We start from the raw sequence: 122,290 nt of genomic DNA on the forward strand, positions 1-122,290 counted from the left end.
GCCAATCATGTGGCAGCAGTGCAGTGTATAAAATCATGCAGATACGGGTCAGGAGTTTCAGTTAATGTTCACATCAACCATCAGAATGGGGAAAAATGTGATCTCAGTGATTTGGATCGTGGCATGATTGTTGGTGCCAGATGGGCTGGTTTGAGTATTTCTGTAACTGCTGATCTCCTGGGATTTTCACGCACAACAGTCTCTGAGCGGCAGTTCTGTGGATGGAAATGCCTTGTTGATGAGAGAGGTCAACTGAGAATGGCCAGACTGGTTCGAACTGACAAAGTCTATGGTAACTCAGATAACCACTCTTTACAATTGTGGTGAGAAGTATATAATCTCACAATGCTATTCTGAGATACGGGTTGGCGCTGTTTTGGCGGCATGAGGGGGACCTACACAATATTAGGCAGGTGGTTTTAATGTTGTGGCTGATCGGTGTTTATATATTCTGTATATATACTGTGTATATATTACAAATGTTTTTTATAAAAATTTCAGTCAATTTTTTAGATTTATGCAATTTACTTCTATGACAGTTTTATATAAAACTGAATTGATTAATCTTTAAACAGTTTACACATTAAGACTTCACAATAAATGTTACATATTTAATTAAAAATAATGACTATGAATTCTAAAAATGGAAAGTTTTAAATAATAAATTTTGGAAAATGGCAAAGCAACTACATTTGCTTTGACATTAAGTGAACTGATTATTATAATTTAAATGTTTAACATATTTAAATAACTGTAATTTAAACAATTTTTTAAAATCTTTTGTCAGATTGGGTAATATATATGTATATATATTTATGAATAGAAATGTATAAGTATCCATATATAGTAATATCGAAATATGTATGTTTAAACCTACTCACTTTTTCCATTGTGTCACATCACAAAGGTCATACATTGATCATGCCCCACAGTTTTGCTCCCACCCACACAGCTGACATTTCATCTGGTGTGCATAAGCATCATATGCAAAATCAGTGTTATCTATCAGTTATTCAATGCAGTCTTGACAAAAATTGTACATCTAAAGTCATTCACAAGTTTGTAGCAAGGTTGTGATATGCCATATTCTTTCTTCTGCTGTCAGGAAGCTGGTCTTGTTGCTTATAAAATTATGTGACTGTTAAAATGGAGAACATGAAATGTGAGAAGTGAAACTATAAGTGTATTTGACCGTTGAACTCATGAAGCCTTGCAGATGTAAATCTGCAATTATTTTAGTCATCATCATACATTGTTAAATGACAAATGTGCTATCTCCAACCCCAGTACGATCTGGACATAGGCTACATAATTTCTCACAAAGGAGTATATAATGTTTTTGACATATTTGGAAGAAAATATAAAAAAATAAAGATTAAAAATGTCATGCCATATTTACACAGCAAAGGAATCACAGGTGCAGCATCCGAAGCACCATATATACTGCAAAAAGGTACATTTACACAGACTATTTAAAGGGATAGTTCACCCAAAAATGAAAATTCTCTTATCATTTACTCTCCTTCATGACATCCCAGACATGTATGACTTTCTTTTTCCTGCTGAATATAAATAAAGATTTTTAGAAGAATATTTTAGCTCTGTAGATCCATCAAATGCAAGTGAATGGTGACCAGACCTTTCAAGCTCCAAAAATCACAAAGGCAGCATAAAAGTAATCCATAAGACTCCAGTGGTTAAATCTATAACTTCTGAGGAGATATGATAGGTCTGGGTGAGAAACATCAATATTTAAGTTATTTTTTACTATAAATCTCCACTTTAACTTTTACATTCTGCAAGTGAAACTAAAAGTGGAGATTTATAGTAAAAAAGGATTGAAATATGGATCTGTGTCTCACCCAAATTGATTGCATCACTTCAGAAGACAGATTTAACCACTGGAGTCATATGGATTACTTTTATGCTACCTTTATGTGATTGTTGGATTTATTGTTGGATAGCTTCAAATGTCTGGTCACCATTCGCCATTCACCATAAATGCATTTTCACCGAAATTACAATAGCAGAAATAATATAATTAAATTAACGTTTAAAATATATAATTATGAACAGGAAACATTAAATTATGAACAAAAATACATTTTAAAAACTAATATGAAAATATATATAATAGAATATAAACTCTTCCATGACAACAACTAAAATTTAAGGCTGCACTGATGTAGCCTTTAATTTATTGATAATTTTGATATTAGGGGCTGGGTGGTGGGTCAGAGCTGGCATTTTTTATGGCTTTTTTGTGGCATTGTGTCTTTATACAGAATATGAATCCAACACAGAGCCTGCTCAGAGCAGCCTTATCTCAGCCGTGTTAAGATGCCTTCAGTTTTGATAAGACTATCATTTATACCATTAAGGTTCTATATCAAATTGTATTGATAGCGCTTTGGTTCAAATAGCGGTCTCAAGTTATTTGCAGTTACATCAACTTTCTCTATGGTTATAGTCCTACATATTGATAAAGGCTGTCTGTTGAAAAAGAGAAAACCTCTACAACTGTCCTACTAAATGCCAGGGCAGTCACAACAGCTGCAATTTCAATGTTCAAAATTTCAATGTTTTGTGATGGCAGAATCACAGACAGATATTCACAGTGAACAGAGCAATACTATGAGAAGATCGATGTCTGCCAGCGATTAACAAACACTTGGCAGGTAGAGCGAGGTGGTGGTTGTTCCAATGAGAGGCTGTGGCTGCCATCTGTACTGGAACTAGATGCAAACAATCCCCCCTTTACTGACTCCCCTTGTGCTCTTGTGTCAATGGTCTTGCATTTATTACTAAGTAGATATCAAGTAAATTGAAAAATGCTAATATGGTAAATGTTCCAATCAATTTTGATTAGGTGCCATAAATTAATCCAGCATTTTGTTTTATATTAGAAAAATGCTTACTCGGGCATCTCACAAAAAAAAGCTGAGGACCATTTTCCTCCTCTATAATGACATCAAGTACTTCATCTTCTCTTTGTCTGAAAAGGGTCCAGCAATACTGTAATGATCAAAAGTTCATTTGAAAGCTAGCGAAAGGTTGCAGGTATAATGTTCTGCTGAAACAGGTTTGTAACTGTTACACATGCAAACAAGCAAAGATATATAATATTTTAAATAGTTTTATGTCACCTATCTGTGAATGGTTCTAAGGAACACTAATGCCATGGTCAAGTTTGGAGCCCGGTACAACCTTTAAAGGAATAGTTCAACAAAAAATTACAATTCTGTCATTATTTTCTCACCCTCATGTTGTTTCATACCTGTATGACTTTGTTTCTTTTGCAGAATACAAAAGGATATATTTTAAAGAATGATGCGATAATGATTTAAATTCAATGGCAGTTGATAGTTGATACTCACTTAAAAGCTTAAAATAGAATCCAAAAAGTCATAAAAGTAGTCCATGCAACTTATGTTATATTCTAAGTCTTCTGAAGCCATACGATCACTTTGTATGATGCACAGACTGAAATGAAAGTCTTTATTCACCATTAAATCAATTCAGTAATTAGGTAAATCAAATATGGCAATATCAAACATCAAACTTCACTGGTTCTTGTGTCATGACATTTGGTTACGTTTGGTCACAAAAGTTTTAAGAACCAATGAGGTCTGACGTTATTGACAAATATATTGGATTTACAGAGTTTAAATCTGAGTTTAAATCAGTCTGTTTTGCCTTTGATTAAGTGCATTTTTCATTACTATGGACATTTTAGGTTAACAACAATAACAGCACAGTCACCAAGGTAGCTGGCCAATTAATATACAGTAAGACCAGTAGCCCTATCAAATTCAATAGGCCAAAATTATTAAAATAAATTGAGCATTTCCATTACTGTACAAAATATTCTTTATTCACAAGGGCAGAATAAAAAGTCTAATAGACAATAGAAATAGCCATGATCGCTTATTTCATATATATCATAGTTTACACACTTGTGCTTAATACTTAGCTAAATTAAATTAAAGTAATAACAGTGGGATCTGTAATATGTACATAAGACAATTCAAGTACAATAAAATAACAGCACTGATTCATCAGGGAAACAACTCTCCTTAAAGTCTCAGACGTGAGTAAACATGAAAAATATTCACAGCTGAAAAAATTATCAAACAGACCTGAAGGACCTCTGTATAATAACTGTATATTTCAAATGTTAATAACCGGTTTATTGAACAATGGACCCTTTTCACATTTATGGGTTTGTAACATGTGGAACTACAGTGGGGTAAACTTATATAGCAGTAAATGGGAGACCACTGCAAATATCTTTTTTTTGTGTTTCCATTTGCTCCAAAAGCAAGAGAAAAATTCCACTAATACGTTTCCACGACTTTCCAAAAGAGGAAAAAATACACAGTGGTGGATTACGGGAGTCAGAAGAGCGAAAGATGGCAATTTTACTGTCATTTTCTCAGCTGTATTTAAAAACCCCATCGCAGCAATTAAAAAAGAAAATCAATGCCATGGTAAATAAGGCAGAAATGCTTCATTACAAGCTGACAAGGGTCCATAGCAATAAGTAATATTTCGGAAAACCTTTTGGAAAACAATAATTATTCTGCTAATATGCTTCATCTCGCTAGTGGTGCAGAAATTACACACTTTACCTTAAAGATAAAATAATGAATTAATTAAAACCAAAAAGGGCTTTAAATTATCAAGAGAAACAATGAAAATAAAGGTACATTTCAATGATAACAGAGGAAAGATCAACTCTACAAATCCATTTTAAGTTATAAACCTGTTCAAACAAAACCTTACTTTAATAGCTCAAATGTTGCTCAAAATAACTAATCCATCAGATTAGGCAGCATGAACACACAACTATGAAGTGGTTTGCATTTTTACCATATAATCATAGTTGCAGAACCATTGTAGATACACCGATGAGCCAAAACATTACACTTAATATGCTTTTGGTTGTACGCGTGCTGCCAAAACAGCATCGACCCACCGAGGCATGGACTCTACAAGACCCCTGAAGGTGTCCTGTGGTATCTGGCACCAAGACATTAGCAGCAGATCCTTCAAGTCCTATAAGTTGCAAGGTGGAAACACCATGGATCGGACTTGTTGGTCCAGCACATCCCACAGATGCTAAATCGGATTGAGATCTGGGGAATTTGGAGGCCAGGGCAACACCTTGAACTCTTCATCATGTTCCTCAAACCATTCCTGAACAATGTGTGGAGTGTGGCAGGGCACATTATCCTGCTGAAAGAGGCCACTGCCATCAGGGAATACCGTTGCCATGAAGGGGTGTACCTGGTCTGCAATGATGTTTAGATAGGTGGCATGTGTAAAAATAACGTCCACATGCTATTGGGTTTCCCAGTAGAACATTGCCCAGAGCATCATACTCCCTCCACCGGTGCTCGTCATCTTCCTACAATGCATCCTGGTGCCATCATTTCCCTAGGTAAACGGCGCACACGTACACCGCCGTCTATGTGATGTACACTACCGTTCAAAAGTTTAGGGTCACTTACTCATTCTTTATTTTTATTTTATTTTATATTTTTCACATTTTAGAATAATAGTAAAGTCATCAAAACTATGGAATAACATAAATGGAACTATGGGAATTATGTTGTGACTAAACAAAATCCAAAATAAATCAAAACTGTGTTATATTTTAGCATCTTCAAAGTGGCCACACTTTGCCTAGATTTTGCAGAAATGTACTCTTGACATTTTCTCAACCAACTACTTGAGGTGTCACCCTGGGATTGCCTTTTTAAACAGTATTGAAGGAGTTCCCATCTATGTTGGGCACTTAGTGGCTGCTTTTCTTAATTATTCGGTCCAAGTCATCAATTTCAAAAACGTCTTTTTAAATACAGTTTTTGTATTTAAATAAATATGTTGGCACAATTATATTTTTGTCTACAAAACTAATTTTAAATATTTAAGCATACACCTTCAGATCAAAATGTTTTTAAGATCATGAGAAACATTTCAGGCAAGTGACCCCAAACTTTTGAACGGTAGTGTAAAAGAAAACGTGACTCATTGGACCAGGCAACCTTCTTCCACTGCTCCAAGGTCCAGTTCTGATGCTTGCGTGCCCGTTGTATGTGCTTTCAACGGTTGACGGGTCATAATGGGCACTCTGACCGGTCTAAGGCTACACAGACCCATATTAATTAAATTAAATTGTACAAGGGATGCAGTTAATAACATATAACTCATAATTCTTATACTTATGTTTTGAATGTCTTCAAAAAGTCATAAAGGACACAGTTTAAAGTTTGTGTGATACAAAGTTCAAAGTCAGGGCACACAAAAAAATACCATAATCCTGCATACTGTTAGTGAGCATAACACAATATCGCAGAAGCCTCGTTTGTATAAAAATCAACGTGCAACAAATTCTTTATCACAGAGATCCTGTAATAAACACATATAAAAAGCAATGCAAAGTCAGAAAATGTACAATAAGACCACCACAGTTTGGCACCTTCATCAGATACGTGCAATGTGTGTAGGTAGATCAGATGTCATACAGAAGTCCTGGGTTTTCTGATGACTAACTGGACGGGGCCCTCAGAGACTGTTTTAATAATGTTCCAGGCATCGTAGTGCATAATGCCTTGCAAAGACCTGCCGTTGATGGCTAGAAGTTCATCTCCAACATCAATGATGCGGGACTGCTCAGCAGCTCCTCCTGAGTGGTGACAGACAGAACACACAATCTGCACTTTTCCATTTACTAAACTCTATTTATGAGACATCCCATAATAAACTAACCTAAAAGGACTGAAAACGCATTTGTGTCCCTGAATGTTTTCCCTCTTATTAGGCTCTGTGATGAACTGAGCTCTTTCTCTTAGCCCTTAGATTAAACCATGTGTCTCCTCCTTGTGGACAAGTGCAGAACTCACCTCTGAAAATGCGCTTGATGTAGAGTGGTCGATCTCCATGTGCAGATGCTTTCCCTCCATCTAGACTGAAGCCTAGACCAGCTGTAGTCTTCTGTAATTCCACACTTAAAGCCCCATCCGGTCCCACCTCCACACCTACCAACAGCCAATTAGTGACAGGAAAAGTTATTTTTCTAGAAATTATTAAATTATACAACCACAATAAAAAGCCAACAAGTCAATCACTTGTATCACTTTATCATTACACGGCGCTGTGGAATATTTGATTCTAATTGGTTGATCATGGCATTCTGCAGTCAAATATTTTTCTAAAATGATCACAGAACTGTATATTCTTAGCACTCCTATACATTATCCCTTACACATTTGTTCTGATAGGCTTAAGTGTCATTAACAATCATTCCTGCCACTTACTTGCTTTATTTTCCCAGAAGCTGCCACTTTGGACAGGTGAAGGGCAATGTCTATCCTGAAGGGGAAGTTCTGGCCTAGGCGATGTTAGCTCAGTATCTTTGCCCTTCTGGATGACCACTAATGCCTGTCTTGGCAGCCTGGTCTGATGAAGACAGGACAGCGCCTCTCCATGTGTGATCCCACTCAAGCTGGTCCCATTTATTGACAAAACCCTATCTCCTCTGTGAATGGAACCTTCAACCCCTGCCACCCCATGAGTGAACACGCGATGAACCTGTTCAAAACAGAAATGTATCATGTTACTCTAACAGTGGATTATGACATTTGTTAATTCCTAGTTGATGCACTGGATCTCACTTTCTTAAACAGTAACCAGTTTCTTTAACTACCAATGGTGACAATTTGTTGTTTCATTATAATTATGAATGCTAATGAAAACAAATGGCTCAAAAAAATCTTTGAAAAAGCCGGTTTATCTATAAAAAAATAATAAAAAAAGCATTCTATTTATTTATTTTTTGCTTAAAAAAGAACAGCTTACCGTAACAGATTTCTGCTCCAGGTCTACTCCTCCAGCGATGCTGAAACCCAGTCCAGATCCCTGCTCTTTAGTTAAGATGACAAAGTAAATGTCCTCTTTAACCTAGATACAAAAATATTCATGAAAGATTATCATTTTGTAGGATTAAAATAAATACAGATTTCCTGATTTTACCTGGCTAAAAAAATATATGAAATTATAAATAGGGCCCATAAAAATAACCACTGATTTTGTTATGAGCACTTATTCTGTACTTACAAAGCTGACGAAACTACAACAAAAAGTGACAATTATGTAAACATTGTAAGCTTTTTAAATGTTAATAAACCAGAACAAAAGGATTTCTATAATTGACTGTGCTATATCTGAAAGCATAAATAATTAAAAAATTATCTGAGATGTAAAAAAATACTGTTACACTTTTCTATGCCCTTTGAGGAATGTATGCGGGAGAGATCTTATAGACCCCATTTACACCTGGTATTAAGATGCGTTTCTGGTGATCCAATCATAAGTGGTCAGCGCTAAATACGTCTAAACGGGGTCTAAAAGGTTTTGTGATCGGATCACAAAAATCACATATGGAGGTAGTCAAAAACGCATGTGACCACATCGCATTTGAAGTGTAAACAGTAATCTGACCTGAATGCGTCCAGAACAGCAGTGAAGTGCCATCCCTCACCTGTCAATCAACTACTGCACTAAAACAAGAGTTTATACTTTGCTGGTTACGAGCTGCTTTAAAAAGAAATAATCATCTGATCAGAAAATTTGAAAAGGCAGATACAAGCACAAAAACTTTACAGATCTTCTTTAGTGTGTCTGATATCAACATGCAGGTACACAGATGAGAAGCCTACACTGGAAACTGAACAGAGGTACTCCACTAAAACAATGGATAATTTTGCTCAAAATGTTGCGTTTGTACTTAGATTAAATTTCAACTGCATCTGGGAGAAAAGGGACCCCGGTTTTGTGTGCGCTTTCTTTGTCTTTTCTGACTTTTTCACAGTTTGTTATCGTGCAGTAACACAGTGACATAGTGACTGATGCATGTCATCATGAAATCAGAGACCCTCCCCTCGAAATCCGAACAAAAGTGGTAACAGGAGACGCATTTAAGCGACCAGGTGTAAACACCGATGTGTCTTGTCTGAAAATATGTGATCATATCACCCAAAACGCATCTTAATACCAGGTGAAAATGGGGCCATTAAGTACCTTTGAGAGAGATTCTGTCCTCTGTATAAGAGTCGTCACATCCACTTTAGTTGTGAGGGAACACAGAACATCTTGTACCTTATTTTGGTCCAAGGGAGAAGATTCAAGATCTTTCAAACTATCATAAGAAACACACAACACAGAAATCAGCTGTAATGCTGCTTTTTTCCTAGCCAGGAATATATGTTAAAATTTTATCAATTAATGGTTGCATTTATCAACTAATTGTTGCACTAATCAGGAGAATTTATGCAGAATCTAATTACAGCATCATAAGATGCAAACCAAGCCAAATTTAAAACCATACAGGCCTAACAACATTACACAGATTCTTAGCATTGCACATGTATAATACTAGTCTTCACTCACTTTATAGACCAGCATGAGAGTCCTGTGGCCTGGCCTTCATGTTGCTCCCTATTGCTGGTTGGACCAGGCGTTGCAGTGTTAACACTGTTCACGCTGGTCACAACAGTGTATTGCAGGTTGTGTGATGCTGGGTCTGTGGACCTGCAAGGGTAGATTTCCAGCTCAGTCTTAAAGATCACATTGCCTGGGTCACTGGAAAAATCCTCGGTGCACAGCTTGTCCAGTTCAGGCATGCTTAGCGCCCTAATCTCTCTTAGTTTGGAGCGTGACAGGCCTCCATTGGCGCGGGCATTGCGGGATCGCAGCACTGGTGGTGTGTGAACAGTGGGCTGGTTCTGAGAGGCTTCATTTCTGGCTTTCTCCTTCATAACTGGCTCTGTTCTTCCGTTTGAAGGAGCCGATTCAGTGTTGGTTATAACTGCATTGGAGGAAGAATTCTGTAGTTGATGCAATGGAGATGGAGCTGAGCTCAAATTGTCCACACAAGAGCTGAGACTCCTCCTCAAAAAATATCTCTCACCGGGCTGAATGCTAACAGATCCGGTGTACCCAGACAGCCTCTGGTTGAGAGGTGGTTTAGACTTAATAGCATAAGAAGGAATGTCTATGCACCTTATCACAGAACCATCAAAGCTGGCCAAATTCTCAAAGGACTGGATTCGTTGTCGAACTGAGAAAGGGTTTGGGTCAAGAGACCCACTGGGATCCATAGAGTAGCTTCTGCGGTCTAGTGCTCTTAGGTACAGTTTGGATTTGCTCATCTTGAGACTAGAAGCAGCATCTTTATTATTTGAGTTCCTTTGGGGGCTTTCTTCCTGGCCATTGCAGAACACTTTTTCAACAGTTTCACATGTCCTAATAGTACCATTATGCTGCAGAGGACTAGATAAAGAGTTGATTGATTCTAATGAGATTGTGTGTGCTCCTAGAGTGTGTTCCAAATTAGATTCCTCCCACTCGACTTGATCGTTTGACACTGAGGCCAAACTTGTATTCACAACCTCCTTGCAAGTCAGGACAGGTGTGGAAGATGAAGAAGATGGGATTGAAGAGGATAAAAGTCGTACCTCGATGAAAGTTCTTTGTGTGGGGGCCACAGTGACCTCAGGCTTAGAAACTTGCTCCTTTTGATCCAAGACCGATTCCTCTCTAGCAGATTGGAGTTCTTCTTTGGCGATTTCGGTGGAAGTTGCCTTTAATGCAGTGGACACAATTGGTCGACTTTGGTCAGTTTTACAAGACAAAGACATTCTGCTTGATTTTGGGCTACCAGTCGGTATAGTTCTTCTAGCATGGAGTTTAGGAGACTGACTTGAGGAGCTAAGAGCTTTTTTCTGTACTGGACTTTCTGCCCTCGGCGATCTGGAGACTGACTGTTCTTGCTCTTTACATTTAATCGTAATATTCAATCCCTTGAGTTTAGAAGCAGTGTTTGACTTTTTATTGTCGAGTTTGAGTCTACATCTCAGCAGGGGTGAAACAGGGTTGTCATTGAGGGATTTAGTTTCCAAAGACCTGACACAGTAAGTGGTGGATTTACTCTGGTTCTGGGAAAGTGATGATTTAGAGTGAAGCGTGGGATGAACTTTCTCTCTCTCCTTGTCCATTGGAGTGAGTTTAGGGCAAGCCTGCACACTAGATTTGCCATTGGCATGATTTGATGCCATTGGCTCTGACACATTTGACCTTAGTGGCACTTGCACAGTGTTGGGTTTCTCTATAGACAGAGTTGCAGCTGAGTGCAACTTAGCTGTCCTCTCTTGACTCCTAGGAGTGACATGGCAGTTGCCCTGAGTAATAGGGGGACAACTGACACCTGTTGGTGTCTTGCAAGTTTTGACAGGTTCCGAAATGGTTTCACATTTTTCATCAGCATTGCAGTTTGAGGGCGCTGTGCTTGGTGAAGTTCTCACACACATTGCCTCTTGTTGTGTGGGACTGTGTCTGGTGTCCCCATTCAAAAGGTTATCATCTGACAACTGAGGGCAAAGTGGGCCCTGTAACACAGCGAGTGAAACGGAATGATTATTCTCCGGTAAATCCTTGTTTGGCATGGAGAATGATGGAGGGTTGTGGAGATCAATGCCAGCAAGTGTCTGGTTAACAGTTTGTCTATCTGTGATGCTGTCTCCATGTGAAAGAGATCTATCCTCTGATTGGCTGAATGCAGGCTGACTGACAGCAGTGCTGAAGCAGAGCTCTACCACTTCCTCATCTGAGTCAGTGTCCTGAGGTTCCTCACAGTGACCTTGAGGCTTCTCTACTTTGACAGAACTGTCAGTGGCAGAATTGCTCTCAGAGTCACTATCCTCAACCAGACTGTACATACTTGGTTTCTCTCCATGTCCTTTCTCCAGAAGTATAATGTCCTCTTCCAGGTGACTAAAGTTCCTAGAGTAACTATTTAAAAATGTCTTTCCTACAGGAAAATGGCAAGCGTTATTCCCCACATCTAGTGCAGAGAAATCTAGAGGATTTGGTTGTGATGGTGCTGTGGTTGAACACCCTTTGTCTTCCGCTTTACTGCACTCTCCTGCATTTGCACTTGTGTCTGTGAAACCTGAGACATTTTGGTCCTTCTCTTTGTTTGCAGTAGAGTTCAGTTCAGTTATTACATCATCAATATTAGTTACAGGCGGCACACTGTTGCTGTGGATTGCTACCGCATGTTTTGCATTTGTTTCAAATGAAGGGCTCTCCTGAGCCACAACTGGAGTTTTGTCCATATTGCTTTTTTCCTCTGGAGGAGGTCTGGGTTCCTCCAATTTAGATGAGTCCTTGCAGCCAGAGGACATAATCAAGCTAGAAAGTTGATCTACAGCTGCAAATGTGGACAAAAAAACATCACAAATGCACATTAAAAAATGTTCTTGCTTGGAAAAGAAAACCGGAAAAAGAATTGCACAATTATTAAAAATTTTCAGATCAGTTGATCACCACAGTTGGCAAAACACAAATGGCAATTCACAACTAATAATAGGCAAAATATGGCAGAATGGCAAAAGAGAATGGCTGAATATAATGAATTTAGATCAAGATTACCCATGTCATACATTATAAATGCAACGCCGAGAGCTGCTAGAAAAGCTACAAATTGCGTCTGTTTTATAAATTAACATTCCACTGGAAAACTATTCCGACTAACCCTTTTCCATTCCATAGAATGTGCCTTGAAATTTGCGTATCGAATTATAAATACTGAAGAAAAAAAAACTCAAGACCACTGCCCATGCAGTTAATTCCACAGTTTGATATTTCACTAATTCTAAACACACTTCTGTCTGTTGTTCATTAGTGAAAGGAGTATATGCTCAGTCTAATCAAAGCCAACACCACAGGAAACTTTGGACTACTGTCTCTTGAAACAATTCCCCTTAGGAAAAAAAGTGAATCTCTCTCTGAGCCTTTCCAGGGTTTGGCAGTAGACATGATAAAGACAATCCACAGAGAAAATATTTTTTAATGTTTCCAATTAAGTAGTACTGGCATCCTGGAGGCAGCTCATAGAGTCAAAAACTTTAGTCAGTTTTAACCGAAACAGAACACTCTTAATATTCCATTCACAAATCTAAACAGACAAACTTAAAATATAACTAAAAGAGGGAGACTTGAAAATGGTGCATTCAATATGATTAAGTGCAAGCTATTTTAAATATCATACAGTTGATAAATGTTCATGTAAACAAACTGGTACAGTGGCAAGAAAATGTATGTGAACCTTTTGGATTTACCTGCATTTATATAAAAATCTGGTTTGATCTTCATCTGAGTTACAGTAATGAACAAACACAATCTGTTTTAACTAATAACACACAAATCATTGTATTGTTCTTGTACATATTGAACACATAATTCAAATTATGGCTAATGACTTCAACAAATGCTAATTAAGAGTCAGGAGTTGGCAAACCTGGCATCTAATTAATGAAACAAGATTGGAGGTGTGGGTTAGAGCTACTTTGACATATAAAAGGCACTCAAGCATTTTGAGTTTGCTATTAACAAGAAGCATCTGTTAACGTGGACCATGCCTTGCAAAAAAGAGATCTCAGAAGACCTACGATCAAGAATTGAAAAGCTGGAAAGGGTTACAAAGTTATCTCGAAGAGCTTAGATATTCATCTGTAAACAGTTAGACAAACTGTCTATAAATGGAGACGATTTAGTACTGTGGCTCCTCTCCCTAGAAGTGGCCGTCCAGCCAAGATGACTCAAAGAACACACCGCAGAATGCTCAATGATGTAAAAAAGAACCCTGGAGTGACAGCTAAAGACTTGAAGGAATCACTGGAACTGGTTAATGTCTCTGTTCATGAGTCTACTATACGGAAAACATTAAACAGACATGTTATTCATGGCAGGACACCACGAAGGAAGCTGCTGCTTTCCAACAAAAACATTGCTGCGTACCTGAAGTTTTCCAAAGACCACCTTGAAACTCCACAACGCTACTGGGAAAATGTTTTATGGACTGATAAAACCAAGGTTGAATTGTTTGGGAAGAACATGCATCACTACATATGGTGTAAAAAGGACACCGCATACCAACATGAAAACATCATCTCAACAGTGTAGTTTGCTGGAGGGAGAATCATGATTTGGGGCTGCTTTGGGGCCTGGACTGCTTGCCATCATCGAGGGAAAAATGAATCCCCAAGTTTATCAAGATATCCTACAGGATAATATCTCAGTAGCTCAGTAGAAGTTGGGTGATGCAGAAGGACAATTAACCTATACATCGAAGTAAATCCACTACAGAATGGCTTCAAAATAAGAGAAACTCCACCTTTTGGGGTGGTCCAGTCAGAGCCCAGACCTTAACCAAATAGAGATGCTGTGGAATGACCTCAAGAGAGCCATTCACACCAGACATCCTAAAAATATGGCAAAGCTGAAGCAGTTCTGTAAGGAAGAATGGTCCAAAATTCCTTCTGAACATTGTGCAGGTCTAATCCGCAGTTACTGGAAATGCTTGGTTGAGGTTATTGCTGCCAAAGGAGGATCGACCGGCTATTAAAGCGTTCACTTGCTTTTCCCAAAGCACGGTGAATGTTTAATGGGATGTGTTCAATAAAGACATGTAAGATTATAATTGTTTGTATGTTGTTAGTTTAAGTACATTGTGTTCATCTATACTTGTGACTTTGATGAAGATGAGATCACATTTTATGTCCAGTTAATACAAGAAAACCAGCTAATACCAAAGGGTTCACATACTTTTTCTTGCCACTGTATATGAACATATGCTTGCTCTATGTGATAGAAAAACAATGTATTGTTGATCACATATGAACATTAGGTGACAGACAGGTGTAGACCGACAGACATATAAATAACACATATACTAACACTATTGAAAAGTTGTTTGTTGAGGAAATTGCTCTGTATGCCAAAATCAAGGATATGATTAAAAAGATCTACTAGTAAGAATGAGCAAGAAATAATACAGTATAGTATAGTTAAGATTAGAAGATTTTAGCAATGTAAAATATAATTTTATAAATGTGTTACCTCTTTCAAAATGCATTTAAGATTTTAAGGTGGCATCACAACAATTGTCAGAGCAATAACACCAAATCTACATTCTAAATTGACTAAAGGCATCTAAGAAGCATTAGTGCTGTTAATCTACACATCTACTTTTACTACACTGTAGTAAAATAGTCAATAGTCACCATTGACAAATAGCCAGCAGCCTGCAGTTCCCTTTGAGCTGATGAAGGATACTGCCAGAAAGGGGAAGTCTGCAGTACTCTTATCTCTTTAAGGCAGCATGGGAAAAGACAGACTGGTCTATTTATTGCAGTAGCAATTCTACCTGTGCTAACAATCTCTTGTGAAGTATAAATAAGATTTTTTTTTAATTGTTATATACTCGTTATACAATTAGGAAATAGCTTTAGCATACTGATTATTATGGAGCACCACAGCCTGCAGGGAGCGAGGAGGGGATATGGACAAAACCTAACCATCTACAGCAACATGACACTAACACAGCATTGACAACTATTCTTTCATACCAAACTCAAATTGGATTAGTTATAACTTGTACATAATTAAAATAGGAGCTGTATGGGTATAGTTATATTATACTGAATTGGATTAGAGAAAATAGGTTGTTAGGTTATGAAGTAATTTTTTAAAGGATCAACCTTCTTGTGGAACATATAAATGAGCAGACAAGCAGACTTCAGGAAACAACAGACATTCTGGCTCTTACTCACCTGAGACTGGCTTCTTAATCTCTAAGGTCAATTTGATTGGCAGGTTGTGCATGAGGTCACAGATTTCCTGATAGGTGGATGTACACACAGGGGTGTCACCAATTGTTACAATCTCGTCGCCAACACTCATCTTCCCTAAGGCTTCCTGATGAATAAATAGGAGAGAAATGGGTGAAATACATACCTCAGATTAAGTCTGGAGATAGTTCATCCATGCCCCTGACCACAACCAGCTGTGTATATATGGACAACTGCCCTAAACCTAGTATTGATGATCTCAACAAGGCAGTGCTCTGCACCATTTAGAATAAAGCGTTTTTCTTTTTTTTTTTTTTTTGCATTGCCAGAGTATTTAACATTTAAAACATATATATATATATATATATATATATATATATATATATATATATATATACATACACACACACATACACACTACCGTTCAAAAGTTTAGGGTCACTTACTCATTCTTTTTTTTTTTTTTTCACATTTTTGAATAATAGTAAAGTCATCACAACTATGGAATAATAGAAATGGAAATATGGGAATTATATTGTGACAAAAAATCCAAAATAAATCAAAACTGTGTTATATTTTAGCATCCTCAAAGTAGTCACCCTTTGCCTAGAATTTGCAGAAATGTACTCTTGGCATTTTCTCAACCAACTTCTTGAGGTATCACTCTGGGATGCTTTTTAAACAGTATTGAAGGAGTTCCCATCTATGTTGGGCACTTATTGGCTGCTTTTCTTTATTATTTGGTCCAAGTCATCTATTTTAAAAACTTTTTTCGTAATATTCGTAATATTCAATCCCTTGAGTAAAATAAAATTTTAGTTTTGTAATTAAATTAATTAATATGTTGGCACAATTACATTTTTGTCTACAAAACTAATTTCAAACATTTAAGCATATGCCTTCAGATCAAAAGAGAAAGATCATGAGAAACATTTCAGGCAAGTGACCCCAAACTTTTGAACAGTAGTGTATATATATATAAAAGTTTCACAACTGGCAAAATAATAATAATAATAATAATAATAATAATAATAATAATTGAGCTCCAGTGGATAGATCCATATCTTCAAAATTTATATGATAGGTGTGGGTGAGAAACAGATAAATATTTAAGTCCTTTTTACTGTAAATCTCCACATTCACTTTCACATTCTTCTTTTATTTTTGGCGATTATCATTTTTATATACCATGGTATACCATGTGTTTGGTGAAAAACAAAACAGAATTTAAGTACATTTTAATCGAAAATCTTGACGCCCATTTTACCTTCATGAGGGCTAAGAGCAAACTCGTTCCCAGTGATACTAAAAACAACATGAGCAGCATGGACTACTTTTATGAGACTTTTGTGTCCTTTAAGCTTTAAAGTGAGGGACTATCTACTGCAATTGTATTGCAAAGATGCAGAGGAATCTTCATTAAAACATCTCCTTTTGTGTTCCACATAAGAAAGTAAGTTATATAGGTTTGGAATGACATGAGGGTGAGTAAATTGTGACAGAATTTTTATTCTAGGGTGAAGTATTCCATTTAAAAAGCAGGAAAATCGGGGCCTGGGTAGCTCAGTGAATAAAGACGCTGACTACCACCCCTGGAGTCGCAAGTTTGAATCCAGGGTGTGCTGAGTGATTCCAGCCAGGTCTCCTAAGCTACCAAATTGGCCCGGTTGCTAGGGAGGGTAGAGCCACATGGGGTAATCTCCTCGTGGTCGCTATAATGTGTGGTTCGCTCTTGGTTGGGCGTGTTGGGGAGTTGTGCGTGGATGCCGCGGAGAACAGCGTGAAGCCTCCACACGCGCTATGTCTCTGCAGTAACGCGCTCAACAAGTCACGTGATAAGATGCGTGGATTGACGGTCTCATACGCAGAGGCAACTGAGATTCGTCCTCCACCACCCAGATTGAAGCCAGTCACTATGCCACCACGAGGACTTAGAGCACATTGGGAATTGGGCATTCCAAATTGGGGTGAGAAAAGGGGAGAGAAAAAAAAAGCATGAAAATCAACCAAAACAACTTGATTTCCAACCCACCCTCTCTGCAACACCTCCTGGTCTCAGCCCTGTAATCAGCACCTTGAGAGGAGATGACTTAATCTCCAGATCCAGACCAAAAGACTCTGACACGCTACGCTGGAGAACTATGGTCTCAATGGTGCAGACCCCAGCTAGCTCACTGGATTCGCCCTTCTTGCAGTGTAGAAGCCTGCAGGGAGGCTGAGTGTTGTTCTGCGTGACCTGAGCAGTCATTGTTGGAGGTAAATGTGACTCCTCATTCTTGGCCCTTTGAGGAGGGTTGGGGCACTCGATGCTCATCATGCTCTTCACACGAGTCACAGCTTTGTGCTCCACCTTGGGTGAGCACTTGATCTCCTTCTCTTCCCGATGAGGCTCTTTATTCATGCCTAGGTTTGTTCCTCCGGCTGCCCCAGAGTTGTGTTCCATACAGCGAATGGGCATAAAGGGAGATTCGGCACCAGGTGGCCCACTAGGCCCGTCCTCCGATTCTAATGAGCTACCATAGATTGGAGTGGCTGGCTTGCTGTCGATTTGTCTGTGGCTTTCGCTGTTGTCCTGGCTTTCATCATCAACTTCAAGAGATGAGGTGGCTATTACAATACCAGAGTCTTCCTCCTGGTGGTGGTGGTTGTGGGCTCCCTCCGGGACACCGCAGAGGAGATGACGGAAGGGGCCGCTGTCCTCTTCAAGGCCATTTTCATCGTCACTGGGTTCATCCCCATAGCAGATGACCTGACGTTGGCGGAGAAGAGGGCTGTGTACTGAACTGGGGCTGCTGCCCACGCTGGCCTGGTGGGGAGGGTCTCCAGCACGACCAAAACCAGTAGAGGCTTTACAACAGTCTGGGGTTGTGGGACTACTATCTGAGCCTCTGAAAACACCATCCCTGTAGACTGTTATGATAAGAGGAGAGACAAACATATATCTCTAGTGAAAATTGTAGGAAAATGAATTAGGCTCTGTTCAGACAGGCAGTAAAATGTTTTGGCTAATTTGACTCAAATTCATTTAGTTGTTTGTACAAAATAAAAAATGAAAACTCATGAAATACTACTTTTTTAAAAATGACTGATATGTGGTTAGAAATCCAATTAAAATCAGATCTTTGGAAATGCGTTTCAGTCTGAACCGTCAGGTAGTTTTGTTGTTTTTTCGTCATTCAAGGTGAGACATGACTACAATTGAGTTGTACTAGAAACTATTTAGCCTAGATGTGCCACTTCTATTAAAATGATGGGAGAAATTGGAATGCCCAATGGTCGATGGATGTAGAAAGGAAGTCCTGCCTTACAGGTAAAAGACCCAATCACCTTTTAGATACAAACATCGCCTGTCAATCAACTCGAGAATGCGCATGCGCATTAGCTATAAAAGCCTATTTTTGCATTATCTGAGGAAAAGAAGCACAATTTATGATTCCAGTGTTGTCAGATTTTACTGCTGGTTTGAAATGTTCTTTGATCAAAATCTTGACCAACCGTTTTTTATATTTTGGTGTTCCCCCATTCAAGTAGATAGGAGCTGCACTTTCATGACTGTGAAATAGCTTCCCGGGAGCATTCCAAAGAAGGCAGACATTAGACTGACTTGCTAGAAAGACTTTGTTTGTTCTCAATGAGTGCATTTACATGCACTTTAAAAGTCTGATTTCAGTCGGACTAAAGCAATAATTTGTCTTTTTAAAATGTCATGTAAACGTGTTAGTCTAACTGATATCATACCCGTTAGGATTTTGCAAAATCGAACAAACAGACCAAGATAATGTGAATGTTGATTGGTTCTGTCCAGCATGCATACATGTTAATCGGACCGGAACTGGCCTCAGCATAATGCAAAAGACTCAAGTAAACGTACTCATTAAATGTCATACACAAAGAAGCCTGGTGTCTGTAGCTATTTATGAACTGACTCATATTTGGTCACATGTGGCGCTCACTATGTACTGACATTATGCAATAATGTGAAAATACTGTAATGCCTCCGAAATTGATATTGTCCGTCCTCTCTTTCTACAATAACAGCTACTCTCTTATGTCACTTTGTGTTGTGCTGAGGCTTAAGTCATTACTATGAAACCAATGCAAATATACCAGATATTGACTACACGGACTGAACAAATGAATCTGATTTCATAACTTGCAAATTTACAGCAAGACCAGTCAGTCCTAAAGACCGGATTTGAAAAACAAATTGTATATATGTGCAGTGTAAATAAAGACTTATCTTTAACCAAACACTAACAAATTGTGAATTATCTTTTTATACACAGGGAAAATCTACATGACACGTGAGATTCAGTGTTGCTACCATGTGGCTGAGGTGCAGCCGATTCCTCCATGGAAGTATTACAGCTCCTGCTACTGTGCAGCAATTCGTCATAACTTGATCCCATTGCCATGGTCTCAGAGAGGGAAGACTGACTGGGAACATCGTGAACCGAGAAATACTGAGAAAGTTCTGACTCTGAACTCAGCGAGCATTGCTGCAGGGACAGATAAAGAGAGAAAGTCACATTGGCAACTGAGTGAAATCAGGTTAAAGGGTGTGTGAATTGCAAACTAATGCAGCCAATTTGTATAACTCAAATTTAATGTAAATCTGTTACTTCTGATAAAGTGAATTCCCCTGTGTACTGAGAATTGAGTTGCAAGTTTACCCTGCTCGCTGGCTCCAGGAATCTCTTCATGGTCCAGCTGAGAGCTGGGTTAACCTCACCACCCTGTTTGATTTTAACAGTAGGAGATAGACTCTTGGATGGCAGGCCTGTGCAAGAGAGCACAAAGAAAAATGGTGGTCATACATGAGAAAATATGAGAACAAATATGAGAACAGACAACAAACAAAACATGGCCTAGATTCATATTCAAACAAGCCATGCTGTAATCCCTGCTGATGAACAAATAATTTTTTTTCAGTTGTGTTTCTCAAGGCAATCAGGAGAACACAGATGATGGTCAGAATTTAAATACAGATATTTGTTAATACATCTATTGAATTATTTGTTAATATGTTGTCCAAACTTTAGAAATCAAATCTGAAACAGAGCTTTTCAAATCTTTGAACTAAACTGAAACCCATGAACTAAAGTTAAAAACCATGTCACTTTTAAGGTTGTGAGAGATACCATCAAGGCTTCAATAAGAGCAGACAGGACAGATAGGCATCTTACCCAATGTATGGGAAGAATGGCTATCTCTGTGTGTGGAGCGAGCGATCACTTCATCCATTTCTTGTTCAGACACCTGCGGGTGAAAGAGGCAATGAATAATATAAGATATAAAAACCTGAATCCCATGAAGCGAGGAAAAACACCTGTGTGTTAACTCATGGTTCCAACCAGCAGCTTATGCCTTAATTCCATTTTTACTGTAAAGGGCCAACAGTGTTACCAATTAAAACACAAGAGCCTCAAATAGGAAAATTTCATATTTTGTAAATGTCAGCACTGACCATCAGGTGGCACTGTGTGTTAAGCAGAATAGAATCAGCTTTACACTGGTTCTAAATTGTTTCTTCAAATGTAAACACTCTTACAATCTTTGTCATATTCATACCAGGTTCCATTTCTTATCACTGTAAACCTTTGGAAAACAGTATTGCAATTGAAATGATTATAATTCAGACATCAAACTAACCCATTAAACAAAGAAAACACACAGTTAAACTGACAAATCCCCTGAGGAAAACTGTTACAGTTCATTTATGACCTTTAAGTCAGATATGTCATTGAACCAAGACAAAAACATAAATATTTTTACCATCCAAAAATAAAAGACAATCATTTATAAAAAACCTATCTGCACACATAGACCCTGTTTACAACTGGTATTAAGATGTGTTTCGAGTGATCCGATCACAAATGGTCAGTGCTAAATACAGGTCTAAACGGGGTCTACAACGTTTTGGGATCACAAAAACCACATACGAATGTGGTCAAAAACGCATGTGGCCACATCGCATTGTAGGTGCAAATGCTAATCTGTCCTGTATGCATCTCAAACAGCAGCGAAGGGCCTCCACTCACCTGTCAATCAACCACTGCACTAAAACAAGAGTTTTAACTTTGCCTGTTACATGCAGCTTTAAAAAGAAATAACCGCCCGATCAGAAAATTTGATAAGGAGGATACAGGGGCCTGGGTAGCTCAGCGAGTAAAGACACTGACTACCACCCCTGGAGTTGCGAGTTCGAATCCGGGGTGTGCTGAGTGACTCCAGCCAGGTCTCCTAAGCAACCAAATTGGCCCGGTTGCTAGGGAGGGTAGAGTCACATGGGGTAACCTCCTAGTGGTCCCTATAATGTGTGGTTCTCGCTCTCGGTGGGGCACGTGGTGAGTTGTGCGTGGATGCTGTGGAGAATAGCGTGGGCCTCCACACGCGCTACGTCTCTGCGGTAACGCGCTCAACAAGCCACGTGATAAGATGCATGGATTGACAGTCTCAGACGCGGAGGCGACTGAGATTCATCCTCCGCCACATGGATTGAGGAGAGTCACTACGCCACCACGAGGACTAAGAGCACATTAGGAATTGGGCATTTCAAACTGGGGGGAAAAGGGGAGAGAGAAAAAAAGAAAAGGCGGATACACACACAAGCTTGAGAACTTCACAAATCTTCTTCAGTGTGTCTGCTATCAACAAGCAGGGACACAGATGAGAAGCACACACATCGGTAGCTGAACTAACAGAGGAACTCCACTAAAACAACGGCTAATTTTTCTCGAAATGTCGCGTCCGTGCTTAGAAATTTCAACTGCACCTGGGAGAAACAGCACGCCGGTTTTGTTTGTGCTTTCTTTATGTTACTGCATGATAACAAACTGTGAGAAAGTAAGAAAAGACAATGACATAGTGATTGATGTATGTTGTCATGAAATCAAGAGACCCTCCCCTCGAAATCTGAACACAAGTGGTTACAGGAGACGTATTTAATCGACCAGGTGTAAACAGCGATGTGTTTCGCCTGACCACAAGTGATCGGATCACTCAAGACGCATCTTAATACCAGGTGTAAACGGGGCAAAAGGCCCCCCCCACACACACGACTGACATCATAAACATAATTTTTAAGTGATTAATGACCCCTGTGAGACAGATTTCGGACCTCGTATCACATGGTAAGTGTTAAGCTAGTCCTAACACTTTTCCCCTCAAGCCACATTAGCACTAGCTATCATATATCAGACAGCGTGTACAGTCAGCATATTCTAACCACTAAAAACCTCCTGCTGTACCCCACCCTGGCCCACATTTCTCAACATCTTGATTCATTAGATGGAGGAAAACCAAGCTCTGCTAGCAGAAGGAGGGGATGAATGTTGTTTACTTTTTGGCAAGCTTCAATGATTCATGCTAGGGGCAAATTAGAACTTTAGCAGGTGGATGGTGCTTTTGATTTCCACTTGCACCAGTATGTCAGAGGGAGAGGGTGTTTGTTACTGAGGAGAGGACTGAAAAACCACACTGAAGGGAGTGTGACCAAATCATCACACAGATGTTTGTGGCGTATTTAGTTTTAAACTGAACTATAGTAGTTGCCCTGCTGAAAAAAACAAACAAACAAGCTAAGTCTAAGCTAGTTTACTGGCCTTTGCTGGTCTCCAAACCTGGTCAGGCAGTTCTGATTGCTGGTTTTAGAGGGGTTTTGGACATTTTTCAGCTTGTCCAGGCTGAAAGACCAGCTAGATAAGATGAAGATTAAGAAAGTTTAAGATCATCTTAAACAGTGTTAATCTTGTCCATTAAATTACAAATGAAAATGTTTCTTGACAAAAGGTTTTTTGTTAATGATAACAAAGTCAAAAAAGATGCACATGACATGTATTGTATTTTTTGTTTTTGTTTTTTGTGTTTACTCGCATCCTGTAAAGCGACCTTGAGTTTGAAGAAAGGCGCTATATAAAATAAACATATTATTATTATTATTATTACATGACGATAATTAAATGATTTTAATTCAAACATGCTGTTGATGAAAATACTGACGAGAAAAAAATAATACTGATACTTAATAGTGCACAAACAGTAGAAACGTCTAAAGAAACATCTGTTTATAGAAGAAGAAACATCTAGCAAAAATGATAATCCAATAATCCAGGATTTGTTGAACACGTGCTAAAAAAACGGACTCTTTCAGAAAACCGGCTGTTCTGTAAAGAGCGTCTGTAAATGAGCGCATGTTAACGAGAGAGACTCGAATGGCTTTATCTCATCCGTGCTATTCGTGATTAGAATTAAATGTTTAGTTTTGTTGTATATTTCTCCACTCGAGTTGCATGAACCGAAAGCGCTGAACATCGGCAAAATGAACCGCTTTAAAAAAAGGTTAAATACTGCACTCAATCTCATTTATCAATACATGAGATTAATCACTATGTCCACAACATACTGTATATGCAATATTACAACTTACATCTGCACAGACATGAACAGGTAAACTTGAAGCAAGTTACGTGCTAGACCGAATGCGCAACTTGCACTGTGAATACGCCGTTTCTGCACGCAATGCACTATCCTAAACTAACTAAAACATGGAAAAATAATAATCTCTAAAGCATGAAGAATTCCAAATACAGTAACTTGAAAAAAAGCTAATACTTTCAGGTTTTCGGAACAAGGACAGTAGTAGTTGTTGTATCTTTAATGTTTTATACAAGTTTAAATTTCGATTTTTTAAAAACTTTTTCTAAAAGTTAACGTTTGGTTTAATATAGTTTGACGTGTTTTTGTCATTTTGCACATTATTTTACATTATTTCATTTTAGTCAGAGCAAAACTGACTAAAATGAATGAATATGAAGAACTATTGACTAAATTTAATGGACATTTTCATCTAAAACTATTACTAAAACACGAAACTGTAAAAAATGAACACTGATCTTAAACCAGCTTATACTGGTTCCCAAACTCAGCAGTTTTCCAAACTGTCTCTTTTTACAAGAGTTAGATCAGAGTTAGAGTTAGATTGAGATCAAACAAAGGAGCACGGTGATCCATATGTGTGTATGTTTGGTTCTTACTTTGGGGTTAGGATGTCGGCTAATGATTAGGCTGACTGGGCCGGGTCCACATTCACTCAGGATGGCATAGGCTTCACTCAGGGCTGCGTGTCTCAGGCTCACAGAATCCACCTCTAAGAGCTGGTCTCCTCGACTGAAACACACACACACGCACACACACACACACACACACACACACACACACACACACACTAGTCTTTATTATCAAGTATTTGATAAAACCATGAATTTTAGAATTTATTATTATTTGGTTTTAATGACAACAAGCACTCAAGCTGGCATGGACTGCACAAGTTTCTGCAAAACCTGATGATCCATGTTATGCTATAAAGGAGTTAACATGGCCAATGTCACTACTTTTCATTTTACATCATAACATAATGATTTATTTTTTCCTTTCAAAATCCTTAAACTTGTGTGGGCTCAACGTGGTCTCCACTGTATAACATAATAAAGATTAGCTTTGATATACACTCACTGAGAAATTTATTAGGAACACATGTACACCTTCTTATTCATGCGATTATCTAATCAGCCAATCGTGTGGCAGCAGTGCAATGCATAAAATCATGCAGGTATGGGTCTGGACCTTCAGTTAATGTTCACATCAACCATCAGAATCGGGGAAAAAATGTGGTCTCAGTGATTTCGACCGTGGCATGATTATTGGTGGCAGACGGGCTGGTTTGAGTGTTTCTGTAACTGCTGATCTCCTGAGATTTTATGCACAACAGTCTCTAGAGTTTACTCAGAATGGTGCCAAAAACAAAAAACATCCAGTGAGCGAAAGTTCTGCGGACAGAAATGCCTTGTTGATGAGAGAGGTCAACAGAGAATGGCCAGACTGGATCAAGCTGACAGAAATGCTACAGTAACTCAGATAACCACTCTGTACAATTGTGGTGAGCAGAATAACATCTCAGAATGCACAACACGGGGGATGGGCCACAACAGCAGAAGACCACGTTGGGCACTTTATTAGGACCATAGTGTTCCTAATAAAGTGCTCAGTGAGAGTAGGTTAGGTGTCAAAGTATATTTCAAGTGAAAAAACAAACAAACAAACAAACAAATTGCATTTGTTGTAAAAACTAATATGTTTGCAGTTGTTTGTAGCCTTATCTTTCCCTTCAGACAGCTGCAACCTCCAGATCCAACATTCAGGACCTCAGTCTATCTTTTGACATAAAGCCCCAATTCATGGGTTTCTGGATTTATTGCTAATTTTTTTCAGTCAAAAATGGCTGAACGCCATCAGTCATCTTAACTGGCAGAAGCACACACACATCACAAACACTACCAAATCATAACAAATATACAAACAAACAAAACAGAATTAGGTTTATTGGATGTCTTACACAAGAAGGGGAATACTTGCACAGACACACGCAGATTGTGGGCTCTATTGGGAAAATAAAGATCTATGTGATTGTTTTCCCTCGTGGGGTCTTATTCCAGCCTCTCCCTTCCTTAATTAACTGTAAGTGAAGAATTTAAGATGAAAAATCTAAGGGGCCCCTTGTCTGCTAACTCAGACAAACCAACACCACTCACTCTTAAGTGGATGTATCTTTTATACATGGCAACATACTGTATGCAGTATGAAACATTTCACTGCAATAGCCATCAAGGAGAGTAACACCATGACCTAACCATTTCATTTGTCTGTCCACAGAGTTGGGGAGTAATGGAATACATGTAACAGCATTACGTATTTCAAATACTAAATATTAGTAACTGTATTCCATTACAGTTACAATTTAAATCGTTACATTCAGTTACATACATTTACATTCAAGAAGTATTTTGATTACTGAATAGATTACTTTGCCTTTTATTGTAATTTTATTTAAATGTATTATTTAGTCTATTCAGTTGGAAAACATTTATCCATATAAATGATGCGATCCGAGGAGCTTTTGAACAGCAGTGAAACACTTTCTTATGATTTGCTTCATTCATCCGAGCACTTTCACACAGTTGGAGTGAAAAGGTGGATGTGACGTCATTGAGGAACTTTCCCTTGGGAGCTTAATAGAGTAGCTACATCGTGTTTCTACAGCTTTACAAAAATGGTTAGAAACGCTTTGACAGATGAATCCATTAAATACACGATTACATGCCTTGACAATGTTTTTTATGCGGTTAGGGTATTTCTTTTATAAGAAATGCTAACCAATGTAGCCTTTAACATCGCACAGAGAGCTACAAATAATATATTTTCTGCCTTTTTCTATGAACAGAATCCACATACGATCAGAAAAGGATGTAATTGTGTAAACCCTGAGGGGTTTTGACGTTTGGAGCAGCAAAAATAGTTAACCTTGTGTAAACTGTCATGTGATCATTTAGCTTTATGCTAAGGTAAAATGCTATTTCTTGCCTTTACATGCATCTGTTACCAGGCACAATTATATTTTATAATGAATTCTATGAAGAAAATTAACGATAGAGCATAACTTTTTTTCTCTAGTAAGACCTTTGATATTAGTGCAAAGATGTACTGCAAAAGCTTTATTCTTAATGAGAATTTAAATATTGTTTCCTGTAAAAATATCAAAAAATCCTTAAAATAAGATACATTTACTTGAGTAGCAAAACTGCAAAAGATATTTAGGCTTTTGTTTTTTCAGAGAAAGTATTTTTACAGTGAAGTGCATTTTCTTACTTTATTTATAGTCAGTGTTAAAAAAGGTAATCCAAAGTATTAAGATAACATTACTTACCTTGAATAATCAAACATTCAAGCATGTATTCTGTAATCTGTAGGGGAATACATTTTAAAAGTAACCTTCCCGACCCTATCTGTCCACACTGACAGCCAAAATGCTGCCTGCCGTGACACAATCACAGCCAACATATTTGATGTTTAGAACTGTTCATAAAATAAAAAGGCACATTTGCTTTGGGCTAAATTTCACTTTTCTCTAGCTACTATACATGAGAAATGTGCAAATGTGTGGGGCAATAATCTGACCACCACATGACCAAAAACTTACCTGAGTCTACCATCCATTTTGGCAACAGATCCTGGTGCCAAGCTGTGGATGTAGATCCCAGGAGCGCTGTTCTCCAGTGTAAGACAGCAGGCACCAATACCCAGACCCACACCTGGCTCTGATTCACACACAAACACAGCATTGCCAAAAGGTTTAGTTCACTACATGCAAGAGTCTCTTTTCTTATTATATACTGGCTTTAAAGTAAAAGTATTTCAGATATATAAAAAAAAAAACAGGTGGGGAAATATTTAGGGTTTCCTGAGATATTTCACACAACTGATGAGATGAAAATGTTAGATTACTCACTGGTCCTAAAGTAAATCATGATTTAAAAGATGTGCATGCACAATGAAATAATATAATACATGTCAAAGAAATATATGGTGACCCTGAATTGAATATGTTAAAGAAACACAAACAGCCTAATGAGAATGCCTCTTGGAAGTACAACGATCCAAGAATAACAGTTTTCAGTTTGGCAGGACAGTTTATTTGGACATATAATGGAACCATGACATAACCACACATTAAATCTGATGCACAGGTGCAAGAGGAATAAAAAAATTTAAAAAACAGTGCTGAATGCTGAAGTCAATTGCAAATGTCAAGGAATGTTGCAATAATTCTGAAGTTAAAAGGAAAATTAACATAGGCTCAAATGTTTTCTTTTCAAGATAATTTTTGCCAAAACAATAAAACTTTGTCAAATTTACCAAAAGCATATATAAAAAGTCAGTTAGCAGAACTGTTACTATGGTGATACTGTAGTGTTTCAAGATCAGGGTTCGTAACCCAAAGGTGCCAGGTTCAAACCCTGGAGAGGATGAGTGCGCTCAGCATACTTTTGTTAATTTTACAAACAGATCTCTTTAAATCACTTAATTTGTTAGTAATAAAAACACACAATTGTACCTTTGTTTAATGTAACCTCCATGATAATGCGATCTTTGGGACCCGGCCCCTTACGAGAGTCCCCATCTTCAAGGCTAGGAGGGGCCGGTGTCCCACCACTGGCGTTCGAGTTTGGAGAGCTGGATCTGCTGAGTAGTGTAGGCGTGGGACAAGGGGTAAGACTGGGGCTTCTCAGACGGGTCCGCACAGTTAGGGTAACTACTCCCTTCTTCAGTTGCTGAAATGGAGAAAATGGATGGGAAAAATATGCCAAGAAGCCAGCTGCTGCTAAAATTTTGTGTACAGTGGGGGTCCAAAAATCTTTGTTTTAAAAGTCTCAAAATCCTAAAACTTTTTTTTATTTTTAATTAGATTTTGAATTCCAGATTTTTTCTGTGGTCTTAGACTTTTAAACCCCCACTGAATATTTTTACTGTACATTAACTCAAGCAAAAATATTTACTGGTGGGTCAAAGAAAATCAAAAAGAATCAATGTTATTGAAAGCAAGAGGCTATGCTTTTCCAGGAATTCCTTTCTTTACAAACTGCTTATAATTCAAGGGCATGGAATTGTGTTCAATGATCTGGATAAATGCAGGGATTCATTCTATTCTGTGGTTTCATGCACCGTTGCAGTTTACCTTGAAGGTCTGAATGGCCTGCTGGTGCGTGAGGCCTTGCAAAGACTCTCCGTTCACCTCCAATATCTCATCGCCTGAAAGAGACATGATGAAGAAGCAAGAGTTGAAGGAAATGTTCACCCAGTTCACTTCGTTCAATAATTCAGTTCAGTATAGACGTCAATGCCACCAAATGGCATTGGTTCTAACGTCATGTGACCGATCATCAAAGCGATGGAGGAGCAGAAGATTATCAGTGAATAACGGTTTGGTCCTTCAACAAAGGTATCGTATAACTTCAGGAGACTTGGAATAAAGAGCACCAATCACATCAACTACATCTATGATACATTTTATGGTGTTTTATATTTTTTTTTTGGAGCTTGGCATTTAAAATTACTTTCCACTTCTGCCAATATCTCCTGTTTCAGGGAAAAGGAAAGAATACTGGGTTGGAACGATAAAGGGATTACTAAATGATGATTAAATGTTCATTTTGAAAAAAGAAAAAAAGAGAAGGGAAAATAGAGATATTCACCAATGAAAAAGCGTATGATAAAAGCCAGAGACTATGAAAGCACAGCTAATTATTTTCATGCCATTTGGATTCATTGAGGTCCAACTGCTTTGATGACCAATTGTTTCAAATGCATTAAAGCTACTGTATCATGCCCAGGAGTGTGTGTCTACCTTCTTTGAGCCGCCTGTCAGCTGCAGCTGCTCCATTGGGGAAAATGGTCTTGACAAATATACCCATCCTCCCCCTAGCTGAATCCTGCCCCCCGACAATACTGAACCCCAGACCCTGGACACATTCAAAGTCATACATCTCTATGAGCCTGGGTTTACAATAGTACAGGTGCTGATGTATACTGTTTCTGGTACATGAAAAGGTCCTTACACAGAGGTTTCTATTTCTATTTCTCTTTCTGATCCATATCCTTATCAATATCACTACAAAATGAACAATGCAAAAAAAAAAAAAACCATTAATCAGTATTTTTGTCTTGTTTTCCAGTAGAATACCTAAACATCCTTAAAACAAGATTAACTTTAGAATTAACATGAAAATTGCATAAAATATTAAGACTTGTTCCATACATTTGTATTTTTTTTACACCACTGGCAAAGTTAAAGTTCAGAAAAATAAACGATTAACAATGTTGTTTCTCAATTAAATGTATCTTGTTTTAAGCATGTTTCGATAATTTAACCGGAATAAAAGCCAAAAATACTGATTGAGAAAATTATTTTGGTAACAATTTACAGTAAGGTTGCATTTGTTAACATTAGTTAACAACATTAGTTACCAAAAATGAACAATACTTTTACAGCATTTATTAATCTTGGTTAATGTTAATTTCAACATAGTGATACATTTTTAAAATCAAAAGTTGTATATGTTAACATTACTTAATGCACTATGAACTAACATGAACTAACAAAGAACAATTGTATTTTATTAACTAACATTAACAAAGATGAATAAATACTGTAAAAAAAATAAATATTCTTCATTGTTAGTTCATGATACCTGATGCATTAACATATGTTAACGAATGGAACCTTATTGTAAAATGATTTTTTGCAGTGAACCAGGAAGTAAAAATCATGTATTACCACTAAATAAATAAACTAATCAAGATCAAATAACAAAAGATCTAGTTTTAACCAAGATCTATAAATGATGTAAACTGTAGATTTATATCTATTTATATGTTATATATCCTCAGAAAAAGAACCCTTGTAGTGTTAGCATGCATTGTCCTGGCTGCGGGACATCCCTCACCTTGCCCTGTCCTTTCATCAAAACAATGTTGGAGATTATGGATGGCTGTGCCAGTCGCCATGGAGACTCCACTTGAACGGTGCTCAGGGAACGAGCCGATTTCTTCACGATTTGATATTCCTGAAGAGGATGATAAAAAAGGGTATGAATAAACAATGAGACAATAAAATAAGAGTTATTTATATTGTGTATAACTGAGAAAATATGTAGCTACCTTTAGCAGGTTCAGTCATTTGTAGCAATGCATTTTTTTCCCCTCATTTGTAAGTTACTTTGGATAAAGCATCAGCTAAATTAATGTAAATGCAGTAAATGCTGTAAATGCTGGCTTTCGGTCAGGGGGCACACAAATTGGGGCTATTTCATTAGATTCAGTTACAAACTACCGGTAATGCTATATGTGGGCTTGAGCAATGGTTGAGACTTTTGAAAAACATTGTAATTAGCACAGCCAAGAGAAATCTTCCAGCCTCATGTAAATAAAGACTGAGTGGTAGGATTTGTCTTTGAAGTGGTCGTGCCACAAAATTATTATTTTTTTGGATAAGAATTTAAAGTCGCAACCCATGGAATTAGAATTAGGTACTTTAGATGGTGAGACAGTCCAAAGAGAATCACAGCTTGATGGAAAATAAGCCAAAAATTAACACACTGTATGGGCGTCTAGCTTGTAACTTATGGGGGAAGAAATGAGCTGAATGTAGTAGTGACCTGTCGGATGCCGACTGTGTCCAGTTGCTGAGGAAGAGAATGTTTGCGTCCTCCTCGCACTGGCTTTTCTGCCATGTCACTTCCTGTATCACCGTTTTCCACGATTAGTTCATCGTCTTCGCCGACAGACTCCAGACGACTCCCTCCACCTGATCGTAATGATATCATCAAGACATTAACTTAGTAAAATGCATTAACTGACATCTTTTTCAGTTATTTGCATTAACAGTGGAAGATGAATCTAAAATTAATTAAAAAAAAAATAAGGATGACAGAAACTTTTGTTAGGGATAAACAGATTTTTTTTTTATACAACATTCCCAAAACTTTTCAATGTTTTTTTTCAGTCAGTCAGGATTGCATGGTAAGGATTTTTAAACATAATAGCCAAGCATAACTAGAAAAATGTATATTCACTTTAGAAATTCTATGACTGTGGGAACCGTGTTTATAGTTCTGAATGATTTTGCTAATTAAACAAGCATAATTAAAGCACAAGTTCAGTACACCCTCACATGGTACAAGAATCTATAATAAAGCAATTAGAAATGGTGCAGCCACCCTTGGCCACAGTCCAATACAGATTAATCCAATTACAAAGTTTTCATGCTCAGCAGTGTTTTGACGTGATACAATTGGACATTTTTGACCTTGAGATCTGCTGCGAAACTTCATAGGTGTGGGGCTACGGCAATATTCCTTGGGACCCTCAATCCTGCCACGTTCCTCCAGTCTGTCAAGCTCTGTAAACTTAAGGAGAGAAGGCAGAGGGAATTAGGGAACATGCCTTGAGACAAATTGGAGAAAGTAAATGGAGTACACATTTTTCCATTTCCTGTGACCTGTGTCCTCTTAAAAATGTAAGCCATAACCGTTTGTTTGTCCTTCACTGTGCAGGGCTGGAGGAATGTTCACAGAGGGAGATCGAAAATCATGTGTGTGTGAAAAGAAAGGTACTCATGGAGGTTTCTTGGAAAAGTGGAATGGTTTGTGTCGTGTGATTTTGCCTTTGCTCAAGTGATCTGGTATGCTAACTAAACTGAACCAATGCATGTGTATACTGTTCAACTTTGATACCCAAAAAAAAAAAAAAAAAACATGATTTCTTTTCTGTATAAAATTTTGTGTAAATAATGTGCAAATGTAATTATATAAAAAAAAAAAAAATTTTAAATTCCACCAAGATGACTTATTTCACATTCTGGACTCTATTTCCATGAGTGCGTAAAGTGCAGCGTGAGAGGGCTAATTCTAAGTGCAATTTTCATGCAAGCGCAAGTGGGCGTGGGTGGGAGTTTTTGTGTTATCTGTGGGTGTATGCATGCAAACTGGGTGTATATTGTACGTAAATAAGGTGGTGCAAAGCGCAATTTTCTATTTTCCTGAGAAATGGGTCATTGCGCTAAGATGTTTCAAAAGCAGGTCTGCTTGCAGAGCAAAGTCTACACTCAAAATCGACAGGTAGAAGTGAATACCGATACAATCACTGTTAATACTAGACATGATTTGTGTGTCAGCAGATGAAAATGATTAATAATACTTTCATTCAATAATACTACATTCTCTATAATTTAACAGAGCATAAATCCAGATCCTGATGAGAACCATATTTTCCATGCATATAAAAGGAACATCTCACTGTCATAAAAATATGCCTGACATTCAACAGAGACTGAGTTAATGCATAAAAGGACGTAAGTCCATGTTTCTATTATTGTAATTCTTTGCAGTACAGTCCATTTCCACTACAAACTTCTTATGAATGTGAGGTCTTTGTTTATACCACTGGTGCTTGACAGGGAATGGACTATAAAATAGGGTGCAGAAGGTGCCGGAGAAGAACCTCAGAATTAAATTGCACTTGACCCAGCCCATTAGCGTGTTGCGTGCAATTTTGCCAAACCAACTTGCGCCTAGACTGCACATGCTTGCACGAAAATACCAAAACTTCCTGGCCATGTCCACTGACTTTGCGTGAATGACTTATGGCATAGTGATGTGCTTAGCACTAGTGCTCTTAAAATAGGGCCCTCTATGCTTTAATATGGGAATTGATAAATACACTAACCAAATAAATGGAGCAGCACAGACCAATTGTGTGCACACTCCACTATCCACCAAACTGTAACTGACTAGATAGCACAGAGTGGATCACTTGCGTGAACAGCTGGATATTAATGTAATTAAGTTAACTTAATTTAATAGGACCATTGATTATGTATATAACCAACTTTGCAGGTGTGGATGTCCATGTATGTAAACTACCTCTGAAGGCCTTTTTTATTGAGATGAAGTTGCAAGATTAATTTTTAGGGGCTTTTTAAGTATAAATTGAGTGTGAGAATGATAGTAGTGTATTTGTTTTTGTAACAATTGTCTAGTATTTAAGTCAGGGAATCTCTATGTTACATCTATGATGAAGTAAAGCAGCAAGTTCAGTATTTTGTTACACAAAGCACCAAAGTCCAATAAAGATGAATGATAAACAAGTAGAAGAACGCATGACCCGTATCCCTGCTGCTTCCCACCCCTACTAGCAAAATATCTAATGTTATTTATGATCATGGGTAAAATTTAACCTAACTGACTGACATAATGGATCCTAAACTCTCCTAGATAAACTCACAGAATTACAGAATAATCTAGGCACTGCAAGATAGAAGCAGGTTGTATTAGTTTGAAAATCAGCACTATCCTAATTTTGCTCCACCCTGGCTGCTCTGAAAAAAATACGAAATAGTTTTCCTTTTCCAACTGTCTGAGCTTTAGGAACAAGCTTCAGCTCCTGTGTCCTGAAACAAGTTTAAACAGCAACATGTAGGGGAAGTTCCACTGCTCTCTTTTCAGGCATGCAAACAGGAAGCCCTTCCCTCAGTTGACAGAAATAAGATCTGTCTCCTGCATGAGCGAGCTACGCTAGCGTGTTTGTCGCAAGTGAGCCTGTGGGCCTCCACAAACCCCTCACGTCCATGCCTCACAGGACTCAACGTGACAGTCACAGCTGTGCTCTTCTTCTAGATCCTTTCCACTGCATCTCTCTTTTTTTTTTATTTCCTCCCCTGTCCTTCCTTTGTCTCATCAAAATCACTGAGCCTGTCACTTCAGAACAGATCTGACAGGCTGTTCAGTTCTGGAGTCACACCCAACGCTGTCAGCACAGGACGCCCACATAATATCAACCGTTCATTGCCTTCTAGTGCAGTTGCAGGCCGCAGAAAGGGAATGTAAACAAATTCTGAACAGCTGTTTGGTTCTGGAATGTCAGAGTGAAAGACGAAAGCAAACTGAAAAAGTAATTGGCCTATTTACACTCTCCTCGTTTCATTTTCTGTTAAATAATTTTAAGAGCAAACTAAACAGAAAACCACAATGGCTATGTATACACTGCAAAGTGTTGGGAGTGACAACTGCACTTAAATGCAAGAGTGAATCCTCTAAATTATTGTTCCGTGTATGTACAGACTACAGAAGGCACTCCCAAATCTGTGATGATTGACATAGTAATAACTTTAGCAACATTCTGGCATCTGTAAACAAGAAATATGGATTTCAAGTTTAACCTCTTTGGCATTAGCTGTGTGTAATTTCTGCACCAAAAGGTATTGCAAAAATAATTATAGAATAAAAAGTTTCAGCACCATTTTTTTTTTATGCTCTAAGATATTTTTTAAAATATCAAGCGAGCAGTCAAAGCTATGAGCACACACAGAGTAGGTATGAGGAGAGAGTGAGTGAGAGTGAGTGGCTGCGGTTAATTCCCGCCTCACCCATCCGCTGATTTTCGGGACAAATTGGCCTGATTTTAAGAATTTATTAAGGGAAATTTGTGCGGATGGGTCCTGTGAAATAATGGCTGGAGAGGCGGTGCCAAGGCCGTCTACATCTGTTCTGCATCAAGATGAAGCAAGGGAGAGGTGATTTCCATCAAGAGCAGTCACGTGACAAGTCCCTCAAACACACATTTGACCAAGTGAGAGTAATCGATGGTCAACAGCTCCACCTGACGTCGCACTCACATACCCGTATTTTTCAATTAACAAAGATAGGTTGTATCGAGTGACGCAGGACACTAAAACAAAAGAAAACACAACCCAGTTATTAGTCCCAAAGAGCCGTTGGGAAGCGCTTTTCCAGGCGGCTCACCATAATCCAATGGCTTGCCATTTAGGACAGAATAATGCCCCATTTTTTTTTGGCCGGGCATTCACAGGGACGTTCGCAGGTGGTGTGCGGTGTGCCGTGAATGTCAGTTGGTGAATCCACCGGCCACCCCAAAAGCGTCATTGCGCCCTCTACCGTTAATTGAGGTAGGACCTCATCGGGCCATTAGAACGGGCTGCACACGGCCATCACTTTGCATTAGTTCTGGTGGACTATGCAACGCGATACTCGGAAGCAGTGCCCCTGCGCAACATCTCAGCACGTAGTGTTGCGGAGGCACTCTTCAGAATAATCTCCCGAGTGGGGATACCAAAAGAACTCCTCACTGATCAAGGTACTACATTTATGTCATGAACACTACGCAAACTGTACAAATTATTAGGTATTAAATCGATTCGCACCAGTGTTTACCACCCAAAAACCGATGGGTTGGTGGAACGATTTAATAAAACCCTGAAAAACATGATCCGTAAGTTTGTACACGAGGATGCTAGGAATTGGGATAAGTGGCTCGAACCCCAGTTATTTGCAGTGCGAGAGGTCCCACAAGCCTCTACAGGGTTTTCTCCATTCGAGCTGCTGTACGGGCATCGGCCGCACGGCGTGCTCGTTGTCATAGGGGAAGCATGGGATGAGGGACCTTCAAACAGTAAAAATGAAATTCAGTACGTTCTTGATCTTAAAGCAACACTTTGGGTCAATTAACACAGGGGAATTTGCTCCAAGCTCAGGAACGTCAAAGCCGGCTGAATTACGGACACTTGACTACGGGAATTCGCACCAGGAGATAAAGTGCTTGTATTACTGCCCACGTCAAGCTCTAAATTACTTGCCAAGTGGCAAGACGGATGCATCAGACAGAGGGCTGGGGCAGTGCTCTCGCAGGAGGTGGAGGGGGAGGAGCGACCGATGCTGTACATTAGTCATAAACTCTCGCTGAGGGAAACTAAGTACAGCATCATTGAAAAGGAGTGTTTGGCTATCAAGTGGGCAGTCCTCACCCTCCACTTCTACCTGCTGGGGCAGGCCTTCACCCTCTTTTCAGATCATGCCCCACTCCAGTGGCTCCACCGCATGAAGGATACCAATGCACGGATCACCCGTTCGTACCTGGCATTTCAGCCGTTCAAATTTGAGGTGATCCACAGATCAGGGGTGCAGATGGCTGTGGCTGACTTTCTCTCCAGAAATGGGGGGGTTTGCAGGCCGAATGTTGCCCCAGCCTCAGTCGGGTGGTGGGGGTATGTGGTGATGGGGCGTGGTTGTGTGTCTGTCTGCGGGAGAGAGGGAGTGGTGTGGCTCGTCAAGCTGGTTGACATAATTTGTAACAGCTGTTTCTCATTACAGTGATAGTGGAGAGACGCCTTAAAACAGCCGAACACGCCAGAGGCAGGCAGAGAGAGAACAACACCAAAGCGCAGTGACTAGCGTGCCCTATTGTGTGTTTTATTATTATTCTTATTATTGTTGTTGTGAAGCTGAAGTGTTCGAAAAGCTATTGAGAGTTTTGTTGCTTTGAATTGAGGAATAAGAATGCCCTGAGAGGACGGCACTAAAACAAATAAAAACAGAATAAAAGCTACCTGAAGCATGTCAGAACCTAGAGATTCGTTACAATCCTGTTTAAAGGGCCATACGCATGTACTGTAAACAATGCTGTGGAAAATGTGCTGCTACTTGTGGCTATTTGACATCCATTCTACATTACACTTGAAGAACACATCACGACATGATAGAGATCGCTCTAATAATATTATAATTAAAAAGGTCTACGTGGACGTGTGTGACAGCACCACTGAGATAAATGAGAGAGATCTTTGTCACATCGTGACATGCCACTAATTTCCAGAGTGGGCCTGTTAAGGCATCCGTACCCAGGGCATCCCAACGTCTTAATCCATCCCTGATCAAGCACCAAGAAGGGGAGTGACACCCAAAGTGCATAGTAGTGTTAGCAGCAGTGGTTACATGGTCTATGTGTCATTTGAAAATCTCAGGCCCTTTGAAAAATAATGCAATCACAGACTCTGTGTTTGCCTGCTTTTTACCAGCACATTTTGCTCTTCTAGCCAAGAAGATTACAATGAAAACAAACACAGCTCATGACAGGAACCACTTCCGATAAGTACCAGATCAGTGAATCATGGGAAACTGGAACACGGGTGAATGATGTTATTCCTCCTTCAGTCTCTATCATTCTATGAGAGCTCCCACTCTGTCATTCATTAGAGACTGGAGCCTGGAGGGATAATCCAGTGTCAAAAACTCACTAGAGACAAGAGAATGCACAAGCATTCAAACACACACAGGATGAGAGGAAACTCTATCCACCTTTTTCCTGGGGGTCTTACTGGGGAAACGAATGTGGGAGGGACTTCCACCAGAAGTCGTTCTATAGCATTCCCTAGCTCTGGCTGTAGTCATTTTAGACCCTGTTTTTTACAGCTGGTAATAAGACATGTTTCGGATGATCCGATCGCAAACGGTCAGCGCTAAATATAGTTGTAAACGGGATGCAACATTTTTTGTGATTGGATCACAAAAACACATACAGGAGGTAGTCAAAAACCACATTGCATTTGAGGTTTAAAACACCATCCTGATGCGTCCCGGACGGCAGCGAAGCACCACCTCTCACCAGTCAATCACCTGCCGAACAAAAGTTTAAACTTGTGTGTGGATTTAAAAGGAAATAACCGTCTGATCTGACAACTTGAAAAAGCGATTACATACCCAAGGATGAGAACATCACAGCTCTTCCTCAGTGTGTCTGTTTGATTTGAACATGCAGGGTGACAAGATGATAAGCACACACATCAGAAGCTGAACTAACACATGTACTCAATTAAAACAACCGATCATTTTGCTTGAAATGTTGCGTTTGTGATTAGATTAAATCTCAACTGCATCTGGGTAGAAACAGCATGCCGGTTTTGTTCACGCTTTCTTTGTCTTTATGACTTTTCTTTTGCAGTTTATTATCATTCAGTAACACACTGGTATAGTGATTTCTGTATGTCCTCATGAAATCATACAATGCTCTCCTCAAAATCCCAACAGGGCAATGAAAGAATGAATGGATGATAAGCTTCTACTTGCAAGTGTTTATCTATTCACTTACAAAGTGAAATCTTCCTGTTGTTTAATGAGGTTAAGATGGTCTATTGTAACCCAGGTTACTAGAGAGTAAACTAAATTAAACTGAAAGAAAAAAAAGGGAAAATGAATGATAACACTAGAATTATATCAATGAAAATTAACATATTTTTCAATTTCCATTGTTGAGAACCAATGACAGTGACTTTTGAAATGAATGTCATCACATAGGAAACGAGGGTGTAGATTAAATTAGATTAAGCTCCGCCCCCGCACCATGTTCTCATATTGCGCTAGGTGAAACGCTTTTTTTTCACCACTGGACACAGAGCAGTCATTAAGCCTTGCTCAAATTCACCTCCTGCTTTAGAGGCCGTGAATGAGCACCTGATCACAATTTGAGTGAAGGATTAATCTGGAGAAATTGAGTTTTCCATATTCTTCACTGTAAGTGTTCACTATATTAGATATCAAATTGATTCCAAATTGTATTGAAGTGTTGAGTGAAACTTTTCTCAGTTGAAAGCATCTGGCGCAATCATCAGCGCTGTAAATCAAAGATACTGCTGAAAAGTGATACGAAATGGATGTTGTAACGGTCAAAAAACTGTACTGTATTTACCTGCTAACGGATACCCAGGTTTAGACTGAAAGCGTTTTTGCCCTGAAAAAGCTAGGCGCAGCACAACAAAAAGAGGACATGGGTGTCTTGAGAGTCATTTAAAAAATGTACATTCTTTTTAACCTGAAACGGAGTCTAAAATACATGACGCTCCTGCGTGAGATGCTAAAAAAAAACAGCGGGACATGCCACTGCAGTTAAGACATCCATCTAGCACTTGTTAACAGAAACAAAAAATCCTAAACAGCGCAGACGGAGGCAAAACATACTAAAAAGATACTATAATAAGCAAAAAATATATACAGCACGTACAAATATTGGGTTAAATAGTAAATTTTATTCAAATCTATACTTTTCGGTATGGAATTAAAAATATTTATAATGAACATTCATTTTGTATTTAATTTATTATTTTGCTTTGTCTGTCATCTTGAACTGATCTTGTCACTAAACTCGGCATAATGCATTCTGGGATTGCCATCTCCATGAAGGATACATGAATGCTGCCTTAGAAACTAGGTATCTTATGCAAGGGCAAAATTAAACTGCCTGCCTTTTGGAATAGCCTTCAAGTCAGTTGCGTGCCTCTAGTGCCTTAACATGCAGCCTCTGTAAGCAGCTGACTAGATTCTGAAACAGAGCTAATTGTCAGTACAATAAATGTAACCATATACAGTATGTAAATAGTCCTGGTTGCTATTTTTACGAAAGCTTGAAAAGTGACACAGAAAATAACGACACAGACACTGGAAAATAAAAAAGTTCTATAGAAAAACAGACTTAAGTTTTACAGCCCCAAATTCACAACTACTATCAACATGAGTTGCGGAATGTAAATGTAATTAGATGGCAGGCAGGGAAGGCTACTCTTTTTCATTTTCGTTCTGAATGCAAAGAACGTGTGCGCAGTAAAGATGTGGTGGGGGGCGGTGGGGAATGACCCACTTTACTCTGCACCATACAAGATCTCAAACAAAGCACCATGGGGAATGCTCTACAAAACAAGACACTTAAAATGTATGATCCTAAAATGTTTGGTTGTGTGGTCCTGTCAGTGTGCCATAGAATTAGTTAATGACCAACATTAGCTGTGTTGTCATCACTGATCATCAAACCAGCACAATGCTTTAACTTGTATGATTAAACATTAACAATTTGTGGTGTTACTGATCAAATGAATAATTTGTTATCTGTGATGAGATCGACAAATGCAGAGCAAATGGCTGCTTAGTAAACAGTGGCACTAATATATATATATATATATATATATATATATATATATATTGGCAAAACAACAGATAAAACCACAAGAACATAAATGGGCCTCTGGCACACAGATCAAAAGAGGCAAACAGATAAAGCAACAACTGTGCTGTCCTTAAAAGGGAAAGCCGTACTTTAATTACAAAATGCTGCGGGTATTAAGATTTCGTTGAAAGTTCTCTGATTCTTATCAGACAGACTGTCTGTTGTGCATTCACTCACTATCAAGGTGCCAATGAGTGGTGAAAGGAAAACAATAACAACTGCATACACTCACACTAACATACAGATATATCCTTATAAAAAACATTATACATAACTAATTAGGGCTGGGCGGTATGATGGTATAAACAGTATGACAGTAGAAATGCACCAGAGGGGGGGCCTGGGTAGCTCAGTGGTAAAGACGCTGGATACCACCCCTGGAGTTCGCTAGTTCGAATCCCAGGGCATGCTGAGTGACTCCAGCCAGGTCTACTAAGCAACCAAATTGGCCCGGTTGCTAGGGAGGGTAGAGCCACATGGGGTAACCTCCTCATAGTCGCTATAATGTGGTTCGCTCTCAGTGGGGCTCGTGGTGAGTTGTGCGTAGATGCCGCAGAGAATAGCGTGAAGCCACCACATGCGCTATGTCTCCGCGGTAACGCGCTCAAGCCACGTGATTAGATGCGTGGACTGACGGTCTCAGACACGGAGGCAACTGAGATTTGTCCAATCTGCCACCCAGATTGAGGCGAGTCGCTACGCCACCACAAGGACTTAGAGCGCATTGGGAATTGGGCATTCCAAATTGGGGAGAAAAAGGGGAGAAAAAAAAAAAAAACAAGCAGAAAATTACAATATACTCTTCAAACTGTGAAGGCAGCTTTGATGATTATAAAAGGACTGATTTAGTATTTATGCATTAAACAAAACAAAAAACACAAAACAAAACTTTTCATTTTTCAAGTAAATAAGCCACTAAGATTATTGGAAAAATAATTTTTACATTACTACATGGTTATTAGGTCCTTGTTATTACAGTCATGTTTACTACAATATTGCTATAGTAAAACCATGGTTAATTTTCGTTAAGTTCCTTAAAAAAAAAAAAAAAAAAAAGTACAACTAATTTTACTTAATACCTGTATTATTACGTGACATGCATCAACATAAAGTGCACTTCAAACTCAGCTCAACGTATATTCAATGTTCAGAATCTGTACATCCCTATAGAAGAAATACATTTGCTATTAAAATGAATACGAGAATGGATGTCGTAACATGACTCGAGTATTTTAATCATAAGTGCAAATCCTACATCTTCATCAACAGAGTAAGGGCAACATAACGTTGGCTATGAACACTCCAAGCACTTTAGTTCTTGTTTTATGTCTGTCTGAACTAGCACTGAGTGCCTGTTTAAAGAAAGACACCCTGTGTGTCTGTGAGCAGTTTCGGGCTCACCTGCGGCTCTGTGCGCACTGCGCGCTATATATCCTCAGGTGATGTCAGCGTAAATAGCTAATCAAATATCGATGTATTACCGGTATACGGCACTCTCGTCAAGCAATGTCTGCAAACAGTGCCTGTTTTGTAAATGTTTTTTGACTATCGCTGCTGTAATTGACTACATAAATAAAAAGTTCCCAGACAGGAGACTTAAATGACGCAGGGGCTTCTCTCTTGCGGCTTGTTTTCTCAGCTTGCCATTTTGCCAACTAACACGTGTGAACTGTGATGTCATCAACTGATTTAACATACTAACAGTTAATAGGACAGCTTCTCTCTGTAGAAAGTTGACCCACAAGCAGAGTTGGGAGGTTTACTTTTAAAATGCATTCCACTACAGATTACAGAATACATGCTGTAAAATGTAATTTGTAACGTATTCCGTTAGATTACTCAAGGTCAGTAATGTAACCTAAATACTTTGGGTTACTTCTTCAGCACTAGTAGATTTTTTCACTTGTTTTAACTTTAAAAAATCTGCCTGTACAGTAAGAAAAAAAAAAAAAAAAAAAAAAAACACACGTTAAAAATACATTCTCTGAAAAAATCCTAAATATCTTATCCAGTGTTGCTTCTAAAACAAGATAAAGCAAATTGGACAATTAAGGATTTTTAGATATTTTTACAGAAAAGCAATAAAAAAAAATTCTGATCAAGAATAAGATTTTTGCCCTAATATCAAAGGTCTTACTAGAGAATAAAGATTAATGTTCTAATGTGGATTGTCTTAATAAAAATATATGATAGTGTCTGGTAACAAGTTATGTAAAATTGCTAGAAATAGCATTTTTGCTTAGCATAAAGCTAAATATTCACATGACAATTTACACAATGTTTATTTGTATTTCTGCTGCTCCAAACATACTTCAGACTTCTATGTCTGCTCCTGTGAATGTAACACATCTTAAGAAAGTGTTTCACCGCTGTTCAAATGCACTTTGGATCGCATCATTTATATGTATAAATGTTTTCCATCTGAAAGGACTAAATATTAAATGAAACAAATGACAATAAAATGCAAAGTAATCTCTTCAGTAATCAACACACTTTTTGAATGTAACTGTATTCTAATTACCAACTATTTAAATTGTAACTGCGGTGAAATACAGCTACTAATATTTTGTATTTTAAATATGTAATCCTGTTACATGTATTCCGTTACTCCCCAACCCTGTCCACGTGAAACACAGGTGTGTTGGTGAGTGTGTCCATACAGCCATACAGGTGCATTAGAGTTAGCGGAGGTTACAACTGTGCATGTCTATTTGTCGCTTGACTTTCTTCACCAAACCTTGTGCTCCAGATTCATTATTAAACTAGAGATGAACCGCGGAGCAAATGCTTACCGAAACGTGGTTGGCGTACCATACGGTTTGTTTTTTTACCGAGAACCGTTACACCCCTAATGGTTATGTAATATATATAACATTTTGTGGTTGAATTCCCAGCAAAAAATGACTATTTTGATAGATACCTTCATATAAAATTACTCATACTATGTTACAAGATTTTGGTCATACTGCCCACCCTTACTCAAAACTGACTTTTAATCATAAACACACAGACACAAAGGAAAGCAGTCTGCTGCAGCTGCATAAGTGAGGGCAGCGGAGGCAGCACAAGATGAAAGCGACAGATAATCAGGCTGATAGGCAGCATGCATACGTACCAAGTCCTGGGTGGGCAGTGAAAGGCTGATGGCCCTCACGTCCTCCATGTCTGGCTCCATGTTCTCCTTCTCCTCCCCAGGGGAAGGCGAGACATCCGGACCCGAACACGTGCTCACTAAGTCGGGCAGGCTGGTGGATGGGTACTTGTGGAAGTCCACCTCGGATTCATCCTGGGAAAGGAAGGAAGAGCAGTTGAAGAGAGCATGTTGTGTGCCGTTGAGCAGCCTGAGAGTATTTTTAACTTAATCTCAGAAAGCCAAGCAGCAAGCCCATCAACGTTTCTCTTCAACTCTTCAATTTTTTAGCTGCTACAAGCTGCCAGTCATGATTATGTGCTGGAATAGTTAACACACTTTCTATGAAGTAGAACTCATCATCTGTGTGTGAAGATACTTCCTTACAATAATACACAGTTATTGATTATGTATGGGCTTGATTTTCAAGACAAAATAAAGGAATTAAAACTATGTTTGCTTAGACTCACGACTCTTTCCTTGAATTGAAACTCACCCTGCTGGCTACCACCAGCTGCACCAGTCCAGCAGTAGAGCGGAGCACAGCTACAGCCTCCTGGTGTGAGAGCCCAACAAGCGAGTGACCGTTAATCATCAGCAACTCATCACCTGCCTTCAGACGTCCATCTCTGAAATAGAAAAAGAACCACAGAGATCATGATCAGGTTATACTCTCCTAAAGAAAATGTTGTAGACTCCCCAGATTTTACCTTGAATCTATTAAAGTGAAATTGCTGACTTCAGTTAACACAAAAAGACCTTCGAAAACCATTTTCCTTCAGCAATGTGATGTATTTCAGAGCGAAACACAATATTCAGCGAGATCAAATGTAGGATGGGACATTTATCGGTAGAGAATTGATGGATAATGGGTTTTCAGGGGTTTTCAAACTTTTTGATGCCAAGGACCCCCAAATATGATGATACCCTTAAGAGGGATCCACTTCCTAAAATATAAAAGGCAGCTATACACTCAATGAGCACTTTATTAGGAACACTATGGTCCTAATAAAGTGCCCGACGTGGTCTTCTGCTGTTATTATAGCCCATCTGCCTCGAGGCTTGACATGTTGTGCATTCTGAGATGCTATTTTGCTCACCACAATTGTACTGAGTGGATATCTGAGTTACCGTAGCCTTTCTGTCAGCTTGAACCAGTTTGACTTCTCTCATCAACAAGGCGTTTCCGTCCGCAGAACTGCCACTCACTGGATGTTTTTTGTTTTTGGCACCATTCTGAATAAACTCTAGAGACCGTTGTGAGTGAAAATCCCAAGAGATCAGCAGTTACAGAAATACTCAAACCAGCCCATCTGGCATCAACAATCATGCCACGATCAAAATCACTAAAATAAAATTTTTTGGTTGATGTGAACCTTAACTGAACCTCCTGATCATATCTCCGTATCTGCGTGATTTTATGCATTGCACTGCTGCCACATGATTGGCTGATTAGATAATTGTATGAATAAGTAGGGGCACAGGTGTTCCTAATAAAGTGCTCAGCGAGTGTAAATCCGATCACTCAATCCAGATTAAACCCGGTCCAGTGTACATGCATCTGGCTGTTCAAGCTACATATGTAAACTTTACTCAGCCCAAACAGCGCTACGTCAGTATGAAGAAATTGCGAAACATAACAGCTGCTACCGATTAATTGCATAGTGCATGCGTCTCGCACTACATAACAACAAATAAAGAAACGGATGCACATTGTAGGATACAGATCACTGACGATACTAAAACTAAACACTGACAATAAGCGCAGCTGCATGACACATCTTACCTATGACAAGCCCAGGGGGTAAAATACACAGCACTCTCACACACACAGACACACACGTGCTCTGGGCAAAGTCACTTGGAATCAAATAATAAATTCGATCTTTTAAATTCGCTGCCCTGCATTAGCATAAGCCAAGTAGTGACCTCTATTTTATTTGCATACAGTGTAGGAATTAAAGAACAGTTTTATATCTGTTTGGCGGAGACACATTTATGTGGCCAGGTGTAAATGGAATGTGCTTATTCAATCGGATAGCAATGAAGTGACCAAGTGTAAATACCCACTAAAGGACAGATGAATAAAACCTAATATATGTATATGAATCATGAGAATGCTACAGAATTTATTCCACATTACATTTTAAACATGATGCCCCATGTGTTGTGAGACAAAACGAAAGCAGGGGTGACCTACTCTTGGGATTTAAATCAAACAATGTAAAATCATTTCTAGATAATCCACATGCAATTTAACTATTTATTTGTCTAGACGAAAACACAAATGATGTAATAGCCATAGAATTCTAAGCAGCAGGAAATCATCCGTTTGATCATACTTTTATCAAAAAGCAGAAATAAAGAATAGCTACAGCCATGAAAAACTCAAAGGCATCTCTGTCTCTGTGCTAAATCTTTACATTTTCTAATATGCTTAGACTTTTTAGATCATTCTAGTTTGGACACTCAATTGAGGCTTCATTACACTCAAGTCGATGAACAGTGTGCAGTGAAGAGAGAATGATTCAAAACCTTAATGCATAATGCCTCTTGCAAGCCAAAATCCTCAGGGCTTCCCTCACAGATGAAGGAATCTGAGGTTATGTCAGTTTTAGATGTTATATAAGAACAGGAAGCTTCATAACTATCAACATCATGTTGCAATGATAGGGCTGATCTTACAGCTCTCTTGTGCCTCACTTACTAGAAAGAAAGATTTGGAAAGCAGCCAATTCGACTAATGTACATGATTCATGTCTATATGTTTCTCAGAAATGGCCCCATTACAAGCTGTGTGGGAGAAAATGTTTTATTGTGAAATTGCAAAAATAAATCCCAGTGCTGTTCCAGAAATAGCCGCCTATGACAGTGGGGGTTTTGAGGTAGCTGTGTATGTACAGTATTTTACAACATATCTTCTTTTTATATTCTGATATTGATTCATTTTTTCAGTCTGTTAAACAATCCCAAGGCAAAGCCCCAAAGACTCATTTTTCTCTGAATGGATCCATTTAATTGAACATGTCACCTAGGGGTAGTAATTCAAATGTTCTGAAGCAAGGAGGGTTAATTTCAGCTTTTGGATCATTACCATCAGGTTTTGTCCTTTCTTCAAACTTCGCCAAAGTGTGCATTAATGAATCACAAAGGGAAGCAAGTCAGCAAATTTCCTAACATGTTAGCTTAAAACACAGAGTTTAGAGGTATTATGCCTAATGACAGAGAGATAAAGACTAAAGGCCCAGATATACTTCCTACGAAATCGAAGAATGAACGGGTGTGACGTCATTTAGAATAAAATCTGGCCAAAAAGAAGGTGTTTTTGCTTTCGTTTCGGTGGTTCATAACAGCTCGCTGGGGTGAACTTTTAGGAAAAATTCTTACCGGCTTCTAAACACCTTACTGCAATTGGTCCATGTCATCGGTAGGTGTGACCTGGAGCTCCACCTACCTTGAGGCCAACAGCTGATTTTATGTTGTTTAGTCAGCCAAAATCAGTCAATGTGAGCACACGGGGTGTACAGTCATTAGCAAGCTGGTGCAAATGTACCTACATCTGTATGATTGTTCGCTTAGAGACATTTTCCAAGACCATGTCATATGATTTTTGTTTCGTTTTATTCGTCTACAAAAGGAATCAAATCTACTCAAATACTCTAAGGGCCCATCCACTCTTTTGTTTTATATGCTGCTTTACTCATGCCATCTGAAGCGAAAGCTATTCACACATCTGCCCAAAGTAAGATATGCCTCTATCATCATTCTTTTGTCCTTATTCTGCACATTAACACTTTTATATACTCATCTTTGCAATAGTATCAGTGTTATCATAAATAACAATATCAGAGTGTAATTGGTGCATATTATGGCCGCATATAGCATGTCATCAGTTAATAATGTAAACAAGTTAAACATATTCTACAGCATATATATTACTTTAAATCATCATCGAGTGGTTAAAATAGCTTCTTTTACTGACCTCATGTGAATTCCAGTCATCAAATGAGGCATAAAGTCATTGATAACACATTTTAATGTCACACTAGTTAAGGTTTTACTGAGTGTCCTCATATTTAAAAGTACTTCTAAACATATCCCACAGCGGAGTGGCAGGTGTCTGAATGTCCGCAAACAGTATACCAGTTTAGAACTTCTTTTTACCCCTGAAAGAAGAACGAACAAGAACATCTACGGAAGTATATAGGGACCTTTAGTCCCATTTATTTCTTACTGTATTTGTATAAAGTGAAGGAAGATACCATGTTAGAATCATATGTTGACTTTTTATTTTGCAAAATTACAGGTACACTACTATTACACAGTCTAGTACTAGTACAAGTATGTTGACACCCGAAAAGCACACTAAAATGTGTTTGTTGTGCATTTAATTTCAAAACCATGGGCATAAATATGGAGTTGCTCCAGTTTCCAATCTTCTGGGAAGGTTTTACACTAGATGTTGGAACACGGCTGTGGGCATTTGCTCCCACCCAGACAAAATCAGTGAGCATTAGTGAGGTCAGGCACAAAAGGTCATTGCAGTTCAACCCAACAGGTGTGCATAGGGGTTCAGGTCTGGGCTTTGTGCAGGCCAATCAATTTCTTCCACTCCAAACTAGATCTGGATATCACTAACCAACTCAAAATACGATCCTTATCGCAATACAAATGTCACAATTTCATAAAATCACAATACATCACGATATCATAATTGTATTGCGATTGGACTGCACCGAGCAAGAGAGAGACCCAGTGTGTCAATGAGAGAAATAGTGAACCTGCAGGTTCTGACTGCCATGAAAATTTTTATTTAGATTAATAAAAATATATTGATACAGGGACCAGAAGTATTGATACTCTATCATAAGAAAAAGTATCATGATATATTGATTTAGACTCATTGAGCACTTTATTAGGAACACCTGTATACCTACTTATTCATACAATGATCTAATCAGCCAGTCGTGTAGCAGCAGTTCAATGCATAAAATCACGCAGATACGGAGCAGGAGCTTCAGTTAATGTTCATATCAACCATCAGTGAAAAATGTGATCTTAGTGATTTCGACCGTGGCATGATTGTTGGTGCCATACGGGCTGGTTTGAGCATTTCTGTATCTGCTGATCTCCTGGGATTTTCATGCACAACAGACAACATGGTGCCAAAAACAAAAAACATCCAATGAGCGACAGTTCTGCGGATGGAAATGCCTTGTTGATGAGAGAGGTCAACAGAGAATGGCCAGATTGGTTCAAGTTAACAGAAAGGCTACAGTAACTCAGATAAACACTCTGTGCAATTGTAGTGAGCAGAATAGCATCTCAGAATGCATGACATGTCGAACCTTGAGGTGGATAGGTTAGGGACCTCACTGTGTGTACAGAGGCCTTGGTACTCCCCATTATTCTAAAAATGTTTCCCTAAGGACATCGTATGGCTGTATGATTGATTTTATGCACCTGTTAGTAATGACTGTAGCTAAAATAGCCAAACACGTTAATTAGAAGGGGGTACCCACATACTTTTGTCCATGTGTATCTGCTTCCGTACCACGTTACTGAACATTGCACAGTTTAAATTAAACAGTAGACACAAAGTATTTACTCACCATCTGTTGTTCCAAACCTGCATGACTTTCTTCAGAGAAACAAAAGTAGATGTGAGGCATAATGCCTCAGTCACCATTGACTTTCATTGTATCTTTTTCTCATACAATGAAAGAGAATAGTGACTGATGTTGTGAGTTACTAACATTCAGCCTAACATCTCTTCTAAATAACACTGAAGAAAGTCAAGTAGGTTTGGAAAAACATGAGGATGAGTAAATGATGGCAGAATTGAACTATCCCTTTAAGCTTTTGATCCCTTGTAGACTGGTCATTATCATATATACAGCAGCAGACATATTTTCCATGTGTCTGTGTGAGGATGTCACAATGGCTTTGAAGATTAATGAGTATCGTGGACTGCACTCAAGACTGCCTGACTATTGCATATGCATGAGATGCTGATTGAACAGTGTCACCACGGCACCTACCGTTGCCACGGCAGCAAATGAAAACCTTTGCGAATGCAAGATTTTTACCTCTGTGTGGGCCCTCCCTCCTCCACATGGGCCACGATGATGCCGTGAGGAGAACGTTTGGAACCTCGTCCACCGGTGATCTGGATACCCAGTCCATCCTGACCCTTCACCATATGCATCTTCCAGATCCGGCTGCCCTCATGGGGCTGTAGGACAGAAAAGGAGGGGATATTTATCCTTAGGGGTGGGTCTCTGTACTAAAAAAAAGTTAAGACACAAATAGAGCAGAACGCGGGTGTCTCAAGACACATTTTTCAAACAGTTTAAGTTCTGTTTAAAGGTGCTGTAAGCTAATTTAGCTGTTCTAGAATTTCCACAAGCTGAGCTGTTGGATTAGCCACACACCCTTTATCCAAAACCCCACACTTCAAAGATACCAAATTAGCTTTATTGAGACCGACATCGAGCAGAAGCGTTTGTAAAAAAAGAAACAAAAGCAAAATAGCTCCCTCAACTGACAACTGTTATAAGCAACATGGCATAAAAATGGCATTACGCCTCAATAATTAGCTGAAACTACAATACTATGAGAATGTGCAAAATGATTGGCAGGCAGAAAGCATCAGAGACCACAGCCTGTAGACACGTTTTTGCTTGCTGTTTACAGAATCTAGTACTGTCACAGAGACAGGTGAGATATCTCACAACACTTATTTAATATTGTTTTAGGGAGAATGAAATGTTTTTGCATACCTTTCCATAAAAAATAAATAAATAAATAAAAATCGCTTACAGCACATTAAACTAAAAAAAACAAAACATGCAAGATCTCATTTTATGAGTGAGGACACTTAGGGGCCTTCCTCCTGACCTCCTTTTTAAAATGACTTACCTCTTGAAAGAGTGACTTAAAGATACAATTTGAGTGGAAACATTTCATGCGTTGTACATATAAAGTGCAATTAGGATGATGCCATTTGTGCATTCATTCTGATTTTTTCCCCTTTTTCACCCAATTTGGAATGGCCAATTCCCAGTGTGCTTTTTAAGTCCTTGTGGTAGCGTAGTGATTCGCCTCAATCCGGGTGGCGGAGGACGAATCTCAGTTGCCTCCACTTCTGAGACCATCAACCCGCGCATCTTATCAAGTGGCTTGTTGAGTGCGTTGCAACGGAGACATAGCGCGTGTGGAGGCTTCACGCCATCCACCGCGGCATCCACACTCAACTCACCACGCGCCCCACCGAGAATGAACCACATTATAGCGACCACGAGGAGGTTACCCCATGTGACTCTACACTCCCTAGCAACCGAGCCAATTTGGTTGCTTAGGAGACCTGGCTGGAGTCACTCAGCATGCCCTGGGATTCGAACTAGTGAACTCCAGGGGTGGTAGCCAGCGTATTTTACCACTGAGCTACCCAGGCCCCCAAAAAGAGGTCCTTTAATTATTCATTAATTTAGCCATAATAGAAAATAATAATAATTTTCTGGTTAGCCCATTACCATGTCCAAAACTCTCTCCATCATCTCAGAAGTGTCTATTCTGTCATTTGATCAACCTGAATTCATATTTGAGACAGACTTGTCTGTTAAAAGTATGATAACACTCATGCCCAGTAATGGCAGGACAGGCTCTTGAAGCTGTCAGAAACAGGTGCTCCTAAAGTTTCACTTACTCTAATTTATGGACCCTCCAAAGAAGCAAGGATGAAAACATGGAAAATGCATCAGTTCAGTCCTTCCACTCAGTTTACAAAACATTTTTCTCAAGTAAGGGTAAATATTCTTAAAGGGACAGTTCACCCAAAAAACGAAAATTGTATTTACTTGCCCTCGTGTTGACTTTCCTTCTTCTGTAGAACACAGAAGTCACAATTCATTTTCATTGTATGGAAACAAGAGAATAGGTAGCACACCTCAGGCTGAAATTATCTACAAAACAAATAAATATTGGCAAAAGTACAACGCAAGTAAATACGATCTTAAGAGTGTGATTTGTTTGTTTTCGGGAAACCTGGCATAGAAACAATATTTAAGACATCCACTCAAGCCAACATAATAGGAGCTTTTAGGTCCATCTCACTGACATTTGGACAGGGTTTCCATTACGTGTAAGTACACATGGCCATGATTACCTCCCCCTTCCTCAGGTGATGTGCTAACCCGAGTACATAAAAAGCAGAGGAATGCTACAACTTTCTGTTCTCAAGCTAATATGTTCACTTCAGAGTGTTCAATTAGACCACAGCACATGATGCTTCACCTTTTTACATTGTGCCTTCATTGCCTCCTGGTCTGGAATTGTCCATGAGCAACAAGAGAGCAATGTAAAAATTACAAAAACTAACTAATGTGTATTTGTCGCAGGATTTTAGGAATTGAAACAGTGTAAACATTAAGATTAGCCCTTTCTAAATTTCTCATTTCATCCCATTCCATACATCTAAATTTTATTTAAAAGTTTCTATTCTAAAAATAGAAACTTTTCTATACTGCAGTTTTGATCACGTGGACTGGGAGATGTTCCGGTCAGCCTCTGATGACGACATAGAGGTATACACTGATAGCGTAATGTGTTTCATCAGGAAGTGCATAGAGGATGTTGTATCGACCAAAACAATACGGATCTACCCTAGCCAGAAACCATGGATTAATAGCGATGTTCGTGCGGCACTTAATGCACGGACCTCCGCTTTTAATTCTGGGAACGCAGAGGAGCATAAACAAGCCAGTTATGCCCTCCACAAAACTATCAGAGCAGCCAAACGTCAGTACAGGGACAAGATTGAAGGACAGTTCAACATCACCGACTCTAGAAGCATGTGGCAGGGAATTAATATCATCACGGACTACAAAGGGAATAAAAACACCGCTGCCTCTCTCCCAGATGAGCTAAATACATTTTATGCTCATTTCAAGGGAAATAACACCACCCTCGTGGAGAGAGCTCTCGCAGCCGAAGCTACAGAGGTTAGTTCACTCTCCGTCTCTGTAGCAGAAGTAACCCGATCCTTCTGACGGTTGAATACTTCCGACCTTTCCCTCTCTTTGTCTGTAGTTCCCACATGCTTTAAAACGTCCACCATTGTGCCTGTACCAAAGCAATCTAAAATCACTTGCTTAAATGACTGGCGTCCTGTTGCTCTGACCCCCATCATCAGCAAATGCTTTGAGAGCCTAATCAGAGAGTACATCTGCTCTGTGCTTCCCACCTCACTGGACTCACTGCAGTTTGCATATCGCAACAAATCGCTCCACTGATGATGCCATTGCATCTACACTACACACTGCTCTCCCACCTGGAAAAAAGGAACACTTATGTGAGAATGCTGTTTGTAGACTACAGCTCAACATTCAACACCATAGTGCCCTCTAAGCTTGATGAGAAACTCCGGGCTCTGGGCTTAAACAGCTCGCTGTGCAGCTGGATCCTGGACTTCCTGTCAAGCAGACGCCAGGTGGTTAGAATGGGCAGCAACATCTCATCACTGACCCTCAACACTGGAGCCCTGCAGGGCTGTGTTCTCAGCCCACTCCTGTATTCCCTGTACACACATGTCTGTGTGGCAACACATAGCTCCAATGCCATCATTAAGTTTGCTGATGATACGGCGGTGGTAGGTCTGATCACTGACAATGATGAAAGCCTACAGAGAGGAGGTGCACACTCTGACATGCTGATGTCAGGAGCACAACTTCTCCCTCAATGTCAGCAAGACCAAGGAGCTTGTGGTGGACTTCAGGAAAAAAGACAGAGAACACAGCCCCATCACCATCAATGGAGCACCAGTGGAGAGAGACAGCAGCTTCAAGTTCCTCGGTGTCCACATCACTGAGGAACTCACATGGTCTGTCCATAATGAGGCCGTTGTGAAGAAGGCCCACCAGCGCCTCTTCTTTCTGAGACGGCTGAGGAAGTTTGGAATGAACCACCACATCCTCACATGGTTCTACACCAGCACTGTAGAGAGCATCCTGACTGGCTGCATCACTGCCTGGTATGGCAACAGCACTGCCCTCAACCGCACAGCCCTGCAAAGGGTGGTGCAAACAGCCAGACACATCATCGGAGGTGAGCTTCCCTCCCTCCAGGACATATATACCAGGCGGTGTGTGATAAAGCTCGGAGGATCATCAGAGACTCCAGCCACCCGAGCCATGGGCTGCTCTCACTGCTACTATCAGGTAGGCGGTATCGCAGCATCAGGACCCGCACCAGCCGACTCCATAAAAGCTTCTTCCTCCAAGCAATCAGACTTTTGAACTCTTGATCTCTCACGATCAAAATACATCAGCACTGCACTTTATTAATCTTACACTAGATTGTCATAAATTATATTTTTTCTTAACAACACACTGGCAACTGACTATCAACTGACAGCCTGAATGTCAATACAGCACAATACAACCTACTGTATATTTTATATATACTATTTTTATTGTGTGTGTATATATATATATATATATATATACACACTATTCTATTTTTATTGTATAATGTGTATTTTATATTGTGTGTATTGTATACTGTACATTGTATATTATTATTTGTATATTGTGTGTAATTATGTGTATATTATATATGTAAATTGTGTTGTGTAAACCTGATGTTTATTGTAAATTGGTATATGTCTCATCGCTGTCATGACTGCTATGTTGCTCGGAACTGCACCCAAGACTTTCACCCACTGTTGTACTTGCGTATATGGTTGAGTGACAATAAAGGGATTTGATTTGATTTGACGTTAACTGCTTGTATCGCAGTTCACTTCAGCCACTAAGCCATTCATAGCTATTGTGTCTGATATCAAAGCTTTTCTAATAAGCTGGAATAGAAGCCCATGAATTTTCAAACACTATTTCAAAGATGTGTCCTGAAATTAGTCTAAAATATATTTTCAAACAATTACCCTAAAAAATATTCCCTTAGCATACTAATTGGATCTTACATAACATAATGCTTACCCTTCATATTGATAATTCTGTCATCAGAAGCTCTATTGTATGTCTTTGCACAATTAAAAGTATTTAAAAGTATTTGAAATACTTTCTCCTATCCCAATTTAATGTGCAAAGACAACTATACTCCCTGAGGAGACTAAAAACAGTGGTACCATTGCACTGTCAAACAGATTTTTGTTTGAGAGGTCTGACATTTCAACTTCTGGCTCAACCAATGGTGTGAATTTGGGGTGGCACTACCTGTTGTGTAGTAGGCAAAAGGTTAGTTTGTCTTAATCATGACAGTATAATTATACTAGAGCCAAAATCAGAAACAGAAATCCAGAGAGACAGCCCAAAGTAGCTTGGTTACCAGCTTTGCTTACATTAGCATTAGCTATTATCTAAAAATAAAACAAAATACGACGTAAGCATTAGTTTATTTGCAAAATGTTACAGAAAAGGCCAAGAAAGGAAGCAGTATGAGTCTATGAATAACCTATTTGGAAACAATCACTATTTGAACGATTCCATTTGGTGACGCTAGTGGCACAGAAATACTTCACCTTTACACTCCCTCCCGGCATGGCAGTTTGATAGCACACACCTCAGAATTGTAAACATGCTTGCTGCCACTTGTTCACATTTCCTTTTGAAATGCGTCTAGGAGAGGGGCATGTTTATAACGAAAGCCTTTGGGCAGGATGAATCACTAACACTGGATCTGCCGCATCTCTCCACATTCTCATGCTTTTTCTGACACAATAAGCATGTACATGCTCCCACTGGCATGTTCCTACACATCACACCTGCATGGACATATTAATGTTGCCAATTACTCGGATAGTGTTCTCACTGTGATGTACATTTGAGAGGTTGGATGATGTGAAACATAAGAGTTTCCCGTTATCTACATGGTTGTGAAATCAGTCATAACTGATAAGCCATCAGTTTGTATAAAACTACAAAGATAAATACACAATGAAATATTCATTATGCTTGTGGTTGGTGAGGTACAACATAACAGTAACAAGCCAAAATGGTGAGATACACATTTGTTGCTAAGATATTACTTGGCTGCACAATAGTGGCTCATTTTAATGACTCATAAGGTATTGTTACATTTAAAAAAAAAAATTGATTACTTTGTAAATTTGCTAATACTTGATATGTTTCTAGTCATTTAAATAATGTTTTAAAGCCATGCAAAAAAATCTGTTGTAATCTTGAAATGTATGAACTACAGAATTTTGCCATAAAAAAATAAGAAACTTATTCCAAAAATCGATTTGTTCCCCCAAATTGTTATTATTCACCAGTCAATTGATAAGCATTGGCCGTTTGCAGATGAAATATATAAAGTCTGTAAAAATATAAGCCATCTAAAAATAACTTCAAAGAGTTCGACATGTTTTTGCTAAATCTGCATTGGAAAGCTTCGGTTTTATTTGGTTTTAAATGGAAAGGAGATAGTTATAGAATTAAGCATGTGGATTCAGTCCGTAGTCCTCTCATGTGGCTTTTCAAAAATGCCATGTTGTTGAATCACACTGAAACCAGTCCATCTTGGTCTTTGAAATCCCCTGTGATTTTTCAAAATCAGACTTGTACAGCTTCTTGGGATGACCCCTTTAAGCAGTTCTGACAACCACGGACACATGAATAAATATAAAAACAAAAACCCTTAAGGTTATTTTAAGTGAGCCACTCGGTCTAATGTCACAAGGCTTACATGCTCCGAGGAACAACAGCAGCCTCAATGGAGGATCAAATCAGAAACACATGCAGTTAGCCACACTGTGGGGCCCAAACTACTAATTACATAATGAGCATTAAGGAACCACTCATCCTTACTCAAAGGGAAACCAATGGCAAGGATGTTGCCAAAGACTTTAAAGTGCCCTTCTGTTTTCTGTTTGTTTGCTTATTATTATTATTTTTAGCTTTTTCATCAGACAGAGGCTAGGCAACATTTTGAATATTCAAAATCATTTTACTGGAAATATAATATTGAGCAAAATCATGGATAGAGTATTGTTTTTTAAAGAGGTCATGACATACTCTTTTTTTTATATATATATATATATATATATATATATATATATATATATATATATATATATATATATATATATAATTGTATTATCTTCCCTGAGGTCCACTGATAATGTTAGTAAAAAAAAATTTTTGCACCAAAGACATAATTTTGTAATATATGGTCATTTTCCCTGTCTCTGACCCTCAGTCTAAAACGCTTGGTTTTGGCCTAAGCACCTCCTTAACACTTCAACCTAATTGCCCACTGTTATGATTGACTAACATCATGCAGCCCCTCGAATACAGCCATATTTGAAACTCAATCGAAAGAGAATGAACAAGCTCCACAACATAATAATACATAATTGAAGGGTTTACACATAATGCATATTCAATTTGAATATGTTAAACTGTTCACTCAAGCACAACTGTTATCACTCATCACCATAAACTATCAAACTGTCATGACATTTGAAATATTCATGACTGAAATGGTTTACTCAAGGTTTTGCGATCGGGTCCAGTGGTGTTTTTAACTGCCCTATCCTTCAATTACAGTTTCTTTGCAAAGCTTGAATCATATCATGACTGGTTCAGAAGCAATCCACGCTGATATGAGCTGAAAAAAATGCACATACATACTCCAAAGCACGGTGAACTAGATGCACACACATATAGTATCACATCGCTGGAAACACATAAAAATGGTCAAAGACGCCCATCTAATGCCTGTTTACAAACAGCAACAATTAAAAATAGCACAGATGGGCACAAGAACGTGTCCAGGATGGGTTTGTGCTCAAAACAACAATCATTAGTTATTAGACAAGATTTGCAATTCTTTCTTGAAAAAATAGTACAAGAGCATCAAGGCAAAGATGTTTTAATAGCATCTCTGATTTAAACTAAAGTAACAAATACAGTAGAGTTAGTAAGTTCGATTAATTTCCATTATTCAGTTCAAACTGTCCGTTTCAATAAACTGATTCAAAACTCTGATTCAATGATTTGTTTGCTTCATAGCAAAAAAATTTTTTTTACATTATGTGGCATTTTCAATGTATTAATACGCTTTAAATAAAACATAAATGTAGATAAACATAGCTGACACCTTTTTAAAACTCTGATTCAACTATTTGTTTGTGTCATCGTTCAAAAATGTTTACAGAAGTTTTAATATGTCTTAGTTAAACATATATGTAGGTAAATATTGCAACGTATGTATTGTTATATATAAACCGCTCAGCCCTAATTGGCAACCTTAGATAAAATATGGCATTTTTCCACAGCTATAGCGGATCCTTGCATTCATTCTTTTCAGATGCCATTATCCTACTGAATAACCAGTTAAATCAACCAGTTCTTGTTATATTAAAAAAAAAATGTTAATTATTTTATTGTTCAACAAAAACTTACCTGAGTGGAAGTTTCACTACTTATTGACTCTGTTTTGCAGCTTTCAGAGAGGTGTGAGTGTAATTGGCAAGGTAGGGTGGCCTTGCTCCCCACCTTCAAAGGATTGGCTATCAGCTCCGAGGAACCAATGACTGGACTCTCATCGGTTGGTGTGTCCTGAGGGGTGCTGCTCTCTGGGGAAGTGACCTCTGCCTCCATGGAACAATAGCCATTCTCAAGTTCAAAGTCCTGGCTATCTTTAATATCCTTGCTGTCGCGAGTGAACGAGGAGCGGGAAAAGACACCAAATTTGCGAGTTCGCTTGCCGTTCTGTGTGGGGCTGCCTGCGGGCTCGGAGGAGACATTGTTTCGGTGCTCGGTGGAGACGTCCACGCCGTTGCCCCCACTGCTGCCATTGCATGGAGGGAGAGGAGCCTTGCGTTTGATTCTTCGCAACATGATCAGGTAGATGAAGCCTCCATTCCAGCACTGATCTGCCAAGTAACTGTAGAGAAATAAGAAAACATTGTTGAGTAAACTGCTGATCTACATGCCATTCCAGACTGGTTCACGCTAGTCAGTACATGATGCTAGTCTAGCTGATCAACCAGCATAGTCTTTCCAGTGAAGCTGGTTGACTAAGGAAGAATTGCTAGTTACACTAATTAAGAAGCCCGCTAGGGACACCAACACACCAGCATCCAAGTCACAACATATACTGGTGAACTGGAATGATGGTCTGTTAACCAACAGGTCTGATGACAAAATAATAAAAAATTTTCCTTAATTGTGTTGATTATAGAGCTGTCCATCAAATTGAACATTCGGTATCGGATATTAGATATACTGACATGCAATTAAATATGTTTAGAAAGCTAAACACTAACATCACTAACCTGTATCATTCAGAAAGCACACAAGAGAGTTTCTCAATGTGCCTTAAGTAGTTAATGATATGGAATTATCTGGGACTTTTGGAAATAAGGAAGGGCATTGATACAAAAAACATGTAAAGCATGTTTTGCACCATGTCTGGACAAGTGCAAAGAAAAAGACATTGAAGAAACATATACTACTGATATATAACACCTCAGGCCCAAGTCATGAGAAACATGTTAACTTAACATCACTCCCAAAGTAACCTAGATTTTTAACAAGTCTAACTGTAACCTGCATAAAACATATTCACATTTTTATCTTTTATCACCATTTTAGGTCTTCTCTAATGTGACTCTTGTAATGATTGATTGGATTCACTTATGTAGCTGTATTCTGAACATGACCATCTCAGCTGGTTTGGACCTGCAATCTGTTATTGTACATTAATAAGTTAAAATCATCATGGTTAATCATTTGTGCTGCTTGTTTTGCAAAGTTTGGTTTTAATGATGTCAGGCACTGTAAAAGATGACCTTATGAGAGCACAGAGCATATAGGATTTATAAATCTTAAATAATGCTTTTAAACACTTGAACACATCCTGACATCCTGTGACCTTAATCCGTTAAAACTAGCCAAAGGAAGATGTAGCCAATCCATCAAACATCCATCTAGCCAAGAATTGTTACAAAAGAGTGCACACACCTTGAGTTTAAGTTGATGACGAAGTTGTTCACAAGAAAGTGGTCAGGGTCCCAAGGTCAAATAATTAAAAATGTCCTTCACGATTCTTGAAACACTATATCCATATGCCTCTATATGCCTGCACATACATCTAATTTATTGTGGCTGAGTGGTACTTTTCCCCAGTTTTACAAACTTATAGCCATACACAAGCATGGGGGAATGTGGACTCTCTATGAAAAAGTCCTCATGACTAGCCATTCTGACAGTGCTGATGCAACACATCAACAAAGCATTTGCTTACATCCCCTAAACAGCAAGCCAGACAATGGAGGGAGATACTAATAAAAGAAATAAAAGAGAGAGAAGGCAGTTTCAGAAGAGAAATAGTAAAAGAGAGTGATTTGTTATGAATGGACATCATAAATATATGTTAACCTTTGCATTTGAAACTTTACAGATGTCCTTTTAAATATCGTCAACCAATGGACCCTTTTCACTGACACCGCATTAATTTAGCAGTGTAAATCTAACTCTAGCTTTTTATATTTTCCGTAATTTAATTATTTAATGGCATTCAGTAAAAGAATCAACACTGAAGAAATTGAGTTTCTGGAACAACTGTTGAGGAAGGGAGAGGAAATTTGGCATTTTTCTCTACTGACCGCTGTAATCCACCGCTCTATTTTTTTCTCTTTTGGAAAGTTGTGAAACATGGCCTAATAGTGGAATTTTTCTTTTGCACTTTTGGAGCAAATAGGAAAGCAAAAAATAATATTTGCCAAGGTCTCCTATTCACATCTATAGAAGTTTACCCCCACTATTGTTCACTTCCACGTTCCAAACCCGGATATGTGAAAAGGGTCCATGCCATTTGTTCAATCTGTTATTTTCACTGTAAATTATGTGAATTATTATTCGTTTTTGGGAACCATTTATGACTGTAAAATTTAAGTCTCAGAATGCTTAAATTCTGTTGGAGGTAGGGCTGTAACGATTATGAAATTCGGCTGACGATTTTCAAAAAAATAATCATGATTACGACGATTAATTGTCTGTTTTAGAGCTTTCACAATTATGTCAATTAACTGTCATACTTGATATGTGTGCTTAATCTACCTTAAGTCATTTATTCATATTCATACTTGGAATCATATAGTAAAATAAGGATATATGATTTTCTTTAAGGCTTATAAAAACTAATGAATGATATGAAAAATTATATTTTAAATATCAAAATATTTCCAAATAGTTAATATATGCCTCTCTTTATGATAAACTATAGTCTTGATCCATTTTACATTTATTCTGATATTTTTGGAACTCATGGGTAGCTATTACATTATATGATAAGATATTATGCAATAGTAAACTAATTATGTCCTTATTTCATTACTTTCACACCTTATTTTAAAGCTAACCCATTAAACTCACAAGCCCATATTTCTCATGAAGGAAGGGGATCTGTTGAAAATATACTTTATATAATTACATTCTTTCATCTTCACGAAAAGAGAAAGCAGGCGTCTCCTCTGATTCACTGTATGAACCCGCAACAACCACATTACACTATCATTACAGCAACATTTGCTATAACACGATCGTTCAATTAAAGTGAAACCCAAGTGCTTTTCGCTCACTATCAGAAATCCACGTTTATATTTTCACTGGGGTTTGGTGCGAACCTCCACAGATGGCATGTGCATCAGAGCAGATTAGAAGCATTGAATCTTCACACACTCATCAGAGTGTGCTCTGGATGCGGTCCGCTTCGGTCGGAGTTCATTTGTAGTGCTCAAAGGCAATAACATTGGAACAATGAGACACACAATCATGCTGTTTATGGCATTTTCGCTTAAAATAACCTTATTTGGACAGCAAAATGTGATTGGAATTTGAAGTACACAATAATCACGGTTATACCTCAAGTAACTGTGGTTAGCCCTAATAACCGCGATCAGATTCGAGGACTGAAAATGGCAAGTTAAAAATACAACAAAGTGAGGAATGTTCAGGAAATAATCAAGTCGGGAGAGCACAATTCTCTTAAGAGGAAAGAGGCAGAGTATTTATACAATATTTGACAATGTGATTGCTTGGAAGGTTCAGAAATGTTCAGGTAAGAGAGCTCTGGAATTTGGCAAAACGCAGCTGCTTTTTAGCTTCAGTTGATCTCGTTTTTGATCAGTGGGAGAAACATTTACTATGTTTCCCTCTGTCATCTAACAGATAATGAAAAGTGACTGACCCATTTCTGCCATGATCTGTTTTCCTATTATTATTTTTTTTGGGAGGTGGGGGGGTGGCGGGGGGGTTAACGGTGTGGGATTCAAGACTGAACTTGTCCCAGATACTTAAAAGTCAATGGAAAAAATATCTCAACACAGCTCAAGTGAATAATTTCAAATATCTTGGAAGAAAACTGGCACAGAAAAAATCCAAATCTGCTTTCCTCCTGTTAGAATTTGTTGACAGCCCCAGTCTCAATGGCTGACTGGAAATTTTACACTGCATTCCAAAGTATGCAGTTGTAAGAAGATACAGTAGATGTGAGATAGATGACTGCCTAAAAAGCTGTGTATACTGGAAGGCCATTATCTTCTTTGAAGCCCATAACACATGACCGTTACAATGCTACTGAGGATGTACTCCCAGATAACTAATTTTACATTTGGACTACTGGAGAACAAGTCCCAACATCTCTAGCCTGCCTTACTGTCTTTTCATTGTGTCAGCAGCAGAAAAAGTTTTAAAGGCATAGTTCAACCAAAAATAACAATTCTGTTATAATTTACTCACCCTCATGTCATTCCAAATCCTATTTGACTTTCTTTCTTCCATGGAGCACAAAAGGTGAATTTTTTGAAAAATATACTAATTTTGATTTGAGAACTACAAAAGAGGTCAAGATTTCAATGTATAATGATTTACATTTTAAGTTTTCTGTAAAGCTGGAGTATGTCATTTCTGCGACACTAGCGCCACCGAACAGTATTGCAAAAATAAACAATGTTTTCAGAACAGCACTACGAATACGCCCCTCGTCTGCTGTTGTTCAAATTGTCAGATAGTCCTGCCCCCAACTCAGAGTTACGTTGTTGGGGCGAGTCTAAGCGGGTTACTCAAAACAAACACAGGAATTTGATAGTGCCACAGTTCCCAAACACTCCCACTAGATAGCCTTTCTCCAAAATCAAGCCATTTGTTGAGCCAGTGTTGTTATGTTTTAAAATCGCCACAGCACCTCTAAATTTTCTGGGAAATCAGCCTACAAATGCTTACTTGTAGTTGTCTCTACATATTAAAAATATGTAAAAAACTTACATATGAAGCCCTGTAACTGTGGCTTGCTTTCTCGGCAGGTGTGTCATGCACTGATGAAGCTCTATATGACTATCACCCACATCAGTGTACCACCTAAGCAGACACATGTTTACTATACTCAAGAGAAAAGACAAGTAAAAAATGAGATCTCTCCTTAAACCTGCCATTCTGAAAATTTGCCATGCAAATCAGTGTCTGATAAAGACCAAACAAGAAGAAAAACAAGCCATGATCTCAGCTCTGGCACACTGACAAGGAATTTAGGCTGCAGTAAAAGCTAATGGGTCTCAGAGAAACCCAGCAACAGGCTCTGCCTTCATTGCCTCTCTCAGACTAATCCACAGCTGCAGTAGGGAAATCCATCTATTCCAGCCAAGCTTCTGCACAATTTAAGGAGAATAGCAACCAACACAGATTGGTTGGAATAGTCCTCAAAGCCTGCCTTTTTCTGTGCGACATGGAGTGATTTGTTGTTGTGGAGTGGAGGATGCCCTTTCCTATAAAAAGTTGGCAAAATAATGCAGAACTACGCCAACACTGAAGTTTGGATTTTGTAGTGGCTGGAATTTTCACACTAAGAAAATAATCTAACAGATAGGGCCTGAGAAACAAAATTCAAATTTTTCACTGAAATATTACCAAAATTCGAAAAAGAAAAACAAGAAAAGAAACGCTTCAACTAATGGTTCTATGTCAACTTATTGCACATAATAGTGCCATAGTATTACCACAGACTCAAGCTTTATAACACCAGGGATACCACAGTGTTTTTCTAAATACAGTTTTATGAATGTACCTAATGCTTATGCAGCGAGACGCTAATAAGAGAGCAAAGCATAGTGAAAACAAAATCGGCAAAGACCTTCACCTCTGGGGGCCGTTAACTCAGAACATGACCTTCTTTTTCTATGCAAGCATGCACTAGACAGAAGCCTTTGACTGTTACATCATGTCTCACTGTTTTGTTTTGTTGTTTTGTTTTTTTTTTTGTGCAGTAATGATGCATTTTTTTTAGATGCTATGTCAATTTAAAAGTCCACTGGTGGCAACCTTTGAAACACTCTCAGGAAGTTATTTCTAGTCATGAAAGTGCTGCTTCTATCTACTTGAATGGGAAAAGACCGAAATCTCCAAAATGGTTGGTCAAGATTATGATCAAAGAACATATTTCAAATCAGCAGTAAAATCGGACAACACTGGTATCATAAATTCTGCTTCTTTACCTCAGATTATGCAATATCCAGCTTGTAATGCTCAGGTTACTGGCCTTTTTACCTGTAAAGCGGGACTTCCTTTCTACATCTGTTGACCTTTGGGCATTCCAATTTCTCCCATTCATTTAAATAGAAGTAGCCCGTCTCTGCTAAATAGTTTGTTTCAAATGCTCACATGCTCATTTGAGTGCACAAATGGATGTGATTTAATTAATAATTAATATGCAGTCTGCATGTAATGCACGCTGCAAAGTGAATGTGTGAAACTGCTCATATGTTGAAATCACAGACTGATCAAAACACCACATTTGTTTATTGAGGTAGATGACAGAAGAGAGTGCTCATTCAACGTGATGCGTGCAGCGCCTGCAAACTCTTTATTTATACTTATTTATAATATATATTTATATATATATATATATATTTAATTAAATCGCAGCATACTGCACTTCAATAATCACACTGGGTCATATGAACAACATCTTATCAGGAAGTGTGAAACTACCGTGAAAAACACTGAATCAGAAATGCCAAAATTAAAGTTTGGTTCAAAATAAAAGCTTGACACGTGAAATGTAAGAAATTGCTACAAATATATTACTAGTGTTTTGTAAAATTTATTTTACTATTATTATTATTATTTTGAACCTATATCTCACAAGCAAAAGTGCTGCTGTACTGAAGTTTTTATCAATGTTTTAATTTAAACTGTAATGCTCTGTTGTGCAGCACTTTATTTGACAAAAATAAGACCAATGTTGCTTTTTCGATTATGTTGTGAGGATCTTTACTAAAGCACTTCATTCAAAAAAAAATTTTGTTGTTTTGTTGAAAAGTAACTGTTCTATTTTCATTTGATTAAAGTTTGGATTTATTTGATTAGACAAAATCTTTGTGATAAAATTGAATTTATCTTTAATAAAACTTTAATAAAAATGTAAAACGTGGAATTTAGCGGGGGCCTGGGTAGCTCAGTGGTAAAGACGCTGGCTAACACCCCTGGAGTTCGCTAGTTCGAATCCCAGGGTGTGCTGAGTGACTCCAGCCAGGTCTTCTAAGCAACCCGGTTGCAGGGGGTAACCTCCTCATGATCGCTATAATGTGGTTCGTTCTCGGTGGGGTGCATGGCGAGTTGAGCGTGGTTGCCGCAGTGGATGACGTGAAGCCTCCACACGCGCTATGTGGAAACACGCTCAACAAGCCACTTGATAAGATTGGTGGGTTGACTGTCTCAGACGCAGAGGCAACTGGGATTCGTCCTCTACCACCCGGACTGAGGCGAATCACTACTCAACCATGAGGACTTAAAAGCACATTGGGAATTGGGCATTTCAAATTGGGAGAAACGGGAAAAATGGAATTTAGGAAAAAATAAATAGAATTTAGAAAACAATTATTTCATAGGGTCCTACTTAAAAAAAAAAACCTGAAGCAATGTTTACTTAATTGAGAAACACTAGAAGGAAACACAGTTTTGTTTTAATTTATTGTTTACATTGAAATTTTACATTAATAGGCTAAAGGTTTTCAATTGCAGAGTGCCTATCGAAATTGGTGTTGAGAATCGTGAAATTTTACAGTACCGTATCAGTACAATATCAGTATCAGTACCGACTACTGAAATTTTGGTATCATGACAACACTGGCACACATCCAAAATTTTAATGCTCATTTTGGCATTCGATTGTGCATTTTTATCTTAAATTCTATAAATATTTGACAGCCTTACTAAGAGACCCGTTTTGGGTCAAAACTCAAGTTTTGTGTTTTTTCCTTTTGCACTTCAACACTATGTTTGCTTTTCTGCAAGCCTGGATTTGAAACACTTCAAAGTGGCACCTGTGAATGGTTTGTATTTTAGGCCTAGACGTCAGGTTGTGTAGACGCTCATCCATATCTATTGCTAAAACCTCCTGAAAAGTCTTTACCCATGGCTGTAAGCCAGCCTACTACAGATGTGCATGAAAGTGTGCACTTGGATATCATATGTTGCAAAGATCAAGCATACTCACAAGAATATACTGATACTATGACAGACCTAGCAAGGAAATCCCATTTCTTGGGTTGGATTTACTTTACTTCTCCACCATATTCACCATAACGCCACACACCCACACAAAATGCCATTGAGAGTTATGTGTGAGATATTTTGTGACATTGCTCAGCAATGGCTCAGTGACAGGATAATTCTTTAGTCTTAAAGCAGACGCACGTTAAGAGTTCTTGCCAAGTTCAGTGAATTTCATCAGTCTGCTGGAGAGGCAAAGAGACAGAAAATCATTCTACCACCTCTGGCCAACAGTCGTTGTGCATTTATTATGATTTGTATTGCTGTTTCTGAAATTTGATTTGTTTTCTTGGTGTGAGATCATATAATCATAGTCAATTATGAAACAAATAATGTAAAGTCAGTCAGTCATTATCCCCAAATAAACCCTGACAGGGTGATCAGCAACCTGATGCAAACCTGAGGGTTCTTTTATCACCCTGAAGGGGTTTCATTTGCAATAACGACTGGCTGCCTGTACTATATTTGGCTTATTACACTGTAACTATAAGTATTTATTAGAGCTGTCAGAATTAATGCGTTAACACATGAGATTAATTTATAAAGCTTAACGTGCAAATTTTTCTTAATCGCGATTAACGCATTTACTGTTAATACAGCATAAACACTGGTGTGAAGGGCGTAATCTTTGTAATGTGTCCGCCTGGAGTCATTACACTGACGCACACACCACAAACACCCACACATCAGAGCCCTTAAACCAAGGTGAGCCTACAAGCTTAGCATTAAAAAGCATAACGTGGCGGTCCTATAGACATTCTATGGGCAGTACTGTTGTAACAAGCAAGTTGACCGTGATAGAGCCGCGGAGGTTGTTATTGAAGTAAATACAAGAATCTCTGCACACACACACAACAGCGCTTCTGTGATAAAATGATGTAGGACGGACCTCTTAATGCTATTTCATGTATAAAACAAGCCCAGACTTGTGATAGAAATCAAATATTTTTCAGACTATGTAAGGCTCATTTTAATTACAGCAGAAGCACGTCAAGTCTTAACTATCACCAAAACGCAGAATTAATGAGATGTTTTTGTGTGGATTTCAAAGCGCCATTGATGCCCTGATGCGAATCATGAACGCGGCTTCAAGATTGCTGTAGGAAAGCGGATAGCCACAGTCTACCGGCAGATTCATACTGGGGAGAGTTTAATAGATTTAATGCGCATTGCAATAAATATGCAACCTATGTTGGGATTAGTTCTTTCAATTAGTCGAACTCCCACTTAGACTTTGGAACATGTTTAATGTTACTTGAGTAGGTGATATTTTAGTTCAGTCCTATCTTTATACTGTGGAAGGCTTTGTTTGGAAAATGTGAATAAAGCAATATATTATTACATTTTGTTTTGTTTTCTTTCCTAAGATGGAAATAAATGCATTTTGACAGGAAAATAATTATATACAGTGTCAAATTTCAGCACTTTCAAAATCTGCGATTAATCGTGATTAAAAATTAATCGTCTGACAGCACTAGTATTTATTAAAAGAAAATACTTGGAGATGAAATACTGAAATTAACCATTATTGAGTTTAAATTATTTTATTTTATAGAGCACTGAGTGATACAAGAGACGAATGCAAGCAAAGCTTTTGTGCACCAGAGAAAATAGCGTGCAGCCATCGTGAAAATGTTGTCTCTGAACTTCCGTTCTAGTGGTTCTATATAAATATCTATGGTGTTGATGTCAAAGTGTAATTAGCTAGCAAAGTGGGGAAGGGGTGCTACTATATACACACATATACATGTGAAAGTGTATGTTTTATTTTATATTTCATTTACAACTATTTTAAATCACAGTTAATCCTCTTAAAAATATATGATGACAAATTAATTATAAAAAGTACAATTGTAATTTTCTTTAATGTTGAACTTGCATGTGTAATATTACGAGCTGTCACTGTTGGAAATTTCATATCAACTACACATTTTAACAGAAATTATTAACATGGCAGGTCCAATTTACCTCTGCGAGTGTCGGTAAAAAACGTTTAGAGTTACAGAAAACACACCTCACTAGCATTTTCACTTAGTAAAGGAGTGCTGTAGACACACTATCAACTCTTGCTGAAAAATACTTTGTGCTGCCACACGTAATCCATTTTGATTGACTCTTCTTAGTAGCTTCAATACAAACAGGAAGTTAGATGACAAAATTTGGAAGAGCGGAGTGCGGAAAAGGGGCGGGGCTGAATAAGGTAAATAGGAAAAACCTGGATGAGCATGGTCAGTTATACAGAGTTGCTATGAACAACAGTAATTATTCAGAAATATTTAACCACTGTATGCAGCAACTGACCAATCAGAATAAAGAAATCCAGAGTGCTGTGTGATAAAAAGTATTATTAAATAAGTGCTTCTAATAAAGATAAAGGAGTTCCTGAATTCCAGTTTTATATTTATTGATTGATGTTTGTTGGGTAAAGCGGATACTTTAAGATGTTATCAGAGTTAAGGTTAACAACCTTTGATGCAGGTCATGGAAATTCATTCTTTCTCTCACACTTTCACTTCTACTTTGAAATCATAGTTCACCCAAAAATGATAATTCTCTCATCATTTACTCAGCCTTATTCCGCCTCAAACTCATATGACTTTCTATCTTCTGCAGAACACAAAGTATTTTGACGGAGATATGATGTAAATATATTCATGCAATGCAAGTCAATGGTGTCCAACACTTCCAACAGTCATGTGGTCATGTTTTACATTTACATTTTACATTTATGCATCTGGCAGACGCTTTTATCCAAAACGACTTACAGTGCACTTATTACAGGGACAATCCCCCCGGAGCAACCTGGAGTTAAGTGCCTTGCTCAAGGACACAATGGTCTTGTCAATGTTTTGAAGCTTGATAACACTTCCTCGCATTATGCCACTGGACATTGCTTCAGAAGACATGGTTTAAACCAGTTCAGTCATTTGGATTACCTTTATGCTGCCTTTATGTCCTTTTTGGAGCTTGAACGTGTTGGTCCCCACTGACTTGCGCTGCATGGATACATTTACATCATCTCTCTATCAAAATATCTTTATTTGTGTTCCGCAGAAGAAAAAGTCATACCACTTTGAGAGGGCATAAGGGAAAGTAAATGATGAGAGAATGATCATTTTTGGGTTAAATATACATTTAAGATATCAAAGCAAATTATGGGTGTGGGTCCAAGCGAAAACCTCTCTGAGATCCAGGCCTACGTAATGCTCCAAAACTCTTTTGAAATAGACAAGGACCATTGCTCAGTGCACAAGCAAATGCATGTCAGAAACAATCTACAACCTAAAATCTAAAGAAAGTGTCAGAACATGATTAACCTGAAGTGAACAACATGTGAATGAGTACTCACATTAATAACAAGCTCTAGAGAAAGCAGGATTAAGATTAGGCTCACTGCATTATAATTACTGTAAGAAAAAGACATCACAAAAAGCTAATAATATTGAAAAATGATTCTATTAACAAAGGGCAAATCTCTCTAGCTTATTCTGTGAGCTCAAGTAATTAATGTGTGGAAATATACTCAAGGAAAAACTTTACACAATAACATCATATTCAGGTAACATAGCGTGTTGTTGAATCATAAATGTATGGCTTAAAGTTTCAAATTGTTCACTGGAAGGATCACCATGGTAATGTATGAATCCAAGTTTTACACAAACATTTCAAATATGCCAATACATCAGTTGTGTTAATAAAACATCCAACAAAATATAAAAGTTAATTACATGTTATTCATAAAGCCTGAATGAACTCATCTGGTCATAAGGTTTTTCTACATTCTACGTTTAGCAAAATGTACAGGGCAGGCTGTACTTTTCACCTTTAAAGGAATAGTTCACCCAAAAATGAAAATTCTCTCTTCATTTACTCACCCTTACGCCATCCTGGATGTGTATGACTTTCTTCTGCAGAACACAAACAAAGATTTTTTGAAGAATATCTCAGCTCTTTTGGTCTATACAATGCAAGTGAATGGGTGCCAAAATTTTGAAGCTCCAAAAATCACATAAATCAGCATAAAAGTAATCCATATGACTCCAGTGGTTAAATCAATGTTTTCAGAAGTGATATGATAGGTCTTAGCGAGAAACAGACCAATAGTTAAGCACATTTTTACTATAAATTATCCTCCCTGCTCATATAATCTCCAATTTAACTTTCACTTTCTTCTTCTTGTGTTTTTGGTGATTCACATCCTTAATGCATATCACCCCTACTGGGCAGGGAGAAGGATTTCTAGCAAAAATTGACTTAAATATTGATCTGTCTTCTCCTCATCTGTCCACAAATACCCAGTGCCATGGGGTGTATTATTTGTAACTGTACAGTACTGTGCAAAAATCGTAGGCACATAAAATGTTTCACAAAAATGTTTGTCTTAACATGGTTATTTATATCTTCAGCTTTAGTATTTCAATAGGAAATATAAAGTTTAGACTCCCAAAATTTCATTTTGGCCCCTACAGAGCCCTCCACAGTCAGTCTGGGATTACATGAAGAGACAGAAGCAATTGAGACAGCTGAAATAGATAGAAGAACCGTCTATCTGCCAACAACCAAGAAAAACTGTGTCCAGGTGAACCTAGAAAAATTGGTGCTGTTTTAAATGCAAAGGTGGTCACACCAAATATTGATTTAGCTTTTTTTTTATGTTTACTGGACTTTGTATGACATTAATTGATTAATGAAAATTAATTATGGCATTATTTTTGAAGACATCCTCACTATGCAACATTTTTCACAAGTGCCTAAAACTTCTGCACATTAATGTATATTAACTTGTAACGGCCAAGCATATTTGGAATTACGCAAAAGTAAAATTAAACCGTATCTAGAGCACTTTAAAAATTGATGTAAGCAAACAGAACCATGCTCGGAGCACATCTCTTACTCTAAATATGAGAAGGAGTTTCATATTGAGACAGAACCACTTTGAAAACACTGTAATAATGCACAATAAAGACAGGACAGAACAGCATGCATAAACTTTGAAGCGAGCAGCACGAGCAGACTATTTATTTATTTAAATCACAGCCCTTTGCAGTTTAATAATCACACAAGGTCATATAGCGATTTAGATTTTAATTTGATTAATTGTGCAGCCCTACTGGTGGATGAATTTTTTTGCTACAAATACAAAAGCGAATGAGTTTTACCAGAGAAGAACTGCTGAACATTCGACAGCATGTACCAGTCAATCTTTTCCCGGATTTTGAATATTCGGAGGTTTTGTTTGACATTTTAGTCGGAGGTGCGGCTGTGTTGTTTAAATGCGCTTTGAGACGCAGGCGAGGGAGACGAGCAGGCGCTGGTCAAACTGCATCGGCGGGGCTTTCGAACAACGCTGCCAAGCATTCATCTAGCGAATCTCTGCTCTCTTCCTAACAAACCGGACAAACTACATCTCCTCACCCGCACAAAAAAGGACTTTTCAAACTCTGCTGCCTTGTGCTTCACAGAAACCTGGCTGAGTGAAGCCATTCCGGACAGCGCGTTACATCTGCCGGGCTTTCAGCAGTTCAGAGTGGATCGCATCGCGGAGTTAACGGGGAAAACAAGAGGCGGAGGAACATGCTTTTACATCAATGAAAGTTGGTGTATGATGTAACAACATTAAAGAAGATGTGCTGTCCTAATTTGGAAGCGCTCTTTATTAACTGTAAGCCTTTCTACTCGCCGCGGGAGTTTTCCTCGTTTATTTTTGGTGAGTGTGTATATCGCGCCAATCGCGTGTTTGAATGCCGCGCTGCAACAGCTGGCTGATCAAATCAAAGACACAGAACAACAATACCCGGACTCAGTTATTATTATTCTTGGGGATTTTAACAAAGCAAACCTCACACGTGAACTGCCCAAATACAAACAGCACATTACATGCCCAACCAGAGACAGGAACATACTGGATCATTGCTACACAACAATAAAGGATGCATATCGCTCTGTCCCTAGAGCAGCTTTGGGACTATCTGATCCCTGTCTGGTTCATCTTCTTCCAACCTACAGACAGAAATTAAAATCTGCCAAGCCTGTATTAAGGACTGTAAAGAGATGGACCAACGAAGCAGAGCTGGAACTACAAGCCTGCTTTGACTGCACTGATTGGAGTGTTTTTGAGGCTGCAGACACCAATCTGGATGAGTTCACAGATATTGTTACATCATATATCAGTTTTTGTGAGGATATGTGCATTCCTACTAGGACTTATTTAACATTTAACAACGACAAACCATGGTTTACAGTGGACCTCAGGCAGCTTCGTCAGGCCAAACAGGGTGCTTACAAAGTTGGGGATAAAGTCTTGTACAATCAGGCCAGGAACACGCTGAATAAGGGAATCAGAGTGGCTAAAAGAAGCTACTCTGAGAAGTTGAAAAACAAGTTTTCAGCTAACGACCTCGCATCAGTGTGGAGTGGCATCAAACAACTTACGAATTACAGGACTCCTGCCCCCAACCCTGTGGTGGACCAACAACTGGCTGATGACCTGAATGTGTTCTACTGCAGATTTGAAAGGCCCAATCTCACACCTCACACCCACTCTGACCTTCACTTCACACAAACACCAACACCTCCTGCATCCCCCCTCCTCCCCCCTCCTGCTACTCAAACTGCACTTAAGATCTGTGAAGATGATGTGAGCCACGTCTTTTGGAAACAAAAGACGAGGAAGGCTTCAGGCCCAGATGGCGTTTCACCTGCATGTCTTAGATCCTGTGCTAACCAGCTGGCCCACATCTTCACACAGATCTTCAATAGATCACTGAAGCAGTGTGAAGTCCCATGCTGCTTGAAACATTCCACTATCATCCCCATCCCAAAGAAACCAAAAATCACAGGATTTAATGACTACAGACCTGTGGCCCTGACATCTGTGGTCATGAAGTCATTTGAGAGGCTGGTGTTGGCCCACCTGAAGAACATCACTGGACCCTTTCTAGATCCCCTTCAATTTGCTTATCGAGCAAACAGGTCTGTGGATGATGCAGTCAACATGGATTGCATCATATCCTGCAAGATCTGGACAGACCAGGGACATATGCAAGGATCCTTTTTGTGGACTTCAGTTCGGCTTTCAACACCATCATCCCAGCTATACTCCAGAATAAATTACACCAACTCTCTGTTCCCATGTCTATCTGTCAGTGGATTTCCAGCTTTCTGACGGACAGGCAGCAGCTTGTGAGACAGGGGAAACTCACTTCCAGCACCTGTAAAATCAGCACTGGTGTCCCCCAGGGATGTGTGCTCTCCCCTCTACTCTTCTCCCTCTACACCAATGACTGCATCGCCAAGGACCCCTCTGTCAAGCTCCTGAAGTTTGCAGATGACACCACTTTCATCGGCCTCATCCGAGATGACGATGAGTCTGCATACAGAAGGGAGGTTAAACAGCTGGCTGTCTGGTGCAGTCAAAACAACCTTGAGCTGAACACGCTCAAAACGGTGGAGATCACTGTGGATCACTTTAGGAGAAACACCCCAACACTGAACCACCTCACCATTCTAAACAGCACTGTGGCAGCAATGGAGTCATTCATGTTCCTGGGCACTACCATCTCACAGGACCTGAAGTGGGAGACCCACATTGACTCCATTGTGAAAAAGGCCCAGCAGAGGTTGTAGTTCCTTCGCCAGTTGAGGAAATTCAACCTGCCACAGGCGCTGCTGATACACTTCTATCAGCAGTCATTGAGTCTGTCCTCTGCACTTCAATAACTGTCTGGTTTGGTTCAGCTACGAAATCAGACATCAGAAGACTACAAAGGACAGTTCGGACTGCTGAGAGGATTATTGGTTTCTCCCTGCCCCCCCTTCAAGAACTCTACACTTCCAGAGTGAGGAAAAAGGCCGGAAAATCACTCTGGACCCCACTCACCCTGCCCAATACCTTTTTGAACTGTTGCCTTCTGGTCGACGCTTCAGAGCTCTGAGCAACAGAACCGTCAGGCACAGAAACAGTTTTTTCCCCTAGGGCTATCCATCTCATGAACAGTTAAATTGCCCCATTGAGCAATAACTATGTGCAATACACAGTATAGTCTTTCTTATATTTATCCAACACATCCAACCTCTTCTGCCATTTCATTCCTCTGAAAAGAAAAAAAAAAGAAAAAAAAGAAAAACATTTGCACTGTACATAACAGATTTGTATTTATACTGTACATAACAGATTGTATTAGATTTGCAATACCCATGTGTATGTGTGTGTGTCTGTGTGTGTGTATGTACGTATGTGTATAACTATTTTTTATTTTTTATTATTATCTATGTCTTGCTGCTGTTTTTGTGTTGTTTTTGTATTGTTGTACACTGGAAGCTCCTGTCACCAAGACAAATTCCTTGTATGTGTAAGCATACTTGGCAATAAAGCTGATTCTGATTCTGATTCTGAATGCTGGCAGGAAAATTGATTAATGATGTGGATTAGAAAGAGAATTAAAAATGAGAATAACTTTTGTGTAAGCAGATTTGCGGGTTAAGGGAAACAAATAAGCAAATCTTAACTCTCTAAAATATGCACCAAATATTCTTTACAAACTGAAAGAACAAATGTGGCAAGAAAGATGACTTGTCTATGATGACTATCTAGTTCCTAAAAAGGGGTTCAAATTGGTGTCCAACAACTTGGACAATGAGTGGAAGAGACAGTCAGGCCTAGGACACCTATAGGACCGTTTGTTTGTGATCTGCTTTTAAAAAAAAGATATGCTCTCTAACGAAATAACGTCACTCATCTGTAATGTTCACTTCTTTCTAAAGGTAAAGAAGACACAGTATTGAACTTATTTACAAACTCTTGCAATAAAATGTCACATCCTGCCAAATGATCCTTCAGATTCCTGATTTTGACTGTCCACCTGCATCTGTAAATGTGTTGACTTCATATTCTGTATTTAATTTGCCTATAGTAAGAAACACCATTCTTGATTAGGGTTGCAGCGGTATAGTTGCAGCCATAGTTGCATGCAGACACTGTAGTAAAGACATTCCACCATGTGGTAGGGAACTGAAGGAATAACCTCAGTCAGCACTCTCCAGATGAGCAAGCCTGGACAGGGGAAACCTTTGAACACTCTAAGACGTAGTGACAGATGTCAAGACAAAACAGCGGTTCTTATTTTTACTATAGAAGTCAATGGAAACTCCCCACCACAATAGAAAATGAACGATGATATTGAGAAGATAACAGTGAAATTAAAAGGAACTTATTCAGAGTAGCGCCATCTTTAATTTTTGATGGGAAAGACAATGAGGCTGTGAGGAATAGACTTACAGTCTCTTTAATGGTTTGTACGGTTGTTTATTTGCTTTGGATCGTTCCGCTAATGAAACACTGAAAAAAAAAAAAAAAACAGCTTTCCAAGAACTAAAAAAAAACAAAAAAAACAGGAGTTGTGGAAAATTACATATGATCTATGAATCAAATCACTTTTACTGTCACACAACCATAAACACAAGTGCAATAGTGTGTGAAATTCTTGGGTGCAGTTCCGATCAACATAGCAGTCGTGACAGTGATGAGACATATACCAATTTACAATAACATCAAATTAACAACAACACAATTTACATATCTAATATACACATAATTACACACAACACAATATACAAATAATAATATACAATGTACAGTATACAATACACACAATATAGAATACATATTATACAATAAAAATAGTTTATATAGTATCTATAAAGTGTACAGTAGGTTGTATTGTACTGTATTGACATTCAGGCTGTCGGTTGATAGTAAGTTGCCAGTGTGTTGTTAAGAGAATATAATTTATGACAGTCCGGTGTGAGATATAAGAGAAATAAAGTGCAGTGCTGATGTATTTTGATCGTGAGAGATCAAGAGTTCAAAAGTCTGATTGCTTGGGGGAAGAAGCTGTCATGGAGTCGGCTGGTGCGGGTCCTGATGCTGCGATACCACCTGCCTGATGGTAGCAGTGAGAACAGCCCATGGCTCGGGTGGCTGGAGTCTCTGATGATCCTCCGAGCTTTTTTCACACACCGCCTGGTATATATGTCCTGGAGGGAGGGAAGCTCACCTCCGATGATATGTCTGGCAGTTCGCACCACCCTTTGCAGGGCTTTACGGTTGTGGGCTGTGCTATTGCCGTAACAGGCGGAGATGCAGCCAGTCAGGATGCTCTCTACAGTGCTGGTGTAGAACCGTGTGAGGATGTGGCGGTTCATTCCAAACTTCCTCAGCCGTCTCAGGAAGAAGAGGCGCTGATGAGCCTTCTTCACAACTGCCTGTGTGTGGACGGATCATGTGAGTTCCTCAGTGATGTGGACACCCAGGAACTTGAAGCTGCTGACTCTCTCCACTGGTGCTCCATTGATGGTGATGGGGCTGTGTTCTCTTTCTCTTCTCCTGAAGTCCACCACAAGCTCCTTTGTCTTACTGACATTGAGGGAGAGGTTGTGCTCCTGACACCAGCATGAGCTTTATAGAGCACAACAGTGATGCACCGAAATGAAAATTCTTGGCCGAAACCGAAACTACTGGACACACTGGGCTACAAACCGAAATCGAAAATGATTATTTCAATTTAGACTTTTGGACTAATTGAACAAATTCTAAATGTTATTATTAGGGATGCACCGAAACAACTTTTTCTATAGCTACACATTTCATTATCAAATAGAGTAGACAGAGAAGAATTACATAAAAAATGAGTACCAGATTAAGAAAACCTTTATTGTTCACTACTCCACTGGAAATTAACAGTAATTCTAGTGAAAATCTTGTGAACATGAAGCCAGTTCAATTTTTTTTTTTTTTTTTTTACATTGTATGTGGACCTAGAATGTGGATGGATTCTTTAGTGGTTCTTTTCTGTGTTCATTTTTGTTGTGATAGGATATCACATTATTAAGTCAGTTTAAATATTATTGTAATTTAATAATAATAATAATGGTAATAAAGTTCCATTATACAATAATACAATTTCAGTCATAATTTCTCTACCTTAATACCCTCTGACATTTATTTTGGTGCTACATTCAAGGAAGAACTTTGAACTATGCTAAAGACAGTAGCGCTTCACGAGCTGTGTGTGCGCGTGCTATGAGTGTTGTCAACAACAGAGGAGCGCTCATTCACTGAACCACACTGTGCAGACGATACATTTACTTATTAAACGCATCTTTGCGATTCACAAAACTATTGTATGGCTTCAAGAGACTTTGAATATAATGCACGAGTCATACTGAATACTTTAATGGTGCCTTTATGTTTTTTAATGTAATATTGGAGCTTGACAGTAATAGCTATGACACACAATAACACATTATCGGAGCACTGCAAAACACTCTTCATATGCTAATAACCAAGAGAGCGATCACTTCACTTCTGGGAATGTGGACTTTAATGTGCAGCACAAATAATACTTTTTCTTCATGTGATTGTATCTGTTAATGGATTTTAAATTAACTGTTTCTGTTCAAATTTTATTTTCAAATGTTACATTTTTTTCTCTTTCGGCCAAAAAACGAAAATAGCAATATGTGCCATTTTTGTCCAAAAAATTTTGATGCATACCTACAGTGCATGACATTGAAGAGTCTATTCCTCATTTTCATTAACGTCAAAAATATGGCGCTACCTTGAATAAGGTCTATTGGCTTTTATATTGTCCTTGTACTAAAGCCAAAATCAAATAAAATATCATCAAAAATATTATCTCCATTTTTTATCAAGTTTACAGTATATCTTTTCTGATCATCTTATTTTCACTATTTAATGTTTGTATGTAAACCTGGCATGCCCAATTCCCACTGCTTACTGGGTCCTCGAGGTGGCATGGTTTCTCACCTCAGTCCGGGTGGCCGAGGACAAGTCTCAGTTGCCTCCACTTCTGAGACCGTCAATCCGCGCATCTTATCACGTGGCCCGCTGTGCATGACACCACGGAGACTCACAGCATGTGGAGGCTCATGCTACTCTCCGCGATCCATGCACAAATCACCACGCACACCACTGAGAGCGAGAACCACTAATTGCGACCACGAGGAGGTTACCCCATGTGACTCTACCCTCCTTAGCAACCGGGCCAATTTGGTTGTTTAGGAGACCTGGGCTACCCAGGCCCCCAAGAAGAGAAAGATTTTTAATTAAATTCAAATGTATTTGAATAGCACTTTCACAATAAATATTGTTCCAAAGCAGCTTTATTAAGAATATGACAATAAAACCCCCAGTGAGCATGCTAAAGGTGACAAGAAATAATCGTTATCACAAGTAGGGTTGTCACGATTATTACATTTGACTGATGATTAATTGTCAAACAAATAATTGTGATTATGACGATTAATTGTCTCTTTTAGGGCTTTCACAATTAATTGTCATATAAATTGTCATATTTCTTAAGGTGCATGTGTGCTTAGGAAGTCATTTTTACATATTTAATTTCAAATATATAAGTCAAATAATAAAATAGTGATATATGATTTCCTTTTAAGGATATAAAACTATATGAATGACGAAAAACAGGTTTTAAATATAAAAATATTTCTGAATACTTAAAATATGTCTCTCTTTTTGGTCAACTTTAGTTTTGGTCATTTTACATTTATACTGTTGTTTTTGGAGCTCACTAAATATATTATATATATATATATATATATATATATATATATATATATATATATATATATATATATATATATATATATATATATACACTACCGGTCAAAAGTTTTGAAACACCTGACCGAAATGTTTCTCATGATCTTAAAAATCTTTTGATCTGAAGGCGTATGCTTAAATGTTCGAAATTAGTTTTGTAGACAAAAATATAATTGTGCCAACATATTAATTTATTTTATTATAAATCTAAAATTTAATTAAAAAAAAAAAGTTTTTGAAATTGATGACTTGGACCAAATAATAAAGAAAAGCAGCCAATAAGTGCCCAACATAGATGGGAACTCCTAAAATACTGTTTAAAAAGCATCCCAGGGTGATACCTCAAGAAGTTGGTTGAGAAAATGTCAAGAGTACATGTCTGCAAATTCTAGGCAAAGGGTGACTACTTTGAAGATGCTAAAATATAACACAGTTTTGATTTATTTTGGATTTTGTTTAGTCACAACATAATACCCATAGTTCCATTTATGTTATTCCATAGTTTTGATGACTTTTGATGACAATTATAATAAGAATGAGTAAGTGTTTCAAAACTTTTGACCGGTAGCGTGTGTGTGTGTGTGTGTGTGTGTGTGTGTGTGTGTGTGTGTGTGATATATATATATATATATATATATATATATATATATATATAATATTATATTATATATAAAATATTTCTATCCTAATTTCTTCACTTTCACACATTATTTTAATGCTCTTTGATTAAACCCAGGTGCGATTATTTCTCATGAAGCAAAACCTTTGAGATTTCCATTCATCATTTTAATACTTCACTGAAACAGAGTAAGCGTGTGTCTCCTCTGTGTCACTCTGTGTCATAGGCATTGTATGTATGAACCCGCTTTGACCAGGAACATTTGCCATTACACGATTGTTAAAGTGAAGCCGGAGCGCTTTGTGTCCACTATTAAAGTTTATATTTGTTTATTTATAAGCCTCTGCTGATGGGCGCGCGCATCAGAGCACTTGAGAAGCGCTTCACACGTTCATCTGGACACAATCCGCGGTGCGACCCAGTGACTTGTGGAGTTCAAATGCGCAGCTGATGGCATTTATATTTTCCCTTATTTGGACATTAAAATGCTATACCTGGAGACATAATCAGGTACACTGGCAACTGGCAAATATCCTGGAGCAAAGGAGAACTGTTGCCAACACCCTCCCTCCCCAAACAGCTGGCTTCTCTAACACGACTGCCTTCGTACCAGCAGGAAAACTGCCAAAGCTTACATCTACAAGGAGGGAATCAAGCCTGCTGGACATAGCCCATGACTGGAAGATGCAGGTGGATCTAGACCAGAAGCTCATCTTTCCACCAGAGATCATGGTAACAAATCTAAGGCCAGAACTGGTCTTGTGGTCTACTTCACAGAGGTCCATATCATAGAGTTAACGGTGCCCTGGGAGACTACAGTAGGTGAAGCATACAAACGGAAAAGGTTGAAATACGCACATATAGCAGCTGAAGCAGGGCAGCGGGGCTGGAGAGCAAGAGTGCTACCAGTGGAGGTGGGTTGCAGAGGTTTTGTGACCAGATCAACCACCGGGCTCCTGAAAGAGATAGGAGTTCGAGGGAGAGCCCTACGGCAAGTCACCAGGTCACTGTCGGAGGCCGCTGAGTGTAGTAGTAACTGGCTTTGGCTGAAGAGAAAGGACCCGATTTGGGCTGTAAGGTGACTTATAGGAAGGGGTCAAAGCGGAGAGGGGCTCATCTGGGATGCCAGATGTCGCCATTGAGCCCTCTGGATGTGTTGTGGGCTTATCAATGAAACACCAATGAAGGAGGGTGCCCACCTGATGACCCCAATGAAGTGATTACCCCTTACCACCACTCAGGAAATCAAAGGAATGCTGATTAGTGTAAGGGATAGTAACAACAAGTCCTTTGAGCTCAACTAATGTGATTGGAATTTGAAGTGCACAATAATCGTGGTAAATAACCGCAATCAGACAGTTATTTAATAATCGTGACAGGCCTAGAATCACAAGCCTATATACAAATTTTTATTTTTTTATTTCTTACGGTTAACCACTATGGCTGTCAATAGAATAAAATAATCTTTAGAAAGCAGAATAAAAAGTAATAATATCAAAATCAGTAATGTCAGACTTTTCTTTCACATTTGTACACTTTTATTTGTTTGAAATTTTCCGCAGACCCCCATCACCCCCTTGAGCCCCTTGCAGCAACTAATTTTGAAGAGGAAATATTCTGTGAACATTGACCAAAGCACTTTTTGTTCCCTTGTCAAGTGAGTTTCAGAAAGCAGTTAAAGCCACGAGAGGACAGAGTGTATCCTTCTTTATGTAGTGCTGCTGGGGATCTTATGTGACTCAGAGATAAGTAGATTTATATAGTCTCTATTTACGCAGTGCTCCCTCGGAAATAGAACACTTCCATTCACAAAGCAGCGCTTGGAGTAGCTGATGATTTCCCTTTGATTTCATCCACTATGAGCTCAGAAGAGACCACTAGGATTCATGAAGATAATACAACCCAATTACAATGATGAAAAAGCAACAACAAATGGAGTCAATTCACCTGAAAAATACTGGATTAGGCAGCACTTTTAAACACTGAACAGACTTAAAAGAGCTTTAGAACCACATTAAAGGCAAACTAATGTCTGAAATATCTTATGATGCGACAAAACTTATTTAAAGCAATGTTTCCCTGTGTCTTCAGCCTATATTTCCCCTTGACTGTGTTTCGCTCCTCATAAAGATCTATACTGGATCAAGGCACATATTAAATACTATTGGCAAATTCTTAAAGGAATATTCAGGGTTCAATTCAAGTTAAGCTCAATCGACAGCATTTGTGACATAATATTGATTAACACAAAAATTAATTTTGACTTGCTCCTCCTTTTCTTTAAAAAAAGCATAAATCTGGGTTCCAGTGAGGCACTTACAATGGAAGTGAATGGGGCCAATCAGTAAACATTATAATACTCACTGTTTCAAAAATATAACCACAAGACATAAACAACATGATTTTAGTGTCATAAAATCGCTTACTAACCTTTTCTGGGTAAAGTTATAGACAATTTTACAGCTTTGTTGCCATGACAGTGTAAAGTCAACCAACTTAAAACCCTAAAACGGCTGTAAAAAAATGACGATTTAAACAACTTTACAGCTCAAATAATACGAGTTTTAACAGAAGAATCAATGTAAGTGCTTTTATAAAATTATAAGCTTCACATTTCTGCGTTTAAACCCTCCAAAAATTGGCCCCATTCACTTCCATTGTAAGTGCCTCACTGTAACTTCGAGTCAAAATTATATTTTACGGTCATTTATATTATGCCACAAATGCTGACGATTGAGTTTAACTTGTATTGAACCTGGAATATTCCTTTAATCCAGATGTTTAGGGCAAAGGAAGCTGTAAAATTGCTTACGTGTCTAACCTGCATGTCCATTTCTGCAACAAACGTGGGAGGACTTGCACTCTGGGACTTTTAGATGTTTGTTAGAATTTTTTTTATTATTATTATTATTATTATTATTTTAAAGAAACACGAGAAGCTGTTGCATACTGATCAAGAGCACTTGACAAGAATGACAAAGTCACAGAACTGCAATTCATCCTTATATATATATATAGTCTAATACTAACAGCCTGACATCTGTCAACCATGCCACAAAATGCTTGCTATTGAAACTTGCAATATATGAACAAAATTGTAAAATATCTATAACCTGTACGATTTGTATTCCTCCAGGCAGTCAATATCTAGTCTCCAGACAAATAACAGGTGGAATACACCAATGCTTCGAATTAAAAAGGAGCGTGTCCTACCTGAAACGTTCACTTGAACTCCCTTATCATCATTCCAGCAGTTAAGTCACTATCCGACAGCTGGCGCGCGCCGTTTTGGCTCTCGTGATTTCAATATTCATTCTAATCAGCTGCTTGCTTCCATAAAGTCCCTGAGCGACTTTACTGTGTGTTCATGAAAACGTTTCTAATAGCTCCAACGACTCGCCCGTTTCAGGCGATCTGTTCAGCGCTTGATTAAAGTCCATGGCCGCTCTTTTTTCAACGGGACAGTCTCACAGTGGAGATGCGGGCAGTTTTCACGGCTCTGAGGTAGTCAAACGAAAACACCCCTCGGTTTGGCGCTCACATGCTTTCCAAGAGCGTCTAGGATTCATTACCCAGCGCGTTATTATATCTAAACCGTTGCGAGTGAGATATTTCTTGACGTCCCGCCCCTTCACAACACAGGACGCTCAGAATAAATCTCAGATACAGATTCGCAGTTTTTTTAAAACGTCTTCCGCAGGAGCGCCGCATTTTTTAGACGTTGTATCAGGAACTTCTGCTTTTAAAACGCGTGTCGAGACGTGCTATTCATTGCGCTTCGTCAAGCTTTTTTTTTTTTTTTTAGCCCTAATACAGCGTCAGCACTTTGAACGTGCCTTTGAGCCCAGGTACAGCAGATACAGCCATAGTCATCTCAGTTAACAAACAGATCCTGAGACTACGGTTTGACCTGTGGCAATAGTTAAATAACCATCCTGTGAACATTAAAATGAGTGTTAAAAATGATATCAAGTGGAAACGTGATGCTCTTTACCAGTTTAGCTTTAAACGTGACATAATCTGCTTCTAAATTATAATGTAAAAGTGATTTATAAGAGTATACACGAGGTGAGATAAGCAGTTGTACAGACTTTCACCCAGTTAAACTACTTTCTACAGGGCCATCTACCTTTAAAATAATGTATTGCAGATTGAGAAAACGAAGTCATTTGATTAAAAACTTTCGCACGGTCGAAATTTCTGAATGTATGCCATGTTTTCAGGTTTATGGATGGATGTTACTATACAGGCTTTGGCGTGTCATTTGTAAATAACACATGTTGTACAGTAGATTTCATTTTACTTGGCCTCTGCAATCCTGTAAAAGTAAAGTAGCCTATATTTTAATATTTTCCTGAAATGGCTAGTAGTAGGCTCTGGTTGTTGTGTAGTCATCATGTGATAATTACTATGGAAACCCACTCTTTGGATGTATTTGGAAACTACAATGAACAACTTTTTCTACTTTGGTGATAGCAGTGCCATTCATTCTGATAGACAGAGCTTAAAGGGGTCATGACATGCCTTTTTATTTTTTTTTTTAATGTTCCTTGAGGTTTACTTATTATATTGGTAAATTTGTTGTACAAAAAACAGTCATATATTTGTAAAACATGATCATTTTCCACCTTCATTCCGACCCTCTGTCAGAAACGCTCGGTTTTGGTGCAGTTTCTCCTTTAAGATTTAACAGTAAGTGCCCACTTTTATGATTGGCTCTCTGCTCTTGACTGACATGCTCTCTCCTTGCCATCTCACCACTCACCGCTACTGGCGGGCTACGGAAGTGATAAGGTAAAGTAGGCGATGATGTGTTGTCGTGGGGCAGCTTGGTTTCAACAAATGCTCTTTGTGCAGTGAGGAGAAAGTTGAGTTCTGAAACTTACAGAATGTTTTTATAGTATAATGACCTCTTATATGTCAAAAGATCAATGAAAATGTGATTCTTCATGTCATGACCCCTTTAAAAGAGGTGGGAATTTACCACGAGTATTGAGCGATTCAACAATTAGCAATATTCCGGGTTCAATACAAGTTCAATCAACAGCTTTTGTGTCATAATGTTGATTACCACAAAAAATAATTTTGATTTGTCCCTCCTTTTCTTTAAAAAAAGAAGCAAAAATCGAGGTTACATTGAGGCACTTACAATGGAAGAGAATGGGACAAATTTTTGGAGGGTTTAAAGGCAGAAATGTGAAACATATAATTTTATAAAAGCACTTACATTGATTCTTCTGTTAAAACTTCTGTATTACTTTGAGCTGTAACGTTGTTTAAATAGTTGTTTTGGGGGTTTTAAGTTTGTTGCCATTACATCGTCAAGGCAACGAAGTTGTAAAATTGGCTATAACTTTACACAGAAAAGGTTAGTAAGCAATTTTATCACACTAAAATCATGTTAACACATGTGGTTTACGTCTTGTGGCTATACTTTTGAAACAGTGAGTATTTTAACATTTACATTTTGGCCCCATTCACTTCCACTGTAAGTGCCTCACTGGAACCCAGATATTTGCTTTTTTAAAGGAAGGAAAAGTCTAAATTAAATGCTGTCGACTGAGCTTGTATTGAACCCAGAATATTCCGTTAAGTCACTGTTTTCACATGAATCCTTTCACATAAAATTCAGCAGATTTGGAAAAGCTGCCTCACTGTGCTTTCCTCTCTTTGCAGGATCATAATATTCCAAACTTTACTCCACTTCAACAAACCAGATAGGGAAAAAGCACCTCAATCATTTATAGTAAAAAGGAAAGTCTCCAAAATGTTATGAATATGAATCAATTAAACAATAAAAAAATACATTAAAAAAAAACAAACAAAAAAAAAAACATACAGTTGAAGTCAGAAGTTTACATACACTTAGTTTGAAGTCATTAAATCTCATTTTTTAACCATTCCACAGATTTAATATTAGCAAACTATAGTTTTGGCAAGTCATTTAGGACATCTTCTTTGTGCATGACACAAGTAATTTTTCCAACAATTGTTTACAGACAGATCGTTTCACTTTTAATTGACTATATCACAATTCCAGTGGGTCAGAAGTTTACATACACTAAGTTAACTGTGCCTTTAAGCAGCTTGGAAAATTCCAGAAAATTATGTCAAGCCTTTAGACAATTAGCCAATTAGCTTCTGATAGGAGGTGTACTGAATTAGTGGTGTACCTGTGGATGTATTTTAAGGCCTACTTTCAAACTCAGTGCCTCTTTCCTTGACATCATGGGAAAATCAAAAGAAATCGTGGACCTCCACAAGTCATGTTCATCCTTGGGAGCAATTTCTGAATGCCTGAAGGTACCATGTTCATCTGTACAAACAACAGTACGCAAGTATAAACACCATGGGACCATGCGGCCAGGAAGGAGACGCATTCTGTCTCCTAGAGATGAACGTAGTTTGGTGCGAAAAGTGCAAATCAATCCCAGAACAACATCAAAGGATCTTGTGAAGATGCTTTAGGAAAAAGCTAGACAAGTATCTATATCCACAGTAAAACGAGTGCTGTATCGACATAACCTGAAAGGCTGCTCAGCAAGGAAGAAGCCACTGCTCCAAAACCGGCATAAAAAATGCCAGACTACAGTTTGCAAGTGCACATGGGGACAAATATCTTACTTTTTGGAGAAACGTCCTCTGGTCTAATGAACCAAAAATTGAGCTGTTTGGCTATAATGACCATCGTTATGTTTGAAGGAAAAAGGGTGAGGCTTGCAAGCTGCAGAACACCATCCCAACCATGAAGCATGGGGGTGGCAGCATCATGTTTTGGGGGTGCTTTGCTGCAGGAGGGACTGGTGCACTTCACAAAATAGATGGCATCATGAGGAAGGAAACTTATGTGGATATATTGAAGCAACATCTCAAGACATCAGCCATGAAGTTAAAGCTTGGTCGCAAATGGGTCTTCCAAATGGACAATGACCCGAAAAATACCTCCAAAGTTGTGGCAAAATGGCTTAAGGACAACAAAGTCAAGGTATTGGAGTGGCCATCACAAAGCCCTGACCTCAATCCGATAGAAACTTTGTGGGCAGAACTGAAAAAGCATGTGTGAGCAAGCAGTTCCTCCGGCTCTCGGCGGCTGGCAGCGACCCCTCCGTCCCCAGACAGACGGCCGCAGCTGCTCCTCTTGCAGACGGCAGTGGCGAGGACTCCGTGACAGTGCATCCCTCCTCCCTCCCGGGTTTCGGCACCACTGTAACAGTTCAAGGACTGGCAAGGAGGAGGCGGGGACCGGCTGAACAGTAAACTAAAGATTAATGTAAAACTCAACTTAAAACAACATAAAACAATTAGAACATAGAAATCCAAATTAGCAGCAATTCATCTCAGGTGAAAACCCTTACTGCTTCCTCTCTCACCAGATGAATGTTCGGCCATGCCCTCAACCCCACAGAGGCCTACAAACCTGACTCAGTTACACCAGTTCTGTCTGAAGGAATGGGCCAAAATTCCAGCAACTTATTGAGAAGCTTGTGGAAGGCTACCCAAAACGTTTGACCCGAGTTAAATAATTTAAAGGCAATGCTACCAAATACTAACAAAGTGTATGTAAACTTCTGACCCACTGGGAATGTGATGAAAGAAATAAAAGCTGAAATAAATAATTCTCTCTACTATCATTCTGACATTTCACATTCTTAAAATAAAGTAGTGATCCTAACTGACCTAAGACAGGGATGTTTTCTACAATTAAATGTCAGGAATTGTGAAAAACTGAGTTTAAATGTATTTGGCTAAGGTGTATGTAAACCTCTGACTTCAACTCTAAATCTCAACGGAATCTCCATTGAAAGGTGGTCCATAGACCTGCACCTGATTGTGCACTGGCTGGGTGTCTCCTCTTAAAGCCTGTTTTCATCATGAAGGACATCCGGTCGGGGGCTGCCGTCTGGGCACACATTCTTTACATAACTCTGAGTGGTTTGTGGGTCTTCCAAAGACAGTAGCATCATTCACAAAACACAACCATATTCATGCACTTGAAATGGACATGCATCCAATAGTTTCTCTTTTATTGTTGCTGTTGTTCTCACCATATTTATCTAGTACATTATGTTGTTTAATTAAAACTGAAACAAAAAATAAAATGCAGAAGAAATTTGCAACCTGGTATTATTTTATCTCTAACATTCATAAAACAACAATCATGTCCATAAAACTGTTTCAAATACTAGTTGCTGCCTAGTCGATTGCCCTATCTATTTTACAAATGAATACCTGATTTAGTTTTCTTTCACTTCCAAGATATGAGAAAAAGTACTACAATATGGCTGGAATTAATTGTTTTTTTCCACCAGATTATTTTTTACACAAAATGTACAGCAGCATGCAAAGTACAATAAAATATAAGAGGCCTCATGGCATGGCAGAGTTCCATTTAATTTTGTCCTTTTCCTATTTCATGAAGTTAATGAATTCCAAAGTGCAGATAAAAGGATTTTTATCAGGTGTAACTGGAAAGTTTTGTGCCACTGCCCTCTTATGGACAATTCCACAACTGCACAGCCCCAACTTTATTCTGGAATGTGTAACAGGATTAAAAAAGAAACAGGATCACTCACATTAATGCATAAAAATGTAGCTATGTAATGTCATGTTGGTCAGATATTATTATATATTCCCAAAGGACCATCATCAGCTTAATACACCAACTCAAGACCAAATTATCCTAACATCAGTCCTTTTAAGACCTTGCCTTACATCCATGTTAATGATTTGATTTAGTTTCTGCCTTTTTAATCATGTGCTCTTCACAAACAAACAACTGACCCCAAAAAGAACCTTGGCAAAATAAATAAATAGTGTTTTTAAGGTTTAAAAACATAAAAAATAGAACATATGTGACTTACAATTCAATTTTGAAATTCGACAGACTGTGCCAGGATTTTAAATTGGTAAAAAAAAAAAAGAGGTGCATAACTAGCGGTACTGTCCTGTGCATGCATTTGGCCTTGTGTGCTTGCAAATCATCATTGTTCAACCTAATTCTATCATCAACACTACCTTGAAAGATACAGTCTCAGCCATCACTTTTCCAAAGTAAAGTTGCCATGGGCATAATTTAAAATCACATGAGCCAGACATGGTGGAATGTAATCTGAGGGGCTTCAAACAGTTAGTTCCCCAACCAGACAGTATTACCTGAATATCCGGATTGCACAGAGCTAATCCTTATAGCTCCATCTGTGACCAGAGAAATCTGGGGGTTCAATTACTTTTTTCAATGTTGTTTTCAAATTGTGTGGTGTTTGGGTTTTGTGCACAGTGGTAGATGAATGGTATGTCTAAAAATGTAGAAGTTTAAAATCTTCATGCATGAAGTAGGCCTACAGTTATGACTGCATGACAGCACAGAATCATGTCTGTACACAGGGTTGGGAAGGTTACTTTTAAAAGGTATTCTGCTACAGAATACAGATGCTGTAAAATGTCATTTCTGAACATATTCTAACATATTGTTAGATTACCCAAAGTCAGTAACGTAATCTAAGTACTTTGGATTACTTCTTTAGCACTGACAGATTTTTTTCACATGTTTTGACACTTTATTTACTTCAAAGTAAGAAAATACACTTAAAAATATATTCTCTGTAAAAAAAAAAAAAAAAAAAAAAAAAAAGCCTAAATACTGTCTTGTGCAGTACTCAAGTAATTTCATATTTTTATATGACATATTTTAACAGGAAAGCAATATTTAAATTCTCATAAAGAATAAAATTTTTCCAATACATCTTTGCACTAATATCAAAGGTCTTACTAGAGAAAAAACTTTCTTCATAGAATTCATTATAAAATAAAATCAAGCCTGGTAACAGATCCATGTAAAGGCAAGAAATAGCATTTTAGTATAGCATAAAGCTAAATGTTCACTTTACACAAGGTTAACTATTTTTGCTGCTCCAAACGTCAAAACCCCTCAGGGTTTACACAATGACATCCTTTTCTGATCGTATGTGGATTCTGTTCATAGAATGAGGCCAAAAATATATTATTTGTAGCTTTCTACACTATGTTAATGGCTACATTGGTTAGTATTTCTTGTAAAAAAATAAATAAATAAATACCTTAACCACATAAAAAACTTTGTCAAGGCATGTAATCGTGTATTTAATGGATTCATCTGTCAAAGCGTTTCTAACCATTTTTGTAAAGCTGTAGAAACACGATGTAGCTACTCTATTAAGCTCCCAAGGGAAAGTTCCTCAATGACGTCACATCCACCTTTTCACTCCAACTGTGTGAAAGTGCTCGGATGAATGAAGCAAATCATAAGAAAGTGTTTCACTGCTGTTCAAATGCACTTTGGATCTGTTGGATCTCACTTTGGAAATGTTTTCCAACTGAATAGACTAAATATTAAATTAAACAAATTACAATAAAAAACAAAGTAATCTCTTCAGTAATCAAAATACTTTTTGAATGTAACTGTATTCTGATTTCCAACGATGTAAATTGCAACTGTGATGGAATACAGTTACTAATATTTAGTATTTTAAATATGTAGTCCCATAACATGAATTCCGTTACTCCCCAACCCTGTCTTTACATAAGAGTAGGCTAATACTGTATGTAACCTATTGAAAATTATTATTTTTCAGATTATGAATTATACAGATTTTTCATCTGTTTTTATAAAAAAAAAATTTACATTAAAGACTATCTGTGAGTTATTGTGTTTGATTTTTTTTTCCCTCCCCTTTTCCTCCCCAATTTGTAATGCCCAATTCCCAATGCACACTAAGTCCTCGTGGTGGCGTAGTGACTCGCCTCAATCTGGGTGGTGGAGGATGAATCTCAGTTGCCTCCGCATCTGAGACCGTCAATCCACACATCTTATCACTTGTTGAGCGTGTTACCACGGAGAAATAGCGCATGTGGAGGCTTCACACCATTCTCTGTGGCATCCATGCACAACTCACCATGTGCCCCACCAAGAGTGACCACGAGGAGGTTACCCCATGTGACTCTACCCTCCCTAACAACCAGGCCAATTTGGTTGCTTGGGAGACCTGGCTGGAGTCACTCAGCATGCCCTGGGATTACATTTACATTTATGCATTTGGCTGATGCTTTTATCCAAAGTGACTTACAGTGCCCTGATTACAGGGACAATCCCCCTGGAGCAACCTGGAGTTAAGTGCCTTGCTCAAGGACACAATGGTGGTGGCTGTGGGGATTGAACCAACAACCACTTACCAGTTCAGTGCTTTAGTCCACTACACCACCACCACTCATAGATTAGAACTTGCGAACTCCAGGGGTGGTAGTCAGCGTATTTACTCACTGAGCTACCCAGGCCCCCGTTATTGTGTTTGATTGAGCATGTCCTTGACATTTAAAACATCCCACTGCATATTTTATTCACACCCTACAACCTTGAACTCCTCTTATTAGAATTATGAAAACAAAAGAGAACCTACATTTGAGCTGGTAATTACAAGCTATTTTCAAACAAAGAACAATCTTGTATGTTTTAACAAGACCACAGTCCCTAATTTGAGGCACTCATATCCATTACTGTGGGCCACCACACCAATACTCACCAATCTCTTCCCCAAAGAGGAGAGAGCTGATGCCTTCTCTTGCTTATGAGAAAAGTGCAAAACTCAGTAAAAGTTAATGCCAGGGAAAAGATGGCAGTCTTTCTCTCATTCATCCAAGTGGCAAGTTAACTAACCACAGACAGCTGGCTCGCAAATATAGGACTTTGAGTGGGAAGAGTAAATCGGTTCAAAGTAAATATAGACTAAAAGTGCTAACTCACTGGAGGCTTTGATCTTTAACACTGTCAGGAACTACAGACTTTATAGGTTACAGTGCATTACAAGTTTAAATGCTAATTTGTAATGTTTCATTGTGGTTCTGAGAAGACAGATGGATAATGTAATATGGTTAATCACTTTGACACAGTATATGTCTTTAAAAACAGTGGAAAATGTATGGCTCAAAATAAATTTTGGGCAGACCTTAATGTCTTCACACCTCTGTTCTAAACTGCCAGATATTTGTGGCTTCTGTTTCCTTAAGATCTCTGGAAAATTCCTTTCAATTGATTTATATAGCTGAGATTAATGTATAAGGCCCAATCCGCTGAAATTTGCTTTCAAGATGAACATAAGATCAGACAGCCAGTAAGTAATTTTTGAAAGTGTATCATTCTTAATCTTATTTTCTTACTACTCTCTCATTGACCATGTGGAGAACACTTTGCATGGGCTATTTGGAGCAGTGCCACTAAGCTATTTTCCACGTTCCCCACAGACAGATGCTGGGCCAGGCTGTTAAAGGAAAAAAATACAGAGGGACCGAAATTACAAGAAGACACGTTAAAACTAGAAGGCTTTTTGTGGTGAGCTCCATTTGGGCCCAGAGGTTTTGCACTGAAACCATTAACATGAAAAGCACTTGATGAAAAATAACATTTCCATAATGTGTCTCTTTTTGTGTTTGAAGGCTACAGCCCATTGCTTTTTGGGTCTGGTGATACAATGGTCTCCAACCCTTCTTTCTGGTGAAGTTGGTCAACGGTGGAAGTCTTGCTAGTAAAGAAGCTAGTAAAGAAGATTGGTGAGACACCAACACACCAGAATACCATGTTAGGGATGACTAGCCACGTTGGACTTTTCGTCAGAAAACACCCTCATATTAGATACTTAAAATCAGAGACTAAAAACAAAACGTTTTTAATTTAAATTCATTCTGAGCAGAAACTGTATTTTTTAAATTCTAGTTATGGCATACCTTTCCAAATGATAACCAGTTAGAATGAAATAAAAGAATGTTTAATAATGTTCTTTTTAAAATAACAGTACTCTGTGCTAAGGTGGGTGAAACAAGGGACCTGGTCTAGAAAAACAAACTAAAAATAAGGGACTTTCGCATCCTAGTCTCATAGAATGAACATTACTATATATTTTGCAAACTGAGTTTTATGTGCCGCTTTCTACGTTTTCCTGGTGAAATAAATACTAGAGGCACTACAACAACTGTGCGCTTTATTCACTCTAATGCATCATTTGAAAAACGCTACATTTTAACGCTTGTATTACAGACCCACATATATTTACACACTTATTCCAACATAATTAGCTTGTGCGGTAGTTCACATGGTAGAGTGTTGGACTTTGGACTCAGAGACAGAGCCTCAAGCCCACACAAGCATGCTCGAAACATAAGTGAAAGTGAAGCGAAAGTGCCATAGAAGAGATGCAAAATTTATGTGGTTGCTTCAGTAAATGTGCTTTTCATGTCGAATTTGTTTTTAAAACACTGTTGGTTAGGTTAAGGTGTTGGTTAAGTCTTTGGGATGTGCTGGAGAAGACTTTATGGAGTGGTTCGACTCCCCGTCATCAATACAAGATCTTGGCCAAAAATCAGTGCAACTCTGGATGGAAATAAATGTTGTGAAGTTTTTCGAAACAATGCCACGACGAATGTGTGCCGTAATCAAAGCTAAAGGCGGTATTAACAACAGGAGAGTCGAACTACTCCATAAAGTCTTCTCCAGCACATCCCAAAGACTTTCAATGGGGTTAAGGTCAGGACTCTGTGGTGGCTAATTCATGTGTGAAAATGATTCCTCATGCTCCCTGAACCAGCCTGATGAATTTGGGCATTGTCATCCTGGAATATGCCCGTGTCTTCAGGGAAGAAAAAATTGATGGGATAACCTGGTCATTCAGTACATTCAGGTAGTCAGCTGACTTCATTTTATTGCTGCATAACATTGCTGAGCCTAGACCTGACCAACTGAAGCAACTCCAGACCATAACACTGCCTTAAATCCAAAGGTGACTTTTTTCTCACTTTTTATTTTTTTTTTTTTTTTGGCCAGGCAGTGTATACCCCATATAAAATAGTCTTTTCAATAAATGTATTCTTAATATTAAATATATCCCCAAAAATATTTCAAATATACATCTGGCCATCTAAATCCATTAATACTACTGTGATAAACCCTTTGGTCTTTGGTATTATAAAAAAAAAAAATAAAAAATAAAAAAAAATGTACTGGAACAAAATTAACCAGTTATTAACTGGTTACTAGCAGCATTTAAAAATAATGTTTTCACTCCGGAACAATTGAAAGGGACCCCCGTTTTCGGTTACATTCTGAAAAAAATTGTTATTTTGGTTCTCAATTTTGTTCCTTGATATGTTATTAGTCCCTGCTTAAAACAAACGCTGTTGCTCTGATAAGTCTTCTGGAATGTTACTTTGTTGGAAAATGTCACCTCTGCTGTGACAACATTTTCACAAATCACATAAACCTGTCCTAGATTCAAGTTAATCTGACTAATTTGCACTTTGAATTCAAGATCTCAGCCACTTGTATTTGTAGGGCTATAACTGAGCTTTAAAGAAACTTCACTGGAAATTAAGCATAAAGCAAGCAAGCAACCAACTCCATCTCATCCACAGAGCTCTACAACAACAGAATGGCTCTCAATATTCTTTCCTGCCAGTAATCAGCAATAAAGTTACCCTTTATATAGTTACCCAGATGCACTAACGTAACAAAAACCTACAATATAAAGAACCAAGGCTTTCAATTGTTTTGCAGGTCTTACAAAGTGTAAGCAGCTTATAACAACAGGGGAAAAAATCAGAGCTCTCATATCAGAATAACGGGCATAAATATAGCCTTTGTTTCTCTCCAAGAGATGTCTTGACATCAACAGCTTTTCTTTAGCTTGAGAAAATAATATGTTTGTGAAGACAACTTCAGTTCTGAGTCAAAACCACGTGCCACTCCCAGGAACCTCCTCCCTTTCTGTATCCTCTCATCCATCCGCACGGGAGACAGTTGTCCCAAAGCAGATTCTGTGTGAACACTGCAAAACTTCCCTTCATTTATCAGTTACACAATACAATGCCTAATTATGGAGCTCAAGTTACGGGGACAGATTAAACTCTCACAAACATTTGAAGGATGCAGTCTTCGTTTTACGGTAACATAGGACTAGGCTATATAAAATATAAGACTGAGACACTGAGTATGTTTGCATAGACAGTTATAATCAACGTACCGTGGGTTTTTGCAAAGTTGAGCTGGACAAAGAAGAGATAAAATGGCATTAATCTTAAAAAATCAGATGCTTTCAGTCACACTAAAGCTTTTACTTGACATTTTTAAAAGACTTATTGTTTTAATTATTGTTTTATATCTTTTAAAGTGCTTGTAAATATACTGACTAATTTATGTATTCTGGCACTCTGATATCTTAGTAAATGGTTCCATTGGATGCTTTACTGGACACAAATTATAAATTTGTACAGTACTTTAGTTGCCAGTTAAGAATAATTGTGACAGTTCTTTTGGTTTTACATTTTTCAATTCACTAAGACGTGGTCACAGAGAAAAATTCTAGTTTGGTCAACCCATTTAAGTGGCTGCTTTTTAGGGTAACTAAAGCTATTCAGAATTCAGTCACCTATGATCAGGGTTGGACTAAGTTAATAAAAATGTATTGCTATTATATTTCTCATGTATTGAAACTAGACATTTTGTAATAACATAGTTTATGTAAAGTGTAATATAGTGACACATGTATAGTTCATTAAGTGATCAATACATTTTTAAAGTTTAATGTTTAAAGGTAACACTACTGCTAAAATATAGTGGCTTTTGATGAAGGAAAAAGAGCAAATGTGCATTCCAACATGTCACTGGCATGAAAGGGACACAAAATTACAAAGTTATTTTTGCCACGGAAGGCAAAGACAAAAAAGCATGGCCTTGCAGAATGGTGTGATGAGAAGGAGAACGTGGCCAGGCCATGATGGAGCATGGCCGGCGCTGAATCAGCTGATCGGCGGGAGAGCGAGATATAGGGCAGCCAGTGATGCCGGTTCGAAAGAGAAAGAGATGCATGTGGCCACGCTGCATGTGTGTTTGTGTGTCCTTAAGTTTTATGTTGTTTTAAGTTCATTTATATCATTAAACTATACGTTGACTCTTCAGCCGATTCCCGCCTCCTCCTTGCCCATCTTGAACCGCATTACAAATGGCAATGCTAATTATGTGCTGTTCATTTTAGGATTTAACTTTGCAGCGTAGGTCTATCCTTTGTTTTGGCTGGACACAGACCAGACATTTGGCTGTCTGAATGAAAGCTGAGTGTCAGCCTGTCCAAGTGTTGCCTGAACGAGGAACGATACAAGGCTGTCCACTAACACTAACACATGCAGCTATCTCTCAGAGCTGTCAGCATGGTGAAGCAAACAAGGAAAAGACTCTCTGGCCATGATCCAAGTCCCATGCCCTGGAACAAACCAGCCAACCGTAGGGCACACGCGTACATAGACACAGGGGAGCACTAACTCTAAAGAAGTTTAAACAAAAAGATGCAGACAGGAGATCCTGTTCTCTCAGGCCAGCTGTGACCCTGATATCTAAACAACCAGCTGCCACCCAGACAGATGCGGAGCTACATAGAAGAGAAGATGTACGAACTGAAACCAAGGTGTACATATCTTCTCTTATCACGTGATGGGTATTAATTTTTTTGATGTTAAACAATTTTTCTTTTCTTGGCTCTTTTACTTAATTTTCTAAACCTCCTACAATAATAAATGACTGACTTTTATTCCTCTGTTTGCAGACCAGTGACATCATTGTTCAATGTGCTTTCACTTTTGGACATTTTGATGGCCTAAACTGAGATAACATTTTACATAGTTGTACATCCAATTTTTTAGGAATGGGTCTTCCTGTCAGTTTAAAGGAAAATTCAGGGTTATTTCATCTGTGGTTAATTTAGATTACCGCAGAAAATCATTTAGACTCACGCTAAGACATGCAACGTTTAAGTGTTGTTTAAATGGTATACTTTAAAAACAGCAGGATAGTTGCATATTTTAAAGATGTATTTGCCATGCTGCTTGCTTGCCTGCTACGGTCCCAGTGTATGCATTTAAACCAATTCATTTTCACAAACTAAAGGATGAGTTGAAATGATTGTCTGTATAATCAACAGTAGGCCCTATTCTGCATATGTAAATAACCAGTGCTGGGTAGTAATGGATTACATGTAATAAGGGCTGGGCAATTTGGCCAAAAAAATTATCACAATATTTTTTTCATATAATTCGATATCGATATTTATCACGATATACATTTCATATCATTAATGGGGGCGGAACTGCATTCCACATGTTTGTTTGACCTCAAAAATGAATTAAACATAACTTATATACTCCAGAGGGTAAGCTTCCTTTAAAATATATTCAGTTTAGGATTTAATCCTACATAAGGTGTATGACCTCTTTTTGATTAAATTTAGCCAATTTCATCCTCTTCAGTTGATGTTTTGACTCCACTGAAAGACTTTCTTGTGACGCTCCACACTCCAGCTCAGTAGGTGGCGGTAATGCACCTTTAACTGGATTGCCAACCGCCAATCAACATCACAAGAAGAAGAAACACTTTGTTGCCTGTGACAGTGCTATGGATCATAAAAAATATTTTTAGTTCAGTTCATTGACTTTATTATCCACAATGTGGAAATTTGTCTTCGGCTTCACCATGGACACTATAAACAACAACACATCACATAAAACAGCATAAAAAACATAAATATAATCCATTAAAATGATACCCTCTTCAGGCATATTCAAATATCTATCCACATATTTACACACATATACAACTACGCGTTTAATATTCTGAATGCAGTTGGCACAAATGACATCTGATTCACATTCTTGATAGTCCACAGTTGCCTAAAACGCCTCCCTGAGGGTAACAACTGAAAGTGAATAAAATTTAGGATTTAATAGTACATTTAATTTAAATTGTTAATGGTGTTGATGTCAGAGTTGCTGTTGTGATCAGTCGATAGCTGTACTGCATTGTCAGTGCTGTCTTGTTTGGTACACAATGATATTAAATTAGCCAGATAGCTAGCTGCTTGCTAGCGGATACCGGGCCTCATTGTCGGTTTCCATGACAGCAGGGCTGCCTGCTAATCCTTCCTAACTGGGTGATTTCATGACAGTGATTCAGTTAGCTAATTGTGTGTATAACTTTGCCGAACTGCTTGCGTTTTTAACGACATATATCTGCAGTGCTTGGTAATAACAGATTAGATACAATCTGTATTACGTAATCAGATTACAAAAATCAAGTACATGTAAGTGGATTAAAGTACATTTTAAAATACTCGTAATTGGACTACAGTTACTTCTTTATAGATTACATGATTACATATTAACAAGGCAATGGCAGTAAATTGTTAATAATTTATTGATCATTTTCATATCAATAGCATCACATTCTTACCCCGAAGCGCAACTGTCTCACAGAATAACATTTTGTGAATGTGCTCCTTTTACATTACAACAGTAAAATATGCACCTCAGCTAAGGAATAGGTGATGGACTATTATTATTTTTTTTTATCCCCTTTTCTCCCCAATTTGGAATGCCCAATTCCCACTACTTAGTAGGTCCTCGTGGTGGCACAGTTACTCACCTCAATCCGGGTGGCGGAGGACAAGTCTCAGCTGCCTCTGCTTCTGAGACTGTCAATCCACGCATTTTATCACATGGCTTGCTGTGCATGACACCGCAGAAACTCCGCACGTGGGGGCTCATGCTATTCTCCATGATCCACGCACAATTTACCATGCGTCCCATTGAGAGCGAGAACCACTAATCGGGACCACAAGGAGGTTACCCCATGTGACTCTACCCTCCCTAGCAACTGGGCCAATTTGGTTGCTTAGGAGACCTGGCTGGAGTCACTCCAGCAGTGGTAGTCAGCATCAATACTCACTGAGCTACCCAGGCCCTCCAGGTGATGGACTATTAATAAGTAGTAAGGGTTAAAAGTAAGTGTGTCAGAGTTTTGAGCTGTTAACTTTGACCTAGCAATGTCACTGCTGTTGATTTCAGGTTCATTACTGATTGTTCATGTAACGTTTCTATTGTTTATGCACTTAAAATGAACTAGATGTTTTATTTTTATTATTTCTTACTAAATCACCAATGGTGTGCAGCTCACACATTGAACTTAATTGCTTCAAATATGCCATCTCAAAGAGAACAAAGCCCATCGCTCTACTGTTGTCCACTGCATGAAACTTGACATAAAATTTGACACAGTTGTTCCTCGTGTGACTCGGTGGAACTCTGCTGTTTTAAAATTTTAGAATTTTCTTGTTGTTCAAAAGATAATATCTTTCAACCCTTACTGCTCACTATCAGTAAGCAGTAAGGGTTAAAAGTGTTTCAGTGTTTTAGATGAAAGCTTTGACCTAGGCAACGTCGTTGCTGATGATTTTATGGTCATTCATTTTTGTTCATTTTATGATCGTTTTATGTTAATTAATGTTCGTATTCGTAATGCTGCTATTGTTTTATGCACTTAAAATGCATATTTTGTCTCAGTGTTTGATGTCTCAGTGTTTTGAATTCTAAACTTTGGCCATGCACTGTCATTGCTGTTAGATTTAATGTTTATTTCATTCATGTAATGTTTAATGCACTTTTTTAAAATGTCAGAAGGAGCTCTTTTTTTAGGCTCTTTTTGTTAGTAATAAAGAATGGAATACATTTTCTTCCTCTTTGTACTTTTATGTTAAAATGATTATCCTACTCAAATGCATGTGACATAAAATAAAATAAAATAGAATTAAGTTTAAAGTAATCTAAATGTAATCGGATTAGATTACCCCAAAAAATTTAATCTATGAGATTGCATGATTGCATACTGATTGCATTTTTTATCATGTAATTTGTAATCAGTACCTGATTACAATTCACAAGTAATCCGCCCAGCACTGCGTACCTGATTCGATGGTCTACATGTAGAACATAGGCTAAATATAGAAAATGACTCAAAAGTGTATCATTGCTATCGGAAATCTTTTCAATAAATGTCAATATTGTTTTATCGCCCAGCCCTACATATAATCTGGATTATGTAAAAAGACTACAAAAATTTAGTGCTTGTAATTAGATTAAATTATATTTTATAATTTGCATAATCAGATTACAGATCCATTTTTATGGATTACATGATTACATTCTTGATTACATCATCAATCAGCCAAAGGCAGTAACTAGTGCATAATTATAATAAAAAAATAACTAATTATGATCATATATCTTAAAAGAGAGGTCTGAGCAGGCTGCATTATAAAAAAATGTTATGTAATATATAGCCATATGTGCATGTATTGTATCTTCAGAAATGAACATACTGCATTCAAAGTGCTTACTACAATCGACAAATACAGAGCATTTGGTATTATTCTGAATTTAGTTTCTTAATCAATGCACAAATAAATATTGATTTTATGTTTACTACTGTTTAATGAAAGGAGTGTTAATTGGTACTTAATACATTTAAAATTAATAATTAGATTTTCAACAAATATGTAATATGTAAGTAATCAGATTATATTACCAAAAAAGTGTCATCTAAAAGATTACACAATGGATTTAAATTGTGCAATTTGCAAAAAATACCCAATTTCATTTCAGAAGTAATCTACCCAGCACTGTAAATAATCTAAAGTATTAATTTAATCTGTAGTATAATGAAGCATAAAGTAAGCAATTGCTTTACATAGACGACAGAACTAAGGCAGGGTAAAAATTCAGATTTTCAGATTAATCGCAATCTTTATTTGAATGATCTCAATATTGATTTTTAATGTCCAAAGATCAATCTTTTACTTTTACTTAAAAGTTTACTTCAATTTTGGTTGTGTCATTATGGTCATTATCAGAGAAATACACTAGTACTAGTACTTAGAAATTTGAAGTACTAGCTTAAACATTCACCCTAAAACGTTTTTATCTATGCGTCATAGAACATGACGTACAGCTCAAGCATGTATATGGTGACTGTAAACAAATCCAGAAATCGTACCTGGCTCCAGTGACATCAACTCCCACCATCAGCTGACCGTTAAGCGACAGCAGTTCATCTCGCAGTTTAATATCTCCACAACGGGCTGCTGGGCTGTTCTTTTTCACTTCAGTCACCCAAATACACCCAACATCCAATACAGGGCCTTTATCACCCTTCCTGCGCCTCCTCCTGACCCCTTTCGTCTTCCCCTCGGGGTCTCCAAAAATTGGAATATTTCCAAAGCTGAGACCAAACTCAGGGCCATCTCCCTCACACTTGTGAAGGCAGACCGCCCTCACCACAGCATCAATTTCCTCTCTGAATAGGCTACTACTGAAAGAAGGGCTCTCAGCTTCAGCAAAGTTCAGCTGGATGTATTCCACAAGTTTACGGATAGCAGCCTGGCAAAGAGCCTGACTGCCCATGCTCTTCTGAGGCCCATCGTCTTCATCTTGGTCTTTCTCTTGAGCCCAGAGCCAGTTCTCCAAAAGAGGGAGATGACTCAGGGCATTTTCTTGGGTGATAGGCATCCTAGTTGCACGTGCTTGGCCTGTCTCGGCCTCCCCTGCATGTTGGGTTAAGGTTCTCCCCCAATACCGGGGCTTCCAGTGGTGGATGTAATCAGATGCATTTTAATGGCTTCACATTCATCTCTAAATGAAATGGTGCCTTGCAGACTTTAGATCCAGAGTGCTGGCGTCCACCGATGTTACGCTTAAACCACAGAGATTCATGATGTCATCCGTAGAAACAAAAGATAACAAGGGAGTTGGAGGAAGTAGGGCACGGTTATGCTTTGGGGAGTAACAAGAGAATGTGTGCCATTAGCTGGTCTTCTCAGCACATGCCAAATCTGATTTCCATTCCATTACCATTAAAGTGGAAAACAGTGGACTGCTGAGCTCTATCCTGACTCACAAGCGCTACAGACCCTTCACCTAATAAGAAAGAAAATAAAGAGAAATGCCATTACAAAGAAAGTTAGCAAGCATGAACTCCATTTAAAGGCACATACTATATAACACGGTGTTAAAGCTTGCCTTGCCTCATGTTATGCCTCATTTATGAAAAGGACAGGAACAGAAATTGGCATTAATATGACAACAAAGAAAGCTTCTCATGTACCAGCTGATTTATTTGACCGACACAATTCATGAACTGGAAAATGCTCCAATAATAGACTTATGAGCGCCTATTACACATATGTTATTTGGCTGTTTATACAGACATTCATACAAGCCTTAACATCAGTTGGGGCAGAATAAATGCAGTTAAGATTAGTTAATGCACAGTGAGCAGACAGAGAGGCAAAGCAAACTTCCTTTCAGTTCTTATTCACCTTAACCATGTGGAATGTAACCTGACAATAAATGTTCAAACTGCCAGCCAGATGTTGTGATGGTGTAGCTAGAACTTTTGCACCGTGGACTTGCAGAGCACATTTCTGACATATTTAACTATATACTGTAGTAGGCAAAGACCACAGTCAAACTGCTACTTTGTTTTTTTTTTTGTTTTTGTTTTTTTTTCTCAAAATAACATGAGATTTTGGCCTCTGTGTGCATCACACAAACTAAGCAATATTTGTTGAAGGGAGAGATTTATTTGACAAAAATGCGACACGTTTCAGCACACAAGCCTTCATCAGGGTTTACGAAGTTAGAACAGAACAGATATATGGCAGTTATTTAACCACACCCATCAAATTACACATCATGGAGACAATTCATAAGAAACAACTTAATACACAATTTGCAAATACAAAACCTATATACACTTCAAAACAAAATACAAAAGAAAAGACATAAAATGTTGAAAATTATAAAAATTCATTTATCACCAACACTTCATTAAATCCTAGAGAAGATAAAGTTTTTAAATTAAAAATCCGAAATGCCTCCCGTCTTTTTCTAGTCTGATCCATATTACCACCTTTGGCAGAAGTGTTTTGAAGTGTATAGGTTTTTTATTTGTACGTCTTGTATTAAGTTGTTTCTTGTGAATTGTCTCCATGATGTGTAATTTGATGGGTGTGGTATTGTTATTGACCTACTCTTTTGCCTAATTAGTGCAACTGAAACTGCCGTTCCCTGATTGACAGATGAGATTGTCCTGTCCATCTCATTGGCTGGATGATACTCTTGTATGTATTTAAATAAGTGCTATGTATCTGCTCTGTTCTAACTTTGTAAACCCTGATGAAGGTTTGAGTGCCAAAATGTGTCCGGTTTTATCTGATAAATCTCTCCCTTCAACAAGTGTTGCTGGACTTATCCTCTTTGATTGTACTTTGTCTTCTCCATGCACCGTCTGTAGGTGAAGTTGCACCAGAGTGATTACTCTACTTACCTAGCATCACACAAACTATTAGGGCTCCCATTTGAGATTTGCTTATATACTACTTTCATATGTCAGATAACGGAGCAGTAATGTGAGCAGTTGGGTGTTTGAAAAGCACTTATGTTAAACAATACATCAACTTTACATTAATGTCCATTACCAGGAAAAAGAGATTAAAGTGTGAGAAGATTACTTAGCACAGCAATACAAACAAAAGGGTGATGCATAACCAGCTGTCAACTGAAATCTTACATGGATCAGACTAGGAGTAAAATGACAGCTAATACCAGAGGACAGTCACCATCCCTTTCAAGAGTTTAACCTCAATAAGTCACACACAATTCAGAAAAGACATGTCTATCTACAACCAAGCATTCAATAGGCAATCATTTCATTGATATGCATATACAAGCATGTTTACATCAAAGCTTTGTCTTTCAAAAGGAATGTGACATACATATTTGTCTATTTAATAACAATATCAGTGTTCCCTTAAATTTACAGTACAACAGTTCCCCCACAATTTCGATTAAAACCAAAAAGGTGTCGCCCTTAAAACCCATTTATCACCCTATTCCTCCTACCTTTTACCATCTTTAGTTTCTTTAGTCCTTTCCTCTCTCCGTTTAAGCACATCCGCACCATTCTACAGCATGCGTTCCCAGTCCAGAAGGTCTGCAGACCCCAGACTCACATGCAATAGGATTAGTCTCACCCCTCCCTTGTGCTACTTAGAAACACAATGACCTCCCATTTTCTCTTTGCTCGAGTCACTGAATGGCCAGTTCAAGTGTTTATTTTTCTGCCATCATGTCATTCATGATTATTGATGTCTTTGTTAATCAAATAAGAACAACTCATTTAACAAAGCAGATGCAGACATATAAAACACACAAACGGAATGGTATATTATAATAAAGTTAATGCATTAGGTATCATGAACTAACAATGAACACTATTTTTACAGCATGTATGAAACTTGGTTAATGTTTATTTATAAATGAAATATTGTTGAACAAATGTTCCGGGTTAAAAACAAATTAGACTTAATCGACAGCATCTGTGACAATGATGATTAACACACAAAATATATTTTGTCTCCTTCCTCGTTAAAAAAAAAACAACAAAAAAAACATGTTACTGTAAAGCATTTATCATGGAAGTAAATGAGGCCAATCCATAAACATTAAAATACACACTTTCAAAAGTATAGCTTCAAGATGCAAATATTTTAAGTGTTAACATGATTGTAGTGTGATAAAATAATGTAATTAGTAAGATAGTGTTTTAGTGTAACCTGATCTGTGTAAAGATATATGTAATATTACAATATTGTTGTCATGACAAATTAACGGTAGTAAACCCTGTATCTGGTAAACGCTGTAACGCCGGTAAATCACAGATTTTATCACACTAAAATCATGTTAACATAAAATGTTTACGTCTTGTGGCTATACTTTTGAAACTGTGTGTTTTGAAATCTTAATGTTTATGGACTGGCACAATTCACTTCCATTGTAAGTACCTCACTGTAACCACGATTTTTGCTGGGTTTTTTTTTAATATTAGGACAGGTCAAAATTATTTTTGTGCTGATCAACATTATGCTACAAACGCTGTTGACTGAGCTTGTGTTGAACCTGGAATTCCTTTTATTGTTAGTTCATGCTGCTTCAGATTTCATTGACTAATGTTAAAGCAAAACTGAAAATTCAGTCATTGTTTACTCACCCCTGTGATGTTATAACCCCATATGACGTTTTTTTTTCTTAACACAAAGGGAGAAATTGTGAAAAAATTGTGATCTCGATTCATACAATGCTAGTTTACGGTGACCACCTCTTCAAGCTTCAGAAGTACGCAAAAGTATAATTCAGAAGTATAATAAATTATTCCATGAGACTCATGATTGTTATGAAAGCAAATGATAAGGTTTGGTGCGAAACAAACCGAAATCTAAAGTATTATTTAGTAAAAATTTCACTAAATAATAGTACAAAATTAGTTTTCCCTTGAACGCCCCATCTTGCGTGTGCTGCATAACTACTTTTGCTCTCGTTCAAAGAGCTCTAAAGCTCACGTGCAGACTCATGAACGCACACAGCAGATCAACCATCAGTGAATATTTTGACTAAATATTACATTAGATTTCGGTTTGTTTTGCATCAAATCATATGCTTTCATAACTCGTGGAATCATTTATTAGACTTCTGAATTATACTTGTGTGTCCTTTTGAAGCTTGAAGAGGTGGTCACCATAAACTGCCACTGTATGACATCACTGAGAACAAATTTTTTTTCATAATTTCTCCCTTTGTGTTAAGAAAAAGAAAGAACGTCATATGTGGTTATAACAACACAGGGGTGAGTAAACAATTACTGAATTTTTATTTTTGGGTGAACTATTCCTTTAAGTTTGCTGTGTGTTTTAGCTGGCAAAATCTTCTCCAGTTCAATGGCATGTTCATAAAGTGTTTGCAGCATCCTCAAGTCAATGGCACTCAGAAGAGCTTATGCCAATGAAAACATCCCATGAACAGACTCATGATAAAGATATCTGTTATTTTCCATTGCATTGACCCATATTTTAAGCCCAAGAAAAGGGATTAAAGCAAAAGAGGACACATTTCTTTGATGTTCATGACATGGACACAGCTTTATCCACTGCAGAGACGCAACAGTAAAACTGTGTTGCATATAAAGTTTACAAAGGAAACCATGTCTCACTGGCAAAAATATAGACAAATGGGCTTTAGCTCTACAAACGGGTACAATACTTCTTTTCACTGGATGATTACTGCTGTAAAAACTATGGATTGCACATGTTTGGAACTGAGAAATATTAAAGGGTTAATTCACCCAATAATGAAATTTCTATCATCATTTACTCACCTTCATATAATTTCAAACCTTTTATGACTTACTTTCATCCAAAGGAACACAAGAAGAAAGACAGTTTTAAAGATTTTGAATGACAGGATGAGTACGTAATGACAGACTTTTCAAGACTCAGTATCATCAAAATTAGGCATTGTATCATGTCAGGCATAGCCTAAGAGGGAAAAATAAAACATAATTAAAGAATGGGCCATTAATGTTTGTGCTTGGGTCTCTTGGATTAATTAAAACAGCAACTTTATTTAGATTTTATACTAGAACAATACACATCTCCAGCATAGCTAAAACAATGATGTAATGGTAGCTGAACGACCTGAGCTCAGAGCTCTAAAAAAAGAGAAAGAAATGAAGGACAAATTTAAAGAGAAACACAAGTCCAGAATCCACAAGCATTTGTCACACTGTAAGGGTGGTCTTTCAACTCTCCTTTGTTTAATTCATTAGGATCACATTACTGCACTTTCTTTCCATTTACCAAATGAGCTTACCATGGCTATGGATGTTTTAATATATGTTTAACTTCCCTTCATTTCACATTCGCATACTTAACATACAAATCAAACAAGCTCATGCTTAGAAGTGATTCCTAAAAAAAAAGGAAGAGAGAACGGTTGGAGAACACTGACTGACAAATAATAAAGCTGGATGCCAACTGTGGAAACATGAATTTAGGTTGAGTTTTCTAAAGAAAGGCCATACTGCCACTAATCACAGACAGCGTGCTGAGAGTAGCCATAAACAGACTCTCTCCAGCATGAGGTTCTGCCCTCAGGGCAACCCGCCAGTGCTATATCATCTATACTCATCGATTATGGGTTGGATCAAGCTTTGATTTCACCTCCTCTTTGATCTGACAAATGTGATTCTATACGACTTAAATAATGGGTGCCATTACAGACAAAAATATTGGAGTTGCCAAAATAAACAAATAGACTTTGCTCAACAATACAGCATACATCTATTCATGAGTGGAATCGAGCTAGTTGCGAGTGTGATTTGTTAGTTAATGGGGCATTAGGGGCACAGAATACTATGTAGTTGGTGTGATCGCACCCTAGTTTACACACACTATTGTCAGATCGCAAACAAAGACTGGTTAATAGAGCAACAAATCGCTGCTTCAAAGTGGCTGTGACAAACTGGGTCAGCAACTAGTGGCATCAGATCCTATTAGAACCACTCGTTTATGCGTACTCATTTGAAAATACATGGTATTCATCATGGTGTATTATCTAGTCTATTTGCTGACAGAGAAGCATGATGGAAACCCCCCCCCCCCAATGTTGGCTGGTTGGCTAATACTGTAATACTGTGAATGCAGATGGACTATATTGAGTACAATCTGCTCAGGGCATGGAGCTCTAATCCTGGACCATGGGTGGAGGGGTAACCCAAGGATTGACTTAAATCGGGGGAGGGCTGCAGGTGGAAAGTAGGCGGAAACAAGGCAAGCTTTGACCACTAGGTTTTTTTTCCATTACCTGGGAATGGTTAAATCTGAATAGTGCTATGGCATTAGTGGTTAAAAGCAATGTTTATGCATTTATTAATGATCTCTATACCAATGCATTTTTGAATATTTGATTTTAATTGGTTGACACTAGTGTTGTAACGGTACCAAAATTTCAGTAGTCGGTACCGATACCAGTGAAATTTCACGGTTCTCGATACCAATTCCAGCACCACAGCACAAATATGCTAATATGACAATGTGCTATTGAACACACCTTAGCCTATTTAAAAAGTTACTTTTAATGTAAATAATAAATTAAAAGTAATCCATGTTTCCTTCAAGTGTTTCTCAATCAAGGATGCAGTGCTTAAGTGTTTTTAAGTAGCACCCTACTGAAATTTGTTTTATTCTTTATCAAATCATGTTTTCCTTTTTGTTAATATTATTAGTAGTAGTAGTATTTTCCAGAACTCCATGTTTTAGTTTAATTTAATTTCATCATCAAAATGGTGTCTAATCAATTCATTCTTAAATCTTTTAACAAGTGAAAATATAATTTTTCAACATGTCATTGCATTTTTTTTTTTTTTTGCCTAACTTTTATTCAACAGCAGTCTTGCTTGTGATATATTGCTTAATTATTATTACTGTTATTATTATTATTATTAGAGTATTACATTTTACTATACATTTGTAATATATTTCTGTCACAATTTCTTCAATTTCAGGGCTCTAGCTTATATTTTGAAAGTTGTATTTATTATGAAGAGTATTTTTTGCCTGAATCTTCATTTTCCAGATAAACAGTTTGCAACACATTTAAGTCACATCTGAAATCTCATCTCTTTACACTGGCCTTTGAGTCTGACAAATGAAATGTAGGAGACAGTTTTGGAGTGTTTGTGTTTTAGATTATTAGTGTTTGTGTATGTGGTAATTTCTAAATGTTATGTTTTAAATTGTTTTACTGTGAAGCACTTTGGTCAACTCTGTTGTTTTAAATGCTATATAAATAAAGTTTGTGTTGAGATTAAAGCACAAATATTGATATTTAATTATATAAATATATTGTTTACATGTGCTGCATGGTTCACAGTGGATTAGTGCTCTGCTCTCTAATCTGATACATGTTGTGAATGATTCTCAATATGTATGAGCGGTCGGATTTATACATTCAAAGTACGCAGCTCATCCACAGTAAGATTGCAGTCTTCAGTGGTTTAATAAATCACAATAGGACAGGTCACGATTTTAAATTGATTAATTGTCCATTTGAGTGTAAGGAGTAACAGAGCACATGTTCAAAATGAGCATTTTAAAGCTGTTGTGGGTCAGTCATATTACGCGCTGGTACTGGATAGAGTCGGTGCTCGGTACTACCGGTACCGCAGAAACGGTACTTTTGACAACACTAGTTGACACACATTCCAAGAGTGTTGATTTTTTAAATCTTTCTTTTAAATGATTAATTTCATGGCTATAAAGAAGTTCCAGGGTTGTAAACCGCATTTCAATAGCATATCACTTTGCTATGTTCTTGCAGACACTTTCAATCTAGTATTGGTGGCTTGTAATAAGTGGATTAATTGACAACGGGCTGCTTGGCATTGGGGTCGCATCAGTATGCACTTTAAATGTCATTATTCCTTATATACACACACTGAGCACTTTATTAGGAACACTATGGTACTAATAAAGTGCCTGACATGGTCTTCTGCTTTTGAAGCCCATCCACTTCAAGGTTCAACGTGTTGTGCATTCTGAGATGCAATTCTTCTCACTACAATTGTACCAAGTGATTATCTGAGTTACCGTAGCCTTTCTGTCAGCTCGAACCAGTCTGCCCATTCTCTGTTTTACTTTAAAATCCCAGGAGATCAGCAGTTACAGAAATACTCAAACCAGCCCATCTGGCACCAACAATCATGCCACGATCCAAATCAGTGAGTTCAAACTTTTTCCCCATTATGATGGTTGATGTGAACATTAACTGAAGCTTGTGACCCGTATACAAATGATTTTATGTACTGCACTGCTGCCACATGATTGGCCGATTAGATAATCACATGAATAAGTAGGTGTACAGGTGTTTCTAATAAAGTGCTCAGTGAGTGTAAATCCCTACCGGTATATTAAAACAAATGAAATTTTATTTATTTATTTTTTATTCCTGTCAGCCTCGGACACACAAGGCTGACAGTGACTGAACGCACTGCTATTTACTACATTCGCAAGAAGCAATTTGATTAAATTCTCTCACAAAATACAAATATATGTTGTGCACAATAGACTCAACATTATACATGAATCAGATGCTACTAGTGTTCTGTGTGCACGGCTTATGTCTGATTAGTGCTGTTTATAACAGTATATCAATGAAACTAATTAAACGTGATTTTAATTTGGGGTCCAGAGTTAAGCTAACAACAGCTTTGGCGTTGTACAACTAACATCAATTTTGTGAACATAATTATTTACTGCAGAAAAAGCTTACAAAAGGTTTACTTGACCCATTCCAAGCAACGTTCTCAATCATCCATGGTTTGGTTAATAGAGGTCATGGTCTGTCTATAGTTATTATTGCATTAGTGAATGTGACAGAGAGATTGTGAGAAAGAGATTGAGAAAGAGAAAGAGTGAGCGAGAGAGACGAAGAACAAATAAAGCCCCCTATATACTTGATACGAAATCGAAGAACCAATGGGTGTGACGCAAATTCTTTTTATGTTGTTCAGTCAGGCAAGATCAGTCAACATGAACACACCGGCGTGCAGAGTTATTAGCGAGCTGGTGCAAATGTACCTACATTTGTACACATCGTTCATAATGATTTTTTTTTTCAGTTAGTCTACAAAAGGAACAAAATCTACTCAAATACTCATAAGTGTCCATTCACTCATGTGCCATCTGCAGCAAAAGCCATTCAAACATCTGCCCATAGTAAAGTATGTCTCTCTTATCATCATGCTTTTGTCTGTATTCTTCCCATTAACACTGTTTTATACACCAATCTTTGTAGCAGTATCAGCACCGCGTATTACATGTTAGCGCATTAGCGTCATGATTTCATAATGTAAACAAAACAAATTGTGCATTATCTACTTCATATATATTACTTTAAATTATCGAGTGGTTAAAAAAAAAGTATCTTTAATATATTGATCTTGTGTGAATTCCACTCATAGAGAAGCACAAAACACACTGTAACAAGAGAGCAATTCAGACGAGGACGATTTAACAAACAAACAATCATCAGCTGACAACAGTATGACACCCCTCAGCAGCAACTGATGATTGAATGAGATTAAAGCCTGTCTCTGTCCAGACAGTCTCATTAAATTAGTTAACACTTAAAATGCTGGCACTTCAGCAATATACACCATCATTACTAAAACAATTCTCCACACTGGGCTAAACACTACACTCTATAACTGGATAGACTTCTGGACCTTAAACTACAAACAATAGATCTCATGTTGTCAGGATTTGTTGGCAACTTTGAACCTAGGACCTTTGGGTCACAAGGTTAGATTTATAACCACTACAGTTCTACTATTTCCAACAGACAACAAGACAAGTGCAATATCTGAACAGTACTAACAGCTACTGGCCAACACAGCACTCCAGCCTCCTGGAGACCATATGGCCACAGATTACTGAACCCTCATTTTAGATCTTTCAAATCCTAAATGTTTATTCACACTACATTTAATTGAGTAAGAAATGGAAGCTATATTTAAGCCATTAGGGAAATATTACAGATATTGTTAACAAAGTCCAAAATAAACCTGGAGAAAGCACAAAGAAGAATTTCATTGTACAGTGAACCTGTTTCTCAGTGTATATGACTTGACTTGATCTGACTGTTAGGACTGTTAATACTGTTAGGAAACTCAGAACAGGTGCATTTATATGAGATAAAGGGTAAGTGAAAGGCCTTTTCATTCTTACATTTTTTGTTAAGCCAGATATAAAGATTGTGTTTAAAATATCATGAATGGCTCAGTTTTTTTAGAGCACATGTCATATTGTAAAATTGACAGAATCAATGAGCTCCCTAACAATGAAACTGAAGGAGTCTTTACATTCATCATCACAAGCTTCTAAAAATGAACTAACCCAATCTAACTGTAACTATTTTGCCCTTAAGAGATTGTTCACCCAAAAGTGAAAATTCTGTCATTATTCACTCACATCCTTCATGTTGTTCCAAACACATATCACTATTTATTTCTCGGAGGATCACATAAGGAAATGCAAGGCAGAATTTTTGCCTCAGACACCATTACATTTCATGTTATGGAAAAAAGATGCAATGAAAGTGAAAGGTAACTGAGACTACACTGAAAACAAATTACTAGTAAGTCTTTGAACACTGTTAATTAAAGTAGTTAACTGTTAAGTGCATTTTAAATGGTATAAAATTAAGTAAAATCTACTTAACTTCATGACATAATATTGATTAAAGTAAATTTAACTTAAACATTGAGTTAATAAAGTAACTTTTACTTACAAATCAGATGTACATGGTAAAATTAAACTGAACATTTAACTAGAATATCTCACAAATTGAACTTTCCTTATTTACATGTTTGATCATGTACCATATGACATAAAGAAGCCTTCCACAGGGTACTGCAGCTTATTGCATGCTATGTAGTCTATTAAAAAACATCACCTTGCATTACTTGCATTTTTGAAAGTAACAAAATATAAAGCTACATGCGCAAAACACAAGGACGGTAACAATCAACTGATAATTTTTTGGATCATGAATGGGTCATTTTGAATACAGTACAAGAAGTACAAGAGAACAGTCACAAAACAAGAAGTTACCAAACATAACAACAAAATCAATAATAAATTATGTAAATAAACCTGCAAATTGTGAAACCATGCAAGCCTAATAAATATTTAAGACAAGTGCATGCTGGAAACTTAAGTAAACTGTACTTATTTTATTTACCTGTTATATTTACTCAAATTAGCAAATAAATACCACAAGGTTTTCTACTTTAGGACTGATACATGATGGCGCATTGTAAAGATAAACAATCACAAATAATATTTACTTATAAGCTAGAGCATTCATTTTTACATGTTTTACATGAGTACAAATGTAGAATTGACTTAATATTTTCAAGTTCATGCTTTAACTTAATCAATGTAAAAAGTACTTACTTTTCTGCTATATTTACTTCATAACAAAATCTTTTTTCTTTGTTTTTTTAGAGTAACGTGCAGGAATTCTGAGCATTTCAAGGAAATGTAAGATCATAATATCGCATTTAAAATGTGTTGGTCAGTGTTTTTGAATTTTTTTTACTTGCCAAAATACTATTTAAAGTCGCTTCAAACAGAGCTTTGTAGTCTAGCTGTGCATATGGTCCTCAGTGTTTAGTGAGGTAATCTCAGGGGAATGATTCTCTAAGCAAACTCTAAACACAGTTAAACAGTATTTGACATGTGGAAATTTACAGCAATAGCACAAACAACCCTCACTGAAGAACACTTGAAAACATTAAAAGGATAGTTCACCCAAAAATAACAATTCTGCCATTATTTACAGTAAGTTGTTCTCAGCATATACCTTTAACAAATACTTAAACTGGTACTTGAAGGGATATTTCACACAAAAATGAAAATTCTGGCATCATTACTCACCTCTATGTTGTTCCAAACCTGTATGAATTTCTTTCTTCTGTGGAACACATAAGGAGAATTTAGGCAGAATATTAGAGTCCACACACTTTTACTGCATCTTTTTTTTTCCATTCAACAAAAGTGAATGGTGACTAAGACTAACATTTGCCTAACAAATGTTAGTAAGTCATAGGGGTTTGGAACAAAATGATGACAGAATTGTCTTCTATTAGTGATAATAAAAAACGGCTTGAATGATTTAATATGTCCTGGGATCATGTTTCCAGCATGAGGGACTGGCTTTGCTATCCCAAAATGAGGGAAAGAGCCTCATTTTAAGGGTGAAAATGATCAAACAGTGAAAGAGCTGAATTAGGAGGGGGCACATCCCAGTCCTATGTGTGAAAATGCTGGGGGGGGGGGGGCGCGCAGAGCAGCAGTGTAATATACACAGATGTCAGAGGTGAGTCACTGTAGGATTGAGACCCCCTCATTCACATTCATTCATTCTCTGTTCTCATTGAGCACAATGAAATGCACTTACAGAGGGCTCTCATACGTAAATGAAACCCTACACAGTGTACAATTAATCAAATACTTGCCATAAAGACCAATATAGTGATGGCCATCCATCCACAAATGAATGGCTGTTTTCAACATAATTTACAATGATGCCAATAAGGACTGAATATAGTAGTAGCAAATGAAAGGATGCCTTTTTCAATGGAGCCTCAAAATCTGCTTATTTATGGACACTTAATCAGAATTTGAGAATATTAAATTTAGTTTTATGGGTTTTTGTTCATGTTGTTGTTTGAGTTTCTGCTTGTTTTTAAATTTTAAATGCTTCTTTATCTGGATATAGCTTGTGGATTGGCCAAGTTTTATGCACAAGATAAAAACACACCTTAAGAAAAAGAACAGACAAATTACTCAAACTGTTTATAATAGATAGTAAGAAAGGGAAATATTGGAAACTAGGAAAAAGGCCAATGAATAGTGTACTACAACACATCTACGGGGTAGAAAGATTTCTGCCAAATTAGCTGTGTTGGAAACATCTATTCACATGTAAGAAGCCGAATTAAGTCTAGACTAGACAAAGCACAGGGTCATCACTGTGCTTTTCAAAAAGTTTAGTGTAGCTACATGGAGTATAAGAAAAGTGGGTGCACTTACAAAAGAAGTGACAACACTCTCTGATGGCAGCACAAGTCAACAGGATAAACCTCTCACATCTGGCTGAGTTTACATTAATCCATCTGACACTGTCCAGCAGAGAGGGAGGGAAACTTGTGTCTGTTGGAAGTGCACACTCCCTCTTGCAGTGAATGAACATAAACAGGTGCAATAGTGTGTGCTGTAGATCTTTATTCATTCAATTCAGTATTTAAAAAGGAACAGTGAAAGAAATTATTTTATGAGAAATTGTTCTCTTGTGGGACAAAGAGGGAGAGAGAGAAACAGAGGGAACCACCTGCACCTTGTCATCAGATTACAATGATCTCACAATACTGAAAGTGCATACTTCTGTATCCCTAACAGCTGGAAAACAGCTTTGTTTGCAAGGGTGAGATAAGGGTGTGGTTTAGTAGAGATTCAGACTAGATATGAGTACTTGCAAATCTGTATGACTTTCATTCTTTATTGAAACGATGCAATACAAGATTCAATGAAAGTGAATGGTGACTAACATGCCTAACATCTCCTTTTGCATTTCACATAAAACAGAAAGTCAAACAGGTTTGAAACAAAATGAAGGAGAGAAAATGATGATAGAATTAACATTTTTGGGAGAAATATCTCATTTAAAAAAACGCATTAATACTGCAACATGATGACACGGGAAGTCAGCATGTTGTTTCCGAGAGTTTCATTCCCCTTTGATCGGCCACATTATGCTGACTCACTAACAAACGCCACCTCCCATCACACATTTTTGCAATGGCTCCAGCTTGTTTACCTTCCCTTATGGTACGACTGGAAGTATGTTGCATCAGCAGCATGTGAGACCTGGGTTCACATCCCACATCAAAACCAGAAAGTAATTGCGTTTGCATAATCAGTGGTGTGCGCAATTCTGAGGTTGCATTTTTCCCTCTAAATTACATTTATACTCCACTGATGGTTAGGTTTAGGTTTGGGTTTGGGTTGGGGGTACAGTTCATAAAATATGCATTCCTCTTCACTGCTTTACATCCTGCAAAGCTGAAATCAACTCGCTTTTGACGCCCCTCTGTGGACATTTCACCCGGAAAATGGAGCACACACGTACCCACATGCCCAACAACCAGGGGCGTAGATTCCAGTGTGTGTGTGGGGGGGGGGGGCGTACAAGCACGTACAACCCCCCCATTATTTATACCATGGTCAATGGAAACATGGGTAAATGCTGCATGCTGCAACCCCCCAATGTTCAAGCCAAATCTACGCCCTTGCTAACAACAGTTACCGCTTTGGCCACTGGGACAGTGTCTCAAATTTCTGTAAGCACAGACCGATTTTAGCTATAGAAAAGTAAACCTACTGTCTCCATGAGATCATTTTGAATACTGCTGTATTACATTTTTCTGTAAAACATTTTAAAACATGTCAACAACACAGGAAATGTTAATAGTGGTTCATATACATCTGACATTTTCATAATTTATTTTGCATACAACCACCATGCATTATAAGAGAAAGATAAATATTTAAATTTCATACCAGCAAGGATCCATTCAAACATGACTCTGATAAAGTAAATCCATTGATCACTGAACTTTGACCCGAGTACCCAAATTTTATATAACAAGACTGATAATAGACAAATGTAACCATAAGCTGCACTCTTTTTTACGTACTGTAACTAACTGTCCTTACTTAGCCTCTGCGTAACAGGTCAACATGAGATGTAATCTCTCAGATGAGAATCTGATGTGGAGGGGGCGAGTTAGATCAGTCCTGTGGTCTACCTCTGGATGAGCCATGCAGTGCTGTCGGGCAGGGTGCCAGATGCTGTCCAGCTTAACCAAAAACAACAACTGTACCACAACCCACTGAAACTTCCCTCCTCCCAGTCTCACCATTCTCTCAGAGATGCACCATTACTGTCTTTTTTTAGAATAAGCACACTGCTGTTCACTTTTTCCAGCACGGCCGCTCTGCTATAGTGCTTTAACAGTAAAATTAAAGTGTTTGTAAAAGGATTTTGACCATAATAATATATCAATTAAAGCTCCAAGCAGGTCATATGTATCGTACCCTTACAAAAAAGTACTGTGGGGGTACCACGGTGCGACATGGTATCAGATGATAATACCATGGTACTTTGATATATATCATGGTATTTCATGATATGCATATTCATATACCATGGTATTTGCATGGTACTCCATGGAACAATTAAAGCAATGGCTCGATCTGTTGCAGAAGTTTGTTCATTTGTTGACTGCAAACTTAGTTTACTTCTATTTAAGGTTATTTCTCGCCTTATATGCTACTTCTGAAACTAAAATCAGTTGGAACTGCTAAGAGAGATACTACAACAATTTTAAACACCTCATTGTGTATATTAGATCATTGGATATTTATTCTTTTCCCAGTGGTAAAGCAACAATGGAAGAATGGCAATGGGAGGTTTTAATGCTGACTGCCATGACTGACAACAGTGTGCAATTCTCCCCTCTCAGCATAAGTGGACACAAACAAAGGGAGAGAATTACTCACAAATGAACACTTCCGACGGCTGAACATATAAAGTGATGTCGGTCTGAAGGGAAAGATAAAACGGTAGCGCGCGCACATGACCGCGCACAGATGCTGTAGAAACAGAATGGCACAAGAACTCGTACAGGTAAAAGACGTAAGCAAAAAGCGGTCTTCAACAAATGTGTATACATTTTGAGGATTTTTGAACTTATGTTCCTTAATCAACCATCTCCTTATTATTAGTTCACAAACTTGGCACCCTTTATTGTGCTTTAATAACTATCACAAGTGCTGAAAACTATGACCGAAACAGGAAGAATTAACTGGGCTATTGACCACCGACTCTTTAAAATGTGGCAGGGTCTAAAAATGTGAGGTAAACCCAACATGACTAAATCAGTGCAGATCTCCGTTGGTCAACATTAATTGGCAATTACAACCAGCCACCGCGTCAAAAATAATCATAAAAAATAAATAAATAATAATTAAAAAAATTCCGCTGTTGAAAACTATATATAAAACTAAAACTTACCATCCATGAAATTGCATTAAATATGAGAGCAGACTGCATTTCTATGACTAGGAACATTTTCTTGTTATCCAAATCAATGAAATCCGCTGCGATTCCACAAGTTGTATCATCCAAAAGCGTCAGTCAGCGATGCAAATAGTAATCTGGAAAAAGTATAAGATGCTTATTTAACAGCTAAACTGTTAAAAATGGACTCCCTTCTGGCCAACTTTGACAACTCTTTCACAAAGGATGAAGAGGTAACTCTATGTAAGGCTCTGTTTTAACACATGCGTGCGATTCGCCGTGGGGAATGACGAAGGGAGTGGGAGGAGTGTGTGCATAATATACAGTACTTCTGTTTAATTGGGTGCTGGTTGGCACTGTCTGTAAACACAAAGCAGTTGTTAAATAGCTTGTGGTGTATTGATCTTTTAAGAGCCACATTTGACATTTTCAAACTGTAAAGCCATTTTAATTTGAGATCCTTTTCCATCTCACGATGATGTCAAGTTGAAGTCACATAGAGATTGTTATTGTGATTTACTAAAAATGTCTGGATTTTGCTGTTAAGGGGTGCTGTTATGAATGACCTGTGTGTATATGATGAACTATTCTATTGTTTTTAATGGTCTCTCTGGAGTTTAACTATAATCTTTAACCATAACCTGGGAATCCCCAGTTGAGATTTGTCTGGGCATGGCAAATCTGATTAAAGCCAGAGCTTAAAACTCTCAACTCATTTTGGACCAGACTTGCCCTGCCTTTAACATGCCCAGAACCTTAACAGTCAAACACTCAAAAGCATTGCTTTTGTGAGAAGCCTTTTCACGGGTATGCAGTTAATTCTTTTTCTTGGCTGGGAGTAACAGCTACAACAGTTTTGCATCAAACAGGAACAAGCATGTCTCAGAACAAAATGCACACCTTTTGTTTCACTCTTAAACACAATTGCATGTGAATAACTCTGTTTGTGATTAAACCAGTTGTTATAACTGTTAGAAATAGCAACATAAATTCAATATCAAAAGGGTTCATTGGTTGTTGATTTGTTAGCTTTAGTTTTACTTGATTCCAGTTAATTACTCCGTTCAATCTCATTAAATTTGATATGTCTCTTTGTAATACAAGTGATAGGAGTTGAAATTGCAAGACATTTTTTGCACAGAAAAATATAATCTGGCTTTTTCCACAAAATATCATATTCAAAGCTGTTCTGCAGATGAAATATTGTTCTCTTCTACAGCAAGACTCCATAGAAACAATGAAGTGCATAGGCATTCTTTCACCATGGCGGTGAAATCTGTATTTGAGGGAAAAATTTCATCATAAAGGAAACTTATATTGAAATGGAATATTTATTAATGCAATACTACTCTGAAAAGGCATACAGTGCCTTAAGAGAGTATTCACAATTTTTTCCCCTACCTTTTTATTTTTCAAACTTTTAGCTTTGAAAAGACAATAAATTCAGCTCAGATTGTCTTGGTTATTTACACATCCAGATTCTTGAGCACAAATTCACTTAAACTCTGCCAGATTGGAGAGTGTTTGCACACAGCAATGTTCAGGTCATACCAAAAATGTTCAAGTCTTGGCTCTGATTGGATCATTCCAGAATTATGAGCTTATTTAAGCCATTCCATCATATTTTCTGTCTGATTACTTTCCTGCTGGAAAACGAATCTTCACTTTAAACACAGATCTTTGGGTTACTGAAATAATGCAGCAGAGAATCTGCATTTGGGTTGATCCATTTTGCTCTTGGTTTCAACAAGCTTGAAATCATGTTCCTCCTGTTGAAATGCAAAGGCAGAGGATATTGCTGCCACCACCAAGCCTGAAGATACAGGGATGGTCTTAACTGGTTACCTTTAATCTCATGATCAGACCACAATGTTCTTCCAAAAGATTTAGGAAATTTGTCACATGGTCTAACAAACACGACGTATGACTGAAGGTTTGTCTTTCTAGGTGCTTTACCAATGAAGCAAAAACTCTGAAGGGCTGAGAAGATTGCAGATATCCGAACAGTTTACAGAGTGGTGGTGGCGTAGTGGGCTAAAGCACAAAACTGGTAAGCAGGTTGCCGGTTCAATCGCCACCGCCACCACTGTGTCCTTGAGCATGGCACTTAACTCCAGGTTGCTCTGGGGGAATTGTCCCTGTAATAAGTGCACTGTCAGTCGCTTTGGATAAAAGCATCTGCCAAACGCATGAATGTAAATGTAAACAGTTTTCCCCTATAGGGTTCCTTCTGAAGATCAGTCTGAGTGCCTACAACCATCAAAACCTGTAAAAAGTCTTGGAGTAGCCATGAAAATTGGAAATGTTTCTCATTTTCAGCCAAAGATCTCAGCAACTTTTCTGACAATTGCCCTTCTTGTCCTGTTGCTAATTTTGGTAGGATAACCTGTTCGTAGTAGTGTCTAGGTTGCTATACAATTTCTTTGGACTTCACTGTTTTCCTATGGTTTAGTGCTGATATTTTTATTACCTTCTCCAACAAAATCATCATCACTATATCAAGTTCCAAGAGTATCTCTTTTGCCTTCTTGATAGCAGAACTAATTTGATTTGCTCCTTTAGTTGAACCCCTTAGTCAGTGATATTGTGCAATCAAGAAACTGTACTGATCAAGCAAGTAAATTTAAGGTCTTCATAAGAGTTTTGCCAAAATTAATAATTTAAAAATATTTTTTGTGTTGGTAGGTTAAAAGGTTATTGCATATCTTATTCTTACAATGTTGCCCAGTTCCTCATCTGTGATGCCAGCTTGTATGGGGCCCTAAGGGGGTGCTGACTTGGGGGGGGGGGGGGGCCGTGACGCCCCGGGCAAGATGCCTCCAGTGCGGCTGCCCATGTCGCCCATGCCTAAATCCACCACTGTGTGATGCAAATAAGAGCCAGTATCACTTTATTTTTTTACGACTCTGCATGTGTAAGAACTTCAATAACAACATTTCTTGTTAATATGCAGTCTCACACTTTTTTTATATATCATACCAACCACAGTTTCATTAAGTTTTTAATTTATATTCTGAGAAAGTCACAAAATATAACTGAATAATCTCTGCTAATAGGGAGTACTGTGTTTTCAATCAAAACAGTTTTATTAGTCGAATAAGTCAGCGTAACCACACTCAATTCATCACACTTGCAAACCTCTGCAATACCCAGTGAGAAAATGCATTCAAAAGCTTTCCCTTTAAGGAAAAGACTGGATTTTACATAACTGTATGATTCATCTTTGACACTGCCAGTGCAACGTTTTTCAACCATATTAAAGAATAAAGGTGATGTCCTCACTTTTGACTTTCAGGCTGAGCATTTCTCCTCCATTGTTTTACTATAAATCTCCACTTTTCTTCTTTCACATTTTGAAATTGAAAGTTAAAGTGGAGATTTGTGGTAAAAAAGGACTTAAATATTGATCTGTTTCACACCCACACTTTTATCACTTCTGAAGATATTAATTTAACCGCTGGAGTCATATGGATTAATTTGATGTGGCCTTTATGTGATTTTTAAAGCTTATCTGGTCACCATTCACTTGCATTGTGAGGACCAACAGAGCTGAGATACTTTTCTAAAAATCTTTGTTTTCTGCAGAAGAAAGACAGACATTCACATCTGGAATGGCATGAGAATAGACCAGACTCAACATAGTGTTTGTAAATAAACATCCACACTATGGGAAAGTACTACTAAAACATTGATTTTAAAGAAGAAAAAGAACCAAAAAAGAAGAGTGTGTAATTACAAGAACCCTGACTGTTCTGAAACTGAGATGCAGAATAAAACTGTTTACTAATTCTAAATGATCTTTTTGGCTATGGGTCTGTTGCCATGGATATCATCAACGTGTCACGAAGTGAAAGATTAAATTCAAGAAAAATACTGCAATATGAAACCAACATGCCTTGATTTAAATTTGCTGAAAGGAATTAAAAATTTTTGCAAATGCTTCACTTTTAGGTATCATAGTTGTAACATGGCCGGTGTCAAGATTTTGTGTACAAATATTTTACCTTTGACCAAATTTGTCTGTGAATTATGCTAAAGCTAGAAAGGAGATAAACATCAAAGTCATGCAACAAATCTCAAGCAGCAAACACTTTCATCTTTGCAAAATAAATAACAGATGATGTTTGAGGCACTTTCAAGACCATAGTTTATTTCATGTTAATAAGAAAGTATATACATTGGGGTCCCTTTATAGTCAGCTCTAAAGCTACATGTGATTTAAATTTTCCTTTACTCTGAGACACTGTTCAGACACCTGAACACGGACTTGAACTTCCAGAGTCAATTCTGGATAGACGTCTAAGACACTTAATCGTTATTCTGACATTTCAATCAGTATCCTTTTGATTTAAACATTGCCTACCAAAAAATCTACTCAGTTTACCCAATTAATACATGACTTGTATTACATATAACTAACTGATACTGGCATTATGTTCATACTGTATAGCCAGAAGGGAACTGGCTCCCCCAGCTGAGCCTGGTTTCCCCCAAGGTTTTTTTTTCTCCTTCATAAACTAACATCTTTTTTGTTCCTTGCGACAGTCACCTTTGGCTTGCTCATGGGGGGCCTAAAGACAAACAATTTTACGACACGACTTTCAATGACGTTTTTCAATGAAACTGCTCAATGTGGACTTTAAGACATTTCAGACACTACAGCATGATTTTCTGGAAAGCTTGTTTGAAACAATGTGTATTGTGAAAAGCACTATACAAATAAAAATGACTTGACTATGGAGCAACAATGCTTTCTGTATCTAGCTTCATTAATACCATGTCACAAAGAGCTACAGTACATATTAGCTACCCATCCTGTAACCAATTTCAGGCACGTAAAAGTACATGTCAGTTCAAGCTGACAAAAAGGTTTTAAAATTCATTATAATAAATGGTGAAGTCTGAGAGGTAGTTTAAAGAATTTGTAGGGTGTTTATCGGCAGAATGGAAAGAATCTGG

At 38.0% G+C, this 122,290-nt stretch overlaps 1 protein-coding gene across 1 annotated transcript; it reads right to left on the reverse strand.

Moving 5' to 3' along the window:
• Window positions 1–3,852: 3,852 nt before the first annotated feature.
• Window positions 3,853–101,559, reverse strand: LOC127429968 (PDZ domain-containing protein 2-like). The gene is made up of 24 exons (XM_051679373.1): window positions 100,788–101,559; window positions 58,488–58,971; window positions 50,151–50,296; window positions 44,558–44,690; window positions 44,047–44,217; window positions 32,395–32,494; window positions 31,745–31,893; window positions 31,034–31,153; window positions 29,935–30,049; window positions 29,266–29,339; window positions 28,645–28,861; window positions 27,730–27,847; window positions 24,731–24,863; window positions 20,882–20,954; window positions 20,369–20,475; window positions 20,020–20,194; window positions 17,728–18,605; window positions 15,678–15,822; window positions 9,454–12,274; window positions 9,085–9,202; window positions 7,864–7,965; window positions 7,323–7,596; window positions 6,909–7,043; window positions 3,853–6,691 (listed from the first exon to the last, which is right to left on the reverse strand). Exons 1-24 carry the CDS (start codon window positions 101,297–101,299, stop codon window positions 6,525–6,527), a joined length of 7,467 nt encoding a protein of 2,488 aa, XP_051535333.1. The 5' UTR covers window positions 101,300–101,559; the 3' UTR covers window positions 3,853–6,524.
• Window positions 101,560–122,290: the final 20,731 nt, after the last annotated feature.

This window comes from Myxocyprinus asiaticus, chromosome 3 (genome assembly GCF_019703515.2).
Source record: "Myxocyprinus asiaticus isolate MX2 ecotype Aquarium Trade chromosome 3, UBuf_Myxa_2, whole genome shotgun sequence".
NCBI classification, from domain to species: domain Eukaryota; kingdom Metazoa; phylum Chordata; class Actinopteri; order Cypriniformes; family Catostomidae; genus Myxocyprinus; species Myxocyprinus asiaticus.

Excerpts from the sequence above, each read along its gene's own strand:
- LOC127429968 (XM_051679373.1), bottom strand. The coding sequence starts at position 101,299 with ATGCCTATCACCCAAGAAAATGCCCTGAGTCATCTCCCTCTTTTGGAG. Across the intron at positions 58,972-100,787 it reads GTTGATGTCACTGGAGCCAG|TTACTTGGCAGATCAGTGCT; the intron begins GTACGATTTCTG and ends ATTTCTCTACAG. Across the intron at positions 6,692-6,908 it reads CATCAAGCGCATTTTCAGAG|GAGGAGCTGCTGAGCAGTCC; the intron begins GTGAGTTCTGCA and ends GTCACCACTCAG.